General features: G+C 34.6%; 2 protein-coding genes across 5 annotated transcripts; both read right to left on the reverse strand.

The window, feature by feature from the left end:
• Positions 1-9,272: 9,272 nt before the first annotated feature.
• LOC118278221 (transcription factor SPT20 homolog) lies at positions 9,273-72,417 on the reverse strand. The gene is made up of 6 exons (XM_035597344.2): positions 72,250-72,417; positions 26,592-26,719; positions 13,937-13,986; positions 11,636-11,828; positions 10,511-10,786; positions 9,273-10,404 (listed from the first exon to the last, which is right to left on the reverse strand). Exons 1-6 carry the CDS (start codon positions 72,269-72,271, stop codon positions 9,343-9,345), a joined length of 1,731 nt encoding a protein of 576 aa, XP_035453237.2. The 5' UTR covers positions 72,272-72,417; the 3' UTR covers positions 9,273-9,342.
• A 23,110-nt stretch (positions 72,418-95,527) lies between these two features.
• On the reverse strand, positions 95,528-107,636 carry LOC118278128 (uncharacterized). 4 transcript variants are annotated; one of them, XM_050700227.1, is made up of 4 exons: positions 107,561-107,636; positions 106,270-106,654; positions 99,403-99,595; positions 95,528-95,904 (listed from the first exon to the last, which is right to left on the reverse strand). In XM_050700227.1, exons 2-4 carry the CDS (start codon positions 106,454-106,456, stop codon positions 95,763-95,765), a joined length of 522 nt encoding a protein of 173 aa, XP_050556184.1. In that variant the 5' UTR covers positions 106,457-106,654; positions 107,561-107,636; the 3' UTR covers positions 95,528-95,762. The 4 variants fall into 4 exon arrangements, with proteins under 4 accessions (XP_050556184.1, XP_050556185.1, XP_035453100.1 ...); XM_050700228.1 differs by having other exon boundaries at positions 106,270-106,603; positions 107,561-107,577; XM_035597207.2 differs by lacking the exon at positions 107,561-107,636 and having other exon boundaries at positions 106,270-106,737.
• Between the last annotated feature and the right edge of the window lie 7,469 nt (positions 107,637-115,105).

Here is a 115,105-nt window from a genome sequence, read left to right on the forward strand (position 1 = left end):
ATTTCATTTTACATTGACGTCAAGGATAGGCAATTTTCACGTTTATTTTTTTCCATTTATTCCCTTTTACCGAAAGGTTTAAACATACCTATCTATTTTTAACCCGTAACAGAAAACCTTTTCTCGATTTTATTTCTTTTTTTTCACCGCTTTCAGAGTACCAAGGTTTCAGAATATTTAAACAGAAAAGAATTTACTTTGTACCAACTGCCAACGCTATGTACGTTATGCCTAAACACAATTGGTAGATGGAAAATAAACAGATATTTGATCTCAGGATTTTTGGTGAATTTTACATAGTCTATGTACCTACCTTTTCTTATATTTATTTTATTATATTTTTTATGGTATAAGCCGTCAAACGAGCAGACGGATCACCTGATGGTAAGCAAACTCCGCCACCGATGAACACCCGAAACATCAGAGGCATTATAGGTGCGTTACTGGCCTTCTGGGGGTTAGGAGTTTAAAGGGTTGTTGGGGAATCGGGCATCGGTAAAATTAGGGAGGGGGGTAATTGGATAGGTTTGGATGATTGGATAGGTTTGGGTAATTGGAGGGGTAATTAGATATTTGTAAAAAAGTATCCCACATAAATATAGTTAACAAATAGGTAACTAACTACGTCTGTATCTGACTGTCAGTCACAGATAGAAGCCGGTAAACTCACAAAGGGAATCACGAAGTTTTCTCGTTAAATTAAAAACTTGTTGGCTTCTCTTCAAAGTAATAATTGAATCATAATTGCTTCACTTGTTTATATTAGATTGTTTTGTCCGATATAGTGATAGGAAGAACTTATATAGGAGCATGATATCAAGTTTTCTTTACCCACATCACACATCACGCATTAAAAGCCTATAAGTGGCCACTGCTAATCAAAGGCCTCTCCTCGCACGGAGAAGTTTTGAGCATTGATCACCACGCTTACTCAATGCTTTTTATTCATCATTTAGCCCAGGTTTCCTCACGATGTTTTCTTTTACCGTTAGTCAGTGGTGCCTAAATAATATTAGAAAGTACATATAACTCAGAAAATGTCACATTGGTACTTTGCCGCTCCCGCACCTTTAGGCGTCTTAAACCTCCAGGCAATCACGACATTTAAAACCAATTGGACCCATACCTATTAGTAGTCAGCATACCAAAAGTCAGCAATAAAAAATCGATTTGAAATGATGAGATACCAGAAAAGTTCATATGACACGAAAGTTAGGGTAGGGCAGGGCTCATCACATTATGAACAATCCGTGAAATCCGTTTCTTTGCTCCCAAGTGTAGTAGGTAGATAGTAAATGAACACAATGTATCATACAGCAACATAGTAAACGTATTAGGTAGTAAACTATTGTCACAGAATGTTCAAAGGTTTTTCCAAAATTGTTTTGTTGGGAATTCGAAACACGTTTTGACGGCATTATACTGAAAGCAAATCTTTGTTTCCGATCTTATGAGGACCGTATAAAATAGTGTTTGACTTGCTAGATCTAAGACCAGTCGATGTTTTTGTCGATAAAGCTGGCCCGACATTTTTATTAAGTTTATTCTACATAATACATGAGCCATTAATTAGGTACCTATATTGTATTATTTTTTTATGGAATAGGGGGCAACCGAGCATACTGGTCACCTGATAGTAAGCGATCAGCGTCGCCCATGGACACCCGTAACACCAGAGGAGTCACAGGTGCGTTGCCTGAATCATAAGAATAATGTGTCTTTGATACCACTTTTCATACTTTTTATCAGATTTGGTGTTTGCAAAAATTAAGTTATTTGGTTAGAATGAAAACATACTTTGCAAGTGTATGAATAAACTAGATAGTAAATTAAATAAATTACAACCATCCATTAAAACACCACTGTTCTAAAATTCTAATTGACAGTAACGAGTGTTTTCGCTTTAAAGCAGTGTCCATTTACAAACAACGTTGGACAATAAATCGATACTCGTTTGCATGTCCTCAACCGACTGAGTGCCGGGAATGTCCACGTTCACAAACATATTGGCGTGTATAAGTGCGCTTTCAAAGTTTGGTTTCGACAGCGTTTAGGCCGAAACCGAAATTCAAGCGGAGAGGAAATGGCTTCACGCCTTTGAGGAGGTACACAGAGTTGAGTACTGTAATTGTAATATGCTTTTCTTACTAAAGCGGTTTGCTATGCGTTTTGTGTAATAAGGAAATAGCATCAAATAAAATTAGGTAAAATACAAAGTATTCTTAGGCCGATTCATAACTCGAATTTGCAAATCAATAAGGTTTTTAAAACTCGAAAATCAAAAATGTCTGCCCACTTGAGTATCCGATCCGAAACCCGATCGAGAAGTTAAATACATGAATCGATTATCGATGTAATTGAATGTTTCACCACACTAGAGGTCGACGCCAACCAAGAAGTACCTAAATGCTAGAAACCTTTTAACTGTATTCCGCATTGTTACTAATATAACAGACAGTAGTTCTTTATTTTAAGACTTTTATTATGTTTACTACAGTATTTAAGTGTGGGATTAGCCATGCTTATGTAAAACGAATAAACCGAGCTCGTCTGGAGTTATACGACGGTAGCAAGAAGAACTAGTGAGTTTAAATATACCTTAAAATAAAAGTTGCTGTACAGTACCTAGTTCTAAAACAAAAACTCATTGTACGTATTGGAATTCCTAGTTTAAAAAACACTTCACAGTTAGGTTAGCTACTGTATTTTCATTCAGCGTAAATAGAAAGATAATTTTCAAAGGGGTGTCGTCACAGTTGCTTATTTTGTCTGACACGTGCAGACTAATTTAGTATTCATTTTTAGGTCATGTATGACTTCAAAATAGAATTGTAACCTAGATGCTAGATTCTATTAAAATAGTTGTTGTTTTATTTTAGGTGGTGTAAATATAATTGTATTGCACCATTACGGATTAAAATACGTTAGCAATTAATGACCAGTGGTCAGTTTAAGTCCACATTCAAGCATGCATGAGAATAATTTCAATAACCTTCATATCTCTTTTTATATTGTTCTTTCTAAAATAAATTAGACACCATTGACATACGGTAAAGGAAAATATCATGAGGAAACCTAGGCTTATAATTAACGCCTAAAATAAACGTGATTATAAATGCTCATTCTTTCTCCATGCGAGCAATGGGCATATTTTCAATGGCACAGCAATGGGCACTTACAGGCTGTAGAAGTAACCAAATCTTTTAATAGTTATAAGGAAGTACTTAAAGGTGAGTAAAATAAAGCTTGATCCTTAAAGATTGCAGAGGACTGTCACGCAGATGTAGTTTTATATTTATAAGCACACATCTATATACTGCCTCGTTGGTCGAGTGGTCGCAAGTGCGATTACCGGACAAACAATCTCGGGTTCGATTACCGGGTCGGGCAATGTATTACTGGGCTCTTTTCGGTTTTTCGGAATATCTCAGTGGTAGCACGGAATCTGGAATCGCGCCTAGTATATGGCAATAGGCACACCCCTATTACATGGGACTTATAACACAAATGGTGAAAATTGGGTGCACATTGTATAGCGGCAATACGTGCCGTTATGAGCACCTCTGCCTACCCTTTCGGAGATAAAAGGCGTGACGGTGTTAAAAAAACATCTATATATGTTCGCATTTCAACTTCATAGGGGAATAAAATACATATCAGATCTTTGACTCACAAGTGAGCCTTGATTGCAATTACCAATATTGAAGAGCAATATGATAAAATTAAAAGGTAATTAGGATGTAGCGCAGTGCAGCGCTCTGTGGGTAATCGAATCAATTTGCCGCATCGCCCCTTCATACCCTGCGTGGGTATTGCTTGCTTTATTGTTCCATGGTACAGCTTCTGTGTAATTTGGTTACTGTTGTATGTGTTGGTGACTTTTGGGCGGTAAGTACCTGTGACATATGAAAACTATATAATAATGTATCAATTTTTAGACTTAGTTATTCAAGTTAAGATTTTAATTCAAAATAATATAAATCAAGATCAAGATTAGTACCAGTATAGTCTATTTTTTGTGAGGTAAATCATTCAATGACTTCTCCCGCCTTGAGTGAGGCGAGAGGGAGTATCAGACTCTTATTGACTAAAAACCACCCCGTTCCTTCTCCTGCTTTGAGCCGGAGCCCCGGTAACCTGTTACGTTGTCCGCAGCCTGTAGAATCTATACGGTTATGATTCTAAAATTGTTACACTTGTGCCAAAGAATATATATATCAAAATCTAATCCGGAGAAAATGTGGCCAGTTACCGAACATATTAATTAGTTACTTACATTAACGAATGACCTTCTACGATTGTGTCTTATTTTCTATATCTCAGAACACAAACCTAATTAATACATCAATATTCTCATCAGGGCTTTCCAACCTTTGCATGATCAAGGAACAATTTTATATCAGTCGTTTTTTTAATTATTGCTCCCACACTAAGATTTTCTCCAGAGTCATTCTATTAGTTTTTATAAAAACAGTATCTTTTGTATTATTAAAACCAGTTGTTCTTCAAATAAGTTTAATTCTTGATTTATCAGTGATATTTATTGGACAAATATGTAGTATTTTTATATTGGTTATTTGTTACATTTCACGGGCCATATTACGTCTTCTGCAGACCACTAGTGGTCCATCATCCACGGATTACCGGTTGGCAACCACTGTTCCATAGAATAATTACATAAGAAACCTTAAACCAGCATTATTATTCCAGATTACATCTCAGTAAGAAACAAAAGGTTCGCATAAGAACACAGAACAAGTATGTAATTAGAGTATTTTTACGTAAAAAGAACATGTTTTTGTTCCGAAGAAAATAATTTAGGTAAGAAAATGGCCTAATCTTGCCTACGGTCATACAATGTTTGCTGAGCGTACTCTTAAGTAAAGACAAGTAATTGGGATCTCCGTTTAAAAGAAAATATATCATCGGGATTACGTTCCTTTTTTATCTTTTGATAATATAACCCACCCAAAACATAAATGTGAAAGGCTGCCAAGTTCGATATTACGTCTTCTGCAGACCACTAGTGGTCCATCATCCACGGATTACCGGTTGGCAACCACTGTTCCATAGAATAATTACATAAGAAACCTTAAACCAGCATTATTATTCCAGATTACATCTCAGTAAGAAACAAAAGGTTCGCATAAGAACACAGAACAAGTATGTAATTAGAGTATTTTTACGTAAAAAGAACATGTTTTTGTTCCGAAGAAAATAATTTAGGTAAAAATGGCCTAATCTTGCCTACGGTCATACAATGTTTGCTGAGCGTACTCTTAAGTAAAGACAAGTAATTGGGATCTCCGTTTAAAAGAAAATATATCATCGGGATTACGTTCCTTTTTTATCTTTTGATAATATAACCCACCCAAAACATAAATGTGAAAGGCTGCCAAGTTCGATAATATTGGAATGCTTCGCCTATAAAAGAAGTGAGATCTAAATAAGTACCAAGTTCCATACACAGACCTCAGTTAAAAATGATATAACTTGGCAAGTTTTAATAGAAAATTATATACTTGACTCATTGCGTTTAGTAGGTTTATAACAAAGTGTGTGAAAACTTGCCAACTTGTTATATCATTTTTAACTGAGGTCTGTGTATGGAACTTGGTACTTATTTAGATCTCACTTCTTTTATAGGCGAAGCATTCCAATATTATCGAACTTGGCAGCCTTTCACATTTATGTTTTGGGTGGGATATAATTTTCTATTAAAACTTGCCAAGTTATATCATTTTTAACTGAGGTCTTGTATGGAACTTGGTACTTATTTAGATCTCACTTCTTTTATAGGCGAAGCATTCCAATATTATCGAACTTGGCAGCCTTTCAATTTATGTTTTGGGTGGGATTTTTTTTTTTGTAAGGTTTTTACTTTACTTTGACTACATACAAACCTTCGTAACGAATTTTAGGTCGGTACGACCATTGGAAGATATAGGTTTTTTTGTTTTAGTTCCTTAGGGGTATGAATTTACACCTTCATTATTTTTAAAACCGACTCACACTTGGCCATTTTCAGATTTTTTCCTTTACCTTGACCTAAAGACCTAACTCCATGCCAAATTTCAAGTCAATACGACCATTGGAAGTGGTCTAGGTTTTTGATGAGTGAAGTGAGTGAGTGAGTAGTCAGTCAGTGAGTGTATAGTAAAAATAGCGATTTTCTGACGTCAATATCTCAAGACATACAATAGGTACATTAATGAAATTTTGTATTTTAGATAAATAAGTAGATCTCGACAGATACTAGAAATTTCATATGCGTAGATAAAATGATTTTGAGTTATAGGTGGGTCGAACTTGGCCCGAAATGGTTCATGTAATATAACCCACGGCCGGTTGTCGGTTTTTTTGCTCGAACTTGGCGGACACATCTAGATTAATAATGGAATGTAAATGTTGTTTTTATTTGCTTCTTCTTTTATCTTGGAAATTACGTAAGAATGGGAACTTCTGACGTTTTTGCGTTAGGCTCTACTTAATTTGTAATTTTTGTTAGTGTAATTATATCTAATTTCGGATGTATTTTTTTAGAGGAATATAATCCAATGACTTATCCCGCCTTGGGTGACGGGAGAGGGAGGCGAGAGGCACAGCAAAGCAGTGGGACAACGTTTTTTTTAAAGAAATATACGAGTATATACAAATTAGCTGTATTGTATGTAATCTATTATTCGATATTTTTACATCTTCTACTGGAAAATTCCAAACGATTATTTAGCCAAGAAACTACGTTTCTAATAAAGTCATCCCGAAAAATCCCTTTGAGCTAAGACAAAAGATCGTAAAAACAGGACTATTTTATAAGGATCCGGCTGAGAGGAGTCCTCGAAAACTTTCACCATTTGTCATGAAGTAAATCGAAAATTCGGTTCAGCAGCGACGCGACGTTAATATTAGAAATTCTTTAGTGAGTGACGCCTTCCCTTCTACTCCTTTATTTCTGATAAAAGATATACTGAAGGCTATACATGTAATTGTACGAGTAATGTAGTATGTGGAGTATGGCTATTATTCCTAAACAGAATATACTGCCATTTATTTTATTAGGTAACAGCTGTAGTTATAAGTTATATGATAATAATATAATATCCTTGAGTCAATAGTTCGGTTAGGTCGCTGAAGGGGGCGTAGTTGAGCCTGTTGTGTTGACACGGTTGCTAAGAATCATCTCAGCAACCATGACCATGTCCATGACACTGATGTGCACCATGTCCATGACACATCAGTGCGACGGCCGAGGGCATGAATACGTGCATTGATCCTAATTCATAATCGCTACTTAATTCATGCCGCGATGTGATTTTTTAGGTGAACGTTTTCTTTGTTTTTGATATCGAAAATGTTAGGTATAGTTCTTTAATAGGTTAAACTTGTTTACCATAGTCTTTATTGTTTATATCATATCATATCTTTCGTGAAACATACTTAATGAATTATTTCGGTTTTTTGTCGCCTGTCGCCGCTTCGTGTGTAGTAAGTAGTATGCCGCTTATGAATATGATGAACCTCTGGCATGGCTTGAAACTAGTCGAGTTCCTCGTTCGTCGGAGTTCCTAGCCAAATAGTTACGTGAATTAGCCAAAAAACATAATAACATATTTACTTTCTTGATTATTGATATTTTGTGTTTATAGCTTCTGTCAGAAAAAAGAGATCGTTAATAAAATTAAGATTGTTTATTATAATAAGTTAATAGTAAAAGTAGCACACTAAAACAATACATTTTCGGTTAAAAAAGGTGTCTATAAAATTCGTATTTGCAAATAATATTTGCTAGCAAAAATTGTCATTCAAACATTAGAAATGAAAGTGAATATGTCTTCAAGACCTGACATATTGATCAAAATATTCATCTCTATACATTTTGCTATCACTTGCGATTGTCGTGTACCCAAATATCAAACTCACTAAGTGTGAAATTGAATACGAATACAATCACTATGTTTTTATTCCCTAATTCTGATTCTAGTGTAACTGTCATGTTGGTTTTTGGATACTATTTGCGTTAGGTACCGTATAGTATTAGGTATTGAAATTTTCTATTGATTATCTATACTTAGCCAAAAGTTTTGTAGGTTAGGTACTTGCAGCGTGGAGGCTCCGGAGCAGGTCTACTAAGAGGACTCGGTGCCCCTTTCAAGTGTTGAGCCACCCGTTTTAGTAAGGTAAAAATCCCACACTCCCTAGTCTTTTATTCCTAAAAAAAATAGGCGCCTGTTGAAGGTTGTTGTCAAAAAAAGGTAGTTATTTTGCAATGTTTTGGCACGAAAGCAGATTAATTATGACTGATTTTGGTACGCTCTTCACTCTACAATATATCCACGTTATTCTGTATAATCATATTTTTATCAAAATGTAGATGAGGGAGTATTTCTTGCCTCAGACAAAATCCCGTAGATTACGTATAATGTAATTCTATGAATAGTTTCCAATTTTACTTTAACTTTAGTAAAAGCGTAGATCTACCAAGAAAAACACGTAGACACTTAAAGTCAAAGTTATAACAAACAAACATTTAGACTGCCTACATTTTCTTCAAGACAATATAAAATATTTGGCAAGGTCGTAAGCACTCTATGAATTAAATAAACTAATTTTTAGAAACCCCAACAATTTTCATAACGTACAGAATTCGCGTAGTTTTGAAACTAGATATTTTGGTTTTTTATTGTGATTAAACAATCAAAACGAACGTTCAACAAAATTCTGTTCAATCAAAACTTCGTCAAAGTTTAAGTGAAGAAAGAAAATAAGATTAAGGATCGATATTATATTCCGAATAAGGATTATCTCCGCAAACAAACATAAAACGAGTGCTCGTAGCTCGAATGAATTGCTGTATTGCGCGAAAATGCCTCGGAAAATTCACAGAGAAAACCAGTAAATGAAATGGCTTATAAAAACGAAGATTCATCACTTTTTTGAAGCGAGGATTTTGTGAATAAGTGTTTTGTGGTTCGGTTCACAGACACATAAAGAGCGCAATGTTCCATATAATTTCAGCCTTAATGCTTAGCAACTAGTGGTGAATATCATAATGCAAATAAAAAGTTTTAACAAGAACCATAACTGTGAATTCAGTGGTAAATTACATTGAAGTCGGAATAATATCTTTCCTGTTTGCGGACATGCAGTAGCGGTTTTCATGAAAGCGTAATGAATACCGACGCTCGCTGGCTGTGGTCACAATTATGCTGAAGGCACTAATGCAGCCATGTTTGCTTCAGAGAATAATTTTGTGAGTGCGTAATAAAACAGAATTTAAACGAATATCACTTAGTTTTATTTTACAATACTAAACGTAACCTATTTACAGCAGGGTTATTATTTCTAAGGCGCGTCGTCTCCTCTGAGGGGCAGGTATTGGTGACGTCGGGGGGTCAGGATGGGTCGGCGTTTCGGATGCATCGTCTCGGTTTCCACGGACGACCTAGACTGAGCCTCTTGAAGGCTGAACGCGCTTGCGCTAACTGGTACAGGAGTGACAGAGTACCCTGCTGCAACCAAGGCAGCGAACTCTTCAGGTGTGTAGGCCTTGTTGTTCTTAGGAGGAGGCAGTTGAGCTCTCTGTTCCTCCAAACTCTGTCCATGTTGCTCAAGGTTTACTTGCTCGACACTCGTGGGCTGTTGTTCCCTGAACAGTTGTTGCGGCCTCGCTGGTTTTCTGGGAGATACATTTTTGCTCACGTAAATTGACGACTGCGGTGCTTTTGATGGTTCGGACACTCTTGATTGCTCGGGCTTAATCTGAGGAGACACATCGTAGCGAGCTCGTTGCTGTTCGATGGGTCGGTACAACGGACGAAGGTAGTACTGATCTCCAATGATTTGAGTAGGTTGTTGAGGCACACTCTCAGAGGGATTGTTGTATACTTTCAAAGTTCGCATTTTCTCGGCGTCGGGGAATCGTTTCAAATATGCGACAGGTCGTTCAATGCTCTGGCTAGGCAGACGCTGTTCTTGTGGCCTGACAACTTGTCTTGGGGCTTCGTAGATTCTATATTGTTTTGGTGTGGCTTCAGGCTGTGGTTGGTATTGAGGCACTATTCTATAGTTGACTTGAGCCCTGGGCTGTTGTTGTTGGAGTTGCTGCAGTTTGGGAGCGGGGACTACCTTCAAGCCCTGTGATTCAGGACGTTCGTATAAGATTTGTTGCGACGTAGCTTGGTTTTGTGGGACCTGGACGTAACGTAAAGCTTGAGGCACTCTTTGTGGCTGTGGAGCTTGACTATACAGAGGTGACGGCTGGATAGACTGTTGTTGTTGTTGTTGCTGAACATTGGTGGTCTCGATCAGGTATTGTTGGGGAGCAGCAGAAGGCTGGGGAGGCGCCACTTGGACCTTGTTTCTCAGCTTCGATTTCTTGTTTGGCTTTGTGATGTAACGTTCGACCTGTAAATATAATATTTTGAAGGTAAACAGAAATATTAAAGTTTTTATAGAATGATTACTAGATTACTTTATTAGATACTAGAAAAAAAAACATAATTTTGCTAACCTGCTGATATTGAGGTGCCACGCTCTGAACATTGGAGGATTGCTGCACTTGCTGAATTTGCTGAACTGGTTGGGGTTGGGAGTACAATTGCTGAAGGGGTTCGTCGGACGGTCTCAAAGGAGGTTGACCAATCAAGGACAAGAAATCTTGGTTGTATGCAGTGGGGTGTGATCCTGAGTCACTGACGGACAAAGCGGCTCCTACTGAGGCTTCTCCACCATTCGAAGAGTAGTCAGGTCGAGCGATAACAGCGTGAGACGATGGTTGGTATGACACCTGTTGACGTAAATGCCAAGTTAAATATAGCACATAGAGAACTTAGAAATATATTTTTTGGAATTTCAAAGTACATTCCCTAGACATATGAACTATGATGCTAAAGTTAGACGCGAAAATATTTGACAGCTGTCTGATTGTAAACAAGAAAATTGCCTTCATGTTTATATTTTTATTTTGTAATTGTGTTTCTGATGTTTTATTTATAAAAGATTAGATTTTCATACTTTTAGATTTGAAAAGATAAAAATAGGTGTAATATTATTATGGTAAATATAAGAACAAAATAAAGGAGCTTTTTCACCAGAGATGTGCTGAGCTACGTTGCTGTGGATGCGTTTTACTTCCACCTATCATATTCACTGGTACATATGGCTTAGCACTGGTAAAAAGGGACTTGGCTACCAGCAACCCTACTGTTTTTGTTATACAAAACTTTTGTTATATAATTGAGTTAATAATTAAGTTTAGAGGATAAATACCATTAACAATATTTCGTTTCAATCTCTATAGGAGCAGTGTATACTATTTTATAAAACTATCTTTAAAAATGACATGGACCTCTAGTTTTTATCCCTAGAAATGGGACTTTTTTTAACGCTACCCCATACCATTTTCTCCTGTGTCGTGGGTGCGTTTACAAGCATATTCTTTCACATAAACATGATACACCCAAACCAGAAACAGCAATTTCTGAATCACACCTAGAGTTGCTCCGTGCGGGAATTGAACCCGCTACTCGTTGCATGGCAGCCAGTTGCTCAGGCACTGTGCCAACCATGCATCATATTTAAGTTTGTTAGTCTGTCATCATGTCTCTGTATTCACTAGTTTTGTATTCCCATTCACCTGGCGAGGAGCCTGGGGTTCCAAGTAATATATTTGCTGAAGGTTCTGCTTCGGCTCCTGCTGAGGACGGTACAGCTGCTGCAAGAGCTGGTTGCTGGAGAGAGGTGCCTTCCTCTCCGGCTGCAGCTCCAATAACTCCTGGGTGTTCAGGGAGAACACCTGTCCTGGGCGATACTGCTCATTGTCGTTGCGGCTGGAATGTTTGTACAAAAGATATTATTATAACATTGAATGGAATATTATAAAAAAAGATATTATTAACGCATTGAACGCTGCGGTGGTCACCGGTGACCGACGTTAGCGGAGGATTTGGATTCAATAGTTTTCTGTTGGCAGTCAATGACTTAATTTATAGTCTAATATTGTTATATAAAACAGTTTTTTTTTAATTTGAACGCGCTAATCTCTGGAACTACTAGTTCGATTTGAATAAATCTTTTTGTGTTAGATGTTCCATTTATCAAGGAAGGCTACAAAGACATTGCGCTAAGACCAGACCTGCCTAGCAGATAAATCAAAAATAATATCACGCTTTATAAGTAGATCAAGAGGATTAGGTATAAGCATCCTAATCTACCCATTTACACTAGTTATTTAAAATCGGATGAGCTTATTGTCAAATAGCAGACATCATTCCAGACTCCATACTATTAGTTTTAGAATATCAGATAAAACTCCATAACTTGTCATTCCATTTTAACAGAGATCTTATCCAAATTGCTTGGCAGCAGAAATACATCACATTTAATTTAAACTGAATATAAAATAATTTTCGAAATTGTGTACTTCTGTCCAATTTTATAAGAATCCGGGTTTACGGCTATTTTGGCTGTTTGCCATATAGTGAACAGAATTTTTCAGTTCTGGCAATAATATAAGATCTTTTTGCATGAAACATGCTATTTGGTTTCGAAACTTAAATATGAGTAATAAAAGAAAACATAAATGTTTTATGAATATTGCGTTTTGAGAATTGGTCTAAATCTAATAGCAACGGAAAGCTTTTGGTTATAATTTTTGTTAAATGCATAATATTATTCAAATACTTATTATATACGTGCCGTAATTCGGTTACGGCATTCAATAATTAAAAAAAAAACAATCAATTCCAAATGCCATAAAATATTAAACGTAAAAAAATAAAACGCAAATTCCCAGTTGTTCCAAATTCAAATAAAAAATATTTAAATAATTTTAGAACACATTACAACGAAACGTTTAATCTTTAACAATAAGTTCTTGGTCGTTCTATTTTAGACTTTACAGTCGACTTTTAAAATTGAAAATCGAACGAACAAAATTATGAAATCGACCTTTTTTACCCCACTGCCAAGGAAGGGTTATGTTTTTCGCGCGTATCTTGTATGTATGAGCCTAATATTCTTTATTACCTCATTTCTTCGAAAAGGCATGATGGATTTCGACAATCAGGGCATCGTTGGATTCGTCTTAATTACCCAAGTGTTCTTAGATATGTGACGTAAAACAAAAACCAACATGGCGGCCGTGAGGCGCCCTAGATAGAAGTAAAAAAAAAATTTTTTTTTATTTGCCACAATATGGGTATCAAATTAAAGAGCTCATCATGAGGATTCCAAAATGGTATATCACTGACATATAGAAAAAAAATACTATGTGCAATTAGGTTCTTTATTATCCAAACTAAATACTCGTATAGGTACTACGCGACGCGATTGACTAGCGGTTTCTGAATTGTCGTTTCGTGTCGCGGGTGAAATCTTGAGAAACACATAGCCGTATTATAACTAACTAAAAAATGTTAAATAAAAATAAATAAATTAAAAAAATTAAAAACCCGACTGCATAAAAAACACTTTAAATAAAAACTGAAAAGTAAAAAACAAGCTTAGTCTAAAAGTGTAGATAGCAATGCTATTACCACAAAATTAAATATTTTCATAATCAATACAAAAAATAATAATCTTATGCGAAACATAATTGAGTGTAACAGTCGGGACCTATTAAATAAACTAGACTAAAATCATTCAATATGGGTCCCGACTGTTGCACTCAATTATGTTTCGCATAAGATTATTATTTTTTGTGTATTGATTATGGAATTATTTAATTTTGTGGTAATAGCATTGCTATCTACACTTTTAGACTAAGCTTGTTTTTTACTTTTCAGTTTTTATTTAAAGTGTTTTTTATGCAGTCGGGTTTTTTAATTTTTTTAATTTATTTATTTTTATAAATAAAGAAGAGTCTATAAAATTTGAGATTGATTTTCAATCTTATTTAAAACGACTTTAAGTACAAATTAGATTGAAAAATACGTACCTGATTGGTTTGTCATCTAGCTGCGGCTCTTCGACCGGTGCAACTTGTTCCTGAAAAAAAAGTAAAGAAAACATTGTACAAAGTTTCATAGAATTTGCATTTATATTAAAAGAGAATGGACGGTGCTCTTGAAGTGTTTGTAAACAGAGACCAGTATTTATTGATAAATTAAATCAATCCTTAATAAATTAAATCATGCAATTCTTAGTACCTATAATTCCAAAAACTGCTATCAGCTATATCAGGCAGCGTTAAAATTTCTTGCCTTCTGCCTTGGAATTAGACCCTAGGCTTTGATCAGAATTGAACGTCTTTTGACTGATGAAGATGATTAAGAGTTAGGTATACCTATTTGGTATGTTCAGTAAATATAAGATAAGCCAAATATCGGAATGAAGAACCAAGATAACACTTTTACACGTCAATCTCTAAAATAACTAGATGAGGCCGGCATTGCCTATCGGATTACTCTGAGAACAAATGCCGAAACAAACTCAGAGGTCACTGTTTCTTTTCACTAAAGGGAAGACTTTCGCTCAACATTTGAAAATGTCTAGATACAAAAGCACGTTTATCTTTCAAAGACACATGTCATTAAAAAAAGGTTTTATAAAGAAAAGTTCCGCTACCCAGACTCATCGTTCAGATTGACCTAAACGATAGCACCATGTACTAGGAACATCTTTTCCGCAATAAGTGTATACAATAGAACATTACGGAAGGGCAGACAACGTTATGTTCTCACAAAACATTACAAATACTGTTGTGGTGACAGTAGCGTAGAATGCATGTGTCACCACTCTTCCCGCGGGTGCCGTAAGAGCCTATAAGAGATATGATAAGTGTATAAGAGCCATGCTTCGGCACAAATAGGCCTGCTCGACCGGAGTAAGAACTCATAGAAAGCCGAAGTAAAACAACGGTTGCGTTGTGTTTCGTTGTGTGAGTGAGGTTACCGGAGGCTCAATTACCCACTTCCTAATCTTCCCAATCCACGATCCCCCAATAACCCTTAGATTCCTAACCCCCAAAAGACTGGCAACGCACTTGTGACGCCTCTGGTGATTCGCGTGTCCATTGGCGGCGGTGATTGCTTACCATCAGGTAATCTGTCAGCTCGTTTACTAGCTTATTATGTAACAGAGTTCATAATCCAGCAGTAATCTGTCTCGGGCTGTTGACAATCAGTTAAAGAATTAACAATGTCACAAGAATGCGTGATATAACACTCATATAAGCATGTATGTACATATGAACAGTAGTCTACAATTATGTATTACATTAGATGCGCGGCGAAAGTCGGAAAAATGCGACAATGCAAGCGCTTATCGCCCATTTTCGAAATAGAGGGCGGGACCGTCGCACGCGCCGATCATTTCTTTCACAATATGTTGAGCAATCCTGTGTCCGGCTGTCGGATGGTTAATTAGGTCTTAATGAATGGATTAGGTCTTGTTTGTGACTAAATTTTGAAATGGATTACGCACATGACGGAATAATTAAAGTGTATCTTTGGTGTAATGCCTAGGCATCAGTTTCTTGGCTTCATTTTTGAGTTAGAGTAAGGACGTGATTAACAGTTTGCCGACTTGGGCAAAGTATAAGATGTAGATTTAGAATAGAATTAACAAGTATTTTTTAACTATCCTTTGTATTTGGTGATTTTGGTATGCTGTCTTTTTTATAGAATAAGCCGGTAAACGACGGATGGTAAGCAATCACCGCCGCCCATGGACACCCGAAACACCACAGGCGTTACAACTGCGTTGCCGGTCTTTTGGGGTTTAGGAATTTAAGCGTTGTTGGGGAATTGGGCCTCTGGTAACCTTACTCATACAACGAAATACAACGAAAGCGTTGTTTCATGCCAGTTTTCTGTGAGGCCGTGGTATCACTCCGGTCGAGCCGGCCCATTCGTGCCGAAGCATGGCTCTCCCATACTTCATATTTATCTAAGTCATCTCACGCGATTGATGCAATCAACGAACCTTATAACTTCACACAAGTACCTAAGTACCGCCATAACCAATTTTCCAAAATTAATTCGGTTTTACTAATCTCAATGCTGTCACCAAATTATAATTTGCATACAAGGCACAATAGACAGAGAAAGTATCGGATTTCAAGTGGGTGTAAACGATTTCCATTGGAATTTGAATTATCAATGCAATGAGTCATTGGTAAATCAAATTGATGTAATGTTAATAGAACAATGAATCTTCTCTTTCTAATCAGGCATTTGGCTGGTATTGGAAATTTCTCTTGTGTGGTTTGTTTTACAAATGGGGATTTGATTGTGTGGGTTGGTAAGGTGTTAGTGTTGAATATTCTGCTTGTAATCATGATCTAAGATAATTATGAGAACTAAAATAAAAAATAGTAATTTTGCAGATAATCTGTGATTTTTTTTTATGGATTAAGGGCCAAAAGAGCGACCTGATGGCAAGCAATCAGCGCCGCACATAGACTCCCCTAACACTAGTGGAATCAAAGATGCGTTGCCAGCATTTTAAAAAGGAATACGCTCTTTTCTTGAAAGCTTAATATTTTTCATTGTCTTTTTTTAGGGTATAAAATCATCCAATGACTTCTCCCAGCTTGTGTGAGGTGAAAAGGAGTGTCAGATTCTTACTGACAAAAAACTACCCCGTTCCTACTCCTGCTTCGAACCAGAGCTCGGGCAATCTGTTAAGTCTTCCGAGGCTTCAGAATCGTGTCCCGAATGGCAGTATTTAACAGTAACTTAGTCAGTTGGTGAGATATTTGCATAATTAGCAAGAGAGGCAAATCTTTGCCTATGAACTGAAAGTTAAACTGTTATTTAAAGCAATATCCGCCTATAACACATATTTGACAAAGCCATAAATAAATACCGAATAAATCTTTACAAACAATAATTATATAAACGAAACGACTATGTACGAATAAATCTAAAACGACGGATACATAAATAAAAGACAGGCAATGCTTGTTTCTACTGCAAAAGTTGTAAAACGTGAACATGATAAAATATTTCCGTTTCTGTTTGTCTGAGGGATAGTACGATTTGGTTTAATCGAAACGTTACCGTGTTAAGCCCTCTGTACGCTGTCGTTTCGATTACTTTAAAGCAAACTCATACTAAGGTTACGCATTGGTTGGTTCAATTGCGCTGGCCAATTAAAGCGCCGAACGCGTTCTTGTTTCGATTTCGTTAAACGTAAAGCAAACTCGTAGTAAGAGTTGTGATTGGCCAGTTCATTGGAGCAAGCCAATCAGAGAGCCGACCGTTGTAACGTTTCGATCTCGTTCAACGTAAAACAAACTCGTACTAAAGGTTTGATTGGTTAGTTCATTGGAGCAGGCCAATCAAGGCGCCGAACGCGATCTCGTTTCGATTTTGTTCAACGTAAAGCAAACTCATACTAAGGGTACTTGTTGACAGTTACAAAATGGTTAGCATTCTGACACTATATGATTAAAGTGCACTTGCGATACGTTGGCACTTGTACCGGGCTGGTTGGCTATTATTACGGTTGTTGCAAGAGGCTATTAAAAGTCTATTAGAAGTGGATGAGTGTGACGAATTTCTGTGTAGGTTTGGTAAATAGGAGATTTTTAATATTCCTTTTTTTTGTATAATAATTGATACATGTGATGTAGACGCAAGGCCTCTTCTAAAAGAGAAGTAAATGTTTGTGTTGCTTTTTAAAACATCGTCAAATTTTAATTTCATTGAATTACAGGGTGTACATTGTATAGCGGCATTAAGTGCCGTAATGTGCACCTCTGCCTACCTCTTCGGGGATAAAAGGCGTGACATTGCAAGTAATTTACAGTCATCATCATCATACCAGCCACAGGAAGACCACTGCTGAACATAGACCTCCTCCAATGACTTCCAGATAAGCGAAATGAGTCCCGTGTGATTTATATATAAAAAAAAATAATTGTTCATGAAGAACGTTTTTAGTCAACAATACGTGGAAATTGTTTGAAAATTGGCAGATACCAATTACTTATATTGAAAAAAGGAGCTGACAAAATCAAATCTAAATCTTCTTAATCCTTACTTAGGCTATACATCACAGGGACCGATGACGGAGGCTTTTTTTCTAAATCCTCATATCTTTTTATACCAAAGAAAATCCTTAGAAAATTGCTCATTGTGTTCTCAAACAAGTATTTTGAATGCTTCGATGAGATTTCGATAGAATCGTTCAAACTACATTTACAAGTTCGTTTTATAAATTTTATACAAATCCGATTTTACCATTTACCGATTTTTTTTGTCTATGTCTACAAATCGGCTTATTGTTATTTATGGATTGAAATATGTAAGCCGATTTAGTCTTTGTTAGTTAGTTATTTTAACAAATACCGTACAGCATATTTTCGCGAGCAAGATTATTAAAATAATTACATATTCTTTTTTTGTACAAAAGATCGGATTCCAATTAGATAAAAATATTTAGCGTTCCGTTACGCTTTTTGCTTTCACAGAGATTCATTTATTTCAAAGTATTTATTTACTCATATGCTAGCACTACATTATTATTATTTAAAAATATACAAATATGTATTTAATCTAGGTAACTTATACATATAAATACTATATGACGTGATTTTTGTTGTTATACCTTTTTTTACTATGACGTCATTTTAGTCGACAGTTGCTTTCCCACCAAGATATCAAACCAAAGACTTTCCTTGTTTGACACCTATAAACTAACTCGTACTTACCTACTATTGGTATTTCCTAGTTACTCTAGGTTCTCAATCATCAAACTATTCAATACCTAGGCTACCACGCTTCTAACTAGGCCAATTCACGTCATTAGGCATCGACATGCCTCATACCGTCCAATCAACATGTCTGCCTGGTTAGATCTGTTCCCAATAAGCTACAGCGGCTCTAAAGCTCGCCTCGAAGGCTCTTAGCTAACAATACATAGACGTAACGATCCATCAAATAGAGACTTGCATGCCAAACGCTGCAGCAAATACCATATTGCATGCTGAGAGATCCATATTCGTAGGTTTGTTATGTATGTGGTGTATTTGGGTCTAGATCGGCGGTGCACATGTGAAGATTTTGTAGATGATAAGTGTTCAAATTGCTTGATATTTTTCCGCGAATAAGCGTTCAATTTGAAATTTGCTCTAAATTTTGGCTATAATATGTATGTTAAATACATATAGTTAAAGGAGAATGAAGAAATCTACAGCCAAACATATTTGATTCTGAAACGTTAATTTTTGGTCTAGATGTTCCAACTAAACTAACAATTTCAATGAATTGCTATGAGTATAGCAAGCTACAAATTACTAGCTCGATCTAACACGTATCTACGTTATATTTTTCGATAAAATTATCAGACGTGAGGATGTGTTGATTAAGTATAATCTACTGATATTTTCAATGAGGTTACCAACCTGGATTCTATAAAATTACTGGTATGTGTAACAACCTGTTCTTTTATAAATACGCCAATGTACACGGCTATATAATTAGATTTAAATTTGACGAGCTACTTGTTTTCAAACGATGTGATTATATTTTTAGTTTACAGATAAACAGCACTTGTATAATATTTTATTCTACCTACACCATAGATCCAGTACAAGACAAATACGTAATATAATAATATTGCATTAATATTAATACATATTATACATATAATGAATGCAAATTATGTATTCCCGACTGTACCAACTGGGCTCTAACTGGGCAAAACGTACGAGACCCATATTTAAATCAAGACCATAATATAATTATTGTATGTCCGATTTACTGTCCAATGGAAGTCTTACCGCTGATAATGATGATGATGAGTAAGTGTACAAAGACGGCACAAAAGTGCTGACGTTAATTCATTAACTTTTCTCCTCTGCCTACAAAGGTACATATACTTTATAAACAATTGTTTTCAACAATATGGCTACGTATTCTTCACGATTAACATCAGTCGTTGTTGCTTAGAATAATCGTTGTCATTTATCACTTTCTACACACTTTAAGCAGTCGCTAAATCCGAGTTTTTCTACAATAAATTCCGAGCCCTTGACAGCTACGACAAATGGTGTTTCGCCCAAAATTTTGTTAAAAAGAAAGTATGTCCAATCACGCTATTTTTTCATCAAAGGAGTAGACTAAGAGATATGGTACAGACATTATTTAGTAAGCTTACAATCTGTCTTTATCTAATATTAATTTTTTTGGTGTACTTTATCACCAACCCCTACTTTTATCGCGGGCATCGCAAGAGTCGATACAGTACCCGTAGTATAGCCGGCTCGAATAAATCAACCAATCAGAACGCATCATGGTATTTCTAGCCAATAGGTTATCTTTGCAATTTGTCTCTTATTTCGCATAATTAAACATTAAAATTCAGTGAACATTTCAATATTTGTATTGGTACAAGCTTTTATTATGATATTTCTAGATAACTGAAAAATTGAAAATGAAAGCTAGTTAACCTTCAGGAAAGTAGTGACACCACATGGAGAAGAAGGACTGCCAGTATCAAGACAAAGATATTTTTAAAACGTTGCCCCTTACTATGATTTTCCCTGTATCGTGGGTGCGTTTACAAAAATACACATGATACCCAGACCCGAAACAATAATCTGTGAGTCACACAGATATGCTCCATGCGGGAGTCGAACCGGCTACACGTTACGCGGCTACCGTACCAACCATGCAGACTGTTAGACCGAAATAGATGTTATAAATCCAGGTTACAGTATTTATTTATGTATCATTGATCGTTTACTCGTGTTGTTATTTATGTCCAAGTAAAGATATTTAAACATTTCCTGTCATAAACATCGTAAACTTATGTTAAGACATAAAAACTTTAATTAAAGGGCAAATATGATTAATGCTAGACCTAGATGCCAACAGAAATGAAGTCTTACTCCAACCTAATTATGATGAAACCAGTACAGACAGTTATTTCCTAAGAAAAATATTAAATGATGAATTTGTTTGTTTTCTATTTGATTTCTATTAATAAAAAACGTTGCCCCACACTAGGATTTTCTCCTGTGTCGTGGGTACATTTACAAACATACAAATTCACATACACATGACCCAGTAGAGAATGCAAATCCGCTGTGTTTTGAAAATCCGGATTTTTAAGAACGGATTTTTGGTCCAATCCGGATTATCCGGATTTTACGGATTTTTCATAAAAATAAACAAATGTCAGTTCATTAATATGAACTTTCTTATATCCAACATCAGAAATCAATTCAGATCATCAGTAATGAACCTGTACTTCTTAATACACCAGAAATAGATCCATTAGCGTCCGATCCAATCGATGTACCAAGCTAAGGAGATTTTCTCCAAAATCCAGTGTTTCTAGCAGTAACTAGGCAGAAAATTATTTTTGAGCAACAAATAAAAAAACTATTAAAAACAAAAAAAATATCCTAAATAAATGACTGATTAGGAATTAAAAAAAAACTAAGTACATAAAAAATCGAATTACCAAAAATTAATGTAAATAGCTGTTTGAAAATTTTTAAACAGACCAGGGACCTACTCCGGTTCTCAAATCCGAAGTTGCGTTTAATCTTCGGCCGTAGGTTTTATTGATTTACTAATAGAATTACTTGAAATACCGTTGTATTTTTAATTTAATATCAAAACCTATTTATTTGTCTTCATTTCATGCGTTCATTTTTTTTTTAATGTTAAATGGGCCGACGTTTGGCCGCTATCTCGCCTGATGGTAAGTGATGATGCGGCCTACGGTGGAGCACGTCTGCCCATAAGCAACCTATTCACTCGGGCTTTGAAGACACCCAGGTTATACCCATCAGGAAACACAGACTCCGGCAAGGAGTTCCACTCCCTAGCAGTTCGCACAAGGAAGCTTGAAGCGAAGCGCTTCGTGCGTGTGGGTGGGATATACACCATGAATCAGTGACGCCTCGCCGAATGTCATATGGTTCGATGATGGAAAGGACTAGGAGGAATCAAGTTGTGCAATTCCCCTGCACACTCTCCGAAATGTATCCGGTAAAAAACGGAAAGGCTTGCGACCTTGCGCCTGTGTTCAAGGCTTTGAAGACGGGCCTCCACAAGCGCATCATCATTGATGAGCTTCTTGGCACGCCTTTCAATGTGTTCGAGCGCATCCAGCTGGTATTATTTAGCCGAGCCGTCCCAAAGGTGAGAACAGTACTCCATACATGACCGAACCTGCGCTTGGTACAGGCTCAGCAGTTGTTTCGGTGTGAAGTACCGTCTCACCCTCGAGAGGATACCCAACTTCCTACCAGCCAAATGCGCCTTCGACTCTATATAAGAGCCGAAGTTTAGCGTTGGCGATAGAGTTACGCCAAGAAGCTCTAGATGATCCGATATTGGAACGGATACATTTCGGAAAGTAGGAGCCAGCGGAAATTGACTTTGGTTCCCGAAAGTTCGCAATAAATAGAATTGTAGATCATCCATAATTAGCTATTAATGGCTATTATATAAACTGATTTTAATCGATTATTAGACAAATGATATTAACCGGAATATTATAATTGCCCAACACTAACCCTGGAGGACGCGAGCCGAACATACGCGTGATAATGTCATTGCGAATTACGATTTCTTATTATTCAGAAAATCCGCGGATTTGATTTTCGAATCCGGATTGATAACTCGAGTAAAAATGTGCGGATATCCGGATTTTTCGGATTACGGATAGTCCGGATTGGATTCCCTATGACCCAGACCCAAAACAACAATTTGTGGATCACACAAATAGTTGCACCGTGCGGGAATCCAACCCCCTACACGTTGCACTGCAGCCAGTTGCCCAACCACCAAACCAAACGTGCAGTCGAAGTGTTAAATGAAGAAAGAATGTGAAGAATTAAATGAGACAAATAACTTTGGAAGGGATAAAATAACAAATCGGTATCCCAACCCCAGTACTTAAGAAATCAGTGAGACAGAAAACACAAAACAAAAGAAAAACATCAATAATCCAAGTTCATCGTCCCGAAACTTAAGAAAAACAAAATATATTCCTCTCACACACAGTCATGTAAAACAATTTCCTCTTGAGATTTTGTAAACATGGTCTATCTGCTACCAATAGTAATACAATAACAATTTATCGGCGGCGTGTTCGGCACACTAACCGTTCCTGAGGACTGGCCGGTCGTGACCAAATGTAGGGCATCGGAGTGAAAGGGCGACTTAGGACATGATCCGGAGTTGACTCATTTTAGTTACCAAGAGAACAGTACTGTTTGTTGGTGTGATGGGATCTTGGTGTAACAATGTGTTCCTTTGTCTCAGAAGACATGACTGTTAAATGTACTAAGAGCTGATATCAATTAATTGCTGATGAAGATATATGCTAATGTTACTTAATACTTTAGTATCTACATGAAGTAAGGATTATACAGAAACTTAAAAATTGCAAAGTGGTGTAACAAAATGCTCTAATCTCAATGCAATAAATTAATGTGATGGGATATTGGACATTAACACAATAGAGATTTGCCGCTTCGTATGATTGTAATAATCAAGTTAACATCACTGAAGTAACATAAGAACTCTTACAACATTATTGAGATGAGAAACATCTGATACATGTTTTATACTCATTTACATAATATCGCATGGGAAGATCAATGGGGGTATCTGCGTGTACAGATCTTTACACCTATTAGGACTTATCGCGCGTGCTTACAATGGCAGAAAATAGAATTGGATATGCAATAACAGATTAGTATTCGTGGAACTTTCATTGGCTTTTGATTGGTTAAAATAAAAATAAGGTCAAATCCATGAGAAAAAAACGATTTCCAAGGAAATGTTTTACGAAAATGTGATGTATATCTCTCAAGGTTCAAGGGATAAGTGGCTATTAGTTGTTATTGCACGTGTTCTGAGATTGATGGGAGCCCCCTAGAGGGAGTACCGCAAGGTCATTACTTAGGCCCCATATATTCACAAAGGAACTTCCTTACTACCGTACACTCAAGTTTACATTCATCATGTAGATCTTGCCTGAATGTCCTCCTAAGTTTTCCCACGGTCCATGTTGAATTATTCAAAGACAAGACATTCACTGAAAGGGTCTATAATCCAGGTGTTATGAATTTAATTGCTTCTATCTACTTTTATTGGGTTTCGAAGGTGAAACATTCATTTAAGGCGTCGCTTACAATGATCATTTTGAAGGTTTTTTTTTTGTTTGCTTTTTAAAACTTTTGATTACGAAATATTATACAGGGTGTCCGGTGGCAGAATTAGGATTTTAAAATTAAATAATAAAAAAACGGCAGAATATTTTTTTTTATTTCAATGACTATAACAAAGAAGGGAATTGCGGATTTTATTTGTTAATTTTTTTTTGTCTAAATGTTGACCATCACGTCGGACACACTCTTGGAATCTGGCTTCAGTATTCCGCGCCACTCGCTGGAGAAGCGACGTCGGGATGCCATTAACCTCGCGAACGATATTTTCTTTTAATGCTGAGATGGTCGGTGGGGCGGTTTCATAAACTTTACTTTTGAGGTACCCCCACAGAAAAAAGTCCATGGGGGTAAGATCCGGCGACCTGGGTGGCCAGGGGATGTCAGCAAAACGACTTATTAATTTGTTAGGGAACAAATCACGAAGAAGCGCTATGGTCTCTCTAGCAGTGTGAGGCGTGGCGCCATCTTGATGGAACCATGTCTGTAAACTGTAGGCAGGATGTTCTCTTAATTTTGGCAGAAAAAAATTGGTAAGCATTCGCCGATAAGAAACGGCGGTCACAGTAATGACTTGTCCTTGACGATTTTCAAAAAAATAGGGACCGATTATTCCTCTGCTTGACAATGCACACCAAACCGTCACTTTGGGACTGTGAAGTGGCTGTTGATGTTTCAATCGTGGGTTCTGTCCTATAGGTGACCAAAAATGACAGTTCCGTTTATTTACACTTCCATTTAAATGAAAATGGGCTTCATTACTTCAAAAGATTGTGTTCACCGTACGAAATCGCTGCAACATTGTTTCGCAGAAACTTTTGCGCAAATTGTAATCACTAGGCTTAAGCGCTAGCACAATTTGAATTTTAAAGGGGTGAAGTTTAAGGTCCTTTTACAATATTTCGTGCACAATCGTTTTTGGGAGCCCTAGAGCACTCTTACGCACGGACTGTCGCGGGTTATCACGAAAACTGTTTGATCTTGTTATTAAAAATAATTGTATTTTTGAGGCGTCTTTCGTAAATAGCTTCGTTAGCTTCGCTTTCATAATTAAGTCTTAATAACAAGCTATTTCGAACTAAAATCGTCTGAAGATAATATTGAGCCACTTAAAACAAGTGAAGGTATACGGTCGCTGCGTGCGAGCGCGAGTGGTATGCAAGTTATAAAATAACCGTTACAGTTAAAATGACATAATTACAGGTATTTAGTTTGTCGTCTATACATATTTGGTGTTCCGTTTCCCAGTAACTGCCGGTCAATATTATACGCTATTGACACGAAACACACCACTACCGGTTATATGAAACGCGGAATAGGAAATATTAAATTTTCATAATTTTTCTACTCTCTTTGATACATTGTTTTAGTAATGCAACGTTAATTTGGAAAATGACGAGCACGGAAATTACAAGGTAGACAACGACAAGAATTCATTAAAGAAAATTTTAGTCAATTACACTTACCGTTGCGTTTGTAAGGTTCATAATGGTTTAAATGATGTAGCATTTTGGTAAATGTGTGAATGTAAGATTTTACGTACATTACGTAATTTATAGCGTCTCTGCTTTGATTAATGGGCTGTTTTTCGTACATAGTCAGCTGACCTATTTTATCTGCGTTTAGGCACTCTTTTCATATTATAATAGCACATTTAGTATGAGAATCTTTCCCCATAGTACTGAACTATTCACGTGCCAAAATCTAGCGAAATTTCAAAACGAGATTTTGCTTGAATATCATACAAGTACTTTACGTTAAAGCGGTGCTAAATTCTCATAAGATTTCATTCACATTCCTATGAGAGCGTTAATTAGTTGAATACCTATTAGAGGTGTAGTGACCTACATTTTCTTTGCAAGACCCTTTTGTTCTTTTACAAGTGGAAGGCGACTTTAGAGATTTAAGTGTTTGACGGTGGGTACTTATACATTTATAAATGGCAATGTTCTAATTATGTAAAAATATGCATGCTCAATTGATGAAAGTTGATGAAGCGAAAGAGGTATGTTAGATTCGTAGCAATTGGCGTTACATTGTAGAAACAATGTACGCCTGTCTCCCATAGGGGTAGGCAGAGGCCTAATGTACATGTGATTTAATGTACATGTGTATGTATTCATGCTCAATTTTGCCATAAAATAAAATTTCTTAAAGTGAGTTGGGAATTCACTTCAATACATTGCCATTGATTGTCGTATTGACCGTTCCTATTTATCGTGAATTGCTACTTTGACTGCACAATCGCATGCTAAGCAATGTAGCATTGGTTCTAGGAATTCCATAAAATTGTTGTTTAGAATCTGAGTGTTTTGCAAATTTAATGTGAAATTAATTCGTTGGTAACTTTTTAAGACACTAGTAAGAATTGGGGTTCTTTATTATGTCTTAGGTGCTAAGTTTTCCAGAAAATAATTATTTTAGTAATTACTATTTTCATTGTCTCACTAACCTGTTTGCGTGCTGTTCTGTATCCGACGTGCGTGAACTCCTGCGTCTGTCTCTTGTCCTTGTTCAACGCAGGTTCTGCCGCTTTTTCTGTCTCCTTCATTTCGGCTGCGTAGGCGCATAGCGCGAGAGCTGTAACAATGATAAAGATGATATTAGTGTTTGAATCTTTTACATTTTCATCAGATACATAGATTTGATTCTTACTTAATCGTTACTTAATAACTTAACGAGTTTCTTTTATAATAGTGTTATGTAGTTTGTAGGGCCTATTTTAAGCACTTTGACTTCTATAGTATCGTCACGCCTTTATGCCTTAAGTGTTAGGCAGAGATGCACATTACCGCATTTAATGCCACTGTACAATGTACACCTATTTTTTTCCATTATTTTGTATCATAAGCCCCATAATAATAGGGGGTGAACCAATTATTTTATACTTAATAGGATACCGTTTGGCCACCATCTCGCCTGGTGGTAAGCGATGATGTGGCTGACGATGGAGCACGCCTACCTATAATCAACCTGTTCATTCGGGACTTGAAGACGAACGACGACTTGAAGTTGTGTTTTGCAGGAACCACAGACTACAACTTTATTATTACTTACTTTAACTTCTGTATAAATAAATAAATTATGTAAACGAAACCGATTTGTAATGAACTACATATTAATTTAATGTTCTTACTAGTTGCATCAGTTGCGTCACTAATGTCACAAATGGATGCTCTATTTGTAATAACTAGTAATGAAAGTAGGTACTCAGCTAAAATGTGCATAAAATTTCTAAATCCAATACTTAGACCATTTGCTTTGCGCTTTAATGTCTTAGAGCTAAAAGCAAGGTTTCGAAACAGCGCTAGGTTTTAAATGTCACTTGTCATAGTTTATCAATAATTTGTCCGTTTTGTCTTTATAGAAGTTTGCTGTACGGTTCTAATATTGTTTTGCCTAGTTTTATTACTAAGCTTGCCACGACCTCCCAAAACCGCCTCCTACAATGAAAACACAGGGACACTGAAGTGCAGGGCATGAATAACTATCTTGGATCCCGCAACGAAATAAATCAGAAGTCAAAATGAGAAATAATGTTTGAAAAATTGGTACAGAGATAGAATATAATCTAGAACAACACACCCACTATTTTATAATAGTAATATTCTGTTATGATGTTGCAATTGTGTTTTTAATAAATAAATAAATAAAAAATACCCCGGGGCCGCGGACAAAGCTGCTGGAAGAAGATAGCTACTAGCAAAGCAATAAAGGTGATATTCGTTTAATACCTCACACTAAAAATGACAAGGAAGACATTATTATTGGAGCAAGATTGATTCTGGATTTTAAGACCTTTATTTTATCTCCTTCATAACGTTAAATGTCAGTAACTTTAACCGTTATTAGTAGACGTGACCCAAAAACATAGAATTGGTACATTTTTCCAATAAAACGGCTTCCAATGACACCCATGAAGATTGAGCTGGTTTTAATGGGGAAGCTTATGGTGTTCCCTTGTAAGGGAACCTTTATAGGATGTTTCATGCATTGCCAGATGTTTTATTCCGTATAAGCGTATCATACTTCAATAAATTATACGAAACAAAGTCGCTTTCAGTCCCTATATCCCTTTGTATGCTTAAATCTTTAAAACTACGCAATGGATTTTGATTCGGTTTTTTAAATAGATAGAGTGATTCAAGCAGAAGGTTTTTATGCATAATATATCACCATTACTATAAATATGAAACTGTGTTTATTTGGATGTTTATCCATTAATCACGCTATTTTACTGAATATATTTTGATAAAATTTGGTATACAGACAGGGTATGAACTGACTTGGGTGATAGGATACTTTTTATTCCACGAGAACGCGGGCAAACCCGCTGACAGAAACTAGTTTCGAATAGAACGTGGCGTGGTTAGTGAGAATAAGATTTATGCAATTGAATCGTCTTTGAAGACCAGTAGCCAATAGGCAATGACCAGTGAGATTAGGAATCCGTAAGACACAATAGCTGACTCCACCTATGAAAGAAATGATTTATTTTATTCAGTTGAAGAAACAAAAGTGTCTGTACTATAATGATATAAAAACAATCTCCATTATTGACCGTCTGCATATCTAAAACTGCATTTATTATAACTAGAAGATATCGATCAAGAAATCACGACAAAGCATTTAAATTCAAGGTTATAAGTTCTCTAAACAATTGGGCCTTTTACAAAATACTACATACTACCTATGGTACTATTATGTACCCAAGTCCATTAACATTGGAATATTATTGTATGGAATGTATCCGTCACGATTTTAGATCATTTGGACGATCGATTAACACGTTTTTGTTGTCAAAGTCTTCATCATTATTTATGGGTACCTTCTTGGTACCCATAAAAGTAATCAAGAATACTATTGTGATTCTCATTGAAAAACAGTAACCTATGGAGTTTCTTCCTCGGAAGGCTAGACAGAGGTGCACCCACTTTTCACCAGTTGTGTTATAACTTCCATGTATTAGAGAGTGAGCCTATTACCATATACTGGACTCAATTTCAGACTCCGTGCTACTACTGAGAAAATTTCGAAAAACCGATAAATGTCCTTTATTCGACCCGAGAATTTAACCCAATTACGGAATCTAATTAAGATTCGTTGATCGCATAACAAGGCAGTAGAATTACAAATAATTTCATAATCACAACGCTTATTATTAATACCTATAAAATGCCGCCTACATACTGAACACTCAATTATTATGACAGATCAAAGAAGCGATCAGTAACATCGTAACACTTACAAAATAAGTAATAAAAAGGTGAAAACAGGCATAAAGCAAAGTCATCAATATGTTTATAAAATATTGCCATAATTATTTCCACATACACGGAACCCATTGACATGAATTTGTTCCCTCATGGCTGATGACACGTGTGTGTGTGTCAAATGTGAATATAATTACACGAACCAATGATTCATATTCAATATCAGACTGTTTTGACTATATTTAGGTCGAATTTAAGCAAATATTTTTGGTAAATATATGCAAATAAATAGGCATAAAGTCTATTTTTATGTGTGTTAGTTTAAAAAAAATGCTGGAACGTAAACGACAGTTGACGAATATTCGATTGGAATTCCAATTTTGAAATGCTAAATTAATGTTTTTGATTTGTTGATTCCGGTGTTGCAGTTTTAATATCGAATTTTAATATTATTTAGTAATTAAAAAATGTCTCATTTTAATTAATTGGAATTCAATTTACATACATTAAAATAATTATCTTTTAATTTAATTATCACTCTAAATAAATAGTCAAGTCACTTTTATAACCTAGCAATATTAAAACTAATAGAACATTTTCGTAATTCGAATTTATAGAACAAACCGTCCAAAAATATGGCGTCGATGTGACGTCATTAAGCGGCGTCGATTGTATAAGCACGTCGAAAGGTTCTCGAACTTTCCAAGCGTGACGTAAGCTAAAAGTTTGGCATGACGTAGGCGACGGTCGTATGTAGAGTATAGCTTTACGTGCGACTGACTATATTTCAAGTGACTGGCTAGATATAAATCTAGATTTATATGTCAATGAACTTGTTTATTTATTTTTCAGTGCCATCAAATGGGTGAGTGAACTTGTGTATCGTTCGGAATACAACATTCCTTTTTGATACAACGTCACCCCTTTTATCCTCGAAGGGATAGGCAGAGGTGCACATTACGGCACGTAATACTGCTACACAATGTACAACTACTTTTCACCATTCGTGTTACAAGTCTTATGTGAGCCTATTGCCATATACAGGGCACAATTCCAGACTCCGTGTTGCTACCGAAAAATATTCGAAAAACCGAAAAAAGACCAGTAATACTTTGCCCGACCTGGGAATCGAACCCAACACGCCTTATCCGGCAGTCGTACTTGCGAGTACTCGATCAAAGAGGCAGTCACATTCCTTTTTTTATAAATGTTTATATTCATCGTCATATCACTCGTATAGGCATGAAAATAGATCTTAGACTAGGTCATATAAGAATAATAGGTTCACAATCAGTGATGTGTTTGTGTTTCTATGACATCACACAATAGAGCGATTTAATGGCATGATTTATGAGTGAGCAGATAGGCTAGCAACATAAGCTAGTTTTGTTTTTCCTTCAAACATGCGATTGTTTCAACACCGACCGGTAACGAGCTGCTATTTCCACAAAAACTTGATTAATTGACAAGATCTGTCAATTAACATTAAAGACACTTAATCAACAAATAATTTAACAGGAACTGTGAACATCACTTTCATTAAAATTATATTTTAATTGGTAGTAAAATTAATTTATTCGCAATTTCGCAACAACCGCAAATCTCATCGCGGGAATCCTTTCATTATTCGATTTTAAATCGATTCGCGAATGTTGTAATTATGTACGAGAGTGAACAATTTAATTCGTTAATCGATTATTAAGATTACTTTCTCCGATTTATTTTGAAGTTCAAGTTCATGAGAATTTGCTGACTCATTTTACAAATATGAGTATGTTAGTTTAAATAAATTTAGATTGTTTACTCTATGAAGAGATATATCAATCACACTAATATTATAAACTAGCTTTTGCCCGCGACTTCGTTCGCGTGGAATAGTGACTTCCGGCAAATTTTTGGTTTTAACCACATAGTTCCCGATCTCGCGGGATTTCTTCAAAAATGAGATGTGGAAGATATTCCAGGGAACTCTTCAAAAATCAACATAATGAGCTCTGCGTTTGAATTTAATAGATGTATACTCACTTAGGGCATTGAAAAAATAGTTTAAAAACGGACTTAAACTAACTTAAAACTAAAGAAAGCTACGAATTACGAATTTTAAACTAAATAATTTAAAAGAAACGACTTAAATCTAATCTAATTAATTTATAAATTAGACTTACAATTTTATAAAAAAAAACTAACTACAGTAACTACTAATAATCGATATCAAACTAAACCTACGTTAAATAGTTTAACCAAAAAACCAGGAAAACCCAACAAATAAACTTATTAATTGACAAATACAACGAAACCAATTTAGAATATACGAAACAGCAGGACCACTACAGACAAATAATCATACGACTGATAATACACTTTTTCTACGATAGTACCGAAGCGCTCGGCCGATACCCAACCAAATGAATGTAACGAAACCATAGCGCGATCTATTTCGATCCCAATTGCCATCTATCGAGGATAAAGACAACTTGGATTATTTATTTATACTCCGTTCGGGCATTTTCTTTGTACTAAAAGTTTAATTATATTGATATTATTTTTTTCAACCACCTTTTTACTATTTATTTACGCGGGATTTTTTCGATGAATTAAAACAATAACATGAACCGAAGTCGTGTAACGATCGACATAGAATTATCTATACTCCGTTAGAGCATTTTCTTTGTACTAAATGTTTTATTATATTGATATTATTTTTTTCATACCTTTTTACTATTTATTTACTTTTTTTCGATAAATTAAAACAATAACATGAACCGAAGTCGTGTAACGATCGACATAGAATTATTTATAAATAATTTATTTCTTATTTTTATTTTTTGATTTTTGAAATAAAAATATATCTATGTCCTTTCTAAGGTTCTAAACTATATCTGTACCAAATTTCAACCAAATCCGTCAAATAGTTGCGGAGATTAATGGTATAAGCATAGAATGTTCGACGTGATTCTTTAATTTGACATAACTTTTTTATTTATGAACCGATTGACATGAAACAAACACTAAATGTAAATTTAAGCATCCCACAATATATTCGTGAAAACCGCATCCAACTCGGATCAGCCGTTTCTGAGATTAGCGCGCACAGACGAACAGACAAACAGACAAAAAAAAAGTTAATTACATTTTTGGGTTCGACATCGACATAACAATAACCCCTGCTATTTTTTTTATTTTTATTTTCAATGTACAGACAGCACTTTTCTACGATTTTATTATATGTATAGATGTAAAAGTTTGTTATTTTGGTGGTTTGGATGTTTGTCACACTGAAACTATAGAACGAATTTTGATGAAAATTTGTATACTGACAGGGTATGAGCTGACTTGGGTTATTGGATTTTTATGCATCGAGAGCGCGGGCGAACTAGTGGCTAAAGCTAATAAATAATAATGTGAGTTCTATCACATAATAACAAAAGAAATATTTTAATTTTAGAATACTTTTCCAGATTTTTTATTAATTTCCTTATACTGTATGTAGCACACATAAATTACGTAAGTGTGGGTTTGTATGTATATGATCTACGTAAAAAACTAAATAGATACGTATTTTACGAAATGTCATTATCAAAAGGGCGTACAAACATTTTTAGGTTCGTTAAGTTTCAGAATGTACCGCAACATTTTCCCGGAAAATTAAAATTTTCCCCTGTAACGTTATGTGTGTACTGTAGGTGGTAGGAGAAAGACATCGTTTTTTGCTTTTTTTTTTAAACTTGTTAGTAAAGCTCGCATGGCATTCCTGCTCGGAGGTTTTAATTAATCGTTCAATTTTTCATAGCCGGCGACAGTTTTCATGGTTTGGTGGTTTTTCTTTGCTATATTGTAAACTATGTGTTTGCTAATTAAAACAGGAGTTTAGAATACGAGAAAAGATATTAAATGTATTTGTTCTTTATTGGAAAATTTTGATTTTTAGAAAGATTTTGCCGTTGAACATAGAAATGCCAATTTCTTGTATGTGTTATGCTGTTATTTTCCTGCTAAAATTACTTAATTAATTTGAAAATGATATTTGTTGTGCTGTATCTATTATCTATTACTAATATATAAACCCGAAGTGTTTGTTTGTTTCAACGTGCTAATCTCTGAAACTATTCAACTTTAAAAAAAGTTGTGTTGGTTAAAGAGCATTTACCGAGAAAGGCCACAAAACATCACGATACGACCAATAGAGCGGTTGAAGCCACACGGGAGTAGCTAGTATTACATAAAATACCCCCAACAAAACTAGATTACCGTTGATATTTTTTTCTAAGTATTAGAAAAAGAATCGTTTACTTCTACCTAAACGCTACAAAATAGGAACATTAGAAATACTAGTTTTCTAAAGAACTTAGAAACAACAGTTTAGTTCGTAGTTAGTTCTAAAACATTGTACCTAACTACGAACAGCAAATGGTACCATACTTAACCATTTTATCATGGTCTCGCTTTGTCTTATCTTTCTGAATATTCTACGGTCAGTTTATATTGGTTTTGTATAGCTTGACTTGAACTCGTGTGTTCGTAACAAACTGTGTTTCAACCACTTACGTAGATATTTATTTTTATGTTTTTCTTACTATTTAGTTTCAAGACGATTAGTCTTGAGTTAAAGTTTAGTAATTTTTTGTTACCTCTAGTAGCTTTAAAGAGTTGTTCCATTTCATTAGAGTTTATTTTGAGTGCGTACTACAGAAAATAAGCGAGCCATGCTTCGGCACGAATAGGCCGGCTCGACCGGAGTGGTACCACGGCCTCACAGAAAACCGAGGTGAAACAACGCTTGCGTTGTGTTTCGTTGTGTAAGTGACGCTACTTATCTCCCTTCCCAATCTTTCCAATCCCCGATTCCCCAACAACTCTTAAATTCCTAACGGAACTACTAAAAGGCCGGCAAGGCCTTTTGGGCACTTGTAACGCCTCTGGTGTTTGGATATCCATGGGTGGCGACGATTGCTTACCATCAGGTGATCCGTATGCTCGTTTACCGGTTCATTACATTAAAAAAAACTTTAGATTAAACTTAGATTACTTAGCATATTTATCAAACAAGAAGCAAGAAAGGAAAAGCAAATACCTTGCCACTAATTACTTTAAAACGTACCTTAATCCTTAATGTTTTGTATTCAGATACACAAAGACAAATGGATTAAGTATTTCACAAGAAGGATGCCTGGCGTGAACCCTCGTTTGTGGCGTGTTTAATTAGAACTTTGAATAAAAAATACGTTTTGAAAGTTAATCCTCAGACTCTTAAGGAATATATTATGGGATTTTTTATTGTCTTTTAATGTATGTAGGTATGTCTTTCGTGATCTTGATTATGTTTTATTTGATAGTATGTGTTATAACTTTGAGGGAGATTTTTCAGAGATGTGCTATTTAGCTATGCTACGAAGATGTAATAGCTAAACTTAAAACAACATAACCAAGAAGGTTTGAGCGTTTCCACTGATACTAAGCTATGTAGCTGTGCGAGGAAGATGCGCAGCTCGAGTAAAGATGCTTGCTATGGATGGCTTACTTCGATACTATTTCTCTATTATCGAAAATCGATTAGAAAGTACGTATAATTTGGAAATAGTCACATTGGTACTTGCTGTTGGCAGGTTTCGAACCAGCGCTATGGTGCATGAGAAGCAGGCGTCTTGAAACTTCGGGCCATTAACAACATTAGTTAATTATATGTACATTAAATTGTTTCCCTATTTACTCTATCTTTGGGATACATGACAAATGAATATAAGGTACAACATTGAGAATACAACATATATTTATGTAAAGGTTATTGAATCAAAGAACATGAAAATAATATGCAAAAATGCGACCCTTTTATGGAAATTGGTCAAAAGAATATTCAATGGAGATTTGGAGGAAAGGATTTCCCATGCATATTTCAATGGGAAATATTTGGTAAGTTGAAATATCTATGTACGATTGTTATAAGAATATTACTCTCGATGTTCTAATAAGTTAGAAATAGGTTATTAGGAAACAGATCTAGCACCATACTAAGATTGCAGAACGTTGTAATCTAGGTAAGCCTTTCAAAATTGACTTTATCACTGAATAGTATAAAACAAAGTCACTTTCTCTGTCCCTATGTCCCTTTGTATGCTTAAATCTTTAAAACTACACCATTTGATGCAGTTTTTTTAATAGATAGAGTGATTCAAGAGGAAGGTTTTTATGTATAATACATGCATAATATAGCACAGAGCGGATTGCACCCATGCGAAGCTGTACAATATAAAATGTAAAAATACGAGATACTTACAAATTTTGTATTAATGTATGTATGTATGTAAGACTTGTAGTAAAAGTTGTTTGTATATTTGCGTACATTATGCCATTTATGAAGTACCAGAAAGTTTTCCTACATATACATCTTTGTATATATGTTAGTATGTACCTAAGGTTCACACCGGAGGTTAAGCAATATTCAAATGTCCCTCTCATAGCATAGGAAGTCAAACTCGTCGAGTACTGACAAGCTGATTGCTAAATATCAGCATTTATACTTGTTTCTAAGTACGTAGGGTGAAGTTATTTACTTATGTTAGTTAGTAAATACATAGCGCCAAAGTACCTACCGACTTTATGGTAACGGAACTTGCTGTAAAACATAATTATGCTCAAATGCTATGAGATTGCATATTTCGTCCACTCCTTCATTTTGCCGTCCTTTTTAATTTCATTTTAGTGTAGTCATACTAACGGTTGACGTTAACGGTGGCTGTGGCCTGGCTGCCGTGCAACATTTAGCGGTTTCGATTCCCGCACGGATAAACTCTTTGAATGATCCACAAATTGTTTCGAGTCCACGATACAGGAGAAAATCCTAGTGTGAAACGATGTTTTTTTAAGTATTTTCTATCGCTTTTATCACGGGTCTAGCCTAAAATGAAAACTAAGCATATAAATCCTAAACGCTCGAAATCTCATGTATTCATATAAAACAAACTCACAAAGGCTAAGTTTACTTTTCCGATATTTCATCATTAACCATGCCTAGCCATATAAGGCTCTATACTTAACCCATTCCATAAAAAGTAAAGACCATCATTATTGTACCATAGACACAGACTGCCAAAAGATAGTTTGCTGAAGGTCACAGGTTCAGATGGTCAGTGTACTCTCAGTTTGAAGGCCACTCACTCTCACTTACACGGTAACGGTAGCGTATGCAAAAAAAAACGATGGACAAAAAAATTTAAGCTGTTTTTTTATTATTATTTAAGTTTCTTTTTCATGGAGATTTAGTTAATGTCATCCAGGTATCTATGTATGTAAATAAAATGCAAATGAAAAATAGACTAAATTATGTTTTGGTTTCGTTTAAAAATTTTCAACGGATTTAGATTTGATATAAGTAAGATCTGCTGATTGAATAATCTTTGATTATTGAGCTTTCCGATTAATTAACCATAATGCTATATATTCCAGTCTATTAATAGCCTAGTATTTAAACTTGTGACTTGACAGTTAACTGTCAAGACAAGTGTCACGAAGTATAATTATTATGTGTTTATGTCAAAGCTAATTAGATATAAAGCATAGAGAACATTCATCTTTAATGCTTCAACTTACGTTTCATTTCAGCTTACCATACCGACACAATAAATTTACCTATTTATAAATTCTAGACAAACAATAAAACCTTAAAAAAACCGTGCGAATAGAAAAAACAGTCATTGTCACGTATTGTTTTATTTAATTTTTCGAGCGGCGAATAATGGCGTGATTTTTTTGCTGACGCTACCTTACCTGGCCCAGTTCTCACAGCGTTTATAATGTCAAACGTAAAACGCATAATAAGTATTTAACCGACTCTGTATTTGTGGGAGTATGCAACAATGACCTTCGGTATACCGTTATCAAGATGGTACCTTAATATTATATTTAAGAAGGCTATTTGGGTCAGTTTTAGTGCTCAAAAATAGTCGTTAAAAAGGCACTTATTTTTTAATAACAGAAACAAAAGTCAAGAATTCAAATTGCTAGTGAGATTTCGAAATAAAATGAATAAGCATGAGGGTTGCAACTTGCAAGAACTCTGTCGTAATCGTGTCTGTTCGTATAAATAATACATATGGATTAAGATGGGGTCAAAATCACGTATAACGAAAAGGCCTAGGATGACCAAAGAAAAAAAAGTCCAAAGAGTACCAGTACCAACCAAACGCAATATCAACGTTGATCGATTGAAATTGGATTCAAGAGAATAAGAGACAATGGAAAAGGAAAAATATTCTTCAATCCTCAATTAACCTGCAATAAAGGCAGACAGAAAAATAATTTTGAAAAGACTATCTATAGGACAGCTATGGTATACCTATCATGTTTTCTAAGTGTAATAAACACACACTAATGGGAATGTAGAATGTAACGAGCAAATCGAGTTAGTGTACACCTTGCTCTATATACATAGATAACTTAGCTACCGGTCGGAGTAATTATATCGAAGACATTAAATAAATTAACTTAGTACCTATATAGACCCGAAGTCGCTTTTCCGTCCTAAAATTCAATTATAATAGACTTCGTGTAGCGTGGAGGAATATTTAAATGAATAATTCGTTTGTTCAATAAGGTGCCTGGTTCAATAATAAATTGATTTCCTTTTATACAATGATTGGGTGGTATAAAAATATGTTTTTATTTCTTGGAACAAAAAACTTGGGTAGGTAAGTCTTAGAGTAGAGTCTGAATGTCATAAAAAGAGAAAATGTATGGTAAATGATTTCTATATATCATTTCCCACTCATATGAAGTGTTTGCTCAATTTTTTAACTAGAAACGTGTATTTAACTCTACTGTGAATGCTTTAATTAAGGTCAACACAAAACCTAATTCACAGCAACATACGAGGAAATTGGACAGTGGTATCTGTGAGTAGCAGTTAGACAGAAAATAAAAACAAAACAAAAATAAATCGAATTTCAGCAGAAAAGTTTAAAGTAACAATAGTTTGTAACCGCATCGCGTGTCCGATAGCGCACGTGTAGCCGGCACTGTTATTTGATTGCTTTCCATCGCAATCAACAAACTCAATTTCATACGCTTTGAAAAGTCCACAAAACGAATCGTGTATCTCTACGAAACGGCCATCCGAGACTTGTGAATATTCCAATTAATATCACACGCTGTCGCAACATAAAAATTCCAATATTTGGACACAAAATTAAATAAACTCTTACTTTCACGATTAGTCAATCGGATTGAATAAATTCTTTGGTAAGATATAGCAAAAAGCGTGCGTGTAGTAGAAGCTGGAGTGTCCGCGCCGGCGCAGCGGGGCTGAAAGTCGAAAGTGATTGCGTGCGCGCAGAGGAACGCACAACATAGTAAAAGTAAACTTCCTAATCGCGCGCATCGTATCACAATGGACAATTATTCGCATTACCACCGCTCACGCGACCGGCTCGAGATTTGGGACACTGTGTCAGTATTTCGGAAGGTCAAGTTTTATACGACGAGATTTTGGCATTTTAATGATGAGTCGCGGTCGGGCGGTGTGAAACTTCACTCTCGCTTCAAACGTCGTTATTGTCAATGAGTCATGCAAGTATTAAGGAGCATGTAATTAGAATGCTTGTCCTACATTCAGTAAACGAGGCATCAGATCGTCAGATGGACAATTTTTGTGAAATCAGTACACTTTTGATTTTATCATAAACTTTCATTAATGCTGTATTTAGAGAGACAACGGTGAACTGGATCGGATAGATAAGTACCATTATTAGAAAGATCATGCATTAAGACGTTGAAGATAAGATTAGCTGACAAGAGGTACCTACCTATATTAATTTCAATCAGCGACGTATCTAAGAAATTCATCAATGTAAAGATAAGTTATTGTGCGCAATTTGCTGGTAGGGTCATACTAACTGTACATTAGTGAGTCCATCAGGATTGCTTGGCTAAGGGGGCTTTTCCACCAAAGTTGTTCTATGTAGCTATGTTAGGAAGATGTAATAGCTAAGCTGTGAAACTGTGTGACCATTTCTACTGACATGAAGCTATGTAACTGTGCGAGTAAGATGTGCTATGAAGATGCGCCGCCACATAGTAGCTGTGTGAGGAAGATCCGCAGCTCAACTATGCAATGTATCGATAGTATAAAAAACATAGTTTAGCTGGGTCCGTTTCCACCAGTGTTAGCTATGTGTACCTATGAATATGATCTGTGGATGTCAAACGCGTTCCACAAGAACGTAGCATGAGCTATGCTACGTCGCTATGCTATCTCTGGTGGAAAAGTAGCCTAAGATTTCAAGTGAGAACCAGTAAGAGTGTCGGCTTTCTCTAGAGATGTTCATATTTCACGGTAACGTCTTCCTACCCGATTCTCACAGTAAACTGGTATTAGATTTAACATTACCATATAGATTATGCGAAAATTTACAACATTTAAACCGGTCTGATGTCATAACTAAGAAAATTTTAAAAATAAAAGTGAAACAAACATTCATTTAAAAGATTAATGAATTTAGGTCTACTCGATAAAAGCCTCCACAATCCGACTCCAAACTTCATCACTGCACAGTTGGGTGACGGCTGGGTTGCTGTGCAACGTCTAGCGGGTTCGATTCCCGCACGGAGGAACTCTTTGTGTGATCCACAAATTGTTGTTTCGGGTCTGGGTGTCATGTGTATGTGAACTTGTAAGTTTGCAAACACACCCAGGATGCAGGATAATTTTTAGTGTGGAGCAACGTTTTCTTTAAAAATAAAAGAAAATATTTGAACATTATACTCGTTAATACCTACTACACAGTTATTCCTTCTTCACCAAATAATTGGACAATCACAAACAAAAATACTAAAACATAATTATCATGATCAAACAAACAAGCTCTTCAATTTTATTGTACTAGGTACTAAACAAATCTACCCTACGACCTTCTTAACCTCTTTTCTCATCAAAAAACAAAAGTAAACGAAAAATACTTCTAAATAGACTTGTTTTTAACCAAAGTTAGAATGTAGGCAATAGTTTTGTGACAAGATAATCTTGTCCTTAGTCGTCTCAGGATCCTTTAGACATAAATCACTGTCCACACGATTGTACACACGGCTGATCATCAAGCTATACAAAACCAGTTTATCATGAGCTCGCTTTGTATGATCTCGACACCAGCAATTTATACTACGCTAACTCAAAAAGCGTACTTTACAGTAGAGGCGTTTAAAGGGAAAAACGTGATAACTTTTACATTAAATAAGATACTTTTTTGAAATTTGGTATGCTTAATATTTAATTTATTCATTGTAATATCTCATATTTATATTTTCTTAATTATTTCTATTTTTTGATTTAGCGCAAGTTAGCCGTATATAAGCGTAATTCATCAAAAAAAATTTACATCTTATACACGTCTAACTTATGTTAGCGTAGTGTAGTACGGGACGTCGTAGTGCATGATCAATCATCTGATGCATATTTCAATATTTTATAAAGAACATGTCCTTCCTAACAAAAAGAATAGTCAACGTACCATTAATAAACTAATTAATACGTTAACACATAAGTATTTACTATGTAAAAGTCGCTAAGTCGTTCATTTTACAAACGAACAAGTATACACACGAACGCACTAAACTACGCTAACTATGAGTTAGTGCAGTGTTGCACGGACTTTGACCAAAGTGATCTCCGCGCACACTCCGCTAATAATAGTTGGCGTAATATAAATCGAGTGATTTCAAAAAGTACCTTTACTTAGCGTTTTATAAGATTTGTAACTTTCTTATTTTTGCATATTTCTTCTCAATTTTTTTATGACATATGTAAACACACATTTTAAGCAACTTGGCCAAAAAAGTTTTTTCCAAATTTCGAGTTAGCGTAGTATAAATTGCTGGTGTCGATCTTTCCATACATTCGACGGTCAGGTTATACTGGAAAGTTTAGCTTGATGTGCAAGTACCCAAGAGAGCACAGTTCATTCACCTCTGGCCTATATGAACTAAAGTTAATGTAGCCTAACAGTTTTTAGATTAGTGCCAAGAAATTGCTTTTAAAGTGTTATGCAAAATTAAGGAAGTTTGAAGATCAAGTGAATATTTTAAGATTGTCGACTATATGATTTCAAGTTAGGTATTCAGTACCCTTAGTATGAGTTTGCTTTATCGGTTGTTGATTGGTTGGTTTATTCGAGCCGGCCAATCAGAGCGCCGAACACGCTTTTGTTTCGATTATTTTGAACGTACAGTAACCTTAGTATGAGTTTGGGTTACGTTTAAAGTAATCGAAACGCCGCTTCGTCGCTCTGATTGGCCAGCTCGGATAAACCAACCAATCAGAGCGAACGCGCTCTCGGTTCGTTTTCGTTCAACGTAAAGCAAACTCGTACTAAGGGTACTGTGTTTGAGTACTAGATAGGGATTTAAATGTCACTAGTCTACCGGTGTCAAGGAGTTCGAGCCTTTAGGTAATGTAATTTAATTACCTAACGTTTAAATTGTTTAGTGTATAATTTTGAAGAGGCATTTTGTGGAGTTTTAATGAAGGCACTATGACATTATATTGAAGCGCCAGTAGGGATATTTTTATGTCACCCAAAATGTAAAGAACTAAGGTTGATTAAAGTATACAATCTCTATATTATACAAAAATCAATCGCTGTTCGTTAGTCTCTTTAAAACTCAAGGCCGGCTGAACCGATTTGGCAAATGTTGGTCTTGAATTATTTTTGGAAGTTCAGGGAAGGTTTGAGGCGGTACCAAATTTGCCGGGCCAGCTACATAGTTTAAATAAATATTTAACCAAAATTATTTAATTAATCTAGAGGCAAGCATGGGGCGCAAGATCAAGTATACATAGTATAGTATCTTTGGGATTTTCAATTCCATAAACATAATTGTCCTGTAGTGCACAGGGGTGGACACTGTGCAACCTCTTATTAAAAAAAGCATAACGAACATTTCATATACCGTATATAAAACAACAATAGAAAACAATAGGCCGCATCATCACTTACCATGAGGCGAGATAGCGGCCAAACGTTGGCCCATTTAACATATTAAAAAAACACATTGTGTCTCGTGTGCAATTAATTAATTCCGCGTAGTTGCATTTTTCTGTGTGCTAGATTATATTCTAGAGTCTGTAGTTGCAAGAAAGTTTCCATAAGATGAAAGCATAATGTTCTGCTAGACCCCAGTGACCCTAACCGTAACAAGATGCTCAGAACTAGACTATAACTTTATACTAACTAAACAGATAATACGGCTGCTGCCTTTTACCTTATGGAAATTGTAGAAACCATCATTATATCTACGATATCTTTCTAAATGCGATACCATAGTTGGATTTATTTAATTATTGCTAAATTAGTTTTAAGTTCTACTCCTGATTTAAATCAAGGCTTTCCGAAGACCCTGTTGTAAAGAGATGAGTAAATAAATATGGATAGATTAGTTATAATGATATACATATGACGATAAAAAAGTGGCATTCAGTATACATTGATTTATTAAAAACCAATGAAGGCCTTTGTAAACAACATGGGACCTATACTTAGATAGAAGATACATACTGTAGTGCGTGCAGAACTAGTTGACCGCGCAGTAAACTTCTTAAACTTCATTTGTCTTTTGTTTTAATTGAACAAATATTGTTCACAATATCTCAAGATTGGTCATCAATCATCATTATCTTATCTCATAATTATACGTTGTAAGCAGTTGACAAACACCGCCCTTACTCCTGTTCGCCACCTAAACAATGACCAACTACATAGTTTCGCGCGCACTATAAATGCAACCACAAAAAAAATCTCAAGTCCATCAAAATACCAAAAAAAGAAGTAATATTAAATCCTCTCAAGTTCACTATCATTTTCAAGATGAAACCTGTACATCCCACATCACTTTCTTAAACCAGAATTACTAAGTATAATCTAAAGTGAAATTTGAATCCTCGTTTTGCAGAACTGCAGACAATGGAAACCAGTATGGGGTCAAATGAAACACGTTAGGATCGTGACAAGCTTCGGTTACACCATTGGAACACTGACTGTTGGTAGGGTTGCTAAGTAACCATGACTAATTGGTAAGTTGCACTGTGAGTTGCGCCTGGCCTGACACTTGGGTAAGGGGAAGGAGACTCTATATTGTTGAGAATTTTATGTTTGAATAGGTAAGTGTTCGCCAATTTTACCGCAGACTTTGTCCCAAATAAACATGTATTGTATTCTATATGTATTGATAATCTTTCAAAATGTTTAAAAGTTTATAATCCTCACCTAAAGTATGAGTTTGCTTTACGTTTAAAGTAATCGAAACGAGAGCGCGTTCGGCGCTCTGATTGGCGGCTCGAATAAACCAACCAATCAGAGCGCTGAACGATTTCTTTAAACCTAAAGCAAACTCGTACTAAAGGTTCTGCACATGCCACTTGATTTTACTTTCTTTCTTAATTTATTTTTCGTTTGCAAACGATTCATATCGAATCTCTATCTATGTATATAAATGAAATGAACAAGCCGGCAAGATCGGATACCAGAAAGGCAAACAAAAACTCTTAACTATGTCCGACTTTAATCAAACACCTGACAACCCTAACTATAACTGATACACCATACAATAACGTTACCCAACAACAAACTGATAGCCTAACTTAAACTAATAGCCGCTGTAAAGAAAACTGTTGCGAAACAACCGTTTTTTTTTTTTGTGAAAATAACCGTTTTGCAACTCAACTACCTGAAGGTATTAATTTTGTTAGGTAACACACAATACAGCCCTAATTAGAGGTCATTAATGTAATTGTTTTTAGTAATTTAGCAAATTGTTTTTTGTAAAAGTTTTCGCGAACAATGTATGGTGGTCATAAATAACACGTTGTAAGTTAGCGTGTAGTAGCGTGGCTGAGTAGAAGATATTTGCCATCACTCCCTACTCTTACCACGAGTATCATAAGAGTTGATTCAGGGTCGAGGAAGACCTGATAGGTTACCGGAGCTCCGATTCGAAGAGCAGAAGTAGGAACGGGGTGGTTTTTAGTCAGTGAGAGTTTGACACTGCCTCTCACCTCACCCAAAGCGGGAAAGACCTAGATGATTTTCCCCCTCAAGAAAAAAAACAAAAGAAAAGATGGCGAAGGCACATAGCACATGTAACAAAGACCGTAAAAAGTCTGTCACTTAATAATTGTGTCCTCCAAATACAATTAAGTATTGAAAAATGTATTAGATAAAGTTATCTTCCCAATCCTATGTGAATCTAGTTAAACCTTTAATTAAATAAAACTAACCGAGTTACATTACCCGTTTATTACTTAAACCGTTACTCCGTGGTTCAATTACTGAGTATAAAGTGATTAAACTTATATCTCAGTTAATATCATAGTGCCAGCTGTGTACAATAGCTAATGCTTAAAGTAACGCAAATAGTATGTGTTAGAAATTACATTACGCTTAAGTGTTAATGATGTGATTGGTGACTTCATGATTTAGATGAATGGGTTGGAAGTGACCAGCATCCAGGATATCTCTCTGACTTTTATCAGGGATATTTTCCTTCTGTTCATACTCATGTTTTTTTTTTGAAGATGGGGAGAAACCCTCAGTTGGCGGCTAGCTTTTTGGGGTATAAAAGACTAGGGAGTGTGGGCGTTTTACCTCACTTTAACCACCTCAGTGGCCACCCTCAACACCTGTAAGGAGCACCGAGTCCTCTTAGTGTACCTGCTTTGGAGCCCCCAACATGTTCATGTTCTATATAAACGCTCCTGGCTACCGTCATGACTTAGCTATACGTGTAACTATTCTGAAATCTTAATCTTTTTAAATAATTCACAAAGCATTTGAATCGTTATGTTTATAGGCCATTCAACTTTTAATGATCACTGGTGATCATTACCGTCACTCAAATCATTGGCACATCTATTCTTATATAAAAATCTTTTCTTAGTTGCGTACTTATAGATTTTAATGAGTTCTCCATTCATACTTTTTGCAATCGACATGTTTCTTACAACAGTTTGAAAACAATTAGAAACATAATGTTTGTTATGCTATTCCAGCAAATATGCTCGTGAAAATAATGTTCATTTTCCTATAGCAAATTTGTAACTACACAAAATAACAAATCAAAAACATAAGATGCAGTAGTTTATCCCTTAAACAATACAATTTGCGGCCAACAGTGACGTAACACGAGAATGAGGTCGTAAGAACAAGGAACAAGAGAATGAATGAACATAAACATGAATGAACCACACGACGCCATGACACCACCATGCACCGACACTTCAAGCTATACAAGACATACCAGTATAACCTGACCCTTGAATGTGCGAAAAGATCATACAAAGCGAGGCCTTGGTAGACTGGATTTGTATTGCTCCATGTGACGCCGTATGAACCAACGGTTAACCGCAACGTTTCCTACAAGGAAATGGGAATAAATTATGAATTTCCTTTTACAATAATAATCAATGTTCTAAATCTCATTGAAAATTGTGTATTACCACATTATTAATTAATTTCGTTGTGTAAATAAGTATATGATTGATCACAAGCATGCTGTTTCCTGGGCGTGATAAATTGGAACCTAATTATGACTTGTAATTTTAAGTTGAGGAAGTTTATATCAAAGTTAGATTTATTGAATGGGGGGGGATCAACCACTGACTTCTCCTGTGTTGGATAAGGTCGAAAAGGAGTGTCAGACTTACTGCCTAAAAATGACCTCGTTCCAGAGTCTGTGTTTCACATTAATTAATTATGGGTATAACCTGGATGTCTTCAAGGCTGAAATGAATAGGTTGCTCATGAGCAGAAGTGTTTCATCACAGGCCGTATCATCACTTAACACCAGGGGAGATAACATCGCATAATCAAATAAAAAAATAAAGCGAAAAAGAAACGTGTACTTAAAAGGAATTTTTAACTTTATGTTATGGTGCTTCAAAGTCCAACGTTTTAGTCGTAACAGCATCAAAATTGCATTAAAGTGCAACTGATATCCCACATAAAATGGATGTCTCATCTAATTTTCATTACACATCGAAATTCGGTCAGGAGGCGGACATTACCCATCTATTAATTAATATCTTTTCATCATACTCGTATTAAGTTTTTGTAATGGCCACTCGAAGAGATGATTACTAAGATTTATCGCAACATTTATTAACCACAAATTGCTTGGTTAAATTTTATTACATATATACAAGTTATTATGTACGAGTAGTTGGTTAATGTACTGTGCAGTGCTTTCCTAATTGTTAGTGGTACGATGATATTTTTAAAGTGAGTATAATTACTTGTAAATAGATTTTTGAGCGGTGTATTGTCGTCGCAATGGAGTTGAAAATGAAGTCATTTTGAAATCTTTTAGATAAACATATACTTTTTTTTGCAACGTCATGCCTTTTATTCACGAAGGGGTATGCAGAGGAGTACATTACAGCACGTAATGCTAAGACCTCTTGTGCCGGACAAGCGGTCTCGGGTTCAATATCCGGGTCGGAGTCGCACTTACGAACATTCGACCAATAGGCAGTCAGAGTTAGAGATAAACAGATACCTAGTTAGAAAAAAGTAACGTTACTGTTTTAGGAAGATTGTAAATATCTATGGAATGCATAATCATATCTAATAATCATAATCTTACTTGTACAGCGGAAATTTTACTTTTTCTCTGTTTAAAATTACATAGCTTGAAATCGTAAATCATTCCTTTTCATCATCACAAAAATGCAACCAAATACCAACAAAAATGTTCATGTAACACTGCGATAAAACACAACACCGACATCGCAATGCAAATAGAATAAGAAATGAAACCAAAATTCTTAAGTGAAATGAAAAATAACACTAAATCAACGCTATATTCCGGTGGGAAACAGAAAACTGTTGTAAATGTACGAGATCTTAACACACGCGACATTCCTTCATCTGATAATTAATCAAGATAATTATTTTAAGCGGTCCAACTGATCATGATCTGTATTAGTAAATAATCACTTCGACGAACACATTCAGCCACTGACGCTTCTTGACATACTTTCTTGACTTAAAAAAAGTATTGACAGTGACACTAATGACAGTTGCGCGTCACGTGATATCGCCGAACGGTGATTGGTCGATAATGACGTCATACACGTAATTAACCAATCAACGAGCTCATAATAAGCTGTCAAAATGTGATGTTTGTTAACAACGTTGTTTTGTTACAGTCGAAAAGTATCACGGAATGAGTTTCATAAGTTTCTCTACATTTTTAATAATAGTCGACTAAAACTGTTGTCTCATTGACACATTGAAGATGCTGAATCATTTAAAACTTTACCGTACTGAGTGACCTCAAAACCAGAAAAAAAAACAGTCAATCATGTTTCTCTCTATTTCTTTTAATAAAGCAAGTCTTAAACCAGTATTATGGGCTTCAGAAGATAATAAAAAATCTTTACTGACCAAAGCATTTTACTGTCTTCGCAATAAGCCCCGAAGATTTACGAACATACACGATGTTACACGAACCAAATTGGTGAATTAATAAATGTGTAACTATTTGTACCACATTCACGGGGTATGCGTACAATAGGGTTGGCAAACGAAACTATCCGACCCATTGTAGGAAAATTGTAAGCGGGTTAAATTCTGGTTCAAAAGGGTAAGTTTTGGCTCAAGGGTCAGGTGTGTGTACTAAACAATGGTACCTTTGAAAAAAAATGGTTAAAACTTCTATAAAAACTCAAGAAGTATGAGTTAAACTAAAATTGTGGTATGTTATTTCAAAATAAGAATAAAATATATGCATTATTATGAGCGACGACGTTATTTTTAAACGATGTGTAATTAAACTTATTTAGTCTATGATTTAAAACCAAAATATAGGCGATTGAGAAAAATGTAAGGTCTTAACTAAAAATAATGAGAAAAGCCCCACTAGTCTTGAGTCACAGAGGGACTCTTCCTCATGAGAAGCGTGCATCGAGTAGAGCTTTTCTTATATATTTCTTATATATATCTGCTATATTTACGTGTGTAAACCGTTATTTTTAGTTAATTATGTATGTATGTCTCACAATAGTTATTTTAAAAATAATGTAAGGCCTTTGTCATTAAAATACACTTACTTTCAAATAATTACGTAAATAGGATTAAAATAAAGTAGGTCACCGAATGTAATGTATTTTTCCACTAATACAACCATATTTTGTTTAGTAAATTACTTCGTTCGTATTACAATACTATTATCTATCATTAATTTGGATTATACACAAGGCTGCATTAACATAATAATGTACATTCTAATAATAATAATAAATGGACAAAGTGATTGCACAATTTTACATTTAATCTAGTACAAATAACATTGAAGTAGACAGTCATTACATTTGAAAAAACAAAACAAATGCAATATAATTGTCTTCACATCATTACCCATCAAATCAACAAATTATAAGTAGCCACTGCTGACCAAAGGCCTCTTCTAGCACGGAGAAGGTTTGAGCATTAATCACCACGCTTGCTCAATGCGGGTTGGCGATTTTAAACTTATAATCAGAAATTATAAGCCCAGGTTTCCTCACGATGTTTGTCAGTGGTGTCTAAATAAGTCTAGAAAGCACATATTACTCGAAAAAAGTCACATTGGGACTTGCTGTTGGTAGGTTTCGAACCCACACTCTCATACATGAGAAGCAGGCGTCTTAAACATCCGGGCCACCACGACATTACTTAATTGTTTTCATTGAAGACAAAGTAGGTAAGTACAGCCCAGTTAAATAAATAAAAAAAATATGTAAAAAGTCAGCGTAACTACGGTGATCCCATTAAAAAGTAACCACTATAAGAAAATTTCTGATACGTGTATAAGAAAAACACGGACACAATTACGTAACGATCACTTTCAAAAGAAATTCACGTAGTTATTACAAAAAAAAAGGAAATTTTCACGTAATAGGACCTAAAAAGGGAAAACCAAAAACAAGCATTTATTTGTCATAAAATTATCGAGGGCTCTATTATTAGAGACCTCACGTATAATGAGGGGTTTCAGTGAAAGTGTCACTGGTCGGAAGAAATGGTACTGGTAACAGCAAAAGTCGGAAAATTTGTGTATTTTTAGTTTATTTTTTTGTTTTGTTTGTATGGATGGCGGGGAATAGGAAAAGATGTCAAATGAAATATAAGATGAAACTTTGTCTAAAATATGGAATGGTCGACGAAATATTGATATGGATCATTGTCCAGAACTTGTTTAATTAGGGACCTAAATTGGTGTCGGAAAACTATGAAAAAAGAAAATTCGACTTGAAGTTAAAATACAAACCAGTATCCCTAAAAAAAAATAATTAAAAAAAAAAACAGTTTTTTTTTGTAGGTACACTTTTATCGTTGACCGTACCAGAGCGATTTTATGTAAGTAAATAAAGTAAAGCGGTACAGTTATTTATTATATCATGGATAAATTATGTTATTATGTATCAGTTACGGTACAACATATTATATTACCTACTGATGTGCAATTTATTTCGTAATAATTTAGATATAGGTAAGTTAGATAGGTAAGTTTTAAGTTTGTACGTTTTAAGTTTTATAGAGGCCTTTTTTTAGATTAAATACCTACCGACAATCAATATTAGTATCACTACAAAATAAACATACTCTGTTAAAAATAACTAAAAAGTGTTTTTATCAGAAATAGGGTGCAATGGGACAATTAAAACACTACGGAAATGAGAATCCACCAACCAAAGAACGTTTCAAAAAGCCAGTTTAAGAAAAAGGTAGCAAAAAAACTACTTCATTTTACATTCAAACGCGGAGCCATTGCCAAAATACAGTCCCTGGCTACCAGGGCACCATAACCGACCAGAAGTCTAAACGACATTAAGTAAACGCGACTCAACCGAGCGTTCGCGTTCCATTTCTCTTTTCATACGACTGATGTTAATCGAAGCGTGAACGAACAGAGCAATGAATTACCTCACACAAAAACAATCATGTTCAACATTGTCACGTGGTACGGGTTCCGTAGTTTACCACAAATCGCCGGTTTAGTAGAAAGCTTGTTATTCTTTCGCACCTTTTGCCGTGAAATTGTTGGGCTTAATGAAAAAAAGAAATAGTCAGTCGTTTGGTGCGCGATGAGGCTGAATGAACTATACGCTTATGATGCTCATGATAAGCCTAATGAATCCTTTATTGATACTTATTTGTGCTTAACTTGTGGATTAAAACAAAAGCCAATGACTTCTAAGTGATTATTCATATTTCTACAATTGTTGTCTCTTGATTTTCGCTCAGCTTCGTCGTGTGATATTTCGGAAACTACTAAATGCCAAGATCAGGTATTTTGATTTGAGATAACAAATAGGCACTTGTTTCAACATTTTAGCATATATTTAATGTTAATAAGTGTGCTTCCATTGATATGTGTTAGGAGTTTCCTCAACCGAATTCAAATTGAAAAATATGGCCACTAGAGGTTTTCTATCCATCAAAACCATTTTTTGACCTCAGTTTATTTCAAAATACAGTATACCTACTTTATTTATTGCGAAATATAGTGTTCCCAAAATAGCAACACAAAGTAGGTCACTAAATAACGTTTCTATGGAAAAAAAATCTAAAAGGAAGCCAGCAAGGGCGTGTCTAATTGATTGGCTCTCATTGACGCCCCAATAATGGATTCCCTTGATTAATTCTCCTATAAATTAAATCGAGTGCCTTCTGTTTGTTCCCCAGAATTTATAGCGGTACCTACAACGGATTGCACAGGTGCGTGCTTCGCCTTAAATTACCTAATACAAAAGATGGACGATTAGTGTTGCAATTCCCCTTAATGAATTACTAATGAGGTTTTATATTTTTTGTCATATAATCAATCAACAGACTGGCTGAAAATAAAAAATCTGTCGATACAGTTTCGAACTTTAAAATTTGAATTTGAAAGAATATGTTTATTCTATGATTACGAACTCATTAGAACTCTAATTACCTAGTATAAAATAGTTTAAAAAAATTATGAAAGCAATTATTGTAGTTGAGTATTTTTTGAAAGATATTTTGGATAGTTATATTACTATTAAAGAGACATTGTTGTAAACTGTGTAATTTGGTATTTCATTAAACATTCGTTCAAAGATTTTGGAGCTGTCTATATCCAGCTATGGAAGGAGATGAGCTGAAATAACAACAATTGACTGTATTTTCCCAAAATTATGACTTGTAAACAAAAATAAGCCGCCGTACAATCAATACCAATTAGGTACGGTGTAAGTAACGTTTGCTTTATTACTAGAACAATAAATCCGTATATTGTCTTGTAATATATTACTGCCTACATAAGAATAATAAATGAAGAAAATAAAACGATGATATCACTTTTACACAACAGATTTATAAAATATCGCATAATCATTATTACTATTAAATAATCTGAGTACCTAACAGTGGTAATATTTACATTACATAAGGGATATTAATATGACTTCAAAACATGGCGTCGGTAAATAAGCGATAAATAAAGATATTACATTTTCAATTAATGTCGCGGAAAATTATAGTGACAATCGCCATTTCCCAGTCATTTGAAGCATTTATGTCGTGTGTTATGGCATCTTGTGTAGATAAAAAATATTAATTTTCCCATAGTAGTAAAATAACCTCATTATTACCTGACTTCAAAAAGTGGAGGTTCTCAGTTTGACATGTATGTATGTATATTTGTCCGCGATTATCTCACGTTTGGCTGAACAGATTTTGATGCGGTTTACAGCAAATAATTTTTTAGACTTAGATCTTTTAGATATATTACCAAATTTAAAAAATATGTAAGCAGTAAAGAAAAATCCTTTGCCTTCTGTTTTAAATACACGTTCGATTCTTTTCTCCGTAGAAAATAATAGAATTTTATTTTGAGCGAAGTAGAGATATTTGATTTAAATACAGTTAGGTATAATTATTTTCATTCATCGAAACAATAATAAAATTCCTATCAATTTAATATAACTAGGATTTTAACAAACAAAACTAACTTCCACGTATAAAATTCTCTTTGTTTTAACTCAAACTCGAAAGGGCCCACCCAATTAAGTTACACTATTAGCTTTAGGGAATTTCAACCAAATGAAAAGTAATTAATAACAATTAAATGTAAAACCTCCCAACTTTGCCTGTAATTGTAACAAAACAGGACCTTCCAGTATTTATATAGGGTACTCCTGAAACGGGGGTATTTGGACACATTTTGAGCATTTTCACACTCTATTCTCAGTGTCGTTTTACAGTTTGTACAGTTATTTTGGAAATAGTAAAATTGTTTTTAGCTCTGATATTATGTACTACGACAATGAAAACTTTTTGGTATGAGATAAATAAAGCTTAAAGTATTGGAAAAAAGTAATAGATGAAAATTCGTAGAAATGGGATTAAACTAAAATTGTGTTTTTTTTTAAACGTTGCTCCACACTAGATTTTTGTTCTGTATCATAGATGCATTTACAAATATACAATTTCACATACACATGGCACTCAGACCCGAAACAACAATTTAAGGATAACGCAGCGAGTTGCTCTATGCGGGAATCAAACCCGCTACACGTTGCACTGCAACTGGTTGCCCAGCCACCGCACCAACCGTGCAGTCGATATTAATTATGTATACTGGTACATCACACAACAAGGTGGTTACATTTTTTCAGTTTTTCCTATACATTAATCCCATGTAGGTATGATAAATACAATGAGAAAAAGTAACGATACAATCTATGTAATTATCTAGGTACGTACCAAGTAATGATTCAAAACAATTCTCAGGTAACTTAAGTATACGTTACTAAGATACAAAACCCGGAACAAACCACGAAAAATTCCGAATCAGCCACCCATCCAATTAGCAGCCTAAACATTGCTTAACCGCAGACAAACGTGCGGATATAGTTTGACCTGCTATTTGTTTCAACAATAATGTGAAATATCCGCGAGGTCAGACTGTGTAGACGATTGTATGAGGTGATCCCACATTCATTATCGGTTGCCAAGGCCATTGCTCTATATACTTTAATGTGTACAATCGAATACGGAGATAGAAAGGTGCATTATTATGTAGATAGTCTTTAGAAGTAGTGATTTTTATCGTAAACGACCAGACGGTCGATTATTGGTGATATAATTGGTGATACACCAATAAGCGACCAGCGCCGCATTTGAAAACTATTACTAGTGTATTCTTCTTAAAGTTTGTAATTGTTAATGGTTGATATAAATAATATAACAATATAAAATTGGGGATCGTACTAATAGTCAGTAAATAGACCGAAGAAATAAAGCCAAATGAAATGATAAAATCGATCATAAAAATATAAGACGAAAATATAGTTATTAACGGTGCCGATAATTTGTTTCTGTTTTCAACTGTACCTACATATAAGAGAAAATATAGTTTTTCCTACGTTAATTCTCAGCTTTATAACTTAAATAGTATTATAACTCAAATATCTGGGTAATATTGCATGGAGTATCCCACATTAATATTTTATGGTGACAAAGACAATAGGTGCATTTATGTTACATACAGACTGATCGTTATATTATTATGTCTACGATCCGATTTATTAATTGATTTTTTTACCCAAACTCAAACTCAAAATATTTATTTGCACGTTAAGGTAGGTATTACAGATCTTAATTTAAATGTTAAGTAGGTACATCTTAACTTGCTTTTTTCAGGCGAAAAAATAAAATAAATACCCCTAGAATAAAATCATCATCTGAAAGTTTTTGTACGAGAAAACTGCCTAAAAATCTGAATTCTCTATTTAAACAATACTGTTGGTTATGTGAAATATTAAGCGTTACGACGTTTTTTATTTGATCTATTCGTTAATTATTTTTCTATGAGCTACCAATTTTTTTTTCCAAAATTTGTGTATTGCATTACAACCCTATCTGGGACTTGATCTATGACTAATACAGTCAACTTCTGCCCACCCTTCCAATGAAATATAAGCCATAATATTACATTAAAAAATTAATATCAACTCAAGGTCACAACCACCACGTTTGGCATTTCAAATCGACTTAAGATAACGATAGATTCTATCGATTAGCGTAATCGACTTTTTTGTTAACATATAAGTTCTATTGCTAATCTACTTCAATATAAATATTACTATTATTTGTGACGGAAAGATCGTGGGATACTCTGTGACCTTATAACAAAGAACTTTACTATCTAATGTCATAATAATAGAGTTGAATGCGGATATTTCTTGGTAATTTATGATTAATTTAGCATAGTACTGATCGTTTGTAAATAACTCTCACGCTGCACCGCACTGTTAATAAGCCGTGAACATAAATACGCGGAATGTCGTGAAAATCAACACGGATACTTTTTTTATAATACATACGAATTTTATACCTATTATTGCATTAAGAAATTAATACATATACCTAAGTGTTCCTATGTAATGAGTGTGCTTAGTTGAAGTAATTGTAATGTAGCACACTTTTTAAATGTATCGCCAACTCATTCTTTGTTAGTCAGTCAGTCTCGTTGGGTAAAATTAATTATCAATGTCTGTTGCTAAGGACTATATGTGGACAAAATAAAGAGGAAATGTGCGTAGGTAATACCAATGTATAATGAGTTGCGGACTACTTAGTGGGTTTTCCTGGGCTCCGGCTCGTAAAGCAGAAATAGGAACGGGGTGGTTTTTAGTCAGTAAGAGTTTGACTCTCCCTCTCGTCTCCCACCTCTCTCCCCCCTTCGACAAACCCATGTATAATAAATTATATAAGTTTGTACAAATAAGTCAATATAATTTAATTTTATGTGTGACCTAGGAAACAGCTCTATTGAAAAGTCTCGAGTAAACGATTTTGGCCCGCTTCCAACAAGATAAACCTAACATAAGCATTCTTAAGTTTCAAGAGAATACTAGTCTCAATGACTTTTATACAATATGAACTCACTTAGATCTGAAATTTTATGAAAATTTTATTTATTTCCCCAACGACTTGTAATTGAAAATCATTTAATTTCGTTGAAGTTAAGAATCGAAATTGAAAATGGAAGATGCTCTAGATGAACATGTAGGTATCCTTTTTAAAATACAGTGATAATGCAATAAGTTTGTATTTAATTATAATTCCCCCCATAAAAAAAAAGTAACACAAGCCAGGAAGATCACAATTTTAAAAGTTCAGGTTTATCCCTTATTGGTCAACTTTTACAACTCCCTACATAAGATTCTACACTTTCGAACAAGTAAATAGCTTCACTAGAACATTAACCGACAGACGTACATTTTTAATATTTGCTTTGACGTTCAAAAGTAGCTAACTAGTAGTTTAAGTGAACTAAATAATTTTGACTTTGACTTTGACCTACGGGTACTAGAGTAGTACCAACATGTGGTGAAAAAAGTGTATTCTAATTCTAATCACAAGTCTTTGTATAAAATAATTAACAAAATCTGGAAACAACTTTGGAATGCATTACAAATGCTAATTTATACCGCTAATCTTTCTAATACATTCACTTAGCTCTTCCTTGGCCAAACACAATATAAATTGCTACGGTATAATTAAAATTAAGTGTGAATTAACAAGATTACACATTGTACCAAATTGTTTATTTTTTAATACAATGCATTACTTTTTATTGTTTCTAGACGACTGTTGTTAATTGCACTTTTTTGGTCGTGTTTGGTTATATAAGTTATGTATTAAACAAGATTGTTTTCTTACAAAAAATGCTGTTTTTAGTAATAATAAAGTCATGCACATTATAAAAATGTTTAATTATTTCTATAGTTTTTTGAGCAAAAATCAATATCTAAATACTAATATATAAAACATTAGTATGTTTTTTTGTTTGAATGCCGTAATCTCCGGAACCACTAGTCCGATTTGGATGATTCTTTTTGCGTTGGATAGTCCAAGTATTTAAGATAGTTATACGCTATATAACATTACGCTACAATTAATATATTAAAATAAATTTTCATGAGTCGAAAATTACAATAATTCTTACCCGACCTAAATAAATAAAGAAAAACCTGTCATAAACGACACGCAACGTATTATTTCAAAATCCAATTTCCACTTAATTCTTGCAAATGTTTTTCAATCAGAGTGTCCAAACATACGGCGCGTGTGTTTGCGTGTTTGCGCGCGTAAACAATTTGCTCTATAGTCCCTGTTTATCATATTACTCTGTGATAAACATAGATTAATGAATTGTTATTTCAGGATACGTTCCAGAAATGTTATTAGTTAATTAATAACGAGTACATTGTAGTAAAAGCGGTATATAATACATTTATTGCCCTCTCTTCTTGTGGGTGTCACAAGGCCCTATTAGGGGGATACACACATTTAAGAAAGACCCGACAGCAGCGATCGCCTTTATATTTTAAAGTGCGATATCTAACCCTCCTGCCAAGCGTGGGGATTATAACTGCCACAGCAGCCCAAAGTCCAGTAATGAACTATCACGGGCCGCTGTTAATGTAATATCTAAAACTACTAACAATAAATAAAGTAACTAAAATGTGCGGGTCTGCGGACGGTGAGCCAGGATAGCTCGCTACCTACCTGACTAAAACACGTGCGTACGGTGCGTAGCGTTCCGCGCGCTTCATATGGCCATCAGACTACCACAGATAGGAGACTGATACCAATCCGGAGCTGCGGATTCATTAGTCAGTAAAAATTTGACACTCACTTTCGTTTTGCATGGGCAAAGAATGCCTTGCGCATCAAAAATGCTTGGATGATTTCTTCACCTCAAAAAAAATCTATAGCAAAAATACCAACTGAATACTCCCCAAAATAAAAAAAAAAACAAACGTAAAGAATATCGTAAAAGTCCTAAAACTATGAGAACCTCTTTCCATCCACGTCTAGTTCATTTCTTATGTCAATATGGCTACGTGAGCATCAAACATGGCTGTCCGACTTGCTGCTAGATCTAATTTTATTAAAAGTTTACCATTCGCACGAGCAAGGCTCGGATACCGGTTAAATTTTCAAACCGTTATTATGTACTTGTACGCAAAACCTTTACATTGGGTTTCGTTCGCGAAACCGGTTTTTTAAACCGGTATTTGGAACAGTATTTTCATAAAGGTTTTTTCGGATTAACCGGTTTAGAGCAATAAAAACCGGTTAATACGACGCACATTAAAGAAACGCCGCCCGCTGTTCAGCTTATTTCAATAATAATATTTCAACGCGTGGACCGACATGCCCCTCGTCGAATAAACCGGTTAATTTAGGTTAAAATAAAGTTCTTTAATGTTCACGTTCTTAAGAAAAGTTCGGAGGAAAACCGATATAAACCGGTATTAACCGGTATTTTTTAAACCGGTTCCGAGCCTTGCGCACGAGAGGTTTCGTTTGAACAAGTAATTCGATTGTTAGAAATTGAAGATCGTGAGGTTGCGGATTAAAATTTAAAAATGTTCTATTTAATTTACATGATCAGAAAGAACGAAATTGCCCCTATAATTGATTAGAGGCTATACTTACTAGATTTTAATACTTCTCGCGAAAATCGTCAATTATTTTATAGTTCTTTCTTATCCCAATTTTCATTCAAATCAACTCAGTCATTTTAAAAACTGTAATCATCTATCCAATATATTTTATATCTCACATGCAACAATTTTAAAACTAGGTCATAGTACCAGGAATTCTTAAAACGTATCTTTTTAAAACGAAACAAAACAAAATAGTTGTCTATTTGTGTTTGCAGCGCTACAAGCGTTGCGCTGTACGGATTTGTAAAGCGCTTTTGTCACTCCGGCAGCGAGATAATTCTTTAAGTAACGAATCGTTTGGGACTTTTGTCCACAACTGTAAATAGAAGGAAGAATAGAGAAGATTTATGAAAGAGAATTCGATTTGTGTAGAACTATTTTTGTGATAAGGCAGGGCAATTTCGTTTACCTGTCCACTTTTATTACAGGGCTATATAACATAAAACTGTAATAACTGTACTGATATATGACTTTTCACAGATTATGGGCAGCCACTATTAACTAAATAAATTCAGAATCAGAACGTAATTAGCATTAATAATAATTTCTATCACTTAGTGAGATTACCGAACTTTGTCCTTTAATTCTAGATTTCAATCGGAATACTAAATAAATCTGACCTAATCTGACCTGATCCTGACAAAAATCAGGATAGAACGTTATAAAGACTCTCACTAACCATAAAATCAATTAGATCAAGTACAAATACTACTACCACAAGCAATTAAATGTACTAAAATACCTCTCAAATAAAATATTCATGCACTTTCAAAGACTAATGAGGTATTTCCTTTATTCAAATATAAAGCAAAGATATAGATCCTATCTTTATTTAACCGCAGTCTCATTTCTCTATGTAAATGGTTATTTTATCTGTAAATCTTTATACTCGTAAATTAGTTGGACTAGTACGTAAATAGTCAGACGATAGTAATTATCTTGAAGTATTTTCCCAAGTGGAATATAGTTCGGTAGGTAAAATCTAGGTGCGGTTATGAGTGGGAGTGTTATATGGAGTCCATGCTATCCACCCTTCACAACTCCATATAGTACTGCCTCTAACCAAATATCACTTTAGCGCAGAGAAAATCATGGCGGAATGGCAGCAACAACTGTTGCAACCGAGGGTTGGGCTCGCTGTCATTGCAGCCGTAAGTTCTCTTTTTGAGGAGTGACTTGAGAAGTGTCACGGCGTCCTCACCTACCTCTATAGGTGCTTACCGGACATGGAAGCTTCCAAAGGTGCCTGTTTCTGATAGGGCAAGAGGAAACACCCAAGTATCATCACTTCAGGGACTGCCCGGGGGACACGGACAAGCTTATGGTGACAGCATGGGCTGAGCACCGGCGTGTCCTCAGGGATGTGGTCGACGACGGAGACCCACACGTCCGGCATTGGTTCATACCATGTTGCGGAGTGAGGGGGACTGGGATGCCGTCTCCTAATTGTATAGGGATGACACTGACAAGTGTCAAAATTTACGTCAATCCTATACAAATTAGATTTTTACTATACAAGTAGACAAGCGCTAAATAGCATTTGGTTTCAGGCTCTGATTAGCTACCGTTTCCATACTTTCCTGTTTTTGAATAGAACTGTAAGTTTTTATATGCTTTCCTGTATATTAATTACTAACTGTTACTAGACGAGTGGGCACAGGATATTGCGTATGTATGTATATCCAGGCTGTCAACAAGTCTAGACGTCTGTGGGAGCTGTGGCTTAAGGCCACGCCATCTTGGTTTTGATATATTCACCTATATTACTAAATACTCTTTAAGTAGGTATAGTTGTGCCAGGACTGTATTGAGACCATTAATCACCACGCTTGCTCAATGCGGATTGGCGATTTCAAACTTATAATTCATCATTATGGTTTCTTCGCGATGATTTCCTTCACCGTTTGGCAGTGGTTGCTAAAAATCTTCGAAAGTACATATAACTCGGAAAAAGTCACATTGGTACTTGCCGTTGGTAGGTTTCGAAGACAAACTCTCATGCATGAGAAGGGGACATTTTAAGCATACGGGTTACCACGACATATTTTATTTCATTAAATGCTAGAGAGTGACTGCGCCTTAAACATGACTCCTAAACCATTTATTAACTTAAGTGTACATTGACTACTCTTTCATTTCCCTGTACTTACATATTTTCCGGTAAACTTTATTTGCAATCTTTTATAGATACTTATTGGAAATAAGGAACGTATTACATAGAACTAGTCTGTAGTTAATTAATGGACAAGCAGTAAGCACTAGGAAATTATAAAGGCGAAAGTAAGTATTTTTTTTTAGTTTAGTAAATACGTACGTTGGTGGAGAGACCTTTAACTGTCTGTGAGTTAAGATTATTATATTGACGTAGACTAGTAATCATTTGGTGCTGCAGACGACCTTAAAAATTACCGGGGCTCCGGCTTTAAGCCGGAGTAGGGACGGGATGATTTTTAGTTAGTAAGACTATGATTCTCTTTTTCTCGCCTCACTCTAGGCGGTAGAAACCATGTTTTTTTCCCCTCTAAACAAAAACGACTAGTTACGGCCAAGTGTGGCAATTTTAACAAACACTTTTGCAGAGCATAGTAGTTTATTTTAGAAATAAATGTGACAATTTTATCGAATAATTACACAGTATTATATGAGCAATTTACTAGTGGTCTAGGGTTACATACACGGCATTTTATAGCGTATAAACTATAGCAGGGATGGTGAACCATTGGCATGCGTGCCATTGATGGAACGCAGCACAATATTTTGGGCACGTCATTGATCACAGAATCTGTCCTATGCCTGTCGCTATTTTCAGATATGAATAACATTAAAGATTCAGAGTTACACAAATTACTCCAATTCAGAATCAATTTTGCTTAACAAACTACTACTACCAAAAAAGAACGATTATTATTATTTTAATGGCACATGCAGTAACTAAATCAATATTTCTTATATTGATGACACATGTAGCACCTGAAACAAGATTTCTTAAATAAATAGCAGGTTATCGCATAAAGGTTCGCCATCTCTGCCGTAGGTGATGAGCAAACCAGTTTCTTATAGGGTTTAAACCTGTAGTATTAATATTTATTACTTTAAAAGCATATGGGCTATGTTTAATGCAAATTATTATATAAAAGCATATGAACTTTTGATCTTAGAACAGTTCTTAGTTAGGTCACTCGTTAAACCGGCCAAATAAAGCGTCGGCGCTCTGATTGGCCGGCTCAAATAAACCAACCAATCAGAGTGTGGAACGCGCTCTCGTTTTTTCGTTTTATTTCAATGTAAAGCAAACTCGGACCTACTAAGGATTGATTAATCGTTACTAAGGAATAGTTTAAGTAATTATTAAATGTCTCTGAGTGCGGCAATATGGCTCTTAAGTAGATTAAACATTGATAACTTTTTTATAACGTAAGATTAAACACACGCACAGTAAAAACTTATTGTTTCGAAATAAATGTCCGCAGTTTTTTTGTTTGATATATGTACCTTTATTGTTTCGTTTAATTCTGTTGTTGTGTTGATGATAATCACGATTGCTGCTAAATAGTTTTTTGTTCTAACAATTAACAGATAGGTACAGTACTTCAAAAGAGTTTGATAACAAAGGTGTGAAAATAATCTGTAGATTTGAATAGAACTTTTGTATGAGTTGTGTATATGGGTTAGCAGCTGCTGGGGAAGTCATGGTTTGAGCAATCCCAACCTTAAATCTTTGTTAATAGAGGCCATATTTACTTACGCCATTCATTACAATTAATTCAATCACGACAACTGTACCCTTAGTACAATTTTGCCTTATGTTTAAAGTAATCGAAACGGTTCATTAACGCCGGCCAATCAAAGCGCTGAACATGCTCTCGTTTCGTTTGTTGTTTATATGTTTGATACAAAAAGTCTACAACTACTTTACACGACCATTTTCCACACAAAATCTACCATAACCGATCCACAATCCATTAGCTCTAACAACTGGTAACGGATACTAGGAGTCCCTTCAAAGGTCCGTAACAAATTTCCTTCGACACATCATCATTAAACTGCATTCATTTCAAAACCCTCCATTAAATTCATATGACAACATATGACATATGACACAACTTAATTCGTTTCTTCTCAGTAGTCGCAACACGTTTACAGAAAGTGCAGACTCGTGTTTGTTAATCTAAGCCGACGAGTGATCCGGATTATGGGACTTTGACCCTTTTTGACGGATAAAATTGCGGTGCTTCTATGTATGATGTGGAAGGATATGGACGTAAATGTGTTTAGGTTTATTTTTGTTTGATGGTTTACTTGCTTTTTTGTCTTTGAGGAAAATTTCGCACATGTATGAAACACGTGTGGACAATTAATTCACATCAATGAATGTAGGTGGTTTCCAACTAAGTGGTCTGGAAAGAAATTCTGACTGACACGATGTTGAATAAATAGAAATACAATCCACGAAATAAAATAAACTAGTACAATCTGTAATAATATTAGCTATAAAGCGGAAAGTTTTGTATGTCATAGAATTGGCTAAAAAAGTAGAATAGAGTAGACCGATCAGAAGGTCGACTCAGAGGTAGACCGATTTAAAAAAATCTTTCACCATTCGGATATCCAATTTGCATTTCTGCTGATTACTAATATACCTAAGCTATTTTGTCAACCCGTGCAAAGCTAGGACGAGCTGGTATATTTATTATACCTATTTTGCAATCACCTCCACCAATAAGTAAAGCACACCAATTGTGTTAAGCTTAATACCCATACAAATAATACCTCGTAAGTCAGCAAAAGGAAACCCACTTTTTACCTCAACTATTCTAACAAATATAGTAATTATCCGATACTATATTGATCTCATAAATCTGACTTCTTGCCGCGATCTAGTTCGATCACAATACGAGTCAGATAACAAAGGGATTAGCTAACACAGGTACAATACTTATATTAATTCCATTGTATTATTACTCCACAAAAACTCTTTAACCCTTTCATAGAACTTGTATAAAGGAAATCTTTATGTATTGGGTAATTAGTTTAAGTAAATTACTAACGTTATTCTTAAGGATATTAATTGAGAAAAGTAGTTAAGGGTACATTATAAAATGTTCTTCCATGACCAGTGCAAGTAGTCCTTTTTTGAATTTTGCTCCATACTACGATTTTATCTTGTCTCGTGGGTGCTTTAACATACAATTTCACCTACACATGACACTCAGACCCGGAACAATAATTTGTGGATCACACAAAGTGTTGCCTCGTGTGGGAATCGACCACGCTACACCGCGGCTGCTTGCCCAGCCACCGCGCCAACCGTACAGTCAATAGTACATTTGGGTTTATCGTTTGACTTAACCTACTAATACTACTTTTAAAAAATAGTAGACACAATAGTGAAACATAATCTGTTAGTACTTTTCATCGCACCTTACTCAAAAACTGCTAAGCAGATTTGGAGATAACAGCAAACTCGCTAAGTACCGTGAAGGACCACCATGTGAACCGTTCGCAGATCAATATCACGTAATTGTTTTAACCGTTCAAATTCCCACAACATATACTTAGTAGTTGCAATAGAACCTTCGAACTAAGTTAAGACCTGATAATATCTTTGCTAAAAGTAAACCTATAGTTAAGTTCTTAAAGTAATTAACACAAGGAGATTCAATATCGATCGTCATCATTAGTGTGTTACCGTCCACCGATTTTCCATCTTCAGCATTTCAGTATATTAAGTTATGGTATATTATATTAGTATTGGTATAATAAGCACAATATTATCCTCTAGACACCTGGAGTACTATAAATAGTATTAAATAAATGTTGCTGTAAAGGCCGAACGTTTTAGAACTTTGTGCTTCGAGTACGACCGGGCAGCCTTTTTATAGCATCAATTCCCGAGTGTTTGTTTTTTCCCGCTAAATAACGTTCGGCCTTTACTTCTTACATTTATTTAATACTATTTATAGTACTCCAGGTGTCTAGAGGTTATAGTAGGTTTTTTTATGGTAGAAAATCATCCAATGACTTCTCCCGCCTTGGGCGAGACGAGAGGGAGTGTCAGACTCTTTACCGACTAAAAACCACCCCGTTCCTACTCCTGCTTTTCGGTAGTCTGCAGCTCCATCATGTGGGCTTGCTCCCTAATTTTGTATAAGTTTTAAACCTACAGAAAACTGGATGTTACAATAATTTCCTACCCCATGTCGTCTGTTAAATTACAGTAAAGTACTGTTTTAAAAGTACATAAATATGGGGGTTCATATTAAAGCATAAACAACCTCACAGGAGTGTATTACTGACATCATAAAGATCAACTTTCTGCCATTAATGTTTTACCAATAACTCCGTAAATCGGTAAAGGCTGTTGGGAGAAAACTGAAATTAGTAGGATTAGGAAATATAGGTACCTATTTATAAAAGGGATGATTTTAATGCTGTTAAAAGCCACCCAAGATGAACGCATGTTGACCTTTTTAAATAGATCCCGAAAAAGGTCACGCGTGGCACTCTTGACTGGCGCAATCGTGAAAGAAGCCAAATAAATATTTAAAGGACTTTGGTTAATAGCGCTCTGTGGTTTCTGTCTGTAAAATACTACATTTACTTCACTTAGGTGATATCATGTTGTCTTGTGAGGCGACCAGTGATCTACAAAAGGACGGAAATCTAAGTCCTTTATTGCTTTTCTTGTCCTAGGTTAATACGTTTTCATAATGTCTTCTTTAAATATATAAAAAAACAACAGAAACCAATAAAAAGATGGTAATACTGTATCGATTTGCTATGGTTAGATGCCAACAGTGTCTCCGTTCAAATATTGATTGACAATAAATATTATTACACAATACTAAAGTATTCAGATTGTATGCGATATTTATTAAACAATATTCCTCCTCGAACTGTGTCAATATTAAACATAAACAATATATCGAACAACAAAGATGAAGCAAGGATCATATTTCATAGCAAAATTGTGTAATTATTTGTACTATTTCTTCGGAAGTTGGCGGAAAACGAATGCTCCATCTTGGATGACGGAGCGAAAAACGAGGTAGAACGGATTCATTTTAAAGAAACCCATTTATTTCCAGTTTGTTTTAGTAATGGACGAGATATAACGTGGATTTTTCATTTTATTTAGGTGCTACGGCAGAAAATATAGTATACTGTTAAAACTCAGTGTTGGTGATATTTATTTTACGGGATTCGCCTTTGTAAGGGTTTCTTTTTAATTCTATGTACACACTAGGAATTTGTATTCCATCTATCTTTTGTTATTTGAGTAAATACTGTTAAAAATACGTAAAGAATGTCCGTGGAAAGGTCTCAACATTATAAATGAAAGTCGACAGTCACACTACCTCGTAATTCCCATAAAACTATTACTCTGAGAGCCATAAATTCTAATTTAACGCCTTATTAAGGGTAATCGCCACACGTGAAGCGTCGAACAATAATTTAAATTGTTATTACGAGTGTAATGGTGGTAATAATGTCATTATTGTCAACGCAAGTCGGCAGTACATTAGAAAATTCGCGCGGGAAAAACGGCGGCCATTGCCTACGGTTAGAAAAAGTTAGCGAGGCCTACGTACGCATTGTTCAGCCTGTTCTAAGAAAACCTTACAATGTGAGTACGAATATGTTTTGTACAGGGAGATCTAACGGGTAATTATAGGTTTGACTTTGTTGACAGCATTGTATTTGGTAGGAAGGTAATACAAGTAGGTATTGTTAGTTAATAAACATCTTTGCCATTCATGACCAACTAACTAAAAAGTAAAAATGACCGCCTCGTTGGTCGAGAGGTTGCAAGTGCGAGTGCTAGATAAGGGGTCTCGGGTTCGATTTCCGGATCGGACAAAGTATTACTGGGCTTTTTACGGGTTTTCGAAAATTTCTCAGTAGTTGCGCGTTGTCTGGAATTGTGTCCAGTATATGGCAATAGGCTCACTGTCCCACACATGAGACATATATAACACAAATGGTGAAAAGTGGGTGTTCACTGTACATTGTATAGCGGCAATACGTGCCGTAATGTGCGCCTCTACCTACCCGGGGACAATTGGGGATAAAAGGCGCGACGTTGAACTAACAGTGAATTCAAAAGTAAGAAAGGTATAACTAAATTATTTAATGGAACTGTTCATGAACTAAATCCTCATATTTCTTGACCTTTAATATTTCTTAACACATTAACCTACGTTTTAAAACGATTAAACTGTGAGAACAAAACATAAGGTCTTATATCTTCATTCATAACCTAGTCTTTAATTTCCACCTTGACAAATAGTAATTGACCTCCTAACGCGTAGATAACAAAATATTAATAAAGTTCTTTGTTTTAAAATAACTGCTCTCTTTCCCTTGAATCTGACCCACATTCGAACAGAATTAATATTTTATTTATGGTTGAATTATTCTTGTAAGGCTTAACGTCACAGCATCTTAAAGGCCTTGCAAGAACTTACTAAGAGAGGACTGCCTAGCAGTAAGAACGGGGTGGTTTTTAGTCAGTGAGAGTCTGACACTACCTTTCGTGTCGCCCAAAGCGGGAGAAGTCATTGGATGATTTTCGTCCCTCAAAAAAAAGCACCAACACTTTCAAGAATTCAAGCCATTATCTTGATTTAATGACAAAATATTAGCGTTACGTTATACTGCCTTATAACACAATAATCCGAAAGCAAAACATAAGGTTGCCCATTGTCAATAATTAACTATTTATTTTGCTCACTTTTTACCAGTGATGTTAAAGTCCCATGTAACACAAAGCGACCCCTAACGTGTAATAAGAGAAAAAGAAAAGCAAGACTAATCTTCTGTTACATAAACTTCAAAAAGATAGACATCAGCGCAAAATGTCCGCGTACAACGTAAGTTTCCCACGAAATTACTTTTAATAGTTGACATATTGTAAATTATCATAATTGGAGCGTCGCGTTGCTTGCCTAAGATGTGGATCGCGATCTGGCAATAGCCTCGTCCAATTATGTTGCATTCTGGGACGGTTACGCTAAATGCAGTCACGATATGCAATCTTACTGGGTACTGTTTTGGGGAAAATTTTAACAAAAGGTTTAAAAGATTTTTAGTATTGCCACTTCATCATTACGAAAGGCTAAGACGAAACCAGGTTCCTAAGTTTGAAGAATGGGGTTTGTGGTATTCGGCTACCACTATAAGGAATGTGGATTATTCTACTACCACGACATTAATTTCTTAAAAATTGGGGCAATGCAAAAAAAATCAATAAGGGCATAAATACTGATATCTGATGCGTCGAAATAACATCAATTAACTGCTTTAGGAATCTCCATGTACTGACAAATGAAGAATGCAAATCAAAATCCTCTGTTAATGCTAGCTACCACATGGAGATATGAAGCACAATTAATGAATAATTATAAAATATGTAGGAAGGTATATTAGGTACACGAAGAAACTGTTAGAAATAAAAAAGTAATAACCAATATTTTCTATCTCAATACCAGATAAAACCTGGGGTACGAACTGCCTAGCGGGTTACTAGGGATCCGGGTTGAAAAGCAGGAGTTTTTAATCAGTAAGAATCTGACACTCCTTTAGAGGAGAGAGAGAAGTTTTTGATCCTTAGTCCTTAAACCTTAAGGGAGAAGTCATTGGATAATTCCCACCCCCAAAAAAACAAAATGCAGGTACATCTCTCTCATACTATTATTCTCCACATACTAGATAATAGATAGACCACAAACGGTTTCCCACGAAATATAATGACATAGTGCTAAGAATGATTGCAACCACTTGATGAAACTAATATGCCACGTGTCAATCAAAATGTGACGCACAAATTGGTATTACAAGTTTGCGAAAATAGCTTCTGATGTCTCTGACATATACAAGATAGATCAAGAATTCTAATATTCAAGATTAATTCATATTGCTTAAAGTTCAACTTAGTAAGTATGTAAATATATACAATTATTTATAATTTATTTTATTATGCAACGTCATGCCTGTTATCCATCTCATCATATCAATTTTCACCATTTGATTTATTTATTTTAGTTTAAAGAACAATTTATAAAATTTCTTTTAAATCTGAAGATTTGAAGTATATAAGTAAATTATAGCATATAATAAGAACTATGCCTAAAAAAATTAAACTAAAAATCTACCCTTATCTTTTTTTCAGTAAACTACTGAACCGCTGAAATGAATGTCAAAGACTAAAGTGAATGTCTACAATCCCTTTTTACCGAAAATGCACAAACAATTAAGATCATTTTTTTAAACTTACAGTACAATCGTCTTAAACGTGTGATCGGTAATATATAAGACAGTCATTATCGACATTACGAACCACAGTACAATGCAAACAGCAATACAATTGCATGATGCACTGAAATAGTTGCACAATATTAAATTACTGATCCCATCTTACTGGATAATGTCTGCTTATTGCGAAGATATAATTGCTAATATAATGAGCATGTTGTTAGCTGAAAACAGATTCAATTTCATTATATCGTAAGTGACCCGGTTGTGGCCACTTTAAGAATTTTGTCGACTTTGAGGCTTTCTTAACTTATAGTTTTTGTTATCACGAACATATTTCTTGTAAAAAGTAATTTAACATGTATTAATCTTGCCTAAGAAAACCCTTTTTTTAAAGAACGTCCAATAGAAAAATAACTGTATAAAAAAGAAAAAAAAAAGTAGTTTGTGCCATTTTTGGCCAGATTCGTGCCATTTCTGGCCACGGTCGTGTGCCAGTTCTGGCCATCAATAAATACAATAAAAGTAATCAAAATTTATTAATTAAATTTGACATTTTAGAAACAATGGTTTTCATTTAGTCTGGAAAATATGAAATATTATTACTTCACTTGAATTTAACTTACAAATAAAGAGATCAACATTTATATGACGTTGGTAAAAGCTGCAAAGTAAACTGACCTCCCTTTGTGTGAAGGCAATTTATTGCATCTCTGAAAATGAAAAATATGTATTTGTTGATATGTACAGCCAAGGAAAAATAATAAATAAATTACGATAAATGACTAAAAGTGGGGCGATTTGTGTACAAAAGTTTTGGCCAGCCGTGTGGCCAAAGATGGAGAAATTCATATTTTTGTCTCCATTAGTGGCCACCTTCTAATAATCCCACTTCAGAAACATATGGCGACAAAATAACTTTAGTTCCACTTAGACAATATATTCTTCATGTAGTATTAACATAAACATCCAAACAATAAGCAAAGATTAAAAAAATAAAAACCAAATCCTCACCCGCTCGCCTTAGCCTTTTTGTTAAGATCTTAACAATTTCACCCTCAACTAAAAAGAATGACTTATTGCATCGAAGTGAAGTTTGACACATCAAAGCTGCCAACGGTATCAGTGTCTCCAATATTCAATATTTTAAATACTGTACATCACAGAGTAATTTATTTGTCCATGCCTTAGTTATAAATATTTGAAGGCCCAAGTGGCCACAAAGGGGTCGATGGCCACAACCGGGTCACTTGCCCTATTTTGACTTTACTTTTTTCGAGTTAATTTTATTTTTAGTCAAAAAAATCTACAAGCAATGTGTAACCAGAAACCGCATCACATTCATCATAAAACTAACTCAAAATCAGACAAAAAATTAATCTAATTATCTGACTATGTAATTACACGAATCTCAAAAATAGAAAAAGTCCATACATTTTTTCATAATGTAATATTCATAACGTTACATTGTAGTACCAACTTAACACGTATTTAGGTATGTAAGCGTGACGATATTATGTAAAAAAATAATAAAACTTTACATAAAATGATGGCATATGACCAAGACTCATTATTTATCTGTGGACTCTACGCTCTGATTATTAACACATCCATTAAACTAAGATGAGATTTTTTAAATCTTGTAAAATATTGTTAGACTTGTTGTCGACAATTTTAACGATGTTTATGTCATATTTGTGAAGATATTCCTTTAATAGAATTGTGTAGGAGTTAGAGATTTAACTTCAGTTTACAATTATATTTCTAACAAGTTTATAAATAGGTTATTTTGTAAATAATAATCCTCTAACTAGACTTGTAAACAATTAGGTATTGTAAACAATTTATACTTAGTTTTCAATACTAATTCAACAACCCAAACTAAAAATACTGGCAAAAACCTAGAATATAATAATAAAGTTGTCACGGCAAACTTCGTACTATCTCCAATATTTTCTCACGTTTAAACCATTTTTAAACAAATAATTCAAGCCCGAAATCTGCCAAATCGGTCCAACAGTCTCAAATTTTAGCGAGACTAACGAACAGCAATTGATAAAATCAGTCCAGCAGTTCTCGAGTTCTAGCGAGACTAACGAACATGACAATCAACGAATTGCTTTTTATCTATACATATAATAAAATCGTAGAAAAGTGCTGTCTGTACATTGAAAATAAAAATAAAAAAAATAGCAGGGGTTATTGTTATGTCGATGTCGAACCCAAAAATGTAATTAACTTTTTTTTTGTCTGTTTGTCTGTTTGTCTGTTTGTCTGTTCGTCTGTGCGCGCTAATCTCAGAAACGGCTGGCCGAGTTGGATGCGGTTTTCACGAATATATTGTGGGATGCTTAACTTTACATTTAGTGTTTGTTTCATGTCAATCGGTTCATAAATAAAAAAGTTATGTCAAATTAAAGAATCACGTCGAACATTCTATGCTTATACCATTAATCTCCGCAACTATTTGACGGATTTGGTTGAAATTTGGTACAGATATAGTTTAGAACCTTAGAAAGGACATATATATATTTTTATTTCAAAAATCAAAAAATAAAAATAAGAAATAAATTATTTATAAATAATTCTATGTCGATCGTTACACGACTTCGGTTCATGTTATTGTTTTAATTCATCGAAAAAAAGTAAATAAATAGTAAAAAGGTATGAAAAAAATAATATCAATATAATTAAACTTTTAGTACAAAGAAAATGCCCGAACGGGGTATAAATAAATAATCCAAGTTGTCTTTCGATTTCGGATCGAAATAGATCGCGCTATGGTTTCGTTACATTCATTTGGTTGGGTATCGGCCGAGCGCTTCGGTACTATCGTAGAAAAAGTGTATTATCAGTCGTATGATTATTTGTCTGTAGTGGTCCTGCTGTTTCGTATATTCTAAATTGGTTTCGTTGTATTTGTCAATTAATAAGTTTATTTGTTGGGTTTTCCTGGTTTTTTGGTTAAACTATTTAACGTAGGTTTAGTTTGATATCGATTATTAGTAGTTACTGTAGTTAGTTTTTTTAATAAAATTGTAAGTCTAATTTATAAATTAATTAGATTAGATTTAAGTCGTTTCTTTTAAATTATTTAGTTTAAGCTTGGTTATTATAGCATAGAGGATAGGTTGTAATATAGTTTCTTTTTTAATTGTTATAATTTCGTAATTCGTAGCTTTCTTTAGTTTTAAGTTAGTTTAAGTCCGTTTTTAAACTATTTTTTCAATGCCCTAAGTGAGTATACATCTATTAAATTCAAACGCAGAGCTCATTATGTTGATTTTTGAAGAGTTCCCTGGAATATCTTCCACATCTCATTTTTGAAGAGATCCCGCGAGATCGGGACTATGTGGTTAAAACCAAAAATTTGCCGGAAGTCACTATTCCACGCGAACGAAGTCGCGGGCAAAAGCTAGTATAGAATACAATCCTTCCTAAATATCGTCCTATCAAAAAAGTTCTAAACGCGATAACGAATGACTAAATCATGCCTCAATTTTCCAATAACACTGGTCGACCTACATAACGAAATTTAAAAAAAAGGAACTACAAAACACTAATTAAATACACGCATATAACACTCGCATGATGGCGCGCGTTCCGCTATGATACTATAAAATCCGTATTTCTTTATTAAAAAGAAAGAAAATAATAATTACAGAACATAGGTGATACGTATTTTAATCTGTCAACATCACAATTCTTTATGAAAACAATTGATTTATTTAACAAATCGTGAGTTTGTCGCAGTACAACGATGATACTGTCTTGTTTTCTCCAAACATCGTGATTTGCGGTGTTATAAAATAATAGCTGTATACAAAATTTCACTTGTGAATAATCTGATGTCTTATTACGTTTTGTGGTAACACGGCTGCCGCAAAAGAATACGCGTCGAACACAGCCGGTCACAAATTGGCGGAAAATTGTCGTGCGTACTTTTTTCTACGACGCCGACTAATGGCCATCAAGAATTTTCATGCTTTGTTTAATGTGCAAATCAGGAAGATATTGTGCCACTTGCGTGTTATCATTTTGCTTTTTAAATAAGCGATATCTCAAATATCGACACAAACGTTCTCATTTTTTCTACACATCAAAAATTTTGAAAGAAAAAATATTAGACTTACCGAGAAAAACGAAAATCTTCATTGTAGAGTTTATACAGCTTGCAACACTGACACAAGTTTAAAAGTAACAGAAATTAGTTCGAAGTTCGGATGTATTTGAACAGCGGCGTTCGACGTGGTCCGTCGCCGAGCCGCGTGTGTTAGATGCGCGCACGCAGCGACCGTCCGTAGCGCCTTCACTTTCTATGTGGTGGGGCTCAGGAGCACCGGGAAACCAAGGGTTTGTTGACATTACTACTATTGCATACGCACGAACACATAATCCGACGATTTAATTAGTGCGATGATTGATATTACTACATTTATTTATTCCACACGTGTTATATTCTTGTTTTTATTGCAACACTTCCTTTTTCCCCTTTAACCATCAAAGCAAAACATTTTATTCATAATAGCTTCTCGATTTTGAATTAAAGTAGATACGGATTAAAAAACTAAAGAATCTAAAGAAACCTGTGTCTAATTTGCAACTTGTAATAAATATCAGGAATGTCCCACATTTTCTATGCGTTTTAGACCAAAATTTTGTCTTGAACAACGATTTCTACCGACAGGTCGACCATCGTGACTGACCGTTAGGTAAATCAGGCAACAATACACCAAATGATTTTTTATTAACTGAAGCCAACAATACTGAATTATAATGTGACTAACAGGCTACTGATAATACAATAGATACATTGAATTTTATGAAACTTACATCACCATTTTCGAATTTGATTTTTGATTGCTATTTTGGATAGTTTTCAATAAACGCGTTTATTCACTTTCTAGACCTTACAGTTAGATAATAATTTTACTTATACGACCAAATTGGCCTGGAAAGATTTGGATAACTTGATTGCTTGACAGTCGCGATCACTCGAGCAACGAGGCAGACATAATTTTCACAATTTAGACTTTTTTTTTGAGAGGGTAAAGTCATCCAATACCTTCTCCCGCCTTGGGCGATGCGAGAGGGAGTTTCAGACTCTTTCTTGACTAAAAACCACCCCGAACCGACTCCTTCTTTTCGAGTCGGAGCCTTGGTAAACCCGATAGGTAGTCCGCAGCTCCGGATCAAGTATCAGCCCTACTGGTCCCCATCTGTGGTGGTCTGATCGATCACAGAACGCAACGCGCGCTAAAGACCCGCACAGAGATGGTTAGTTTGGTTGATAAAGTTTGCAGTAAAACACGGAGTCTGGTAATGAGCCGGGTACGTGGTAATAAGCTCACCCCTATTACATGGGACTTACGGCATAAATTGTAAAAGTGGGTGGACATTTGATTGTACAGTGGCATTACGTGCCACAATGTGCTCGTCTACTTACCCCTTCGGCGATAAAAGGCGTGACGATATTTATTTTATTTATTATTTATTTTCTGTACGTATTATTATGAATGGTGTACAATAAAGATGATTCTGTTTATCGATCTATTACCTATATTAATATACATATATCAATATCTTTATTGCAATACGCTACAATAGTTTTATGATTTCCTTCGACGAGACATGCCTCAAATGTAATGAAATGTAATTTAATTAGGTAACCAAGTTAATAAGGAAGGAAGAAATGAACGGAAACATACCTTTACTTGGACTTCTACATAAGTGACATATACGCATTTTCTTGTAAAGACTTACGCATTAAGTAACTCGCTTTAACCAGCGGCTTCGCTCGCGTTTTCGTGGGATAAAAAGTATCCTATCACCCAAGTCAGCGCATGCCCTGTCTGTATATAAAATTTCATCAAAATCCGTCGTTTCTATCAGTAGTTTCAGTGTGATTGACGAACAAACAAACTTTCTCATTTATAATACTACTAGCGACCCGCCCCAGCTTCGCATAGGTGCATTGGTGATATATTATGCCTGTATTATACCTTCCTCTTGAATCACTCTACCTATTAGAAAAAACCGCATCAAAATCCGTAGCGTAATTTTAAAGATTTAAGCATACAGACAAACAGACAAAAATAGCGACTTTGTTTTATACTATGTAGTGATAGTGTGATTAATTAAGTCGTACATGAAATAACGTAATTAAAACCATGTTTGTCCAACTGGACTTCTTGCTGTTATGATCACATAATCTGTGACCTAATGAGGTGGGTCGAAACGCAGGCAAAACATGTAACTACTTATTACCTATTATAGATAAAATATTGATTAATGGACGTGTTTTTATCGAAATTGAGTATGTATTTTTCCTTTACCGGTGGCCAAATTACCCCCTCCCCAATCTTAAACCTATCCCCGATTCCCCAACAACCTTGGGGAACTAAACCCCAAAACCCCAACACACTAGTAACGCCACTGGTGTTTCGGGCGTCCATAGACGGCGGCGATTACTTACCATCAGGTGATCCGTCTAATCGTTTACCGATTTATAGGTACCATAAAAAAATCTGCTCAATATTTCCCAAAATTTATTCCTTATTCCTTCAACTACAATTTTACTAACACAACCTTAAATAACCACCTTCTATCTAACCCCCATGACCAGACTAACTCATTTTCATAGCAACTAGAACAACACAACAGTCATTAAAAGGTACCAGGAACACATGAGATTGCGTCACTGTCCGTTATTTGTAACACTCGATTACATCTCCATTCTTTCATACCATCAGTACTTATAGCTTACGTGATGTGATGTCACGGAACTTCGCTATTATTTTTACTTAAACACCGCAAATATGTTTGTTAGTTTAGCTGTTTAAAATGGTTCTTACATTTGCACGGTTGGCGCGGTGGCTGGGCAACTGGCTGCCGTGCAACGTGTAGCGGGTTCGATTCCCGCACGGAGCAACTCTTTATGTGATCCACAAATTGTTGTTTTGGGTCTGGGTGACATGTGCATGTAAACTTGCCTGTTTTAAATGCACAATATACCGGAGAAGATAATAGAGTCGCAAAATACTTTAAAAAAAATGTGATTCAAGACTTCGGCTCAAACGAGGTTTTGAGTCAGTGAATATCTGAAACTCCTCACCTTAGGTAGGAGTCATTTGATGATTCTGCCTCTCAAAACTAAGGCATACCAAAAGTTTGGTACTTTTAATTCTTATGTCTTCATTAGCTGCTATTTTAATTAAAAACGCAGTACATATAGCTGGATCCAGCATGTCGAGAAAAAAGCTTTACCCATCAAACGTAAAAAAAAAATTTAACGACTATAAAATGATCGTCCTAAATCCAACAGCAGAAACAAGCATTATTTAGGTTAGTACCCATTCATAATAAACACTCACAATAACATGAAGTCATGAATAATTTGGGCACTCCTGTTTTGAATAAATCAAAACCATCAAGAAATCGGTATTCTTTCTGTTAAGAGTCATCTTTAATCATATTTTGAAAGATTAAAATGCTTGATCATAACTATCATCAATAGTGCGTGAGAGTTCACTGCTCCTTTTCTTTGAGGGAGGAAAATCATCCAGTGTCTTCACCACCTTGGGCGAGGCGAGAAGAAGTGAGAATTCTTAATGACCACCCAGTTTCTACTCCTGCTTTTCGAGCCTGAGCCGCGGTAACCCGCTTGGCAGTCCGCAATTACGGTTACTGCTACTGGTCTAAGGGTATTCTCAACAAAAGGGACATGTCATAATATCCAGGCTTCTTAAACGGGTTTTATGCCCTTTTTTGTTAAGATACCTGTAGGTAGTCCCTTAACCAAGAGTTGGTTAAGGGACTACACATGACACTGGTTCACGGGAAAAGCAGATGTGGCGACGCCACTTGGCCTTGCATAATATGTATTTATTAATTATTCAATACTAAATTAATCCGTCAAATCTCTCAGTACAGGTATCAGATTTCCATTGCGTCTAATGAGCTAATGTTCTCTAACCACGCATTATACATACGTCATCCGTAGCTAGTCTGACGTCGCATATACCTGACAGGTTAATTACTACATTGTATATTATATTAAACTCATTAGTCTACGCACTGTTAATGAGAGACAAGTTACCTATAGCAACCGTCTGCTCGTTTACCGGCTTATAATATGAAAAAGCCTATGCTTTTTATACCTTTGTACGTATATATGTATTTAATGAGAGAAATTAAGGGAAAGATCACCCTGAGCTATGAATAGGTAGACAATAAAATAAATTGCCTCTTTTGTGTAACAAGAGAGGCCTCTGTAAGCTTGGTTTTTACCAAAGCAAGGTGTAAAAGCCAGTGGATGCAGGTGGCGGCTTGTCGTTTTACGTGGAGGACTAAGGGTTTTTGTTCAGCAGTGGACGTCTCTCGGCTGATGATGATGATGATGAAGGTGCAATACAATTTTTAAGTCTTCTAGCCTTTGATAGCCATCAGAAAACTGCTGCAAATCCTTTGCTAACTCCAGTCATCGGTGACCTATACGGCAGTTAAATTGTTCATTATTTTCTACTGAGTAATTCCAAAGGATAGAATTGAAAGATTTGTATCCCTCGGGAAAACCAGCTGGCTGGCTCGCTGGCTACTACGCTAGTTCGTTATTAAAATAACATGAATATTCTAAAATCTATTGAAGATAGAAACATTGGAATGGATTGAGCTACATCTAGATACAATACATAATCAAAGTTTGACTTTCCTTTTTGGGGTAAATTAGGCCTCATGTAGTAAAAAGATCACGATTTCCTAATGATATAACATGACGGTGTCTGCCGCACCTCTTATTTGGCACTGTCTATGTTTTTGTGCACACGGCTGCATATCAACCTAAACAAACCAGTATAAACTGACCGTCGAATGTACAGAAAGATCATACAAAGCGAGACCATGGTAAACTGGTTTTGTATAGCTTGATGTGAGCCGTGTGCACGTAATTTTATTATTGCCTTCGCGCATAATTTGCACACGTCGTGTTAGTGGAACGTCGTTTACATTTATAGTGAGTTCTTCACTGTTTTTTGTGTAGGTAATAGAAAACATTGGATTTTAAATGCTTATTTCCTAATAGTGTTACAATTTAGCAGTAATACTGTTACTATTACCTATAGTATGCGTCAAATAATTCATTTTAAGGTGTTACGGGTCAATTTACCACGCATAATCGCAACAAGTTCTCAATTTCTGTTTGCATTTCGAATAGGTGTCATTGTGCCATATAGCATAGTAGAAGCACCGAAGCTGCGGACTACCTATTGGGTTTACCGGGTTCCGGTTCGAAAAGCAGGAGTAGGAATGGGGTGGTTTTTGATCAGTAAGAGTCGGACACTCCCTCTCGCCTCGCCCAAGGAGATAGAAGTAATTGGATGATTTTCCCCCCTCAAAAAAAAGCATAGTAGAAGCAAACATTTTGTTTGGAAATCTCAGATCACTCATTATGGCAAACCCTCTTACTTAGGATACACAAAAGTCCAGTATTAAATTACGTGACTTTATATTTAAACATCGATAAAAGAAACATGCAACTTCCATAGTTAACAACGCATCGAATGACAAACGCAGTTATGAATAACCGAATTAGATTTAAACCAAACGTTATTAAAAGCGATGTAGTTACAAAGCTGTTTCGATTAACAACTGAATTAATTGGAACATCAAGCTCCACAAAACATGAGCTAACCAATTCTACAAATAGCCATATACGTAGGTACATAGATACTATTGCATTATCAAAAATAACTAGATTTGAACAATACCAATTGTACCTTTTGTTAGGAACTACATTTTCAATTAAACTTGGGTTTTGGAATTGGATTTTAAATAAGAACGCGTAGTGTATCTGACATATCACTTTAAAATGTGCATTATTTGTTTGTTTTGTTTTTGTTTGTCGGCTATGTGATATGAAAATATAAAAATTTTGTTTAATAGCTAATTCATTATGGATTTTAGTTACATTTTATTTACCTTCCTACATAACATATATTCATTATCATCATCAACAGCCAGTCTCCTATGTACAAGGGACTTTGTCATGTCATAATTTCCATGCTTGGTAGACTAGTTACCAGAGGATGCTGCTGTCCTCATACGGGACTTTTATTTATTTATGAGACAGGAAAATCATCTTCTCCCACTTTGGGCGAAGCGAGAGGGATTGTTAGACTCTTACTAACTAAAAACCACCCCGTTTCTACTCCAGCTTTTCGAGTCGGAGCCCCCGGTAACCCCGCTGTCCGCATCCGAGTCGGCATCAGCTCTACTGGGCCCAATGTATGGTGGTCCGATGGCTCCTACAGGCACGCGCGGGACGTGACGCGCCGCACCCACGTATTTGGTTCTTGTTAAGCGTCCGCAGGCCCGTGTTTAAATGACCGGAGATGATCTACCCCTGCTTTACGAGCCGGAGCCCCGGTAACCCACTAGGCAATCCGCAGCTCCGTGCTCATATGAGACTTGCGGGAAGAATAGGGCTGATGACAAATCTATTCTGCTCTAACGTGACGAAATGCCTGACACTAAACATGAAAAATGGAATAATAGGTGATGATAGCTATTGTTCGAAATTTTTGCAAATCCATTCAATATTTAAAATCTTAATTTCGATCCAATTCGGCAATAGAACGTGCTCGTGTTCATTTAAATTGATCCTTAAGAAGACGTATTTATTGATGAAATAGACCGCCATTAATGGTTGTATTAACTTGGGAATATTTCGAAGTTTCCCAAAACACGGCTACAACAAATATTTAATGACAAATGGAACATATAACATATGGTCATGTCACAGGAATGAGCACATTTGTTACTGGAACTAATGTATAATGTACTAATTTATTTGAACTAAACCGCATTTCACGTGACATTTACTAAGTAATGACAGCTTTGAGATGTTCAGAGGGCGCTTGATTAGTTTAAGGCAACGTCTAACATATTCGCTAATGTAAATCATTATATGACAAATTGACAGATAACAAGATTGAATAGATACATAAACGTGAACTTACAATACATTAAATGCTAAAAATAAAAACTGCATTATCTGGTCGAATGGTTGTAAAGAATTTCTAAAAATATATTGTTGATCCTTAAAATATTACTGCGATTTTTCGGAGTTTCGAAAAATTCTCTGTAGCAGCACAGAGTCCGGAATTGTGTCCGTGGTATATGGCAATAGGCTCACTCTCTTTTACATTGGACTTATAACATAAATGGTGAAAAGTGTCTATTGTACAGTGGCATTACGTACCGTAGTGCACATTACGGCATTCAGGGGTAGGCAGAGGTAAACACCTCCCCAGATGTAAAACTTCGGGTCTCGGGGATAAAAGGCATGACGATACGTGTGTTTTGATTGTTCAATAGTAGCACAGTCTAGAAAGCTTGCTATATTCGGTAAGTTCATACCCTATCACATGGGCCTTACCTATAGAAAACTAGTGGGAAAGTAGAAGTTACATCATATCAGTGTCTTCCTGCCCAAGAGGGATCTCGGGAATAAAAAGCCTAGTGGGAGAAGCAATATTTTAATAGTTCAAAACATTCAGCGTCCATTTAAAAAGCATTCATTTACTTTAATGATGTTAGAGTAAAAGATTAGACATGGATCATTTATTTACTGACCTAGGTACCATCATTGGTACAATCTCCTCGTACCACGGTCACTACCTGTCATAATTTGATCATCATTAATAAGTTTAGGATCAGTCATAATCATAATTTATAATCGTTACAAAATTAAGATCGCTTTTGTAGTCTTGAGGATCGCATATCGTATTTGGCACGTGTCAATTAGTTCGATTGAGTAACTTATTTACGTTTTTTATAAAATCTTCCAGACTATTACAGTTTAACCTTGCTGAAACCATTATAAGTTCTGTAGTACCGTATTGGAATTAAGTAAATCTTACCTTTTTTTGAAGAAGTAAATCATTCAATATCTTCTCCTGGCTTGAGTAAGGCAAGAGGGAGTGTCAGACTCTTACTGACTATTAACCACCCCGTTCCTACTTCTGTTTTTCGAGCCGGAGCCCCGATAACCCGCCAGGTCTTTCGTGGCAAATAAATCTTACCTTAAGTTTAATAATCTTAAACTATAAAAAATCTCTCGTTTTCTAAGCAGAAATAGATACTGCCAACTTCTGTCTAAAGCTACATGAAAAAGCATTTATTTTCCTTCAAGACAAGATAAAATTAATAAGTTGTTATTGTTTAGCTCAAGAATTAAGCTCACAAACAAGTAAACAGTCGACTATAAACTACCGCAAATCACACAGTTACTTAATCTTCAATGAAAAACAACTAAGAAATCAGATAAAAACTTTTAAAGGTCTATTTAACTTCACATTAACTGAATAACAATCAAATATATTCACAACCTTCACTTAGAGTCACTAGATAACAGTTAAATATATAATTAACCTCTAATCATATAACAAAAGGATAATAAACTGAGCGAGTTTAATCTAGATTTTTATGTTTCATATGTAAACCGTGAGAAAGTAAGTATGTCTTAGTGTGGACGCGAGTATCTAATACGTAACTTGAACATCGACATAAATGTGATAAATCATATAAGTTCTTATTACAGTAAGTTTATAAAATCGTAGATCAAATATGAACGTAAATAGTTATGCTGATTTCCAGCTTTCAACTCAAGGCAACTGTGGCTATAAGTTACTTCCTAATTGCGTTATCAGACAACTTTTTGTTTTGGTAAAATCTTTCGTTAAAATGGAGTACGAGTGGAGATAATAGACCCAACCATGAAACAAACTCAAAGTAGAGATGCCATAACACCCTTTAACATAATGCGTGACACTTTACGGGGAGCGCGAGACGTTACAAACTATACTAGAAAAACGTTGCCAATTGTCCACATTGTAATATGACACTCTCTGAGCGCTTATTAAGTATCTACACCTTTTACTTATAATATCATTAAGCTGGGTCGATTTTACGACAATGACAATCATCTTATACTACTGAATACACTTCACAGTGGCCATGTAACACATAATTACGTACTCCAATAAATATACGCTTCACACATTAAGTAAGAGTGCCAAACATACTTAATTAAACTTGTTAATAATATTACGAATTGTGCAAAACTAGTATTACTAGGCCAGAATGGAAGTTTACTCTATTTGCCAACCGTATGAGATTCTGGAAGATTTTTTTATTGTTATTGCGACATATTATAATATTATATTGTTTCAACGTTTCAACTTAACTGAATGTCATTTGTATGTTAACAAATACATTTTATTTTAATCATCTTGCTATCTGCGTAAGTAATTTTACTACGGTGATGTGTGAACGCAAAATCAACCTTATGCAACTTGACATTGGTATTAATTAGCATTGGCGACACGAGGACAAAAGACAATCAGGCGGTAAGGTAAAAGTACCTATATGAATATAAAGAATAAAAAACCTATATATAAAAAAGAAATAAGTAAAGTAGAAAATTGCCAGTAATAATCGTCATTAGATAGTTGTATGCCACTTACTGATAACATGAACGACAATGTAAAAAAAATATTTAATTTATTTTTAGCCAAGAAAAAATGCCAGAAACAAAATACATGCTAAACCCTGAGAAAACAAGAAACATTTCATAAGATCAGACCTAATTAGACCCAACGATACGTACTAATACTTGGGCCTAATAAGATAAGGCAAAAAGCTAATTATGTTTTTTATCATTTTATGAAGTTGAGTCCTGGTCTTCCCAGGACTATTGGTAGTGCCAACTATAGGACAGACAGCATTGATACAGGGTAACAACCCTCGTTGATAAGCCTTCGCTCCTGTTTTACCAACTCCATATAAGCACCAATAATTTTCCCTGTTTTCCTGATTTTCTCTTGAATGTTCCCTGAATTTTCTTTGCTTTAAAAGTCACGGAGCCCAAGACCTTTCCAACGAATGCAAAACCGTGGAAATCGGTTCGTGCGTTCTGCATTTATAGCGTCAGGAAGGAAAAGTCGACTTATTTTTATATTATACTCATTCACACAAATCACGTTCTTAATTCAATTTTATCTGGTAAATAGCAGCTATCCAGACATTGTGAAACAGGCTCTTAACCTTTTAAGCTGCGATCTCCTTGCATTCACCTACCAAATTATAGCATACCTTTTTTTGAAGGGGAAAAATCATCCAATGACTTTTCTCGCCTTGGGCGAGGGGGAATATCAGGCTTTTACAAATTAAAAACTACCCTGTTCCTACTCCTGCTTTAAGCCGGAGACCCAGTAATGTAGTCCGCAGTTTAAATTATAGCATACCTAAAGAAAAAATATGAATTCCTAATATTACCACGTTTAAAAGGCAGACACGGGTCTAACTGTCTAAGACACTTTTGCCCAATAGCCAAAACAATTTATCATTTTACAAAAAGCACAACATTCATCATATTCTAGTCTAGATTATTCTAGGGACGTGTACAGACTCTAGGCAATCTAAATTGATTATAGTACGGCCTTGCTGCGAGAAAGAAACCTGTTTGAACAAATTCTGGTGCAATCTTGCAATTCTTTTTAAGATGCTTGAAAATCTAGATCGCTTTTTATATAATCATCCTTGATATTTTGTTTGAGTTCAAACTTGTAAAAGTTAGTTAGTAAACCGGTAGCAAATAATTCGAGTCATATTATGTGACATCTTTACTTAATAAGACATTACAGTAACTGCACGATTGGTGCGGTGGCTGGGCAACCGGCTGCCGCGCAGCCTGTAGGGGATTCAATTCCCGCACCAAGCATCTCTTTGTGTGATCCACAAATAGTTCTATCGGATCTACTTGTGATGTGTATGTGAACATGTATGTATGTAAACGCACCCACGACACAAGAGGAAAACCTAGTGTGGAGCAACGTTTAAAAAAGAACTTTAGCGAATTCGTCGCAAGCATAATATGTGCGACAATGTTCTGAGTTCTGGATTTTGTTCCTAGTTTTAGGCCTAAATGCATTTAAGAAAGTATGAATGCTGAAATGTTGAATATAACAGTTACACACAGTGTAAAGCTTAATTCATACAGCTAAGCTTAATGTTAACTCAAAAACTTAAATTTTACATAGTAATATTACTCGGTCTCAACCTACCCCTTCTGAGAATAAGAAGGCATGATATTCCATATTACTTATACCTACTAAGTAACACAAATATTGAAAAAGTTGCATATAAATCCTGAAACACCGCATCTTGCAATCAAACAGCAAAAGAAACAAGTGTGGATTAATAAACCAAGTAAATAATACACATCGCAGACTACATCATATGTTTAAGTTCTCGTTAAATCCACAATTACATCTGAGCACACAGCATCTATGTTGCACAATGCAACCAATTTATTAGACCAACTACTTTACACAACGATTCTGCAAACAGTTGTAATATTTCATCAAAATAATTACATTCGTGTACATATAAGGATTAGTGGATTATATCGATGTGTAATTTCTTATGTCATGTATGGAAACCAATCGCCAATCGCCGCATGGTGACGGAACCTATATTAAGTAGAATACGTTTAACTAAAAATCACGGTTTTCTCACGTACATTAATGGAGAAAAGCTCTATTAGTTTCGAGTCACAGAGGAACTCTTCATCATGAGCAGCGTGCACAGATGTGGCGATGTCGCGCAGCCTACTCTCGGGAATAAACCGTGATTTTTAATTTTAATTCGCAATTACTTAAAACCTGTGCAAAATTGGACCAATAGTTATATTGACTTTTTTTTCAGCAACCTTATTACATGTTTTAAAACCACGGAAATAAGCAATGCATCAATACATTAATTACCTACTTTACACGGAGATATTTCAAACTGTTTCCTAAGACACTTACATATTACAATTTCACAATCGATGCAGTTACGAAAAAAAAAGTTTGACGTCAATTTTACACATTTTTATACAGTTTTTGCCTATTTTGAAATAAATGTTTTTAAGATCTTTCTTTATTGACGTCAAAGATCTAATTTGTAATTTTTATTTGAACACTAACGTGGTATATGGTTAGCTAATACTTTTATGTATACCTGAATTTCCATTAATTATGTTGTTGTGCGTACATAAGAATCCATGACCTCTATACATACTATACATAGGTATATCACATTTATAAATACATATTGTAACCCCCAAATAGTGCAGAATCTATGAAACTCTACGTATCATATTACGTAGGTTGAGTACCAGTTTTTTGAAAACCTGACAACGGGACTAACTAAAAGTGTGGTCTAACCATAATGTTGATGTCACAATAGAAAACACATTGTGTTTCGCGTAGATCTGCGTTCCGACATACAACGGGTTAATCCAAATTTAATTAAGATCCAGTGCCAACCCTGTAACTAATTAAGGAAAAGACCAGAAGAAAGAAGAAAAAAAAGAAGATTAAACTTCAGGAAATTTTGTCGCTCGAAAGAAACACAAATGTTTTCAGCTGCATCTATACATAGTATAAAACAAAGTCGCCCATTTTGTCTGTAGTCCCTTCGTATGCATAAAACTTTAAAACTACGCAACGGATTTTGATGCGGTTTTCACTAATAGAAAGAGTATTTTCTCCGACAGGTTTTTATATATAATTGAAATACATTGAAACTATATTAGCTGAGTTATAGCGATTTATGTCCAAGAAGTCAGAAAAAAATCTAATTGAAGATTGCATTTGTGCGTGCGCCGCTTATACCGTTGGATACAAGTAAGAACAATGTATAGCAAAAACATTGGTCTTTATTAGTTCTACAAAAAAGTCCGCGATGACATATATCCAGCTTTTTTATTTAAGTCACAAAAACTACTTTTCTGTATTAAAAAAACATTTAATTCGTTGGGTGATGTTTAACTGGTGATATAACCAATAATACATATATCCTTATCATAATAAGTAAGTTCATCATCACGAGCATTTAATTTAGATTATTTTTGCAGTTTACAGTGTGTTATTTAGACATATAGTTTAGGAGATATCACGATATTAGTATTGCGGCACGGTACGGGCCGGCCGCGGCGGCGGGGGCAGCGTCCCTATAAATAGCGCGTCGGCGGCAGCAGCGGCTCCCCATTAGCACTTTGAAATTGGAAGCGATCGGACGCGTTTATTTATCGCAGCTCTTTGAGAAAAATAAAACGTGCTTTTCAGCGCGACAACAATAATTGTATGATAATAATAGGTATTGTATTCTAAGGTTAGTATTAAATCGCATTTATTTTTGATATTAATGTAAAAAGTAAATAAGTTTAAAATGTAGGTACATACAAGTAGGTAAGTACATAAAAAAAAACAAAAAATATAAAAAAACGGTACATAAAAAATAAATAATATTAAAAAGTAGGTACTACGACTTTGATCTATACATATAAGACAAAAAAAATCTGTACATTACTTAAATATTTTTTCCAAAAACTGATAGGGGGGGCGATCAAAGAAGAGTCACAGAAACCAAAAAACATTTTAATATTTTAAACGCGGTTAAGGGAAAGAGAAGTTATTGTGAATTGAAAATTAGTATCCAATATGTGTTGGTGCGTTGACTGTATTTGTCGAAGTAGCGGGATACACGCAAACGAAGTTGCGCGGGTCAGCTAGTAATTTATATAAGCTTTACGTAATTAATTCCTTTATATTCCCATATAAACTTCAAGAAATAACAGTTTTTTTGTATATCGTTACTCAATATTCAACTACTCTAAACCACTTAATTACCCAGTGTTTTTTATAAAATATATTGATGAATTGAAATATATTGATTTCCTATTCTTTTCCTCGTCAATAAATCAAAACTAGCTATATTTTTTTAGGCTTTAGTGAATTTAATGTTCATAATATATTATTTAAAATACCAATAAATAACGATAAACTAGACTGAATTAAATAATAGATGAATATTTTATACATAATCAGGTTTTGTTATCACCTCGTAAAAGAAGTTATTCATTCATGCTATTGTTAATTTATAGTCGATTTCCTTACCTATTGGATATACTAGTCAGTCGTAAGAAAGTCTATCAAAATAGATGCAATATGGAAACTTCGGGAGCAGTGAGATCAGTGAGACGTGTTGATGTAATGGATAACTTTAATTAAGTGTATGCTACTTGTAAGGGCGAGATGTCTCACACACTACATAGATTTTTCAGCTATACTTTTGTTAGACTTTAAATTAAAATTTTACATAGAAGTACCTTGTCAAGATAACTTCAATAAGTATAATATATTCTGTACACTGAAAAAAAATGGAATCAGAACATTTAACGTAATTAACAAGACAAGCAGATTATTCTGTATACTGAAAAAAAATTAGATCAAAGAGCTTAGTACGAGTTTGTTTTACGCTTGACGTGATCGAAACAAGAGCGCGTTCGGCGCTCTGATTGGTTAGTTAATTCGCGATAAATAATAAAACGTAAAGCAAACTAGTACTAAAGGCACAGAACGTGAGACGTAATAGATGAAACAAGCGTTTGGCGGTCAACTGTTGTACTTTAAGTCTTTAAGTTTACGCAATAACTACGTAGAACTGAAAAGGACCTGTAATACCTAATACACAAGAAAGTAATACAGCCCTAACAAGACTACCTACGCCTCATTCACAGGAACTATGGCGGTTAAACATAACTACCACTAAAGTGTAACACCACATATAAACACTACGCCTTCATTCGCAAAAGGCGTAGGCAGAAGGTGTACATAACACCCACATTGTACCACTTAATATTATCAATAAATATGATATAAAGTTACGCCTTTAATTCCCTAAGAGTAGAAGCGTAACACCCACTTTATGTTATGAGTTCCATGCGTTAAAGGGGGACTTATAATATGCGGCTCGTAATTCAAAATTTCATGCAATTATTGATTCAGATATTTTTGGCAATGGCAAACATCCCCGATCCCTTTTTTTAAGGAGGGTAATCAGCCAATGAATTCTTTCGCCTTGGGCGAGGCGAGAGGGACAGTCAGACTTTTACTTACTAAAAACTACCCCGTTCCTACTAATGCCCTTCGAACTGGAGCCCCAGTAAACCCACTAGGTAATCCGCAGCTTCGAATCAGGACCCTGTTGGACCCCAACTGTAAGCGCTACGCCTTCTACAGTTACTACGAAGAAGTCACTTTTAAAATGTATACAGCATCACCCACACAAACTAAGATGTCACATCACACGATCTCTTACAAAATACCTAATATTCATTAACGGTATCAGTTTTGATATTTCAAAATAACATGCAAGCAATTAACTGCATAAACTGTTTAAAATGTGTGCAATTAAGAAATACCCAGGAAATTATTATATGTATGTGGAATATATAAATATGTATTTAGTCACATAATGATAATCAGATGTCACATTAAATTGGCTTTAAAATGTTTAAAATTTGTTTTAAAGTTTACCTACATTTTGTTACGTAACTGAATTGATTTGTTGATTGAAACACGCCTACATGTATTGACCCAGGTCAGGTCGCGTGACAATGTGTTGTGTGGCTAATGACGCATTGTTTGTTTATATATTGTATTTTTGTCTCTTTCTGACTTCAAATCAGGTTTCATAATGTTCCACTGTCGTGTGATAATAATCTAGGTGCCATACAGTATCGGACATCGTGTGTGGTGACTGTGGAATAGATTATAATTATTTACTTACATGTCGTAAAAACCGAAATAGCTGAAATTAGTAATCTATTTCAGTCTAAAATCTGTGGATTATGATCGATTTTTAACTGACACTTCCTACAGCTAATGTAAAGGACCATTGGACAATTGACAGAGTCCATCATGCAGCCAGTAGTCTCTGATAAACCTCAACTTTTTAAACCACTTTGGGTTCAACCTGCCTACTTAGAGAAGAGTTTAAGGGAAATTTTCTTATGTAACAGCAGCATAGTCTAGTTGTGAACTTTCTCGGATTCTTGATTCTTGATGAACCTTCACAGATCTAAATTAGATGTTTGATTTCGAAACCTCGAATTCATTAAACATTTTAACGGTAATCAAAATGAAAAAAAAAGAATTGTATTTTTATGCGCAAAAAGAAATAAAACTCAAAAGCAATTTCCAATAATCACCTTTGGTTTTTATAAATTCAAATGAGGCCAACGTAAACACGAAAAAATTTGGCCGCAAACAAAATTTTAATAAATGTCACTTTTTCCTGGAAAATTGGCAATTTTGTGGAATGTCTCCGGGCTGATTGGTTGGCTATGAACCGCTCTATTTGATTTACGGATGCCGATGAATTCCATGGGAGGGCAAGGTTTCCGAAAATAAATCACACCTGCTCATGTTACTATACCATCTATGTATAGAAATAAAGGGTATTATATCAGGTATAAATCTGTTTTCATAGTTTTTTAACTAATTGCCTGGTAACCAGAAGAAAATCTGACCTTGTATCTTTATCATTTTGTTTAACTTTTAGTCAAAGTTAAGATATACTAAAACCCCGATTCTGTTTGATATACATAGACACTATTCGCAACAACAGATAACATAATTGTAAATCGGTCGAATTCAAAATTAAGTCAATAAATAAGTAATAAAAAGAAACTATAGGCCTTCGTTTAAGTGCTAAACTTGCAACCTAATCGAATGATTATACAAAATTAGCAGCAAATATTGCCTTAATGAAATGGAAAAATATTTCTAAATACCAGTTAAAATATTATTACCCTATAATCGAATATATTTATTCAAATATAATTCGCCATACTTATTAATGTGATTAGATGCACAAGAATATATTATTATGTATTTAAAACTCGTAAAATGTTAAGATCTACTTTTAATTGATAGTTAAACTATGATATTTGAATGTCGCAGTTATTATATCACTGTTCTAATAACATTTCGTTTATTAGTGTAGTATTTATTTACATTATCAGTGATTATCTTTGTAAAGTATGAAGTATCAACACACGAAAAAAATTGCGATATACCTATGTGTTTCTAAAAAGTAATTAGGTAATGTACTTACTTTAATTTCACAAGCTGTAATAAAACTACTACTAGCGCCCTCTACAAAAAGAATCTGTAAGCATCTAGGTACCAAACACCGTTCCATTTGAGGAGAGCATCGCGCCATCTAGCGTATGGTATAACAATTACTTTCTGCAACTACTTGGCTGTATAATGAAACACGAAGGCTCACTTTCTCCTTGATTTAAAAGTTAATTTCTCTACAATATCTACAGATGGCGCTAAAATAGCTATACAATACATAAGGTTCTTCCAAAATAATGCTTAATAGCTACGTACTACTGTTGATTTCAGTTTATGCACGATCAGTGTTTAATATGGGATTTCCAAGTACAGGACTTTGACGAAAAACAATATTTCTTCGGTGATAGTTTGATAAGTGATAGATGATATTTCCACAAAACTCACACACGCAAAATAAATAAATCTTTATTTATTATTATATATAAAATAATCAAACTACACATCGTAATTAAAATTATAGATCTCCGCAAATTTAGAATACCTGTACTAGTAACAACACCCTGCATCACAGGCGAGAAGATCTTGTCATTATATCCAAAAGAAGATTACTATGAAAAAAATAACTGAATCCTTAGAACAAACACAAAACATTCTTACATAACATAACTACATAAAAACAATAAAACTGAACCGCATGATTAACGCCGTGTCCAACCGGACGTTCGGCCATATTGGGTCTGCGGAAATGGACCGTTCTTTCCGGTCCATTTGCAAATTTTATACGAAAATACGTTGTGTTCCCCTCCGATACTTCAGGCCACTTCAAAACAATTGACCTGGTTCCTTATCACGAAGGGATGGAGATGATTGCAATTTGTATACCGTATTGTTTTTACGAATGCTTCAGTGGGTTTTTGACCTTCAGAAGGGTGATGAAATGACCTAAAACCTCTTCCCGCACGGAGGTTTGAGCATTGGTCACCACGCTTGCTCAATGCGGATTGGCGATTTTAAACTTATAACCAGATATTATAAGCACAGGTTTCATCACGATATTTTTCTTCAATGTTAGTTATTGGTGGCTAAATAATCTTAGAAAGTACATAGGTATAACTTGGAAAAAGTCACATTGGTACTCGCCGTTTGGTAGGTTTCGAACCCGCACTCTCAAGCATGAGAAGCGAGCGTCTAATTTAGCTTAAATTAAGCTTCATTATTAAGAAATTACCTACAGATGTTATCCCGTTACATTTATCAGAATCCGAAACCAATGAAATCGTGTTTCATTTAAACCGTTTCAATATAAATGAATGGTATCACGAAATTCTATAAGATTCGACAACGTAGATAAGAATTAATTTGGGAGAAAATTAATTAATCTCATTGCGTCGTCAGATTTTACCTTTTCCACTTAAACAATTAGGGTGCTTTATCATCAGAGATGTGCTATGCTACGTTGCTGTGGATACGTTTGGCTTCCACCAATCATATTTAATGGTACACATAGCTTAGCACTGGTGAAAATGGACTCAGTTAAGCTATGCTTGAGCTAGAGATGCGTGTTATGGATGCGTGCTATAGATATGTGCTATGGATGGTTACCCTACTATCGTTACCTCACATACTCGAGCTGCACATCTTCCTCGCACAGGTATTATTAGCTTAGTATCAGTGGAAAGGTTACATTGTTTCACAGTTTAGCTATTACATCTTCGTAGCATAGCTACATAGCATATTTGTGGTGCAAAAGTACCCTTAGTATTAAGAAAATGATTTTTGTTCTTATGTGCGACTATTGAGCTCGGGATCTCTTTGTTACCTGTGTCTATTTGGAAAAATATAATTCAATAATCCAGTTTAAGAAAATTTCATTTATATGGAGATTGCTCCCTTTTGCCTTATACTTAAAAAAAACAACAAAATAATCGATACACCACTTTATTATTTCTAATTGACTAGTTCTACATTTTTTTATTGTCATTACCTCTATTATACATAATTATACGCTATATATAAAAAACATATAAAAATAAGTATCAAAAATAACCAAATAATACACTGTTACCTTATCTAATTAAATTACATATTCATTTACCTATACTAAAATGTCCCAATAAAATACTGAAACCTGAAAATCGTCCATCACCAGTTCTACCAGATGAAATAATAATATTTATGTAACTTTCTGCTTTACCAAACACTAAGTCTAGACTAATAAACAAAATTGGAGTCTGTTTGTAATATTTAAATAACCGCTTTTTGCCACATACATACTATAAATATACCAAACCAATATCTTTTATTTTTTTTGTCTGTCTGTCTGTTTGTTCTAGCAAATCTCTGAAATGACTGAACCGATTTTAGCGGGACTTTTGTTGGCAGGTAGCTGATGTATTAAGGAGTAACTTAAATTATTCATTAGCTCGTATTTCTTTAATATAATGTTACTAATATGTTGCAGTCTAAATTACAGTGAAAGAGTGATTGAAGTGAGTACATTAAAGTTATAAAACAACTTTAAATTGAGATATTGTCTTATGTCTCTTTTGTCTTATAATTATCTTGTGTAAAAAGATCAAATTGAAAAGGTCGTTACTATTTAATAGCCACAATATTAACACAATAAGAAAGGTAAACTACTGTTGAGATAAAAATAAAAGAATTCATAATATTAATTGCACATTATCCTGTGGCAACTAAATGGAAGAATTCACGGTTTGAAATCTTACAGTAATATTATTATACTAGTATATCTAACTTGTATAAAACACATATAAGGTGTTCTAAATGTGTCAGCCACGGCTTTAATGGGAGGGAGTGTTGCGTTTGAAGATTACAATAGTAAATATAAATTATTGATTGGAGTATTTTTCACTATTGTAATCTTCAAACATAACACTACCTCTCATTAAAGACATGGCAGATACATTTAGAATACTTTATATACAACTTTATTATTTAATCTAGTGATTGTAGATAATGATAAATTACAATAAGAAGTAAAACTATCGGTATGTGTGATCTTTTAAATAATTAGCAAACAAATTGGTAATATACTGCGATAGTGCTAATTGATTAATTATCATAAAATATGAGGACAGAGAATTTGTTAACAAAAGCATACATCATTCAATATTAAAATTCCAATCTATTATTTTAGTATCTTATTACTACATAATTAGGTATAAAAGTTAGCCTCTATTAGCATTAGTGATCACAATGCAAAAATTACTAATCATCGTACTCAGAGTCATTTAATGATTACTTAACTCAGTCCTTAGCAATTGTTTTCAGAACAAAATCGTTACAGAACAAAATCGTTAATAGTTAAAATATTCGTTAAATGTCTCTGAGTGCATTTTTAACTATTATAGTTAACTACTCATTGTAGACTTATGAGGTTAAAGAGAAGAATTATAGAGAATAGCATAAGCATAGTACATATACCCAATCCTTTGAGGATACAGAGAAACTACAGATCGCCACCCACTAAGATTCTTAGATACTTCTTTGGCTTCCATCACTTTCATTCCATACAATAAGGTATTCTAAAAATATGTGCCACGGCTTTAATGGGAGGTAGAGTTATGTTTGAAGATTACACTACTAAAGAAATTTCGTACTCTTGACCAGTTAATTAAATTTGTGAACATGTAGAAGTTAAATAAAATTTGACTATTCTGCATAAAGTAGTTCACTATTCCATACGCACGATGCGTCGACAGAGACAGTGAAAGTATGGTATTTTTGTACGAAGAAAAATTTTAATAATCAGTAATTTGTATTTACTATTATAATCTTCAAAAACAACACTACTTCGCATTAAAGCCGTGGCGGATACTTTTAAAGCTCTTAGAAAATAAAGATGAAGGATATTAAAAAGCTAGTGCTAGCTAGTTAGTAAACAACTACATTATTAAAAAGGATTATTTGGACCCATAGCTATATATTTAACTATACTAAACCAAAATATAGGTAACTTAATGCGCGCGTTAATCTTAAACTAAGTTAAAATTATATACATTCTATATCTTAATTATAATAATCACTTTATATTGATGTGGTATTTTCCAATTATAATATAAAAATAACTAGTAAATAAAACTAAGTTTAATTGATAGCTCTGGTTGATTGATATTTTATATTAACACATAGTTGTGCGGTAACATCACCGTGTCAGATCCTTATAAACAGCCAGCCTAAGTTATTAGAAAGCAGGTAAAAAAATAAAGACTGATTCAGTAAAAAGTCTGTAACATAGCTATCGGTTGGTTCATCATATCAGTCATAAGACGTCCACTGCTGAACGTAGGCCTCCCCCAATGACTTCCAGATATGTCCCGGTTGGAAGTGACCTGCATCCAGCTCCTTGCGACCTTAATCAGGACCTTCACCACCTTGTGGGTGGACGTGCTATGCTGCGCTTGGTTATAGTTAGCGGTCGTTTACGAAAACGTGAGATGGTTTTATTTAAAAAATACCTTGATATAACTGTCTGTCGGTCTCGGAGTCTATACTCATTCAATCTTTATTATTTTCTTACCTGTGAACTAAATCCTTTTTTAACTGACAACAACTACAACTATCTCTACACACTTATTCCTTGTGAACACATAAAAGTGATATCTTTATAGACATTACTTACAATACATATAAATATAAGTATATGATATAAAACAGTACAAAATATATTAAAAATACTACTCTCTAAGTTTCACTTACAAATCGATAACTTTTTTCAATAATTACACATTTGCCCGACAAATTCGAACCTACTCTAAAACAGTAGGTTAAGTGCTTAATTTAAGAACTTAAACTAGAACATTGGCTAACTAACCCTAAGTTTAGATCAAATAAAATGGTGTTTAACACGTTCACTGCGTTACGGGAAATATTTGGTTGTAATTGAGTCTTGCTCTGTGCGGCAGCTAGTTGTCCTGGTTTTACTCTCCGTGCGGAGGTGATTTATTCAAGTATTCGTTCAAGTAAAAAAGAGACACCTATATTCCCGATGTGCTTACTTATAGTGTATTCAAATTTAAGAATAAAAATGTACGGGAATTATTTTGTCGTAACGCACAGAAAGGTAATTATTGTACAATAGTGCGATACGGGAACTATTTGGCCGTATCCTAAACCCCGTACCGCACTGAACGTGAGCTTCATTTAGTCATAGTGCTGTGCCTAGTCAATACGTTTTTACAGAACGCGATATCCTACTTAAAGTTCCTATTAGTCGTGATTATGCAGGATGTTATGTAAAGAATTATTATTAAGGATTATCTCATTTCATGGTATGGCACCTACTACTCTTATTATTTTTTAAGTATTTGTTTTCTGAAACTAAACTAAAACAAATAAATAATTATATAAAATAAGAAGTTACTGTTTTGTTAATGTTTGTTAAAATAAGAAGTTACTGTTTTTGTTAACAATTATTACTTTTATTACAAAAAAGGTTTTGTTGATAGTGTAATACTCTAATAAAAAATAATGAATCTAAAACAAAACAACGTTTTTGTGATACCCCATCCCTAGCAATACGACTGTTGTATGCGCCACGACAAGTAATTTCCCGTAAAATCAACCATTTTTAAAAATACCTGTAACTTTTAAAATATTACTAAGAACCCCGTGCTACTGCAGCTGTGTATACACAAGGATGTAAACTATGTATTGGTACAGAAAAAACCATCTGCTGAAGAGTTTCCGTGTCTCTGTGGAGGTTTGAAGTCAGGACTACATACGGGAACATAGACGTCGTAACGCACATCAGGCATTCTTGATACGGGAAGTATGTGACTTGTACAGCACTGGAAGTAAGTCTTAATCTTGGGCAGCCGCAGTGAACGTGTTAATATTTAATTTGTTTTCTAGATTGTGATTAAAAAATAATAGATATTCTAATAGGTATTCATATCAAAGCCTCAGTGAAGGCCGAGTAGCTGGTCTATTTAGAGGACCTAATGTCTCCTTCCAGGTATTGTCATGTCCACTGGGAAGATTCCCAATAGACGTGGCCGTAGAATATTTACTTAACAAAATTATTATAGTAAGGTACAAATCCCACACTCCCTAGTCGTTCTCCCCAAAAAGCCATTTTAAAGGGCCTATCATAAAAATAGAACGACATATCAAAAGCATTAATGAGATTTATCTAAGAAGTATTTATTCCCTTACAGTTTAGTGAAATGTCGATACACCTACAACATACAACCCCTTTCTTATAATCGAAAGACCACCTAATTCAGTTTAATACAGACGACCAACAAAACAATAGCATCTGACATATCTACTTAAAATGAAATTACCATTACATTTTTGTACAAACTACAAAACTACCAACTTACGTAAAAAAAGATAATGTATTTCCCTTAGTACGAGTTTCCTTTACATTTAAAGTAATCGACACGAGAGCACATTGGCTAGCTCGAATAAACCAACCAATCACAGCTGAACGCGCTCTAGTTTCGATTACTTTAAACGTAATGGAAACTCATACTAACTACCGCTCTCAGAAACATTTAATGATTACTTAAACTGTTCCTTAGTAACGATTTTGTTTTAAAAGTAATCGCCAAGGACTGAGTTAAGTAACCATTAAATGACTCTGAGTATAGCAGTAAGGTACAGTTCAATCGTTGACATACTTATCTTTGGATTTACAATACTATTTACTCTATCCCATAAGCTAGGGCGTCACAACTCCTCCGTTTTCCAATCTGGTGACACAACTGTGGAGAGCCCACGATGTCACCCAGGAATACGGAGAGTAGGTAGAACTCCTTGGCCTGGTCTGGGGACCGCTTGTATTGACTGGAATTAAAAAATAATTAGGTTACATAAGTAATACATATTTTACTCAAAGATATAAAACTTCGAAAGAATAGGATATGATAATGACGAGGTGTGAAGATTAAAAATCTGTTTAATCCGTCAGTTAGTTAATTAAAAAATATTAGATACGTAGGTATTTTCCTTTTGTCATATAAGATAAAAATACTTTGATAAAACGAATCAAAGTTTAGGAGAGGGAAATAAGTCATTTCTACGTATAATACGTACCTAGAAGTGCCATCACGCGATATTTCAAATTAACATATCTTCGAAAGTATTTGTATATCTTAGGTATTTTATTTTGGTATAGGTAGGTAGTAGTATCTTAAATTCTTCATTTTTACTAAAATAATAAAAACAGTTGTGAAATAACTGGTTTTAAAATACTTAGAAATGTAATTTATATATTTTTGAAATACTCTGGTCTTGGCTTCAAGTCTTGAAAAGCATTTGGAATAAAGAAAATTCCTTTGTTTAATATAAAAACTACTACAAAACTAGTGGTCTTCAAACAACACAGACTGACATACTTTTGCACTTCATTCTCAGTATGAAACCCCTGCAGCAACATCAACTAAGTGATTAATTTCTTTAGAAGCAAAGACTTTATATTTTAAAGTAATTTCATATAGTTTTCCAGTGAAAACTTTACATGCAAAGTGAAGTTTAAGTTCACGTTTAAATAATTTGAGTGGCATGACGTTGAAAATTGTGCGTATCTATAAGGGCCTTTTGTAGTGTAATTTGGTGCAGTACTTTATAAAACTAATACAACACGGCATTGAAACACTCAAATAATCGTGTTACATTTCTTTGCTACTTATATCCCGTTTTGGATGATATGATATTATTTAGTACTAGCGACCCGCCCCAGCTTCGCATGGGTGCAATGGTGATATATTATACCTGTATTATACATAAAAACCTTCCTCATGATTTACTCTATCTATTAAAAAAAACCGCATCAAAATCCGTTGCGTAGTTTTAAAGATTTAAGCGTTCATAGGGACATACAACATGACAGAAAAAGCGACTTTGTTTTATACTATGTAGTGATTTCTTATTAATGTACAATTTAAACAGTCGCTAACCTCATCCAAACATGTTTTTCTGGAAGAACCCCTTAGTATGAGTTTGCTACACGTCAAACGAAAACGAAACGAGCGCGCATTCGACGCTCTGATTTCATCAACAACCAATCAACCAAAGAGAAAAACGCTATCGTTTCAAAACTCATACTAAGGGTACAGATGATTTATGGGAGATACAACAAAGCTTTTACAATTTCACTTTCTCAAGTTCAGTGTCCTTTACAAATAAATAGAAAATAGTAATTGGTCACACAAATTACCGTCTTCACATCGTAAAAGATGAGATAATACGGAACTGTATCTTTATAACAATCTCTGTAAACCACAAACTGACAATTGCTTTACAACAATAAAAAACACGTTGGAACTATCTATAATTTCAGACTTAAGATGAAAACTCTAAGGATGATATTTCAATGTAATCTTAGATGCAGGGAAATATTTTCAAGTTGTGTATGTGTGTGCTTTATTTACTTGTATTAAGGTATGTTTTCGTTTGATGGTTATGAGCAGTGAAAGTGTTTTGCGCTGTTGCATAATAGCGGCTCACCTCGGACGTCGAACGTAAAGTAGACTCTAGTCGCCCATCCACACAGATGATCTACTCGCCTACTTGACCTTTGGTTAATTTTGTGTGGAAAATTCTTAATAAAATGTGTTGAAAGAACAATTTGTTTCATCAACAACGCTTTTATACAGTTTCATTCAATAAATAATGCTGTTATTTGTACTTTTTATTTATTTATTAAGTTGAGTGACGAATAAGATAGATAATTTACCATGAACATATTTTAAAGTAACTAGACCTCACCGTGGCCTAGCAATGACATTATAACCTTAATTCATTGAGTAATTGCCCTTTTTTGTCATAATTAGTTATATAATAATTTATTGCATACTTAATGACAAATGATAATTGATAATCATTAATTAATAATTGACATACAAATTACATAATTTGACGAAGGATATAATAAACCTATTGTTACTATGTCAACTACTAATTTATTCATAGGTAATTACGACAAGAGATCATGAGCACGCATAACTTAAAATAACGCAACAATACACATAACAAAAAAAAACATAAACGAATTATAAATATTCATCCAAAAGAAACTTCTTAGTAAAGTATTTCGCAATTTCCTACAATCCTCATGGTTGGGCGACTGCGCGAGCGGCGATGACCCGCGCGGTTGCGTACAGCGCCTGCGCAGCCTACCGCTATTACATCAATGTCCCACTTGTGAGCGACGGACACACTTTGCTGCATTCTTATACGAAACACCGACCACTGACCCGGTTCGCCACAATTGGACGTGGCATTGAAAACATTTGAATCAAACGTTATGAAATATTCATAGAAATTCTGTGACCGATGGCCTGGTCTGTCAAGGTCGTGAGGAAATTGAGGGGTGCAGTAAAAGGTTTTGAATTATATGTTGGAGTTAATATTAAATGTTATAAAAAGGTTTTTTCGGCAACTGTCGGGGAAACAATTTGAAATGCCTGAATAAAATTATTTGAGGTTTGGCATAGGTACTATAATTACTCAAAGTCAAAGTCAAAATTATTTTCAGGAAGACACTTTTGAACGTCAAAGTCTTAATATAAAGTTTATACATAAATAAAAATAAATATCATATCTTTATCTGTTGCCAATTCAAATAAATCCCAAAATCTGTTCTTTACAGCCGCAATTTATACCGCAGCCAAAATTAAATTCATATTATGATTAAAGAAAATAAAGATAAACAAAAATGCGTAAAAAGGTGAAGTGAAATAAATACATATACCTATAAAAACTTTTTGAACGTAAAAACTGAACTCTTTTGACAAATTTATAACTCGAAGTGCGCAGCAGTTTTATAAGTTGTGCAAAGTGCTTTGCAAGTATTAACTTATAATTTACGAGAGGAACATCGTTCACTTTTATTTCCTTTGAACTGTTAACATACTTGTACAGATGTTTTATAAAACTTTAAACACACTTTTAAAATACAAAGAACTCTTGTTTTAGTTATGTGCTGATGTTATGTTGTTTGTTTCTAGTGATGATTTGAACGTTTCAGACTTAGCTCAAATATTTTTATTTGTCATATTACTTTGAAACGTAAACTCTTCGATGTGTCTCTCTGCATCATCCTAAGGTTGACTTTTAGAGAATGCCAAGTAGGCAATAAATCCTCCATTATTGAAATGTGCATAAAGTGTAAACTAATATTAATAAAAAAATATGTTCTAATTTAAACCACTCACTTTATGGAAATTACTCCTACAGTCCGAAAATTCTCTATGTTTCAAAACCTTGTCTATGCTATATTATAAAATAACTACTATAAGTACGTTAACCAATCTAAATTATTAGTAACAAACACTGAATTACCTAAAAACATCTGGCCAGTCGAACTGAGGACGCGGTTGCGCCTGCGCCCTGGTCGCGTAATGCGCACAAACCCTTTCAAACACACATGCTCGTGCGCCGAACTCGCCGACGATGTATTTCTCCACTTCATTGACATCGAAGGGATCTGGTTCTGATTGGGTCAGCTCACGACGGTTTCGAGAGCGGTACGTAGCTGGAACAAGGGAAGAGAGGGTTTAGAAAAAACATGATAGGTACATGGCGTTCCATTGTCTCTGCCTACCCCCATGGGAGACAGGCGTGAGGTTATGTCTATATATATTCAGAGTTATGTATGTATGTATGTATTATAAAAAACAAGTGTTAAACTAAAGGACCTTAATACTGAATAAAGGTGGTATTTTATTAAAGACAACAAATAAGTTAGTTAGTGTCATTACGCCTAATATCCCCAAAGGGGTAGGCAGAGGTACATATTACGGCACGTAATGCCTCTGTGCAATACACATCAACTTTTCACCATTTGTGTTAAGTTCCATGAGAAAAGGGTTCACCCGAACCTATTGTTATGACTAGACTAGGCACACAAAACAAAATTAAAGTTCTTGAAGGAAGGATTATACGATCAATAAATAATTAATAACTTTATCTTGCATATAAAAAAGTTATAATAGTGTTAAAACTCCACAAGCCTATAACATCAAAGTTGCAAGATCGATTGATCGTCATTGGAACGACATACACGTAGGCACTATTACATCATAGGTATGAGTTAACGATATAACTACTACGTGGACAAAGTCACGCAGGCAAGCATATAGCAGAAAAATCTAGATGGGAATCCAACCAGCAAGACTTTACGTAACAAATCAACAGAACCAATACAAATCAAATAATCAAATTGTATCGGATCGTGAGTATCGAATTTTTTAAGGAAATAATCTTTTTGCTCGTTTTTGCAGGAAATTAGAATGAAGAGAAAACGATGAAGATGAATGGTGTTAAAATAAAATATGAAGTTTGAATGAAATACGTTTTCTTTAAGAAAAATGGCTGCAAACAAGATAGGCTATACAGGGTATAAAACCTTATTTTAGTAACAGTACATATGACGTCAAAATATTTCAGAAGTCTATGTTGTTTCTTTTCGTTTAATTATAATAAAATATACCTAACTAACACAATTTATGTCTTAGTTATTATTGATTATCAAAATAGTATTTAAGGTTATTTTTATATCAATTACATAGCCCCATTATATGTTTTAGACACTCTAAGTAAAGTCTTAAACATAATTTACGTGTCTAAAACCTGTCAACATGACGACTGATCTAATCATAATTATATTTGTAACTTTCATCCGAATCCATTTATCGCTGACTGTACTAAGCTTCCACATAGGATTCCCTAGGTAGCCAGCGAAACCAGCCCGCAGAATAGTTAATCTTTTTATTTCTTTTGGTTGTGCTAACAGCAAAGAAAAATGGTGGTATTTTTACAGATTTAAGAAACAAATGGTATCTTTGGGAGTTGCTGCTATGAGTAGTATATTTTCATAAGAACTTAGGCACTTGATGCTATCGAGACCGTTAAGGGGTTTACCGTAATTTGCTGAGAAAAAATGAGGCCAAAAAGGCTGATTATGGAAATAAATAATTAGTTTTCTCTGATTTAATAACATCCATCTATATGAAATGGCTTTCCTTGACTTTGCACAATATTTTTTGGTTGAAAATGAAGTTAGTTAATATCTTCGCATCTTTAAAGTTTTTTATCAAAAGTAAGAAGTAGATACCTACTAATCTATAATATGTATGTCACAGAACAAAAACTATTTAATTATCAAGACAAAACTATCAAGAAACTTATCTCAACTATTTTTTTTCATCTAACGACCATTAGTTGGTTAATTGCTACCGTCTTCGTCCTAATCACTTGTGCACTTAATCTCTGCCGCGATCCGTTAAGTTTCGAGCAAAACTTTTTCTTTTCCGCTGCTTCCAAAAGAAGAACTAAAAGAATTGCATTTTGGTCCTATTAAAACTTCCAATGAATTCTTTTCGAGTATTAAACTTTTTAAGTTATAAAACTGTATCCTTTAGTAAATGTATTTCCCGAGTTTTTTATATGTATAGGATTAGGATTCCGATATATTTTATAGCAATAAAATATTAATCAAATGAAGGAATGGTGACCCAGATTACACGGTCTATAGAAAAAATTAATTTAAAAATGTGACACGAAACGAAACTCTAGGTTCAATTTTTAAAATTTACGTTCTATTTAAAAAAAAGGTTTAATTGTAGGTAGCCTTTAGTATCGTATCTACTTTTAAGAGTATTACTAAAAATATAGTACAGATATCAAGCAACAATATCGCATGTTCAAGCTAAATATTACATTAAACGTGGCTATAAACACCTTATTAAATTGGCAATTAACACCCAGAAACTAGTACCTATAAACAAGCATTATAGTCCAGAAATTATCACTTGTCCTGTTTCTGAAGACCTACATTAAGATTCACGTAACAAAGTGCACAGTAAATAGGTTTTTTATTGGTAATATAAAGTGTTAATCGACTTGTCCAGTCTCTGGGTGGTAATTAATGTGACAGACTGATGCATTAATACGTTAACGCACAGCAACAAACTGCTGTGATTTATTGCAAGCCATTATGCACTAGATGGTACGGCTAATGCAAGTTAAGTCATCGCCAATGAATTTTAGGAGCGTAAAAATGTTTAGTATCATAGTAAGTAACAAAAAAGCATATCTGAGTTTTAATGTTTAAAATTGTTTATGTATATTGACTGTAATCTTTTTCAGTATTAAGATATTCTGCTCGAAATAACAGGTGGCTTTCAATATTGTATTTTTAACATATTTTAAACACAGTAAACTAAATACATGTTCACTGCTTACTTTTTTATATCTGCTTAATTTTAGCAATGCACTGCAATTTCACATTAATTGTATAACCAGCAATACAAACAATATTCGTAAACTGCCTTGACCGTCTTTAAAACACTATAATAAATTATATAATACTTACCTACAAAAAACTGTATCTCACATACCAAAAATATTTCATATTATTATGTAGTAATTTCACGTAAATAAAACAAACTGACCAATAAAATGTGTCCATATTTTCACTTAATACCGAATTACACATCAATTTGACTTGTGTGTGTAACGGTTTTCGCTCAACGCGATTTCGAAAATGGCGGATTCGAAAAACTCAAAGAGGATGAATTATCTAAGCAGCTTAACTCGACAGCCTTGGCACTATTCTGGAAAAAGCCAACCGAAATAAAGTTGGTAATTAATTGAAGTGAAAACACTGCAAAGCTGGGGTTTTCCTCCAGAGTTTTACGTTACATTTTCAGAAATGGTGCAATGTTTTATCACACTAATATTATAAATGTAAAAGTTTGTTTATTTGGATATTTGGCCGTCAATTGCGCTAAATCTACTGAACGGATTTTTATGACATTTGGTATAAAGACAGAGTATGAGCTACTTAGATGATACGATACTTTTTACCCTACGGAAATGCGGGCGAAGCCTCTGGCTAGTATTTCATAAAAATATGACTAATTTACTGCTATGTATGTTTGTTAAGTTACTAAACTCGGTGTGCTGAATCAAACCTGTTGTTGGTTTTGGATGTAAAATATTCAACAATAGCTGAAATTGGAGACATTGTCTCGATATTATGAATGTTATGTATGTGTATCTAATTTTATTCTACGATTGCCCGCGACTTCGTTCGCGTGGAATAGTGACTTCCGGCAAATTTTTGGTTTTAACCACATAGTTCCCGATCTCGCGGGATCTTTTCAAAAATGAGATGGGGAAGATATTCCAGGGAACTCTTCAAAAATCAACATAATGAGCTCTGCGTTTGAATTTAATAGATGTATACTCACTTAGGGCATTGAAAAAATAGTTTAAAAACGGACTTAAACTAACTTAAAACTAAAGAAAGCTACGAATTACGAATTTATAACAATTAAAAATAAAACTATATTACAACCTATCCTTTATGCTATAATAACCAAGCTTAAACTAAATAATTTAAAAGAAACGACTTAAATCTAATCTAATTAAAAAAAAATTTAGACTTACAATTTTATTAAAAAAACTAACTACAGTAACTACTAATAATCGATATCAAACTAAACCTACGTTAAATAGTTTAACCAAAAAACCAGGAAAACCCAACAAATAAACTTATTAATTGACAAATACAACGAAACCAATTAACAACCACTACAGACAAATAATCATACGACTGATAATACACTTTTTCTACGATAGTACCGAAGCGCTCGGCCGATACCCAACCAAATGAATGTAACGAAACCATAGCGCGATCTATTTCGATCCCAACGCCATCTATCGAGGATAAAGACAACTTGGATTATTTATTTATACTCCGTTCGGGCATTTTCTTTGTACTAAAAGTTTAATTATATTGATATTATTTTTTTCATACCTTTTTACTATTTATTTACTTTTTTCGATGAATTAAAACAATAACATGAACCGAAGTCGTGTAACGATCGACATAGAATTATCTATACTCCGTTAGAGCATTTTCTTTGTACTAAATGTTTTATTATATTGATATTATTTTTTTCATACCTTTTTACTATTTATTTACTTTTTTTCGATAAATTAAAACAATAACATGAACCGAAGTCGTGTAACGATCGACATAGAATTATTTATAAATAATTTATTTCTTATTTTTATTTTTTGATTTTTGAAATAAAAATATATCTATGTCCTTTCTAAGGTTCTAAACTATATCTGTACCAAATTTCAACCAAATCCGTCAAATAGTTGCGGAGATTAATGGTATAAGCATAGAATGTTCGACGTGATTCTTTAATTTGACATAACTTTTTTATTTATGAACCGATTGACATGAAACAAACACTAAATGTAAATTTAAGCATCCCACAATATATTCGTGAAAACCGCATCCAACTCGGATCAGCCGTTTCTGAGATTAGCGCGCACAGACGAACAGACAAACAGACAAACAGACAAACAGACAAACAGACAAAAAAAAAGTTAATTACATTTTTGGGTTCGACATCGACATAACAATAACCCCTGCTATTTTTTTTATTTTTATTTTCAATGTACAGACAGCACTTTTCTACGATTTTATTATATGTATAGATGATAGTATTCATAATGAAATTTCTAGATAAAATACATACACAATGTTCAAGAGTCATTTTGGTAAAAAAATATCCAAAGCAAAATCCGCTGTATGCTGTAGTGCTGAAGAGCATTTATCATGCAGCAAGTTACACTGGGGTGCAATATTTCCAGCCCCTGTCACAAAGAATGAACGTGTAGAAAACTATGATTCATGCTGTTTCTCATTTTATTTTGAAATTGGTTTGCAACGAAATGTGTTGGTTGCTTTGAAAATTTGATATTTTTTCTAGTTACTTTTAACATAGTTAACGTGTTAATAAGAGAGTCTGTGAAAAATTTCATATGCATTAGATTTGAATGAATTAGTACAAGAAATATAATAATAATAATTGTCCTTTTTTCTTTTTTATTTTGTTCGAAATCCGTCTCTTCGTCATTCATCAGTTCGCTCTCGGTTCGGTCAATTTAAATGGGTTAACGATTGGATATTTGATGAAGCAATTACCACAAACAACTCCCCTATAAAATTAATTGAATTTATGTCAGAAATGCAATGAAAATCCTTTTAAAAGATCGTTTTTTCAATTGGACAGGTCACACTGATAATTAATTAAATTGATTGAAACAAAAAGTTCAATGGTTTTAACGAAATTAAAATTACGTTTTTATTTTTCATAACGTTGTCTTTGTACGAGTGAATCGTTAGGTGACCAAAAAGAGAAAGAATTTCGAAAATCTCCACTCACCTGGGCTCAAAGAATACGAAAACTTCTTCAAGAAATTCGTTAATTTGACACTAGCAATGATAAACGGGAACCCTACCAACTGCACTGGTAATTCAAAATTACTTTCTTGACTTAAAACGTGTCCACAAAAATCAACTAGAATAGTTGTTAACAAAAATATAAACAAGAACCTATTGCACTTCATTTTCGAAACAAAATTTAAAACACAATGGCTACGTTCGCGCCAAGACGGCAAAACGTCAAAATTTCGAATTTCGAATGTCACAGAGTATCGCGCGCGGTATCCGCGGTCTATGGGTATAATCAACTGGCCAGTACTACGGTTAAGATCGCACTGCAAAAGCTCTGAGTACGTGAGAAGGAACGCAGACACGTTCTCTTTGGTTTACTTTATGTAATGATTTTGTAGGTCAATCAATCTTAACTCACCGTAAAGTAATCGCTTTATTATGCGTATTACGGAAATATATTTTTTTATGATCATTATTATAACACTAAGCATTGACATTTTACTAGAGATGAGTCGTTGTGACCTACTTATTTATTTGAAATTAAGTGCAACGGAGGAAGTGCAATTACCTACTATGATTTAATGTACAAAGTCGATTGAAAAGGTTAGTAGGTACAATATGTAATGTAATGACACCACATTACATTAATAATTTAAAATCATAGTTTAATTTGTTTAGCTTTAATATGAATTTAAGTGTAAAAATAACTGCTCCTAATTAATATTGCCTTTCAAACCAATGAAAGTAGCACAGACGAATTATAATACGAAGCAGCTAAACAACCTTTGCGTAAGTATTAATTCATTATTCATAAACTTTATTAAAACCTTCAAAATAATGTTTATCCATCGTAAAGATGGCTATACACAACGAAGTATAAAGTTACAAAATTTTACGTAAAATAAAAATAATTATTAACAAAAACTTATACAACAAAATATAATTACCTGGATTTAAAGCATACGAGAGTTTCTTCACGAAATTGGTTAAACGCACAGCTACAATGATGAAAGGGAACCCAACCAACTGCACTGGCAATTCAAACGAGGTCTCCTGAGTCGACCCTTCCATTAAGATGTCAAACATCAGGAAAGACAAAAGAGTCCCAATATAACACACTTTCGTTAACTCCATTATTGTCTATAGCACGTTTCAAATTTCGAACGACAACTGTCTTTTTAAAAATCGATTTCACTCACGAATAATCGATAGAGGTTTTATTAAACCAATTAACACAATTATTTTTTATAGTCTATGTATTGTATTGTATAACGCGCCGACCTTTGGTGGATTACTGATCATAACTGACCGACCTTACCGTGTCCAGCCAACCTGGTGGTGTTACTATTTCGTAACTAATAACGAATGCAGTCGCATTACTAATTCGTTCATAGTCCTTTAATGGCAACTGCAGATTAACTAGTTTCGAACATTTCGTAAAACATATGCTATTAATGCTAATACTCCAAAACTTGTTTTTTTTTAATTAACATTTAATTGAATGTCATTTGGAACAGAATTAATGCCATAAAGATTTTACGATATTGAAAAGTAACTAGTACATTTTATATGGACAGAATTATGCCATAAATCAAGTTCAAGCTAGAGTTATTGATATTAAAGCGATGAATAATATTTACATTTGAATAAAACTCTCGTGGCAATGTATCATTTTGTAGAGACGTGCGTATATTTTATTTACGTCCGTTGCCAATCTTGTTGCAATCTCATGAGTTACCTAAAACTGCCTTGGATTCAAACAATCAAAACACTTGAGCAATATGTTTTGCGAAATTTAGTATGCTACGACACTGCGTGTTTATAAATTGAGAGAAACTGACGACTTTGGTAAGAAATTTTAATTCAATGTCCATATATAGAATCAATGCCAGACAGATTAGATATAAAACGATATAGTCGAATTCAATAACTTACATCTCGCAATTTCAACAATAGAATCAATAAAACATTAAAAACTTTTGAATTTAATATCCATAATTGACAGCAATACAGATTAGCTACAAAACGATACAATCTAACTCTAATAACTTATATTTTACAATTTCAACAATAATATCAATAAAACATTAAAAACTTTTTGCAAATTAATAAAACACTGGCCATCTACAACAAAAAAAAACCAAACGCAGTGTTGCAACATAACGAACGTCAAATTTGAAAAATCGAATGTCTTTTTTTCTTCAAGTTGCAGCTACTGACACAGATAACGTATTGCACCTGTTTCTAGAAGTAAAGATCGAAAGTGGTCGATGCACGCACGTTTAATTTTACGTTCAACGATACGTCATTGACTTAACCGCGCGGGAATCACACTAAAACTGCTGTATGACAAGATAGATCTTGGCTCAACCCCTCCCGGCATGCCTACACTTAATAGCTTTTAACATTATGCAATGGAACGTACTTGAAAGGAATGAAGGTTGATAAAATTGCACGATTAGGTCTAAATACAAGTTTGGAATTACTCGTTTCTAAGTCCGGTAGCTCTGTTGCAAGAAATATATACGGTTTGGATTTTGTTTGAAACTTTACTGTTTTTTATTATAATAGGTTTTATTAACCCTATTTCAAATAGCTTGACATAAAAAGGCTTATTTAACAGAATAGTGTGTACACATTTGTGAAAAATGTTGAAGCTAAAGTTGACTTTATAATCCAGCACAAATCTTCTATGTCGTACTTAATTCCTAACTAAATTGAGTATAAACACCTACAATAAAAATATATCCAAACTTTAGAGAACAGTTATTCAAATCATAAATGAATAAATGACGAAAATATCTTCACATATTTGCTTAGGACTACAAAATCTCACCTCTGGCGAGCCGAAAATAGGTCTTTGAATAACGATTACAATATTTGCGTAACTCTCTCAAACGTTGTATTATTGTATTCAGAATTTTGAATACAATGAGGTGTAAATATCAAGTCCTGTTTGCATAGTCAGTTATGCAGGCGTTGGCATTACAAAATATGAAGTCAGTTTTCCTATATTAGTATTGTATATTTTTTTTGTTTATCCAATATGTTCGATTGCATAGTGAAAAATGTAGTGGTGATTGATTGCTCAAGCCTTCTCCATGCGAGATGAGGCCTATGGTCAGAAATGGCCACTGAACGGATTATGTGTGAGCTGACTTGGGTGATGGGATACTTTTTATCCCACAAGAACGCGGGCAAAGCCGCTGGCAGAAGCTAGTTTAAACAAAATAAGAATTTAACCTCATTGTAGAATAAGGTATATTAACAATACCTTACTTTACCTAACCTTACTTTGCACCAAAAACTGCATCGAAAAATCTTTCTCACACAACTAACAAAGCTCAATAAAAGTCGGTAACATTTTATTCTGGCACAATGGTCCGCCACTGAACCGCGTATAGATTTCACGCCGAACTGAAGCCAAAAATACACCAGACCAGATACTAAGCCTGATTTCACGAAGGCACAGTTTCATGAGAGACTCATGAAATTCAATTTATTCAGCTTTGACGGGCTGCCGGTGTGGATTTCAGAAATAGAACGTATAATGGGATAAAAAATGTTTGATTTTTAAATTCAAATGGATTTGAGGTTTTTCTGGAGTGTCAACATTTGATATGGGTTGTGTGTGATTTACATAAAACTCGTCGGATTGTATTATTGGTATTAATATCGGTTGAAAACGATTGCGAAATGGTCTACATGAAAAAATGTTGATTGTTATTTTTAGACTTGATACCTAATGAAGTCTTTGACTAAACTGAATACTATGGAAAAAATAATTCCTTGTGATCTGTGATGTAAAATTCTTGGTATAACGTAGATTATTCTACATCTGTGCTGCCTAAATAATTCTCTGCCAATTTTTATTAAACCCTGATAGACTTAAACATCTTCACAATTGTATGCTTCAAAAGAATAGACTAACTATAAATATAAAATAATATCGAAATGACGGCTCTATGACCTTGACTGGTTCGCCTCGACATTTCGTCATTTTCGCAAGTTGTGACATATTACATAACAAGACTGGGCTACTTGCTACTCGCCAAACGGCGTCGGCAGACATGTCCACCACCTGGGCACTAGTTACGTCACTAATATCTGACTAGCATACTAATCATAGTCATAACTGTCTTGTGCTCGTCTAAAGTTTAGTGGAGCAATTTTTTTATAATTACTTATATAAAATGACTTAACTTCCTATAACTGATCAAGCTAATATTATAAATATCAAAGTTTGTTTGTGTGGATGTTTCGATGTTTGTCTGTCAATCACGTTGAAAGTGCTGAACAGATTTGGATGAAATTGATCTTCTAAATTACCTAAGATTATCATCATCATCATCATTATCAACAGCCTGTAAGTTGCCACTGCTGACCAAAGGCCTCTTCTCGCATGGAAAAGGTTTGAGCATTAATCACCACGCTTGCTCAATGCGGGTTAGCGATTTAAAACTTATAATTAGAAATTATAAAGCCTAGGTTTTCTCACGATGTTTTCCAACATCGTTTGTCAGGGGTGTCTAAATAAATTTTAATCTGCAATATCAAATGTAAACAGGATACTTTCAAACATCCCATTAAATCCGTAATCTCCACATGTTACTGAAAGCTCTAATATCCAAGTTAAACTCGTACGTCCTCGTAAATTGTGCGATTAACTCTCAAATTGAATCTGTATGTGTGAAGATTAGGAGAGTTTTAAACCTATTATACTTATGTCTGTTCATTTATTTGATTAAAAAGGAAATGCGTTGTCATTTTTAAGCCGTCATGTTTATAAGGTTATTTATTTTTAGTAAAGTGATTCTAGTCTATCAAACACCGGAGCAGCGGACTGCCTAGCGGGTTACTGGGACTTCGGCTCGAAAAGCAGGAGTAGGAACGGGCTGGATTTTAGTCGGTAAGAGTCTGACATCCCCCTCTCACCTCGACCAAGGCGGGAGAAGGCATTGTATGATTTTCCCCTCTCAAAAAGTCTATCAAACAGATTTCCATACTTCTATTCAAGAGACAACAGGCCTTAACTTGGTTAGACTCAGAGTTTGATATTAGATCCTTGCATGGCAGGGTGTTTGGAGATATCAATCTGGAACAAGTTAATCAGAGAGTGCTGCTGTCTGGCCCTCTGTCAAATTTGACCTTTCTCAGTCCGCTCTGACGACTACTCCGGAAATAGAAGAGATTATGACAAAATGTATCTGCTACCAATTTTGCAACCATAACACAAAAACCCAAAGAAAAAGCGCTTAATTAAAAAATATACAACTGCTCATTACCATAAGAGTGAAAACGACAATGGCCCTACATCGCGCAAGTGGGCGATGATGGCATGATACCGCATCTTCTCAAGCTCAAGTGACAAAAGGAAAGGGAGGTAAGTACGCCATTACGTGACGTCACTCCTATTATTCCGCGCATATGAACACGTGGCTGCACATCAAGTTATATAAACCAGTATAAAGTGACCGTTTAGTCTGTACAAAGTTCATACAAAGCGAGGTCATGATAAACTGGTTATGTACAGCATGATGTGCAGTGTATACTACGATAAAAACATGTTATCCTAGTCTTCAGTTTAGTAGGGCAGGAGGTAATTATTACATGAATAAATAAAGAGGTCGCCTTAGTTTCCATGTTTTGTTTGTGACGAGGGGCTTTGTAATTTAGGAGTCATGTTTTAGGTGTGAATTGGAAATTCTTGGCCTTATTATGTATTTTTTTACATTATTTCAGTATGTATTATGTTTAGTCAGGTATTTACTGGAAAACACAAATTAATTATTTAATTTCTAAGAAGTACACAGTCTAAACTAGTTTCTGTCAGCGGCTTCGCCCGCTGTTCCGAGGGATAAAAAGTGTCCTATGTGTTATAATCATAACCTACCCCTGTACCAAATTTCATCCCGATTCCTTCAGCCATTTGACGTGTTTGAGTAACAAACATACACATTTATAATATTAGTAAAAGTACCACAATACTCTTAATTATGTAGACCATAAGATCTACTATTTTTCAACTCTACGTCAAATCCTACATCCAATAGTGAACAGAAACGAATCTAAAGATGATAAAATCAAAGTATCTACTTAGCTCAAAATGAAGAAATTAAACATTTGAACTACATTAACTACAAATAAAGATCATCTTGTAAATCTCATCTACTAAGTAAAGTAGCAACAAAATGAGACAAATCAGTGTTTCTTATTTCCACAATGTTTACGTTCCGTTACACGTGAGTCCGAATACCCATAACAATCCGTTACACGACACCCGCGGGAATCTTGCAATACATTTTGTTTCTAACTCCCTACACTAGGGATTACTGACCAAGATAAAGTTAAAGTATTAAATAAAAAAAAACAAAGCTTTAAGATTCTTTAAAAAATAACTTATTAAGTAGGTATGTACTATAATAGACCTTATTATAACGCAATAAAGACGCGGTTTACGCATAAAGCCGTTAAAAAAACATGGCTGCCGTGTTCTTTTTATAAAAATGAGCGGGAATTATTTGACAGGTTTAGGCCGTGTAATGTCTTTGTCGTTGTTGTTCTAGGTTATTTTTTTTTCTTTTCCCACATCTTGTTAAGTAGGTAAAATTACTTTTACGCAAAACCTAAACTAATTATAAGATGATATATGGAATCGCTAATAATTTAGATGAAAAGATTTAATTGTTTACTTTGTGTGTACTGGACCATTTTGAAGTATTTTATTAGGTATAATAATTTTAAGGAGAAAAAATTAGCTAATGACTTCTCTTGCCTTGGGCGAGGTGAGAGGAAGTGTCAGATTCTAACTGACTAAAAACAGCCCCGACAAGCCATTTTGAAGTCTAAGCGTCTGTTTCACCACTTTCATATAAATTCCCGTTAAACTTATGTGGCAGATGGTTCATACAAATTACTTCGTTAATTGGACACATTGCGGCTATCCGGACTTTGCAAAACAAACCCTAAATCTGTCATAGATGTTTCTTTTATTTTACAGAAATATATTAAATTCATTTGATAAAAAGAAATCTAAAACTCTTCTTTTCCGATATATTTCAAACTTATTTTCTATTCAAATAACTATTATATCTCAAGCAAGGTTCAACACTCTCCTATGACCACAACAACCGAAGTAGATAATCTTGTGTATCGAATTCAAAAACACACCTACAACAATAACAAACGCCTTCCGAAGATTCCGGAAGAAAATAAAGAAAAATGTCGTAGGCTTTGTTCACTTTCATTTATATACTAAATTGCTGATATTAATCTCAATTGCCCTCACCAGAACTGTGTGTAACCATATTTTATAATGTACGTGTATATTGTGCTAACTACCTGATTCCATTGTACCCTAAGTATGGTTGATAGTTTAATACACTATTTTAACAAAGGGTCTTAGGAACTGAGACCTAAGAGAATATTAAATGTAATGGATCCTATAAGACATAACTTACAAGGCAGAAGATTACACGTGTAACTTTAAAAAGATAATTAAACATATTTTATTTCTATAAGGATACTTTTTTGAGTCATCAAAATCATCCAATGACACTTCTCAAGCCATGGGTAAGGCGAGTGGGAGTGTCAGACTCTTACTGACTAAAACCACCCCGTCCCTATTCCTGCTTTTCGAGCCGGAGCCCCAGTAACTTCTATACAGATACTGACACATAAATACAATAAGTAATTGTTCGTTTGTCAGTGAAGCTGCTCAATCTATTTAAGACTAAAAATAATTAGGTAATGACTGAAAAATACCAAAATATCCAACGCAACATAATCCTCTGTATTAAAATACATTATTAAAATACATACAGTATTAAAATACATCTATAAAAATATCTATTTAATCCAAATGCCGATTAATTCTCGCGCAAACGCATTAAAATTAATTTGAGAAGATTCTTCTCTAAATTACTCTGTGGTTAAATGTATTTGCATCTTAATTAGCGTCGACACATCTCCCTGCTATGCAGCTCTGTTTTAAATCTTCTTATTTACATTTTACATTCATTTACATTTTTAAGTTGAATAGCAAATAAAATTAATTATGTCCTGTCTGGACTGGACTAGGCTAAGAGATTATAAATATTTACTGACTGATTTAGTTCTAATATCATTTTTTCTTCTTTTCTAATAATATCGTCTGATTTATTCGTTTCAGGATTCAAGACAGTTATTCATGTACCTAGGACGCGCCGGACTTCAGTATTTCGGTGTTTTAATGGTTGTATCTACTGTAGAATCCTAGCGTACTTACGGAGTTGCACCTGGATTTGGGATGGTGTGATGGACATGTTCCGTTAAAAATAAGTTGTTCCTAGATTACTAATAATAAGTGATAGCCATTTTAACCGGTATTAGGAACACTATTACTCAGTAATTCATTTCACAATATTATCACTATCGAAACCAAATAATCTACATACTTTTAATATATTTCACTTTCACATAAATCTACATACATTCGATACATTTGTAAATTATGTGTCTAGACACATAATTCTAGTCTAGTTCTAGTCTAAAATTAGTGACAATTCAGATAATATGTATCTGTAATGTCGTTAAGTACACGTACCGCCGTACTCAGAGTCATTTAATGGTCACTTGACTCTGCCCTTAGCAATTGTTTTCAATACAAAATCGTTACTAAGGAATAGTTTAAGTAATCATTAAATGTCTTTGAGTGCGGCAGTCAGACATTCGTATATGACACCCATTCTCAAATATCAGTCTCAATATCATACAAACAACGCAATCACAAAGAAATGAAAGTACGAACTCACCTCCTAACGACACCTCGACCACCAGCAACACAAGAAACATTACAACAGCACACTTATTTCCCGCCATTACGTAATATTTATAACGCGTATTATTTTTTAATATGGCCGCTAAATCTCAGACACGAGCGGTGTTGAAGCGGTTTGAATTCGAATGACGGATTTTTACGCAAATCATTTCAAGAAACAATGCTTAATAGGCATAAAATGGTGTTGAAAATATAGCCTTCATGTCGCCAATCAAGCATTCAGTTGTCATAATATATTTCTGTGATTGTATTATTTGGGACAATACTAGAAAGGGTCAGATTAGGGCTAATTGATGTTTCGGTCGAGGTTGTTGCATTAAGAATTTAATTGATGGTTTCGTGATGATAATTGGGACTGAATAAAATAAATATAGTAAGTGAGGTAGGTACCCTTTTTTAACCTTTGCCCCACACTACAATTTTCTTCTGTGTTGTGACTTTGTGAATGCGTTTACAAACATACAAGTTCACATACACATAACACCCAGACCCGAAAAAAATTGTGGATCACACAAAGAGTTGCTCCGTGCGGGAATCGGACCCGCTACATGTTGCACGGCAGCTGGTTGCCCAGCCACCGCATCAACCGTGCAGTCAAAGGTAAACATTCTTACGTTTACTATTTTAGGTTGTGTCGTCACACTGACTTGGCTCCTTATTTCCCTGATATTACAGGATGGTTTCAGCGAGCTAAAAATCCCACTGTTCCTAGTCTATCTCCTCAAAGAGGACATAACCACTATATTTTTATGAACATAGATAAATTTTACCGAATACTATAAATAAAATTTTATCCCAAAACCTTTCAAAACTGTCTGGTAGGTCGAGTTGTCGCAAGTGCGACTGCCGAGCAATGGAACTCGGGACTAGTCGGGACCCCTTTGGTCTCGAGTTCGATTCCCAGATCGGGCAAAGTATAGTAATACTTTGCCCGATCTGCCCGGTATACGAACTATTACATGCAA

The sequence above is a fragment of the Spodoptera frugiperda genome, chromosome 18 (genome assembly GCF_023101765.2).
Source record: "Spodoptera frugiperda isolate SF20-4 chromosome 18, AGI-APGP_CSIRO_Sfru_2.0, whole genome shotgun sequence".
NCBI lineage: Eukaryota > Metazoa > Arthropoda > Insecta > Lepidoptera > Noctuidae > Spodoptera > Spodoptera frugiperda.

Excerpts from the sequence above, each read along its gene's own strand:
- LOC118278128 (XM_050700227.1), bottom strand. The coding sequence starts at position 106,456 with ATGGAGTTAACGAAAGTGTGTTATATTGGGACTCTTTTGTCTTTCCTG. Across the intron at positions 99,596-106,269 it reads CTCGTATGCTTTAAATCCAG|CTACGTACCGCTCTCGAAAC; the intron begins GTAATTATATTT and ends CCCTTGTTCCAG. Across the intron at positions 95,905-99,402 it reads GACTGGCCAGATGTTTTTAG|TCAATACAAGCGGTCCCCAG; the intron begins GTAATTCAGTGT and ends TTTTAATTCCAG.
- LOC118278221 (XM_035597344.2), bottom strand. The coding sequence starts at position 72,271 with ATGAAGATTTTCGTTTTTCTCG. Across the intron at positions 26,720-72,249 it reads GAAGATTTTCGTTTTTCTCG|CTCTCGCGCTATGCGCCTAC; the intron begins GTAAGTCTAATA and ends TCATTGTTACAG. Across the intron at positions 10,787-11,635 it reads AACCCCAGGCTCCTCGCCAG|GTGTCATACCAACCATCGTC; the intron begins GTGAATGGGAAT and ends TTACGTCAACAG.